The 137,420-nt window shown below is 62.5% G+C and overlaps 2 protein-coding genes across 7 annotated transcripts; one reads left to right on the top strand and one right to left on the bottom strand.

Annotated features, from left to right (window-relative positions):
- The first annotated feature begins 31,964 nt into the window (after window positions 1-31,964).
- On the top strand, window positions 31,965-46,885 carry PTP4A3 (protein tyrosine phosphatase 4A3). Of its 6 annotated transcripts, none has more exons than XM_041768864.1 (6): window positions 31,965-32,109; window positions 40,478-41,299; window positions 43,256-43,348; window positions 44,767-44,897; window positions 45,409-45,483; window positions 46,308-46,885. In XM_041768864.1, the coding sequence occupies exons 2-6, from the start codon at window positions 41,195-41,197 to the stop codon at window positions 46,423-46,425; spliced, it is 522 nt and encodes a 173-aa protein (XP_041624798.1). In that variant the 5' UTR covers window positions 31,965-32,109; window positions 40,478-41,194; the 3' UTR covers window positions 46,426-46,885. The 6 variants fall into 6 exon arrangements, with proteins under 6 accessions (XP_041624798.1, XP_041624797.1, XP_041624801.1 ...); XM_041768863.1 differs by having other exon boundaries at window positions 32,095-32,229; XM_041768867.1 differs by lacking the exon at window positions 31,965-32,109 and adding an exon at window positions 35,501-35,524.
- Window positions 46,886-47,030: 145 nt separating this feature from the next.
- Window positions 47,031-122,571, bottom strand: LOC121499000 (maestro heat-like repeat family member 5). The gene is given in 31 exon segments (XM_041769440.1): window positions 47,031-49,791; window positions 50,030-50,104; window positions 50,284-50,386; window positions 50,546-50,668; window positions 51,229-51,384; window positions 51,983-52,159; window positions 56,775-56,918; window positions 57,669-57,783; window positions 58,119-58,310; window positions 64,865-64,998; window positions 66,025-66,184; window positions 74,296-74,450; window positions 75,212-75,361; window positions 79,721-79,893; window positions 80,196-80,331; window positions 81,570-81,674; window positions 83,458-83,553; window positions 83,612-83,737; window positions 85,120-85,273; window positions 85,732-85,811; window positions 86,548-86,670; window positions 87,306-87,452; window positions 88,480-88,599; window positions 89,126-89,242; window positions 89,552-89,659; window positions 101,911-101,963; window positions 103,316-103,475; window positions 107,766-107,894; window positions 108,827-108,972; window positions 110,207-110,388; window positions 122,423-122,571. Coding segments are annotated over 31 exon segments (4,086 nt in total). The 3' UTR covers window positions 47,031-49,693.
- Between the last annotated feature and the right edge of the window lie 14,849 nt (window positions 122,572-137,420).

Below are 137,420 nucleotides of genomic sequence, written 5' to 3'. Positions count from 1 at the left end.
GGCCAGATCTGGCCTACCCGAGGGCAGCAGCTCCTCAGGGGACCCACGGGCATCCCATGGTTCACACGTGGCTCAGCCTTGACCGTGGAGCCCATGGTGTTGGCCTCGCCTCTTACAGGGGAGCAAACCAAGGCCAGGAGTGGGGCCCTGCTCTCCAGCCTCAGACGTGGCCTCCGCCCCTCGGCCTCCCCGTGTCCAGGCAGGTGCTCCCCCGGTGGCCTGGCCCCTCACCTGCCACTGGCCAGTCGGGGTGGGGGTGCATACTGGCAGCCTCCGGGCCCGCAGAGCCCATCCAGGTCCAGCTCCAGAGATGCTTGGAGGGTGGCGGGTCTCCCCCTGGGGGCAGAGAGGATGGTTTGCCTGGGGACCACCTGGGTGCCCCGCCACAGCCTGTGCCTGGACGGCTCATTTCATCCGCCCCATCCCTGCAGGGTGGGGAGGCCGGGCCCTCACCTCCCCTGGGCTCCACGGCGCTCCGAGGACTCAGGATGGGGACCTTCCGGGCCTGGGGCTGAGGAGAGAGCAGAACCAACCCCTGGGCCTGTCCAGTGCAGGAGCTGCTGGGGTGACGCTGGGACAGGTGTGGGGAAGCCCTTCTGGGGCCTGAGCCCTGGCACCTCCCCACAGCCTCCTGTGGCCTGGGGACATATGGGGGTCTCTGCTTACCCCTACTGAGTCCCGGGTGCTGCCAGGTGGCTCAGTGCCACTTGGGGCCCTGCTCAGTTGACCCACGGCTGGGGCATGACCTGCGGTTTGGAGAGAGTGGCCCAGGGGTCGGTGGCTCAGCAGGCAGTGGTGGCCGAGGCTGCCGTGTATGGAGGAGCAGTTGCCGTGTGCCAGGCTCGTGCGATCCGAAGCACTTCGGGGGTCCACCAACAGCCCCCGGGGGGGCGCCCTTGTTGCCATCCCTGTTGGACAGAGAGGACCGGTGAGGTCACCTGCCCCAGGTCACAAGCTCGGTGGGGGGCATGGTGGGGCTGGGCCAGGCCCTTAGAGCCTGAGCCCCGAGGCTTCAGGAACCCACCCTGGGCATAGGGGAGAAGGCGCCCCCCCCCCCTCAGACGTGCTGTCCCCAAACCCTGGACGCCCAGGTTCTGGAGGCACGGGGCTGGGGCGTGGGGGGTGGGGGGGTGGGGGGACGTGGCTCCCCGGGCAGAGCCAGACGGACCCACCAAGCCAGAAGCCGGCCGCGTCCCCCGCGGGGCCTCGGGACCTGCTTTCTATTTCAGCCTTCCTGGCCTCTGGACGGCCCCGTGGGACCGGAACTGCCCTGTCTGTCTGCGTCTGTTCAGCAGGCCTCGGTGGGGCGGCCGGGACGCCCAGGCTTACTGACCTCGGGCCAGCGAGGGGGCTGTGTCCCCCGGGGACGCTGCGGCGGCAGCCGGGGCTCTAGGACGAGCCTGTCCCCCTTCCTCGCCCGAGGTGGTGAGCTCCCCGTCACTGTCCGTGCTCCGAGCAGAGCCCAGATGGCCCGGCCCAGAGCCGCTGCGTGGGCGCTGGCGCTGGGTGGGCAAGAGGACTCGTGGCCTCCAAGGTGTGGGACACAGAGACCCCAGGCTCTAAATGTCACTGGTTCTAAGATTCCACGATTCCACATGATTCCAAGATGTTGTCCCTTCTAAGAGCCCAGGGCCGCCGGCTCCGCTCGCATCCGCAGATGGAGAATCAGACCCAGTGGCATTTCCTCTTCCTCACGCCCGCGGAGGCCGAGTCCCTTCCCCCCAACGTTCTCCGCCCTGAACGTCCTCCCACGTCTTTCTAGACCCAAGTCCACCCTCGCTTCAGGGCGGCCTCTTCCCCGAAGCCCACCTGCCTTCCCTCAGCCAGCCCCCTTCCGGGGGCAGCGTGGACCCGCATCACCCGCAGGCCTGTTTCAAGCCAGACGTTCAGTTAATTCCTCCCAGGTAGGGCCAGAAGTTTACTCGTTTCTCCCTGTCGGACACTCAGCACTTGTGCGGGTATACAGTAGGAGCTCAATAAATGCTCACTCATTTAAAAGCGGGGCAGGCAGGGCAAGGCTTCCGGCTACCAGGGCCCCATCACGGGCGCTTGGGCCTCTCGCCGTCACGGGGTTCCCCAGAGAGCTTCCTGGGTGCTGTACGCCTGTCCTGTATGCGGCGTAGAGTCTCGCCCTCGCTACCCCTTCTTCCTAGTGTCTAACCACACTCTCTCCTGCTGCAGCTTGGTCTCGTCTTGCTGGGTGTTGGGGCTGCTCACCCCGCCCTCCCCTCCGAAGGGCCAGGCCGCCTCCTCTTGGTTGGTGAAGGGCACAGGGTGGGGTGCGACGCCCTTCTCATCATCGGAGGAGCCAAGGCTCAGCGAGGGCAGGAGCCGAGGCCACCCGGCTACCAGGAGGTGCAGCCAGGATGTGAACCAGGCCCCGCGGGGTGGGGGCCCCATTTCTCTGCACAGAGCACCCCCCCGGCGCTGACAGGCACGGGGTGTGGATGGCAGGAGCCTGGGTGGACCCTGAGGGGCAGGCAGCTGGTGGGAATGGGCAGGGATGCTGTTTCGGTTGGCCAGGACGGTGGCTTTCTGGAAAGCCGGTGCCAGTTCTCCGGGCTGGCGGGCACCGAGGGTCAGGGGGCAGGCCAGACCCCACTGCCGCCTCGGCCACCCACCCGCCCCGGGATCCCGGAATCCCAACGGCTCTGAGATGGGAAAGCGTGAAGGTCCCATGTCCGCGGACCGGAGCTGGCCCGAGGGTGTTTGGAAGCCGGGGACACCCACTTGTGTGATCCCGGGACCGCTCACGGTGGAGCGACGGGTGTGTTGGGTGGAGGGGGCCGCCCCGGCCCCACGGGGTGTCGGGCAGATGTACAGCGTATACGTCTATTGTCTTTGAAAAATCTGCCCCGGGGATGCGGGAGCCCCGGCAGGTTCACAGAAGCAGCTGTGGATCCGGTTGTGTCCCGCATCTTAGGGGAAGTGAGCTGCGGTTGGTGGGGCCCGTCCTGGGGGCTGGATGTCTGGTCCCCACCAGACCAGGATCCGCAGTCTTGGTGACAGGGTGCGGGTGGGGTCATTCGCCGCCAAGGAAGAAGCTGCTCCCCCCATCACTCTGTTCTGTTGAGCTGTTTGCCCAGAGGCCTCCCGGGGAGGTAAGCCGCCTCACCCCTGCCGGGCGCAGCCCTCTGTCGGGGATGGGGATGGGGACGGGCCCTCCCTGCCCCGGCCCCCCCGCACTTGCCCAGGAGACGCTGCCTTCTCTCGTGTGGCCCCTCCAGGGCCCTGGTCAGGTCCTCAGAAGCCTCGGTGACTCAGGTCCCAGTTTGGGAACTGACCAGCTGTGGGAGCCTGGGCGGGGGCCTCATGGCCTGGGCTCAGCCTGCTCACCTAGTGCAGGAGACAAGATCCCTCAGCCCTGCCAAGCTCACGGGGCCGTGGAGGGGGGTCAGGGCTCAGAGTGGGACCTGGATCAAGGCTAGGTGGTGACCAGAGTCAGAGCTTGGTGTGACAAGGATAAGATTCCGTCTGTGAAGAGGATCAAGGTTCAGCATGTGGCCAGGATCGAGGCTCAGCGTGTGACCAGGATCAAGGCTCAGTGTGTGACCAGGATCAAGGCTCAGTGTGTGACCAGGATCCAGGCTCAGTGTGTGACTGGGGCTCATTCTCTGGTGGGAGTCGGCAGTCAGGGTACTATCCCGCCTGGACACGTGCTGCCCTACCACCTGACTCTGGCACCTCTTAAGGAAGGATGTCACACTTCACCACTGGCTGGTGCCTCTGTGACCTACCTGGTGCCCTCTGTGCCCTGCCCGGTGCTCTCTGTGCCTTGTATAGTGTCCTCTGTGTCCTGCCCGGTGTCCTCTGTGCCCTGCCCGGCCCCTGCCCCAGGGAGGCCTTTCCTCCTGGTGGGGAACAGGGAGGTGCTGGAGGTACCCCCAAGGCCCTTCCCGAGCTGTGCTGTTTCTCCCACGAAGCTGCTGGCACCTGGGACGGGCCGTGGGGGGCCTGCGGGTGGAAGCTCTGGAAGGTGCGTGGGTGGGCTGGAGGGCTGGAGAGGGTGGAGGCCTGGGGCAGAGGGGAGACCGGGCCGGGCCAAGCCCTGTTTGCAGGCCGTGGGGATGGCTGCCCGGGTCAAGGGTGCGCGTCCACGGCCAGCAGCCTGGTTCTGCGTCCACGGGGGCGACGGGGCTGCTCAGCGGAGGGAACGGCGGTCGCGCTGCTGGGGCGACTCGGGTGCCGGCCCGTCACCGTCCACTCTAGGGAGTGAGCCGCGTGTCCTGCCCAGGGGGTGCCGATCCCCGTCCCCGCTCCAGGCTTTTCTTTTTTTTTTTTTTTAAGATTTTATTTATTTATTCATGAGAGACACACACAGAGAGAGAGAGAGAGAGGCAGAGACACAGGCAGAGGGAGAAGCAGGCTCCATGCAGGGAGCCTGATGTCGGACTCGATCCTGGGTCTCCAGGATCACACCCTGGGCTGCAGGCGGCGCCAAACCACTGCGCCACCCGGGCTGCCCGCTCCAGGCTTTTCTCTGGGGCGGGGGCACGGAGCCTTGGATCTGGCTGGGAGATGGGTCAGTGGGTGCGTGGACAGGGGTGGGTGTGGTGGTGATGGTGGCAGCAGGGATGGAGATGGGGGGCGGCTCCGGGCACAGCCTCCCCCCCGCCCCCCAAGCACCTGCAGCACCAGGGCCGCTAACACTGCGGAAAGCATGTGCTGGCAGCGGCGGCGGGGGCGGGGCGGTGGCCCGGGGGTGGCTGGATGGAACGTGGGGGAGTGAGGGTCACCCCAGGGCAGGGCTGGGACCTCACCCAAGTCCCGAGCAGCTCTTCTCAGAGCCCTGCATGGGCTCGGGAGCTGGATCTGACCCCCCAGGGGCAGGGGACCCACGGCCCCCAAAGCCCAGGCATCAGGGTGTTCGTCGGAGGAAACTGCCCCAGGGACGGACCCCACTGCACGGAACAGAAGAGGGGCGCCCTGCAGGCCCTGGGGGACGGGGTGCAGTCACTGCTGGGGACCCAGCACAGCCCTGCAGAGCCCCTCCCAGCCTCCGCACCCCCACCGGCCTCGGACCCCGGGCTGCCCCGTGGCAGGGGGCTTCCTCCAGGGCACGCAGGGGGGAGACCCCGCTGGTGAGGCGGGCGAGGGAGGAGCAGGGCTCGGCTCAGGCAGGAGTCACAGCTGGGGGCCAGCTCTGGGGGGGCCTCCTGTCGCCGAGGGGGGCGGCTCAGGTAGGTGGCAGGTGCAGAAGCAGGTGCTGCTCTGTGTTCTGCGTGTGCGTGTCCGGGACAGCGGCGGGGGGGCATGGCCTGGGGGGCAGCGAGTGTGGCTCTCAGGCCTCAGGAAGGACCCCTGGGTCCCGGCCCCTGGCCCACCTCTGCCCGCACCGGGCTCCTGGTGTGGGGGCAGGCGGCCCACCAGGGAATTCAAAATCAGTCGCCACAGGAGAAAGCTCTAGAATCTTCCATTCTTTTAGCTGGGAGGCCTGTCCAGCGTTGTCTCATTCAGGGCCTGGATCCGGGGTGCTGGGTGCTTGAAGTGGGGCTGTGGCCCCCAGAACTTGAGTGCAAGATCCTGTTTGGGTCGTGAGGGTCTCTAAGCCTGTGCAGGTTAGAGGCAGGGCACGCTCCTGCCCCCTGTCACACGTGGGGGCGGGGGCAGGGCCAGGCCAGGCTGACTGCTGCTCCAGGGGCGTCTCCGCCCCCGCACCCCCGGGCCCTCCTTCCGGGGCAATCTCTGTGTCCAGCCTGGTCTCTGGGAGGCTGGAGACACTGGGGTGGGGCTCGCATGAGGTGACGGGGACGTTTTAGGATGACAGACTGACTCCAATCCTGGCCCTGCTGCCTCCTGTCCCGTGCAAGTCACTTAGCCTCCCCGTGCCTCAGTTTCCCCGCCTCCGTATGATGAGGAGGTAAGGCTAGGCGCTGCAGCGAGGAGCGAGTGAGAAGACAGGTGCGTCTTGGGGTGCGGCTCCCGGCCGCGGGGGGCGAGGGCACAGGTGGGCAGCACCGTCACCTGGGAGCTTTGGTCAAACATGGAGCCTCCACCCGGAGAGTCGGCGGGACCTGGGAGCAGCGTCACCTGAGGCCTCCCCAGGGGTCCTGTAGCCAGTCACAGTCACTGGGTGTTCCTCGGGGCTGCCAGCACTGCCACGCTGGATGGGACACGGGTGTCAGCTGGGAGCCCGGTCCCACCTGGGCCTGCCACCTCAGTTACTGCCTCACCTTGGTCTCAGGCGGGTGTCACCCCTGTCCCTCCAGCCTCCACCCTCCACCTCCGTCCCTCTGTCCCTCCATCCCCATCCCTCTGTCCCTCCATCCTCCATCCCTCTGTCCCTCCATCCTCCATCCCTCTGTCCTCCATCCTCCATCCCTCGGTCCCTCCATCCTCCATCTCTCTGTTCCTCCATCCTCCATCCCTCGGTCCCTCCATCCTCCATCCCTCTGTCCCTCCATCCTCCATCCCTCTGTCCTCCATCCTCCATCCCTCTGTCCCTCCATCCTCCATCCCTCTGTCCTCCATCCTCCATCCCTCTGTCCCTCCATCCTCCATCTCTCTGTTCCTCCACCTCCATCCCTCTGTCCCTCCATCCTCCATCCCTCTGTCCCTCCATCCTCCATCCCTCTGTCCCTCCATCCTCCATCCCTTGGTCCCTCCACCTCCATCCCTCTGTCCCTCTATCCTCTATCCCTCGGTCCCTCCATCCTCCATCCCTCTGTCCCTCCATCCTCCATCCCTCTGTCCCTCCACCTCCATCCCTCTGTCCCTCCATCCTCCATCCCTCTGTCCCTCCATCCTCCATCCCTCTGTCCCTCCACCTCCATCCCTCGGTCCCTCCATCCTCCATCCCTCTGTCCCTCCACCTCCTTCCCTCTGTCCCTTCCATCCTCCATCCCTCTGTCCTCCATCCTCCATCCCTCTGTCCCTCCACCTCCATCCCTCTGTCCTCCTCCTCCATTCCCTCTGTCCCTCCATCCTCCATCCCTCTGTCCCTCATCCTCCATCCCTCTGTCCCTCCATCCTCCATCCCTCTGTCCCTCCATCCTCCATCCCTCTGGTCCTCCATCCTCCATCCCTCTGTCCTCCATCCTCCATCCCTCTGTCCCTCCATCCTCCATCCCTCTGTCCTCCATCCTCCATCCCTCTGTCCTCCATCCTCCATCCCTCTGTCCCTCCATCCTCCATCCCTCTGTCCCTCCACCTCCATCCCTCTGTCCCTCCACCTCCATCCCTCTGTCCCTCCATCCTCCATCCCTCTGTCCCTTCATCCTCCATCCCTTGGTCCCTCCATCCTCCATCCCTCGGTCCCTCCACCTCCATCCCTCTGTCCTCCATCCTCCATCCCTCTGTCCCTCCATCCTCCATCCCTCTGTCCCTCCATCCTCCATCCCTCGGTCCCTCCACCTCCATCCCTCTGTCCTCCATCCTCCATCCCTCTGTCCCTCCATCCTCCATCCCTCTGTCCCTCCATCCCTCTGTCCCTCCATCCTCCATCCCTTCAAAACAAATGGACTTTACTTTGTCCAAGCTCTTGTAGATAACTATTTTCCCGTCTGTAAATCAAATCCTGTTTAAACCCCGCTTCAGCCCTTCCAGCCAGAGCCCCCACGGCGCGGCCTGCACCTCGTCTCCGGCGCGCAGGTTTGTTTAAGTCCGGCTGACACTTCTCCCGCCGCCTCCGTGTGTTTACAGTGGGGCTGTCAGCGGAAACTGCAGGTGTGGGAGGAAAGCCTCCGAGCTTATTCTGTTCAGACGGGGGTGGGGGTGGGGGTGGGCGTGGGGGTGGGTGTGGGGGGCCCCGCGGGGCCATCAGGCCCTCCGCACGGGTCTCAGGCTGCACCGTCCCGGCCCCGTCACCGTCTGCATGTCACAGGGGAGTCCTCAGATTATTTCCCCTGAGGCTCAGAGGGGACCCTGCAGGCCAGAGGCAGACCTGAGACGTGGCCTCTTGCTTCCAGGTCCCCACTGCCCCCCCCCCGCCCCCAGGAGGAGCCCAGGAAGGCTTCTCGGAGGAGGTGACGAGGTGATGTCTGAATCGGGACTGTGAAGACTGAGGAGGGAACGGGCGCGTGGTGGAGGGAAGGGCGTTAGCAGCAGAAGACAGCGGCCAGTGCCGTCCGCGGAGGGGTGCGGCCAGCGTGCGGGCGGTGGGGGAGGCGCGGGGGGCCCTGGGGGCCGCCTGGTGAGGGTTCGGGCTCCACCACGTCCCGCTGCTCGGCCGCGGTGGGCACATGCCCTGTTTCCTCGCCTGCAGGGTGGGGGGAGCGGTGGTGCCGACTGCTCAGGTCTTCACCTGGGGGCGCAGGTGGGAGCTGTGGTGGGTGACTGAGCAGGGCCACAGGGCGACAGGCTCTGCATGGCCGGGTCAGGGTGGGGGTTACACGGCACCCCCGACCCATCAGAGATCCCCGCCCTCCCTCTCAGCCAGCGTGGGATCGGGCTGGGCGGGCGTGGGATGCTGATGCAGGCCGGGGACGGGCGCCGGGGCGGCCTGGGGGTCTGTGCTGCCTCCCGGCCCTCGTACCCAGGCAGCCCTTCCGCGAGCAGGAGGGAAGCCCACGGAGCACGGCGGTGGAGGATCTCAGGGAGTCCCCACGAGCCCGGATGGCCTGGTCGGCGCCTGGAGCCACCCTCCCTTTGTGCCTCTGACGAGAGGGGCAGGGGTCTCCCGCCGTGGCCTCGGGCCCACCCGCACTGGCTCCCCGACGGCCCCTGAACACACCGGGCACGCGTCCGCCCCCGGGGGTGGGACGAGGACCCGCAGCCTGGGAGGGAGGAGTTATGGTCGGTGGCCCCCGCCAGGGGCTCCCGGGCCTCGGTGCTAGGGGCAGCTCTCCCACCCCACCCGCATTGTCGCCCTGTTTTCGTTCAGGAGACACTTGGTGCCCTCACGGCGCTGGAGGCCACCACCCTCCCTAGTTACAGGACAGCCGTCACCCCTAAAGGACCCCCCCAGCCCTGCGGGTGCCTTCGCGTCCCCTTTCCTCACCGACGACCCCAGGGCGGCCCTCACTTGGGCGGGCGTGGGCAGGCCTGGCGGGCGCCCTGCCGTCGGGCTCCGGGGTGCACACCTCACCTCGGTGCCGCCCCGCATGGCTCTGTCGCCCGTGTGGGTGGTGGCCCCCAGGCGGACGGCGCTCGTCCTCGCCTCCCGTCCTCTGGTCACCTGGGCATGTCATCCTCTCACGTCCTCACGGGAACAGGGCTGGTGCAGACGACGTGCCCTGAGAGCGAGCGCGGGCCCGGGTGCGATTGCGGCGCACGTGTCACCCTCCCCTCATGGTAGTGGCCCCGCTTAATCCCCGAGCTTGGTCCTAAGTCAGACCCAGGCCCCAGGGGCGCCGGAACCTGGCACACGCCGGACCCCGCATGTCCCGTGCCCTGTGCCCTGTGCCCTGTGTACGCACGGACCTGGGAGAAGGTTTAATTCCAGGGGCTCTTGTACACTGAGGGGCTCCCTTACACTGAGGGGCTCCCGTGCACTAGGGGGGCTCCTGTACCCCGGGGGGCCCTGTACCGTTATTCTCTGCATCAGTGGATCTGTGCTTCTCCCCCCCACGGGGAAGTGGGGGTGTAATCGGGGCGTGTCTGAGGTGAGGTGTGTGACCTCCAGCTGTGCGCGCCGAGCTCCCTGGCACCTTCCTGTCCGTCTCCTCCACGGGGGCAGGGGGCGCACAGGCCTGGCACACGCAGGTGCCCCACTGACGCTCCCTGAACCGTGAACACATTCGGAGCCACAGCTTGGGCCCCCCTGGGGTGTGCCCTTTGCAAAAGGAAACCTGCTGCTGCTAAAGAACTTTAGAGCAGTGACGACTGTTCCCAACGGCCCGGGCCCAGGTGGTGTCGGCTGTCTACCCCCCGCCCCCGCCGGGTGAGGGCACCCGCCTTGGGGCCCTGGCGAGGTGGGCAGCACCTGGCCCCTCCTCTTCCCTGTAAACCTGCTCTGAAGAAAATTCTCCAAGGGCAGTTTCGAGCCTGCAGTGCCCCGGGCTCTAGGCTGGCCTCCTCTGGGGGGGGGGGTCCTCCCCGCCCTGGAGGTTGGGCTCCCTTTCCTCCAAGAGCAGGGTGCTCACCACCTCGCCAAGCGTGGGGTCCACGCACCACTCTTCTCTGAGCCCTAGGGGAATGGGGGGGGTCCCCCACCCCAGCACCCCATCCAGGACTCACTCAGATCTTCGCTACCTTGGGCCACTGCCACTCTCATGGGGCGCCCCTGGAATGTGTCCTCGCCAGCAGGTGGGGGGGCTAAGAGCAGCAGGCCGGGGGGTTCGGGTGCCCCGGCTCCTCCATTTCTCTGCTGTTCACGTCGGGCAGATTCCACCCTCCGCTGAGGCTGGGTTTGCTCCGCTGTTGAATGGGGACAAGGGGACGCGGCGGGAAGCCGGCCTGGCGCAGGGCCTGCCGCGAACTCCGTAGCTGCCCGCGGCCACCCCAGAACCACGCCTGGGGATCCGTGGCCTGAGCCCTTGGAGGACACCCCACAGCACAGAGTGCAGCCGTCGGCGTGACCCCCGAGGCCCTTTGCTGCTGGGGACAGCAAGTTGCATGTCCCGATCCTGGTGGTGCCGGGCTCCCAACGTGCTCCCCACGTGCTCCCAACGAGCCGTGCACTTGCACACCTCTACCTGTGTGAGTGCCGTCCCCCCTGTCTGGGCTGCTCTGCCCACCTTGGGGTCCTGCGGCACCCCGCAAGCCCCCACCCTAATGTGCCCCAGATCCCGAGCGTCGGCCTACCCTGGAAGGCAGGGCCCATGGCTGCAGAGCCTACAGATGGTGACCCGGGGACCCGGGCCTGCTGGGGGCGTGTGCCCGGTGGATGGTGGGCACTCTTCCGGGCCAGGGAGCTGCACCCAATGTCCACGTGGACGCCCCGGTACGTGGTGGTCAGGGTGCAGACTGGTGAACCGTGTTTGCCGTTGAATGTTTGGATGCTCCTGTGACAGGGAACTCATTACATCGTTAGGTCCTGCTTGCAGCCGCGGCAGCGTCCCGGGAATGGGGGTTCGGCCCCCCTACAGTCTCCTGCAGGGAGCGAGGGGTCAGCGGCCCAAGGCCGTGTGGGTGGTGGGTGTGATGAGCCATGGGGTGCCCACCTCTGCAGGGGGGCCGCCAGGAGCTGGCGCTTCCACAAGCCATGCTGCCCCCTGGTGGCCGAGCCCCTGGAAGTGCCGGAGCTCCCGAGGTCTCCGTCGCCCGTGGGCCCCTGTCCTGGCGTCCCTGAGGTCCTGTCGTTGGGGATACGGGGGATCCGGGCAGCGAGGGGACCATGGGCCCCATGGAGAAGACAGACAGACAGACACACACACACACACACACGTGGAGGATGGGTGTCTTCTGGCTTGGGCCGGCCGGGCAGTGGCCCCCACGGGCCCTTTCCCGTGGGTGAGGGTGGTCAGGGACCCTCAGGCCATCAGAGTTCCCTGGCCGGGACCCAGGGTTTCCAGGAAGTGTTCCCCACCGGCCCGGTCTCACACCCACGCTCTTCCCACAGACACCACGAGAGGGCGTCCGCGAGGCGTGCTGGATCCCAGAGAGGCCCACCCGCCCGGGGCCACGGGGAGGGCGCCCTTGTGGGTGGCTGGGCGTGTGGGGGGCGGGGGGGGGACTCTCCCTTGGGAACTGGAATCCGCCAGGTGCAGCAGCAGGTGCGGGCGGGCCCGGCCTGCAGGGTTGGGTGGCGGGCACACCCGGCCTCTGCACACACTGGAGCACTCCTGTCTCACTGGGCCGACATCTGCTCGGGGTGCAGCCTCCCTGAAATTCTGATGCTCCGGGACACACCCTTCCCGGTTCCCAGACCCGGTGGGCCTCCCCCGGGGGCTCCCCGCTGTCCCTGGGGAGCTGTGGGCGGGCTCCCTGGCTGCAGTGTGCAGCCCCCAGGGCAGCCTGGCACAAGGACTCACCACGTGTTGGTCAGAGCCAGGGCTTTAAGCCAGCATAGGGTGAAACAGCTGGAACTCCCCGGCTTAGCTGGGGACCGTCCCCCAAGCAGGGACTCCAGCTCACATGGCCCCCCCAGGGCTCCCACACCCCACTCCACCCTGGCACAGGGTAGCGGGGAGACCCCTTGTCTCCCCTGCAGGGACCTGAGCCCGTCCTGCCCTTGCCCCCTGGTCAGCGGCCCTGCTGCTTCCCACATGGACTCAGGGCTGGCCTGTGACCAACGGGGGACGGCTGCGTGTGACTCCCGGAGCCGCTCAACCTGGGGGAGCTGGCCACGGTGTGTGAGGGCTCCTGGCACAGCGAGGGCCCGGGGTGCACCAGCCAGCACGGTGGCCCAGCCGGGACGGGGAGCCAGCCCGGAAGCAGGTCCTCTCGTCCCCAGCTGTGACTGCTGCTCACCGAGAGCCCGAGCCGGGACCCCAGGACCGCCCGCCGCCGCTCGGGCTCCTGACCCCCCGACCCTGAGAAAGGCCAGATGATGACCGGCTGGTGTGGGCTCTGGGTCTGAGCTGACTTGTTTTGCAGCGTAGTGAACCAACATACGCAAAGAAAATTCGTCATCATTTAAGTAACGCGGTTGTGTTACTGGAAATTCGGACGGAGAGACACAGTGGCTCTCACTGCTCCCTCACACCAGCCTGTGCTTCCCCAAGTCTGGGTTCTTCTTCCCATTGTTTTTTTTTTTTTTTTAAGATTTTATTTACTTATTCATGAGAGACACAGAGAGAGGCAGAGACCCAGACAGAGGGAGCAGCAGGTTCCCTGCGGGGAGCCCGACGTGGGACTCGATCCCAGGACCCGGGGTCACGCCCTGAACCACCCAGGCATCCCTCCTCTTCCTCCTCTTCTGTCTGGAACACGGTTGCTCGTTCGCTTGCCCTGGCGGCGGAGCGTGTGGTGGGGCCCTGGGTGCCGGGTTGTACCGGGGTGACACCAGGTGAGGGAGCAGCCGGGACAGCCGACACGCACGGGTGTTACGGAAGTGCCTCAGTGCTCCCAGGGCCTCCTGGGAAGGGCCCCGATGCCCCCACGGAGGCCTGTCCTGGGGGGCTAATGGCTTTGAGGCTCAGTGCGCACTGGGGTCACGTCGGGCGCGTCAGGGTGAGGAGGGTCCGGGGGCGCTCAGACAGGCTGCTGTCGCCGTGGCTGAGCGGCAGGGGCGGGGCTGGGACACGGCCAGCAGGGCGTCAGCCCCCAAGGCTCTTCTCTGGTGTCACGGGTACACTTGCACCTGCACGGACTTGACACTAAACAACAAGCTTTCTGGGGATGACCCTCAGAGGACAGTCGCAGGGTGGCGGACTGAGCACCGTCTTACCCTCTGAGGCTGGGGCAAGCACGATGGGCCCGCTCTCTGGACAGGGAAACCGAGGCAAGGACCGGTTACAGCATACAGCCTGCTGGCGGAGGCTCAGAAGAGGAGGCCGCCACCTGCAGCCCACCTGTGGTCCCCGGGGCGGCCTCGCGGCCCCTCCTGCAGCCCTGCTGCTTCTGGGGTCTGGGGACAGCCAGGCCTAGGGCCCTGGAGGCCGCTTTCTGGAAATCCACTTAGCACTGACCTCATCTTTGTCCTGCTCCAAGCTAATCTGCTAATCCTGCCCGCCCCAGGGGCCTGTGCTGTCTGGCGGCTCCTAATCTACCCCCAGAGGGGGGCTCTTCTCACCAAGCTTGGGGGAGGCGGTGGTGGGGATGGGGTCTTTCCCATGCAGCTTTCCTCAATCCCGGGGGTCTGGGCGTCTGCAGCTCAGGCCTGGATTCGGATTCTCTCGGTCCCCTGCTCGGCCATCACCTCTTCTCCCGCATCACAATGAAGTCGGTTCTGAGCCAGCCAGTCCCACCGAGAAATCAGGATTCTTCTCACGCCCTGTCTCGCCCCTGCGTCCCACCCATCGCCGTGTGTGCGCCCTGGGCTCCCCAGACCCGGGTTAAAACCCCGACTCTGCCGTAACTGAGTTCGACGCCCTAACTGCCACACTGGGTCCTTCCTCCGAGGGGCACAGTGTGCGGCCACCCCGAGAGGCCTTGGCCGGGGTCGGCACTCAACCAGCGTCTGGGGATGGAGCTGCCCCAGCTCCTCCTCCCTGCCCGCACTGGTGCCAGGTGCCAGGAGATGACCGAGACCCCGGGCCCGGGAGCCCACGGGGGAGGCCACACCCCTGCCCCCCTGCAAAGGGGGCCTGGAGAGAGAGACCCACCGTGAGAGTTCAGGCAGGGGAGGAGGAAGAGTCTGAAACAAGTCAGGGCTGGGGGGGTACAGGTGCTGTGCTCCTGCGTCAAGCTAAACGTTAGGAGCAGATTAACCTGAGAGTCCCACAGTGACGGGGCAACGGGCTGCCTCGGTGGATGCCGAGACCCCCGGGGAGTGGGAGTCCTTTTTGCCAGGACCTCAAGCCTGGAATGTACCCCAGATGTTGCACCGAGGACAGGGAGCCCCAGCTGTGTGGTTAAAGGTGGGAGGTCTGGAAAAGGTCTAGTCCTGACCTACCGTGTGGTCTTTGGAAGTTGTTAGATCCCCCCCCCATGTCTCATCAACAAAATAGGGAGAACGACAGTTGCCACCTCATGGGGCTGTGTGGGCAGCAGAGGAGCTGGTGAGCAGAGATTAGAACTCAGGTCCTCTGGCCCCCTGCTGACTCTAGCGGAGGAACCGGGGGCCTCTGGGCACCATCGGATCACTCCCACCTATGCATGAACACATCTGTCCCAGATGCTGGTGTGAATGCTGGGAATGCTGCGGGGGACACAGGTGGGGTCCTCACCCAGACCACCATCAGCGTTGAGCCTAACTGCCTGGGGGGGAGTTTCTGGCAGAGCTAAGAGGACAGCAGAGCTGAGTGGGGGGACGGCCAGGGGAGACTGAGCTCTCAGGGGAGCCAGGCAGCTGGCAGGGACAAGGTGTGAAAGAGGCAGCTCAGGGATTGTCCAGGGCGAGTTTCCATGCAGAAGGAATAGCAGGTGCAAAGGCCCTGGGGTGGGATGGCCCCTGACTGCTGGAGGAAGAGCAGGCCCGTGTTGGAGGCCGCGGCAGGACAGCGGCAAGTGGAGGGAGCCTAGAGGAGCAAGCCCTGGCCCCATCAGATGGCCTTGGGACGGTGAAGCGCCACCACGAAGGGTTCTGCATAGAGCGGGGAGGGCTCTGACTCCTGCCTTCCAGGGTCACCCTGGCTGCCGAGGGTGGGTGGCCTGACGGGCCGTGGAGGCAGCGCCAGGGCGAGCCTCCAACTGGGAGGAGAGGCTGGGCATTTGCTGGGGGGGGGGGCAGGGGGCATCCATGGACTGGCGTGGGGGGACACTGGCGATTCCGTGCCCACCTCGCTGGTCCCCCTGTCCTGGGCCTCCTCCGCAGCCACCTGTGGCCACGAGCTTCCGGGGAAGTGCCCATCCCCAAGGGGCCCCCCACCAGCCCCCAAACCTCCCCCCAGGCTGGCTGGGGCTGCACCGGGCACCCGGCAGGCCCACGAGGCACAGAGCAACGGCGCTGGGCCTGCTTCTATGGGCACCTCTGCGCGTGCGCCCCCCCGGGGGCTCCAGGCCCACGCCCTGAGGACCCCCTCCAGGCGCCGGCTCCCGGGGCCTCGAACCCTGTGCGACCCCAACGCGGCGGGGGGTGGCGGCTCTGCAGCCGCGTCCTCCCAGCACTCGGCCTGCAGCCCCGCGGACAAGTGGGGAAGTCGAGGCACCCACAGGTTCCATAGAACTCTTGGCCCCGGGCCCCCGCTCAGCCCCGGGGCGCCCGGCCCTGCGCCCCCCGGCGGCCCCAGAGCGACCGAAGCGCGCCCCGCAGCTGGCCCGCCCGCGCGGGGGCCGAGGTCGGACCCCTGGGCCCGCCCCCGTGCCACGCCCCTTCTCTCCGGGGCGGGGCCTCCGGGGCGCGCGCGCGCGCACGCGGCCGCGGTGGGGAGCGCTCCTATTGGGCCACGCCGCCCACGTGACCCAGCAGCCCCGGCCGCGCGCCCGCAGGCTGCGCGCGCCGACCCCCGTGCACGCGCGCGCGCCGCTGCCCCCGCCCGCGGAGCCGGCGCCGGGACCGCCAGGTCAGTCTCCTCGGCGCGCGCTCGGGCTGGGGGCGCGCGGCGGGGGCGCGCGGGGCCGGGGGCGCGCAGCTCTCCGCGCGGCCGCCTCCTGCGCGGGGCGCGTCCCGGGACCCCGCGCCCGGCCTGGTCGCCGCCTTGGCTCCTGCGGGAACGGGAACGCGGGCCTGGGCGCGGCCACGTGCAGGGGCTCGGCCGGGAGGCTGGAAGGACGGAGCCCGCTCCTGAGCCTGGGGCCCGGTGACCCCGTCCCCTGCCCCTCCCCCCCAGGGCCCGGTGCCCCTGGATCTTGCGCCCCGGTCGGCGCCCCGTTCCCCATCGGCACAGTTTGGGGGGACTTGGTCTCTGCCGCTGTAACCCCACGGGCGTCCCGGTCCTGCGGGAGGACAGGGCTGACCTGAGCTCGGCTCGCACCCTTGGCAGGGCTGGAAGCCTGGCGCTGCCACCTGTCCGAGCCCCAGCCCGGCTGCGGAGCCAGGTGTCGGCGATGAACAGGTGGCTGTGCGCTCGGCCCGGCTCCGGCTCCGCTGGGCAGCTGGTGGGGAAGGGCGGCCGCTGCTGCAGGCCCCCGAGCGCGCCCCCGTGTGGGCGGGTGACCTCTCAGGCCGTGCCTGGCCACGGGGTGAGGCTGCCCACTCGTGACGGCAGCCCTGAGGGCGGCAGAGGGCGTCCAGGCCAGCAGGTCACAGCGCCCACGGGCACCCCAGCCCTGGGGTGCGGCTCTAACCGCGAGGCCTGCGCTGCACCTGGTCTCCTGGCCTCGGGCTCTGCGGCCGGCTCTGCCTGTGATAGCGGTTCCGGCATCAGTGTGGACTCAGGGGGGCGTGCACCTGGGCCGGAGCAGGTGGGGTGTGGACCAGGTGGGTCGGGGGTACCTGTGGTCCTCTAGTCCAGGGCCCCTTCAGAGCTCCCTGCAGGAGGCCATGCTTCACTGACCTCAGATCCTCCCATGAGGTGATGGGAGGGGGAACAACCCACTTCGCTGTGAGGAGGCCCAGGGAGGTGGAGTCAGGTGCACCTCACCTGCAGATCTAACCAGAGCCTCAGTTTGCCCATCTGTGGAGTGGGTGCTGTTTGCCCCCCCCAGCGCGCTGTAGTAGGGAGCAAACAGCAGAGGCACTGATCCTGGGGGGCCTAACCTGAGGCGGGTGTGGGTGTCTCTCCACCCTCATGGCCTCTGTTTAGGGGGAGAGGCTGCCCCTCAGACGTCCCTGTGAGGAGCTGGCCACCCCCAACACAGCCCATAGCGGTTGCCAAGCCCTTCTGTGTGCCAGGCCCTGTGCTGGAATCAGGGGGTGAGGTGAGGGGCAGCCTCAGGAGCCCACTGGCTGGAGGGCGGCAGGGCAGGTCATGGGCCGCCCCCCACCCGTGGGGTGGGGTCAGTGTGGTGGGAGAGGAGGCAGGTGGTGAACGGATGGGACCTCCGGGCTGTCTCCTCGCTCTTGCTCTTCTCCAGGACACCTTCCCTGGCCGCCAGGATGGGGCTGGGGGCCCCAGCTCGTCCCCTCTGTCTCCTCGGTGCCCGCTTAGGCCCTGGCCCAGGGTGGTGTGTGGCCGGGCTGGACAGGGGAATGCCGGGTGGCCAGGCTCCTTTTCTAGATGAGTCTGCGGGTTGGAAGGTGAGGGGGTCCTGGAGGTGCCAGGGTTGGGAACCCCAACAGTGCCGTCAGGGCACTGGGCAGCGGGTGCTGGGAAGTGCCCTTCAGGCGCTGGCTTGAAGCATTGGCCTGCGTGACTTCACGCCCGCGGCGTTGGGAGGAGGCGCACGCGGTCAGCGGAGCTGCTGGGAGCCCGCCCTGCTGCCCGGTGGGCTGTCCTGTGCTGGGGTCTTGGGGCTCCCACCCAGATGGGGACGCTGGCACCTCACTGGCTGGCCGGCCCAGCAAGGGGGGGCTCATGTAGAAAGGGTACGGGCATCTCCAGGCAGCATATGGCTGGGGGGGCAGAGCTGGGGGCTGCTGGGGAGCTGATACCGCCCCCCGAGACCTCGGCCTTGCCCGTTACGGGGGCTCCAGGCCTAACTGCAGGCTGTAACCAGACGGTGCGCTGCGGTTCCTCCCCGCCGGCCAGCCCTGGCCTGTGCCCTCCGAGGGGCGGGCCTCCCCACCAGCTGCCTGGCTGGCCGCCTCCTACATGAAGCCCACCTAGACCACCCCAGGGCGCTGTTTTTGAGCTGCCCCGCCTCCTCCTGCCCCCCCTTGCTGTCACTTCCTCTCTTCAGTCCCTGGCACCCCTCGTGGTCCCTGGGGGCTTTTCCCAGTGCCGCCAGGTACAACAGGTGAGGCTGAGCTAGAGTCAAGAGGGCCTGGATTTCGAGTTTCTTGCCAGCTTCCTCATGCCTCGGCCCTCAGTTTCTGCATCTGTGAGATGGGAGCAGCAGGGTGTGGGGTCAGGCGTGTGGGCGGACACCTCCCTGGCACCCTGAAGGTGTGCGGGAAACACAACGTCCCACTTTCCAACCTGGACCATGGCCACGGCGCCGAGCCTCCTTGCTGGGGGCCGGGAGGGTTCTCGCCATCTGTGCGGTGGTCCTCAGCGGGCCGGGCGCCTTTAGGGTGGCAAGGTGGCTTGGGATCTGGCTCTGAGCAGCCAGGCGGGCCTTCTGTTCTCAGTGTGCCAGCCAGCTTGAGAGCCTACTGTGTGCCGGGCCCTGACAGGCGGTGCGCAGGACTGCTCTGGAGCTGGCGGCCCGGTGCAAGGAGACGGCCCGGGAGCTCACATGCGCGCAAGTAGCAAATGTGCCAGGAAACGATGGGCTGGGGTCGGGGGCTGGCAGGTGGTGGGGAGGACGGCCTGGGGGAGGCCGTGTGGCTGAGCCCCCGCGGGCGTGTCTCTGTCTCATCAGACCCTTCTCTGGCTTGGGCCAACGATGCAGGTGGCCGAGGGGGCGGAGGGCGGGCCTGGGGTGTGTCCAGGTTCTTCTGTGCCAGCTGGGGCATGTGGCACCGAGGACGGACATCTGGACATGTGTGGCCCTGCTCTGGTGGACTCTGCCTTCGGTCGGACTCTGCCCGCCTGGTCTGGGGTCTGTCCCCGCCCGGCCTCAGCGGGCAGCCCCGGGAACAGAAAGGAGAAGCTGGGCGCGTGTCCTCAGCCAGGCAGCAGGTGGTGGGCACCTCTGGACATGAGGGCTTGGCGGGCACAGAGGTGGCTGGAGCGTCTCCCTCTCTGAGGCGACCATCTGCGGGGATGGCTGGGGTGAGGGTCTGGCCCTGGAGGGGCCCAGTGGGACCTGTCAGCCTTCAGACCTGCACCTGCCCTGCCCGTCTCCCACTGTAGGTGCCCAGGCCTCCAGCCGCTGATCCTGCTCTGTCCTGGGTCTTCCGGCCCGTGGGTACTGTGCTCCTCCTGTGTGCCCGGCCCGAGCTTGGCGGGTGCTCAGGGTGCGGGAGGGTGGAAGGTCACTGCAGGCCAGCAAGGAGGAGGGCCCTGTGTCCTGTGCTTGGGGGCTGCCTGCTGGGGGAGGCACAGGGCCAAGAAGGGGGCTTCGGGCTCCCGCTGTCCTGCTGGGTGGCCCTTGGGGTGGGCGTCGTTGCCAGAGTCTACCAGCAAATGAGGGCTGGACAGGATAGTGATCGCCAACCACGCAGTCACCCCCCCGGGCTTGGTGCTCCTCGAGGGGCTCATACGTGTCCCTCAGGAGGTTCTGATGCCTCCAGGCAGGAAGCACCGTTGCCGATACGGGCGGATGGAGGGTTGGGAGCCCGAGACTGCAGCCTGACTCAGATTCTGGGGAGCCGTGGCGTGTTCTAGAGCAGGGGTGGTGGCATGAGCAGAGCCTGGAGGGCTGACGTCCCTGAGGTATGGGCCTAGAAGTGGGAGCGTCAGGGGGACGGCTCCAGCCGTGGGGGTCTGGGGTCTCGGCTGCGTGGCTGGGGGCTGATGTGCTGGGCGGGGCTCTAAGCTGAGGACGTCAGGGTGAGCGCTGCCTCGGGCCTCCGCATCCGGGCACCGCTGCCCAGAGCACACTTAGTCCACGACGGGTCACTGGCTGCCTGGCTTCGGGCCAGTTCTCCTTTGGGGTCTCAGTTTCCCCTTCCGCAGACGGGGGGCTCTGAGCTGCCCTCTCCAGCGCCTCTGTCCCCACGGCCCCTCCTGGGAGCTGCGGAGGCCCGTTCCCACGGCCTGCCTGGCCGCAGAGACCCCAGAGCCGGGGCTGGTCCAGCCGGTGGAGGCCCTGCCCTGGCCCCTTCCCATGGGACTGGTGCTCCCAGCCACTCTGCTGACCCCGTGGCCCCTCTTGTGACTCAGGCTTCCTGGAAGCGGTGCGGGAGGGTACCGAGGATTCCCCGCCACCCCACCCAGGGTTCCCCCCTGCCGGCCCCTGACCCGCCGCCGCCCCCCGAGGCTGCACGTGGTGGGCTTTACCTCTTTCGCTTGGCCCCACCCCCGAGGGTGCTCCTTTCTGCTGGCTCCCCCACCCCCCGCCATCTGCTGGTGCCGGGACCCCGGCCCCCTCCCCACTCTCTTGCCTGGACCAGGACCTGCCAAAGCAAACATTTTCTCCGTTTTCATGTCCCTGCGGGGTCAGCTGTGGAGCTCCTCTTGGGCTACTCTCTGGCCAGCTGCCCCGTGACCCATCTGCTGGGAATTGCCATGCCTGGGGGTGCCCGGGGCTCTCCGCGGTAACCTCGCCGTCCCCTCCACGTGGTCCTAAGGAGCCCAGAGCCACGGTCCCGGCTCTGCTGGGTCTCTCTGGGTGACCCTGGGCTTGTCCCCTGTGCTTCCTGGGCCTTGGTTTTCTCTTCTGGAGAATGGGGTGCTCGGAGCATAGCATGGACCTCGCAGCAGACTGGATGGGAGGTCAGGCCGAGGGCGGTGGCCTTGGTGGCCAAGCTTCAGCCACCTGAGCCAGGCTGCTGCTTCCCTTCAGCTCCGTGTGACAGGATCACACCAGGCTCTCCGTCTACACTCACCGAGGGCCCGTGACCTCGGGAAGCGCAGCCCGTGGTGCCTTGGCTTCTCTGGGTGTCAGGTGCGCTCTCGGGCGGGGTGGGCCCGTGGGGGGTGGGCAGAGGCAACCCCACCTGCCCTGAGGCTCATGTGGTGGGGGGATATCCCAATGGAGCCCCACTCCGTCGTGGTGATGGTTTAGTCCAGATTTAGTTCCTCATAAAAATTCAAACAGCCCAGGCAATCTGTGGGCTCCGCGCTTCCGGGCACAGGCTTGATTTCACCGGAGCAGACCGTTTGCGTCTCACTTTAAACGGGCCCCTCCTGGTGGCACCCGTGAACCCAGGGGTCCGGGTCGGGATGGCCCCGTGTGTAGGAGGCCAGGAGCTCCCCCACCAGCTCCATCTTGGCCTCTGTGACCCAGCAGGGGCTGCCCAGCTGCCCAGCCCTGCACTGGCCCCCGTTGGGGGATGGGAGAAGGCAGAGGGAGGGGGTCCTGACCCTGGGAGGGACTCTTGGGTGAGCAAGACCTGCAGGACACAGCAGTCACTTTCCTAGAGTGTGGGACCCTCAGACTTTGAGGCTGTGGTGGGGCAAGAAGTCACGGTGGCCTTCTGGGAGGAGGGGGCATCTGGCCTGGGGGCGAAGGATGTGGGCATCGCAGTAGCAGTGGTGGGGGGGTGACTCCCAGGGCTCGGGGAGAGTTAACGGTGTCGCGGGGCCAGCTCTGTGGTCAGCCCCGCTCTGGGCCGGCGGTGGGATCTCGCCCAGGGCCCCCGTCCCAGCTAGCCGTTTCCCAGGTGGGGGCTGCGTGTTTGGGGTGGGGCACCCCGCTCGGGGGGGCAGGTCGGGGAGTGTGCTGGGGTGGGAGGCAGCTGTGTCCCGAGCTCCTTCAGCCGGGCTGGTGCAGTCCTTGCAGAGGGGTCTGGAGCCAGGAGCCCCCAGGTGAGGGGGGTGGGAGGGCGCGGGGGGTCCAGCCCTGCATGGCCACCAGCTCACGCTCCCCTCTCTGGCCTCGATTTTCCCATCTCTGGAGTCGGGCAGGGAGGATGGGCCCCCACCGGTGGGGTGACAGCCTGGTAAAGGGGCGTCCGGAGAGCAGAGGGGAGGTCTTGCCTCTGGCCTTTGGCTAACTTGCCCGCCTGTGCCTCAGTTTGCCCCTCTGTAGGCGGCGTGGGAAACCCTTCCGTGGGGATGTTGGGAAGCATGAGAGGGGCGCTGGGTCCCGGCAGCCGAGGCGCACCGTGGGTGCCCTGCTGCTGCTGACATAGCCCCCCCACCCGCTCTTCCGTGACCTCGGCGGCTGGGATGTTCCCACGGCCGGGCAGCCGCAGGAAGCCATCTGGAGGCCTTGTTTACCCTCCCCCAGCCTCCCTGGCAGGAAGTCACCGGAAGGGCCGTCCCGAGGGGCCCCCAGGCCTGTGAGGACAGCCAGTGGCCGGGGGTCCCCAGTGGAGCAGGGGGGCAGGGAGCACGGAGGACTGACCAGGGCGGAGCTGGGTGCTCCCGGGCCCCCTGGGGCACGCGGGCTGGAGTGCGGGCGGAGCTGTTCATCAAGTGTGTCCGTCGGTACGTCCAGCCTGCTTGCCACCCCTCCCCCGCACGGGCCTCAGACGGGGCCCAGCATGGCCATGGCCCATGACTGCTGCTCTGTGATGGTCGGGGAGGGGTAGGGCCCAGGGAGCCACAGGGGGGCCCCTAACTGGGGCCAGGGGGACCTCGGTGCCAGCTGGTCAGAAGGAGGGGGCAGGAGGCAGGGGGCAGGCGAGCGGGTGTGGGTGGAGGCTGTGGCCTCTGGGAGCGTGGCTGAAGGGAGCGGGTGCTGGGAGGTGAAGCAGAGGGGTTGCAGGGTCTGGGGGCGCGGATGGTGGTGGTAGGGCTGGTGGTGGCCCCGAGACTGTTCTCTCCATGCTCCCCTCGGCGACCCTCGGGTCGGCCTGCAGGTCTGGACATGCCTCCAGCAGGATCAGGGCCCGGCTTCCGCCCCTCGGGACGTGCCCGGCTGCCCTGGCATTTGCAGCGGCCCCGATGCCCACTGACTGGCCCAAGTGTGGCTGGCGGGGCCCGGGGACGGTTCCCACGGACGCTGCCAGCTGGGTCTGCCCAGCCCGAGGAAGGACGCTGACCCCGCGGGCCCTTGGCTGCCTCGCGCCCGACGTGCCTCCGCCCTCAGAAGGAGCCTGGGGGGCTGGGGGGCAGGCGGCCCTGCCCGGGGGCCTCGGGAGCTAAGGAGCACCCCCCCCACCGTTTCTTCCTGTCCTCACCCCTCCCCTCCCTGTCCCGCCTCCCCCACTCTGGCGGGCTCTGTCGCAGGGTCCTTATGGGCAAAGCCCTCCCTGAGAGTGTGCCGGGGTTCTGGGGGCAGGGTGAGTGTCTCCCCGACCCCTCCCGTGAGGAAGTGAGCGTGAGAACCAGGACTTGGGGCGGGATCCGGGATCCAGGAGCTCGGTGGCCGGGAGGCGTGGCCGTCAGCGGGTCTGGGGTGAGACTGGATGTTCTAGTGGCGTCTGTGGGCCTGGCCCAGGGGGTCACCAGCTGTTTCTGAGCGCCTACTGCGCGCCGGGCCCACTAGTCTGTGGCCCAGCCACCCGGCTGGCCTCCAGGTGTGGGCGCCCCGTTCGCAGAGTCCGGGCTGCTCCCGTCTGAGCAGCCCTGGCCTGGCGCCCCGCTGCGTAAGGGGGACTAGAGAGTCTGTAAAAGGTGGTGGCTCCTGCGTGCCCAGGCATGAGTGAGGCAGCGAGGTGGGGGCTGCGTCCTGGGGCTGCTGAGACCGTCTTACGATGAGAGAAGCCTGGAGGGGGCGTGGGGTGGGGGGCGCTGGGCCAGGAGTCCAGAGCCGGGGGAGGCTGGCCTGGGGATGGTGGCTGGCCTCAGCTCCCTACACTGTTTCTTCCTGGGTGCAGGGGCTGTGTCGATGGCGCAGGACAAGGCTGGGGTCCCCACTCACCTCCCTTTCCACAGGGGGGCCTGGGTGGCCGCTAGATGGAGGACAGGAGGCTCTCTGTGTGTTGGGCAGTCAGGTTGGGCAGGAGCTCTTGGAGGGCTAAGGGCCTCTCTTGCTGTATCAGGGGCTGTGAGCTGTGGGCACCTGGCCCCAGGGTCACCACCGGGTTGCTGTGGCCAACTTTGTTGTCGTGCCAGGAATTGAACTTTTGTCCCCACGCACTCCCTTGGACCTGAGCACAGCCATGGACGGCATCTAGGTGCTTGGTGTTTGTGAGCTGGTGGGCGGGCCTCCAAGGAGGGGGGAGGCATTGGACGGGCAGGTGGGGCCAGGAGGGATCCTGGGTAGGTGACAGCATAGGAAGATGTGGGGACAGAGTGCTCCTGGCATAGGGCAGGTCGCTGGGAGAGCAGGAGCACAGGTGAAGCTGGAGCAGAGCAAGGAGGGGAGTGGGGGCAGCAGCCAGTGGGTGGGGCCTGCAGGCGTGAGGAAGGGAGTGGGGGGCAGGGTGGGGCACCCAGGACCCAGGATGCCCGGGTGGGGGCTGGCTCTGGGTAGATGCTCCCCAAAGTCTCGGTGACAGCAGGTGGCCGAGGCAGTGCTGTCTCACCCATCACTGCCCCCCCCCCATGGAGGCTCTCCTGCCCCCGCTGGGGGTTCTGGGGGTTTCTGTTCCTCTCCTGGTGCTCGATTGTGTGACACACCTGGACCTGGGGTTGCAGAGACCAGCCCGCCCCCGTGGTGCCCGAGACCCGGGCCGCCCAGCGCTGCCTGCCCCGCGGGTTCCCCTGGAGGCCGGGCCACCTTTCTGCGGCAGGCCCCTTCCTGCCTCCTGTCCGCCCGGACGCCCGGCCCGCGTGCCCTTCTCGGGGGGCCCTGGGGCCTGGGGCTCTCCAGCAGGTCACACAGGGCCACCCAGCTCTCCGAGATGCCCGTCCCTGCTGCTCATGAGCCGGGGGTGGCCGGGACTCTGGCAGCCCCCCGGGCGCGTGCCGTTTGGGGCTGACGGAGACGGTGGCCCTCGCACGGGGCCCGGTGCTCCGTCGCTGCCGGCTGGGAGCCCTCCGTGCCCGATTCACCTCTGAAGCGCTTTGCCCTGCTGTCTCCCTGCCCCTTGAATAAATCTTTGACCCGTGCTCACTTCCTCGTGCGCGTGTTTGTAACCTCTAAAGATGCTCTGACAAGTCCTTCCTGACCTTGAAGATGGGCCCCGCTGCCCAGCCTGGAGCCCTCGGGGGGCCCACCTGTCCCTGCCCAGCGGCTTGGTGCACCCCTGACGGGCCCGGGAGGGGTCCGACCAGGGGCTCCCACCCTTTTCCATGCCCACGTTCCTGCCTGGACCCCCAGGCCCTGCCCCCCACCCCCCGACCCCCGGCATAGTCCCTCCCTGGGTTTCTTCTCTCACGTGGGCGCCTGAGGAGCTCCGCTGGTTCCGCTGGGTGGGGTGTAGGCCTCCTGCTGCTCCGGTCCGCGGGCGCCTCGGAAGAATGGGCGCTTGTGGGTGTTTGTTGGAACAGCCCCCGTGTGAGCCCTGCTCTCTGGTGGGCACAGTCCCTGCAGGGGACAGGTGTAAGGGGGACGGGCCTGGGAGATGAGCGGAGCGTGGTCTCCGCGTGGTGGACTGGTTCTCAGCCACGAAGAGGGTGAAGCCTGACGCAGTCACCACATGCCTGATGCTGAGCCAGGGGAGCCAGGCACCACGGCCCCGTGGGGCACGATTCCATTTCTGCGGCAGATCCGTGGAGATGGGCTCCGAAGCCGATGAGTGGCTGCGGGGGGCTGGGCAGCGGGGCAGCGGCGGGGATCGGGGCCGGGGGGCGTCGGGGCAGGACTGCAGGAGGTGAGCCGTTGCTTTTTGGGAGGCTGGAAATGTTTTGGAACGAGCTGGTGGTGACGATGACACGACACCGTGAAGATGCTAAAAGCCACCGAAGTGCATTCCTTAAAATAGTTAAAATGGCAAACGTCACGTCAAGCAAATTTTATCTCAAAAAAAAAAAAAAAAAATGTAGCCAGCTCCGTGCCCCGCAGTCTGGCCTGAGCAGTTCTCAGGTAAAGTCTGCGAAATAGGATTAGGGCGGCTCTGCCCGGGCGGCCAGCACGGGGGGGACTTGATCCGCGCTCAGCCGAGAGGGCAGACCCCGCTGGCCGCGCTTGGGCCGAGGGCGCTCGGAGGAACTGGGACGGCATCGCCGAGTCTGGTCGAGGGCGTGACGGGCGCCGGGCTCCGGGACAGGTCTGGGTTCTGGTGCGAAGTCCCCTGCCCTCCCTGCTTTGTGACCCTCCTGACCCCCGATGCGGTGCGGCCGTTGTCCTGCGGGGGGCAGGCTCCACAGGGCCGGGGGGGGGGGGGCGGCTCACGGCGCTGCCGAGGGTCAGATGACGGGAGGCGGACACGGGCCTGGTCACCTCTGCGCACGGCCCTCCCCCGTCTGTCCCTGGACGCTCTCCCGCTGACCATGCCTTGGGGGCGCCGGCCACTGGGCCCGGGCTCTTCCTTCCGACACCAGGGAGCTGCGCCCCAGGGCGTCCTGGTCCTCAAGGTGCCCACCAGCAGCCGCGCCACCTCGTCCTGGCCCGCTCCGCCGGAGGAAGCCCCTGAGCTGCGGCGTGCCCCCGGCTCCGGAGTGGCCTGCCATGGCACTGCCAACTGGGACGAGGTTCCTGGGCCCTGGGGCCTGGGCTCCCGCCACCCCCAGCCCCACCCCTGGTGCAGCCCAGGGAGAGGGGGCTGGAGCCGGCGGCGGGCTGCCAAGTGCAGGTCTGCCCCCAGCCTGGTGGCACGGCCGGGCCTCCTGCTGCCCCGGAGGGAGCCAGGCCCGCGGGCGCCTCCGTCCCTCATACGGTGCCGGGAGGTTTCTCAGAAGCCCTGGAGAAGAGGGGTCGCCCTTGGGTCTTCCGGGTGTGACGGTCCCACGCTTCCCCCTCTGGGAGCTGGGCAGGCGCTCAGGGGTCCTGACGCCGGCTCCCCAGGACGTGCAGTGCTGGGGCCTCTGCTGCCTTCTGTCTGGGGAGGCGGCCCCGACGGTGGGGGTGGGGCCGCCGAGGGGCCGGCAGGGGCGCCCGTGAGGGTGGCATGGCCGGCGCTTCGTGGGGGCCTGGGCGGGGTGCTTCCCCTCTCGTGGCGCCTCCCCACTCGTGGCTCGCACCTTCTCACTGCCCGCTCGGGCTAGGTATCCGGCCTTGCTGTCCTCACGGCTGCCGACGGCCGCGGCCAGGAGCTAATCCTGCCACCCTCGGGTCCCTGTCACCACCCATGACCGCCTTGGGGACCCCTAGGCAGGGGACTGGGGGTTGGTTGGGGGTCAGGGTGGCCTGGCCTGGGCTCTGGCTCTGTCTGCATGTGATGGTCGCTGCCCTGACAACCAGGAGATGGTCCAAGCCACATGGGTGAGCGGGAGGCAGGGAGGCCAGGCGGGGAGGCTCTCCTGCCCTCCCGGCTGGGAGGCTGGGGCCTGGGGCCGGCCCGAGCTGGTGTTCCGAGGTTCTGCGAGATGCCCACTTTGCTCGTGCCTGGTGTCAGAAACCTTCTGCAAATGGGCTGCTGGCTGCCCCCTGCCCCAGGTCACCAATCTATAGGGGACTAAAGGCTCTGGGACATTTTGCAGGAAAGAAGCCCCCTGGGTGTGCCAAGGAACCCGGGGGAGAACCACCGTCCTGCACGTGGGTCCTCCTGCAGGGCCTGCAGTCCTGTCACAGTCCCCGTGGGTGTCTGGCACAGAGGAAGCAGTCGAGGGGCTCAGGCACGGCTGCTTGGGAGGGAGGCGTCCTCCCAGACCCCAGAACAGCCGTCCGCAGCTCCGTGAAGGAGGAGCTTCCAACGAACCCATCTTACCGATGATCCAACTGAGGCCCAGAGAGCTTGAGGGATGAGCCCGACATCCCACAGCTTGTGGTTGGGGAGCCAGGATGGGAACCCGGCCAGAATCCCAAGCCGGTGACCCTCTGGGAGCAGTCACAGCCGGAACAGGAATATGGGGCAGAGCCACACCTGGGTGGGGGTGACGGAGGGAGCTGGCCTGGCTCCGCCTCCGAGTCTCATGCCCTCTCTGGGCCTCGGGCTTCCGTTGGTTGCACGGCCGATGGCACCCACGAGGTTATGACCTCTACGGGGTTAGGGCTGCACGTGGCCCCCGGGGCTGTGGGTGCTCACACTGCCCTGGGCTGTGTGTGCTCGGGGCTCGAGCTGCAAGGGTGGGGAGCGGATCCCCTGTTGCTGTTGCAGAGACGGGACAGGGTTCCTTGTGTGCCCGGGGGTGTAGCTCAGGGCCTGGCGCACTGCGATGGCCTGGGGGTGCCGGGGGGGCTGATACGGAGCCGACGTCCTAGCGGCGCTGGGTGGGCTTCTGGAGAGAGGCGGCTCGCAGAGGACAGGTGGCGGCGCTTGCCCAGCACCTGGGGGGGGGACCTGCAGGCCCCTGTGCTGTGCGTCCTGGGGCCGGTGACCTAGCCCTCTTGCACTGGTTTTTTGGGGGCGCCGGGGGGCCGTGCCTCGCTGCCAGGCCGGCCCAGAAATAGCCGTGACCTTCGCACCCAGCTTGGCAGCGCCCGGGGCCGAGAGGCGTACGTGCGCCCGGCTGAGTCCGCACAGGGCGGTGGGGCCGGTTATTTTGGACGTGGCCTCCCGAGGCCAGGTCAGAGCTCTTTCCCGTCGTTCCTGAAGGCCCCTCTGACGCGCGTCCACTAGGGCCTTGGCCCGCGGCCCTGGCTACCTCGGCCATCTCGCGCCCCCTTCCTGCCGGCCTGGCCCGCAGCGACCCTGCATGCGGGGTGGGGGCAGGGGTGGGGGCCCCGGGGCCTAGGCAGGCGCTGGGTGACGAGGCTTCCTGGAGCGCTGGCGTCTATTGGAGGGCTGGGCCTCCACTTCCCGATCAGGGGTGGTTTGAGGGAGAAGATGCGTCGGAAGCGCCCACCCTGGGCCGCCTCCGAATCCCGGCGCGGGCCCTCATGGGGCTGGGGCCTCAGGCCAGCACTGACCGCATGGCCAGGGGCTCAGTTTCCTTATCCACGAAGTGGGCTGACGGGTGCCTTCGGGACCGCGTGGAGGGACCTTACACGGAGGTGTCCTGGGCCTTCCCTGCCGGGGGGGGGCTGCCCCCTGCTTGTCCCTGGGATGTGCGAGGAGCGGTGAGCTGAGCCTGGCTGAGCGTCACTCAGGCTGCGGGTGCCCCGTGGACCCGGGCACAGCCGGCCGCAGTCCCCTCTTCTGGCCAGGCTTCTGGAGGGTGGTGAGCAGTGGCCTCCACGCCACGATGCCCCGAGGCCCAGCCACCGCGGGCCACCAGCTTCCTGGGCAGCTGCTGTGTCGTGCCGTGGATACAGTGGCTGGACGGGCGCGGGGACTGGCCACTGAGTCTACGGGCAGAGCCGCCTCCCCCGAGGATGCTGGGCTGGGCCCCGTCCTGCTCCCCGCTGGCATTGGGCTTGATGCCGCGTTCCCTTTGCCTGCTGAGGGTCCTGTGTGTGCACCTGTGGCACGGGAGGGCCTGGGGGGCCCTGGGCAGGGCGGCAAGGACTGGGGCTCCCTCTGGGCCTCCCCCATCCCTGGCAGGGGCTTGACCTGGGGGCCCGGTGGGTCCATGAAGCTCCGCGCCCTGCTGGGCCCCATGCCCGTTCTGGGCACCGGCCTGAGGGGACCTTGGAGACCGGGTGCCGTATGCCGGAAGTCAGCGCCAGCCCCATGGGGCCTGGGGGACAGCACTGGGGGCTGTGGGTGCAGGCTGGGGCAGGCTTTCCAAGCTCTTCCTCCTGGAGCCCACGAGTTCCCGACCCAACACCCTACGCTGCAGAGTAACGGGCTGCAGGCTGGAAGGTGCTGACACATAACCAGACCTCTGGTGCCGGGGCTCCCCAGGCAGGAGGCTGGGGGCAGGGGAGGCCCCAGGGGCAGGGGCCTGCAGCGGGGACTGTAGAGTGCCCGGGGTGGGGGGTCGGGGCCCTATAGGGAGCAGTGAAGCCTGGGACCCACCCATTAGCAAGGGTGCGGTTTGGGACACAAGATGAGTCCCTCCCTGTCCCCTCCCAGACAGGTGCCGGGGCAGCATGAGAGCTTTGTGGTCTGACCTCCAGGCTGGGCCGAGTCCTCCCGGGGCCCAGGGGTGGGCATGGTGGCGGCGCCTCGGGTCCCCACCGCCTTGGCACAGGCACCTGGTCTGGACATCCGCCTTGCGGCACGAGTGAGCCACCGGGCTGTGTCCCTGCTGGGTTCCCACGCAGGCCGGGTGGTGGGCGATGAACGCGGGCGGTCCTGTCTGACCTGCCGACCTGGTCGACCCGAGCTGTCCTGTCCTCTTGTCGGGCCTCGCGGTCCACTCGTGTGCGCCGACCCTCTGAACTGCACCCTTCCTTGGGGAGATCTGAAGGGGACGTGGCCCTGCCCTCTGGGGACCCAGACTTCTGGGTGGTCCCAGGAGGACGTGGCCGGGAAGTGGAGGCAGGGCTGCTGGGGCGAGGAGAGATTCGTGCCGTGGGGTCGGGAGAGGCGGGAGGGGAAGATCAGCCAGATGGAGGGCAGGTGGGGACAAGGGACAAGGGACAAGGCCAGGTGGCAGGTGTGAATCACAGCCGCTGGTGGAGGCTGCAGTAGGTGTGCTGAGGAGCCATAGGGTGGACCAGCGGGCAGCTGAGGAGGCCTCTGGGGGTCCGGCCGGGGTCCTGGGGAGGGCCTGAGCCTGGGCAGTGGGCCCGTGGGAAGGCCTCGGTCGGGGGTGGGCTGGTGGCAGCTGGCAGGCACTTGGTGGGAACCGGGGTATGTGTGTGTGTGGATGGGGGCTGCCTGGGCAGGGGGTGGCCGTGCGGGGGCAGGGGGTTGAGGCCCCTCGTACAGCCAGGGCTTGCCCCCACTGGTCACCTGAGGGGGGAAGGCACAAGCGTGGGCTTCTTGGTGGCCTCTTGGGGCCAGGCTGGCCTGGGATACCCCCACCCCCATCCATCCTGGTGGGAGGAGGGACAGTGACCCTGGCCCTCAGGGGCAGGAACAGCCCCTCCCTCTGGTGGGGTTCCCACTTCCTCAGCGCTTCTGCGGGGCCTTGGGGCCCGGGCCTGGGTGGGATGGGCTGGCGGGCGGCCGCTGGCCTCCCCGGCTTCCTTGTGGAGGAAACGACAGGACAGGAGGAGCGGAGGGCGGGCTCGCAGGGGGCTCTGGGTAAGCCTGGGCAGCTCTCTGGAGCCCTGGGGCAATCTGGGGGGCGCTGCTTCGGTTGGGGGGCAGCCCGCAGAGGGCCAGGCCGTTTCTGTACAAAGAGCACCCCCCGCAGCAGGGGACGGGGCCTTGAATCCCCCTCCCAGCCTGCAGTGGGCAGGGGGGGGCAGACAGGCCAGAGACGGGGGAGTCCCCGGGCCGTCCCCTGACCCCCTACCCCGCCGCCTGCCAGGCTGGGCCTTGGTGCCTCCGACTGTCTCCGGGCTGGCCCTGTGCCCGCCCCTCCTGCCCCCTCCCGGCCCCCTCGTCTGCCCCCCCACCTCCCGAGTCTGGCTGCCTTTGGATATGGGGCCCTGGGGACCAGCAGGCCCAGCGGGGGCGGGGGCCCTCCTGCCTGCCTGCCGCGGGGTCCAGGGCGCTCCCCTCGACCTCAGACCCCGGCCCAGCCCCACTCCCCTGCTGCCCCTGCCGCCTGGAGCCCTGGGAAGCCGAGGGAGTGTGGTGGGAGCCAAAGTCTGGGCGGGGGATCCTTCTGGGGCTGCCCCGCCCCACCTCCCTCAGCACTGAGCGGCCTTGACGCGGGAGGGAGGCGGGCCGGGCGGGGATAAAGCTGGGCGGGGGCGCTGCGCCCCGGGACTCAGACTCCCCGACAGGAAGGGAAGGCGGGTGAGTGTCCGGAGCTCCCTGTGCTCCTGTGGTCCGTGGGGGTGGGAGGTGGGAAGGTGGGGCGGCGGGAGGCCTGGCTGTGGTCCCGGGTCTGCTCACACCCCCTCAGCTGGAGCCTCAGTGGCTTCCTCTGTCAAATGGGGTGCGGGGGGGGGCGCCCCAGTGATGCAGCCTTCTCCTTCCAGAGCCCACACTGGACCGTGCCTGGCTCTTGTGTCCCCGGGGTTACGCCCCTCCCCTCTGGGCCCGGGTCCTATCATCACAACCACGTAGTTGACCACTTATCGTTAGCAGGGGGTGAAGGGAGGTGCTGTGGGTAATCACACCGTGACAGCCCGTGTGATCGGGCCGTCCCAGGTCACCTGGTCGTCAGGGGTCCTTGGAGGTGCTGTGGGGCCGGCCTGCCGGCTGGCGGGACCAGTGGTTGGCGCGGCCGCCCAGATGCTGACGGTGACCACGCCCTCTCCAGCCGGGGTGCAGACCTCGGACCTGCAGACCCACATCCTCGTGTGGCTTTTACAGCAGCTCGGAGGACCCCAGGGGTCAGTGGGCTTCAGGGAGGCAGGGACCCCCTCCAGGTCCAGCTAAGGAACGAGGAGGAGCATAGGGCCGGCGTGACCCTAAGGGCCTTCAGGCTCTGTCAGGAAGCGGGTGCTGGGCAGGTGCTAACTGCCACCCATATCCTTAATCGGTAGCGGAGGGCGGCTTGGAGGGTCGCTGGCTGTAAGGCTGGGTGTCGGTGACCCCCTGAGGGGTCTGCGGGTGTAAGCAGGAGCGGCTGGGCTCTAAGCTGGGGACCTGGGGGCTCTCCTGTCTCCTGGGGGCACAGTGGTGATATTCGGGGCTGGGCCTCCTGGCCCCTACTTCGGCTGCCCTGCAGCTCTTGTGTTTATTATAATCGCCCTGGGCTGCGCGTCTGCACGGGTGAGGCCGGCGGGATTCGTGGTGGGGAAGGGCAGCGGGGACCCCGGGCCTAGGAGCGGAGCACCGGGTTCCAGGCCGCTCTGCTCCGCCGCGTCTGGCCCCCGTGTGCAGTGGGGCCCTGGCCTCGGGCCTCAGGTGGGGGCGAGCGTGGGTGTAGGGGTGGGGGTGAGGGGGACGCAGGGCCCCAGATGCTTCCCCGGGTGGCAGCAGGAGCAGAGGCTGGCGAGGATCGATCCCGCTGGGCTGGCATTGGGGGTGGGGGCCAGGCCACGTTCCTGGGGTGCATCCTGCATGTCCGCCCGACGGCCCCCTTCCCGGAGGGCCACCCCCTGTCTTGTTTCTGTCTGATGCAGTCGGTTGCCTGGCTCTTGTGTGTCCCCCCGCCGACCCCCATCCCACACGGTGGGCCCCCTGAAGGTTCACTCACCCCTGGCCTCTCCTCCCCCCTGCCCCTCCCCTACCCTGTGCTCTCTGCAGGGGCCCCGGAGCAGAGAGGGTGCTGGGTGGGTACACATAGGAATGAAAACTCAGTGGGGGGAAACCCCAGCAGTGAGGGCACCCAGGGCTTCCTGGAGGAGGAGGGGCCCCCACCTGGCCTCGAGGGTGTGCAGTGTCTGGGGGCATCCTGCACAGGGGGGAGGGGTGACCGCCACCATGCATCCTGCAGGCCCGTCTCTGCCTCCTCCTACCCCTGAGCTGAGGCGGGGAGGGACGGGGCCAGTGGGCCAGGCGGGAAAGCCGGAACTCGGCTTGGGGCCATAGGGAGCCACAGGCGGTGTGCGAGCAGCAGCCGCAGCAGAGGCCATCCTGCCACGTCCAGGTCTCACTGTCGGGACCTGGGGCGTCTCTTGATGCTCACCCTGGGGCGGGGGGTGGGCCGGCTGGTGGGAGGGAAGGGGGCGGGGTGGGGAGAGCCCCGCGTTGGGGAGCGGGGTGTGCGGGTGTCTTTCCAGGGCCACCCTGTGTCCCCCAGTGTGTGTCTCAGGTGGGGTCCTGGGCAGTCTAGGCTGGGGTAGATGGGGGTCGTGGCCTGGCGGCCCCACAGGGCCCGAGGCTGGGGAGGGCAGGGTGCTCCGGGGCGAGGGGTCCTGGTCTGCGCGCTTCTTGGGACCGAGTTTGTGGTTCCTGGCGGCGTCCCCGTAAGGCAGGCTGCTGCCCTCCCTCCCGCAGAAGCAGGCACAGCCGGTAAGGGCCCGTGGTCACCCCGTCAGGGACGACCTCGTGAAGAGCCCGTGTCGGAACCGAGCCTGAGGAGATGGGCTGCCGTGGGGGCCGGGGACCGTGGAGGGAGCCGGCGTGTGGGGGTCGGGCTGGAGCTCCAAGGGGCTGGTGCTCCCCAGGTCAGGGGTGCTGGCAGGGTGAAACCGGGACCCCCGTTTGCCAGCCTTGGGGTGGGGGGCAGGTGTGACCCAGCAGCCCAGGGACATCTGAACCCTGTATGTGACAGCTTGGGAAACTGAGGCACAGGAAGGCCTGAGGTCTCTTCCAGGGCTGGGGGCGGGGGACCCGGGGTCCGGAGTGCTGCCTGCGTGGGGGGCACCCTTGGGGGGCAGTCTGGGGGTGACCTCTCCGGGCAGGGGGATGGGGGGTGGTGGCAGCACCGTCTTGGGGGCGGGAGGGCTGGAGCCTGTGCCCCTCTGCTGACGGCTTTCCCTGCATCTCTGAGCTTAGCCCTGGGCCTGGCGCTGGGGGTGCTCAGCAAACGCTCGGTGGGAGTCCTGCGGTCTGGAGGGGGAGCAGGGCCGGCTGCAGGGCACACAAGGCACAGCAGTGCTCAGGGCCGGTGCTGGGGCTGGGGTGGGGGCGCCCCGGTCGGCGCCGGGTGGGTGGCGGGGCTCCAAACAGGGGTGGGCAGTCCTGGGCATGCCATCCCCTCACCTGGATACGCTGTGGCCAGCGTGTCACCGTGTGATGCCACGGGCATCCGGCAGCAGGAGCCACGACCTCCCGCCCCATCCTTGGCCCCAGCTGTGGACTCCCAGAAGGAAGGGCCTGGGGGACTTGGGGGGCCTGGGGGGGCGTGGGGGTGCCCCAGCTCTCGGCCACCAGGTGAGTCTGTGGAGAGGCAGTGGGGGGCCACCATTTTCTGGCTATCATCGCCTCCCCCTGTCTGTCCCCTTGACACCCCAGCAAGGCTAGTCATATCTTTACAGGTCAGGGGCCGGGACCCCGAGGGGAGGGGGTCACAGGACGTGTCGGGTGAGCCATGGCCCCTGAGCCCGAGGCCGGCCCTGACCGTCACGGCTGGCGCTGTCCCGGGAGCAGCTCTGGCACCGCTCCCCGCCACTAGTGACAGCTGGGGTGGAGCCCCACAGCCTCACCTGTGCTCTCGGGGGGCCGCCTGCCTGCCCAGCGGTGCCGGGGCGGGTGGCACGCGAGGGTGGCCGTGGGGGTGCGCCACTTGCTTTGGCGAGCCTGCACCACGCCCCCCGACACCAGGTCGTCATTATAGCCACGGGGGGCGGTGGGCACGGCCGGTGCGAGGCCCGGGGGGGTCGCGGCTGAGCTCCGGGGAGCCTGCTTGTGGCGCTGCCCACCTCGAGATCCCGGCGGGAGAACAGGTGCTGCCCCAGTGGAGACCGAAGCCCGCTGTCATCAGCTCCGCTTCCAGGTCCTGGCCCGGGTGCCCCGTGGCCGGCTCGGAGCTGGCACCAGCTCGGAAGGTGGCTTTCCTCCCGGGCAGTGTCTCCATGTGCAGAGGAGGCCGCGCGCCCCGGAGAGGGCAGGCCCGGGCCCCGGGCGGCACGGGGCGTCAGGGCAGCCGGTCCGGCCCCGACGAGGTTCCGGGCAGCAGCAGCGAGCTGGGCTCCCCGCTGGCCAGCTGCTCCAGGAAAGCCGCCCGGTCACCTGACCCTCGGCGCTGCCCTCGGCCATGCCCGCCCCGCCGGCCTAATCGGCTCGGCAGCTTTCCTCCCGCTGGTCCCCAGCCCAGCAGCGGGCGCTCGGCAGGCACTGGGGGGCCGAACCGATTACTCAGGGAGCGTCTGAGGCAGAGAGGTGCTGCCAAGGAGTAGGAAGCTCCTGTCACTGGAGGTGTGCGGGAGCTGGGGGCCTGGGTGGCGTAGGTGACCTTTGAGTTTCCTCTGGACCTCAGGGGCTGAGATCCCGTGATGGGTTCTGGACATTTCCCAGATCTGGACCTCTGCCCAGAACGTTCGGTCACTTGTTCCTTCCATAAACAAGTGGGGAGCCCTCCTGGTGCCAGGCCCTGTGCGGGAGGCAGGGTGGGATTGACGGGCTCCGGGTCCCTCCTTTGGGACATGCCTTCCCCGGGGCTGGGACACTCTGCCGCTGAAGGGATTGGGGGCAGGACAGGGATGGAGGGGGTGGCAGTGCGTGGTCGGCGAGTGGGGGGCGGACCCTCAGTCCTGCCTGCTGGGTGCAGGGGTGGGTGGGGGCTCCAGGAAGGTTTCCTGGGGGGCCGGGGTGGGCTTGGCCGGCTGACGACTGCCCCCCGGGCTCCCCTAGCCGCGTGTGGACTTGGGCTCGCTCTGGGAGGATTCCAGGAACGGCTCCTGCTCTGATAAAAATAGACTTCTCCGAAGGGCTTGGGGTTGTGCCAGCTGCAGCAGGTGCCCCCCAGGCCTGGCCGGAGCGGGTGCCCCAGGCGGGGGCGGCGGGGGCAGTGTTGCTGGGGCCCAGGTTTGCAGCCTGAGCAGCGCCGTGCGCCCTGTGTCTCGGGCACAGTATCAAAGAGCTCGGTGAGAAACTTTTACCTTGTAGGGGTGAGGAGGATGCAGACGGGGGGGCGGGGGTGGAAGCAGTTGCCCAGAGGTCCTTTCCTCCAGAGGGCCAGAGTCGCCAAGGGCAAGGGCTTCTGCGGCTCAGCAAAACTCAGCCCCGAGCGTGGTTCTGCTTCCTGGCTGTGTGGCTTGGGCGGGTCACGCAACCTCTCTGACCCGCTGTGTTTCATCAGTACAGTGTGGCCAGTGTGTCTCGTTCATGGGAGGCAGTGTCTGGCACGGCATCGGAGGGGACAGACCCTCAGAAAGTGGTCAAGGTGGGAGACGAGACTGGTGGTGGCGGGGTCACCGAGTGCCTGGAGATGGCCTTCGGGAAGGTGCTGCTGGAAGTGGGGAGCACTGCAGTGGGAGTCCTGGCCCGAAGCCCACATTGGTGCCTAAGGGAGGCACGGGGGTAGGGGCTGTGGCCTGGGGTCCTTGCACTGCTGGGCAGGCCACCTGGCTTGGTGAGGGTGCACCTGTGGGTGGGGCTCCTGCGAGGCCTCCTTCCTGTCTGCTCACCCAGCTCGCTGGGGGGGCCCGGGTCATGGGCACGGGTGATGCTCTCTGGGTGTACGTGTGGGGAGAGCCTGGGAGGGGGCCGTGTTCCGGCTGGGCCCCTGCCAGCACCCCTCGGCCCCCACACCCCTCCCCGGCCCTGCCGCTCTGACTGCTGATTGCAGGGGCCAGGCTGGCTGGCTGGGAGCCGGGCTCAGAGCCGGGTTCCCAGCAAGGCGAGGCCTCCTGGGACCCTGCGCGCTGGGGGCTCTGTCCACCCTGCTCCACCTCTCTTCTGAGGGCCTCGGGCTGGCCGGGGCAGGTGCGGCGTTGACCGTGATGCCAGGCTCTGCTCCTGAGGCACATGGTCTGGGGAGCACTGGTGTTCCTTACCTGGTGCTCCCAGGTGGCAAGGCCAGGACCCTGCTGGAGGACTTAGGCCCAGACCCTGGGCACGGTTCCACCTGGGAGCCTCCCAGAGGGCCTGTCGGTGAGGGTGAGTGGGATGTGGAGACGGCTCCCTGGGTGCCCTGCGCGGGCTCCTAGCCCCAGTGCCTCGGTGTCCCCATCGGCACACAGCAAGGGGTGGGCAGGATGATGGCCCCCTCAGCCGTGGGGAGGAGCCAGTGAGGGCCAGCGGTGTCCAGCACAGGGTGAGGTGCTCAGGACGTGGGGGAGTCCTGGGGCGTGAGGCCCGAGAGCTGGGCAGGGGTCCACCAGGCCCCCGGGGGTCCGCCTCCCCAACCCACCTGCGCAGGGGCCCCTCTTCTCATTGGCCGCGTGGACAGCTCTTCCTGCAGGACTTTGGCCTGGGGAGTCCCCTCTGCTGTGGGACGCCCTCCTGCCAGAGGGGCCGGGGAGCCCGGGAGCGTGCGGGGAGGGCGCCCAGGCTGCTGGGCTCCTGCTGCGAGGCCCCAGGACAGGAGGCCGGTGCCTGGGCCGCAGGGCCCCGCCTCGCAGGGCCTGCGCCCTCCCCTCTGCCCTTGCATTTCCCCTTCCTCCTGCGCTTCCTCTCCCCTGCGCGGCCCCGCAGCCCCTTTGTTTGCCTGGGCAGGCCGGCCGCCCGCGGTTATATTTAGGCGGCAGGTGTGGGAGCCCAGAGCCGGGTGGCCCGCGGGCACCGGCCATCCCGCCCACGTGATGCCCCCGCGCTATAAATAGCTCCTGGACGCGGGGCCGCCGAGCATCCCTGGGAGGCCGTGCGCCCCACGCTCTGGGTCCCTCCCGGTCCCTCCCGGTGCCTGGTCCGGCCCCGCGTGGATGGAGTCGGCGGCAGGCTGTGCGCGCGCGTGAGCCCGGGTGAGCTGGGGCGGGCGGGGGTGCCGGGGGACCTCGGCCTCGGCCGGGGGAGGGGCTGCACCCCTGGGACCAGATCCAGGGGCCAGGGGCTCCTGCAGCGCGGGGCGTGGTGGCCCCTGCCCAAGACCCCGCAGGCGCTTCGGGTCCCAGCCCTGCCCACGGGGCTCCCGGTGCTCCCCCGCCCTGCCTGGCCTCTCCTGGGACCCCACGCTGTGATCTGTAATCCCGGCATCTCCCTGGGTCGGGAGGGGCTGCTCGGCTCTGAAGCCCAGGCGGGGAGCAGGGGAGCAGGGGGGCAGGGGGCAGGGGGCGGGCTGTAGCCTCCCTGAGTCTGGACTCGCCCTCCTGTGAACTGGGCTTCAGGGTTGCTGTCGCCGCCTCAATTTGAGATTGAGGAAACCCACGGTCTGTCTGGTCGGGGCCCAGAGGTGCTGCTGCCTTTCCCTGGCCTGTCGCCTCACCTGCGGACCCGGATGACCCGGGTCTCCTAACGGGTCCCCACACGATGGCTGCTCTGGACACAGCAGAGGGTTCGGTGCCTGCAGGTGGAGGAGGCTGCTGGGGGCCAGGAGCCGGGATGCGGGCCACAGGCAGGAGGGCCCGAGGGGACCCATCGGCTGCCTCATGGTGTTGGGCATGGGGGTGGCCGCCGGCGAACTTGGGTCGCCCCTGCCTAGGGGCCCCGGGGCTCACTGGGGGGTGTCGTTGGGAGGAAGGGCCCCCTGGGTCAGCAGGGGTGAGGCATCCCTGCCTGCTCCCACCTCGACTCCACACAGACAAGCGAGGTGTGGGGCCAGACCCCAGTCCAGCCTGGGCCAGACCCCTGACCCCCGTCTAGCCTGGATCCTGCTCCCACCCCCAGCCAGTCTAATGCCTCACTCCTGCCCGTGGGGGGCAACTTCAGCCCCAAGGACCTGTTCAGGGAGCCTGGGGTCTCCCCAGGTGGACGTGGGGTGGCAGGGCAGCCCCTCGGGGAGAGGCTGGTAGTCCCGTGGCTTCCTTGGGCCTTTTTTCTTCTTACTTTCTGGTAAACACACACACATGCACACACTCGGGATCATCGTGCCGTCCCAGGAGGGACAGGTGTTTGTGTCGTGTTCAGGGCGCCTGTGGCTGTGTCTTCCCTCACCTGTGCTCCGAGCTGAAGCTTGCTCTGGGCCCGCTTGGCTTGGGGCCGGCTGAACCGGGACGGGCTTCCTTCTCTCTGCCTGTTTGCCCCTCCGGGGGCCGTGGGTGAGGTGTGGCACCTGCCCTGAGCCTGGGAACACCGGGTCAGCTGGTCCCTTCATGCCCAGGGTCCCAGGCCTTGGGCCCTTCCTGCTCCTAAGCTGAGATCCCACGGGCTCCGCCTGCCTGGGGGACAGCTGGAGAAGGGGTGCTGGGGCGGGGGCAAAGGTAAGAGATGGTGGGTTGGGGGATGGAGGGCCTGGCCGGGTGAGCAGGTGAGTGCCGCTGGTGGGGCTGGGACCACCTTCAGTGGCTGGAGGGGTCACGGCCAGAGGGACCATGGGGGCATCTCTATAACTGCTCATTGTGCAAGTGGGGAAACTGAGGCCATCGATGTGCCCAAGGCCCCCCAGCCAGTCTGTGGGGTGAAGGTGGGGCTGGGTGCTCCTGCTGGGGTTCCTGGGCCAGGAACTTGGGGCCAGAGAGGGAGAGACAGTGTGGAGGTGCCTGATGGCTGTCTCTGCAGCCCGGCCGTGACCCTCCCTGGGCCCACCGTGGGGTGACCCACCCCTGGCCACCTGCACCGTCACCCTTGGCGTGTGCCTGGTGGCCGCTGGCCCTCTGGCCGTGGCGGTCGGCCTCTGCTTCTCCCCGAGGGAGAGCCCTGCTTGTTTACTCCCGTGCCTGGCCAGCCCTGTGGGTGAGTGGTGGAGAAGCAAGGGGTGGAGGCTGGCAGGAGCCGGAGGTTCCCACGGGGCACCCGAGAGACGTGTTTACGGTGGTTTGCCGCCGTGAGCGGGGCTGGAACCCCGTGTCTCCCTGTGTCCCGGCACTTTGGCATCCGGGCCTGAGCCCCCTCCCTGAGGACGGGCCGCCCCGGAACGATCTGGGCTCAGAAATTCCACAGAGGCCCGGAATTCCGCAGGGCAGTGTGACTGTCCCTGGGCCGGGGTGGGTGTCTGCCGGTCACAGGCTGCAGGGGTGGCCGGGCCCTGGGGGCGGGGGCGGACTAGGCTAGGGCGGGCCTCTTGCTAGGGACTGCCTTGAAATCTGCTCACTGGGGTGCAGCACGCTGCTGGGGTGCGTGTCCCCGGCATCCCTCCCTCTGTCCTTTTTCAGGCCACCCTGGTGTGGCCGCCAGGGCTGTGAGTCCGCCCCGCGGGAGCTGTCCCTCCTTGTGCTCCCAGGTGGGGAAGCTGAGCCCTGACGAGGGTCCCGCACTCCCCCGGCACCCCTCCCCGGCCACAGCGGCTCCCCGGGACCCCGCCGTCTGTTCATTTTCTCTCCTGTCCTCCTGCAGACGGTGCCTGCTGCTGACCAGCCGGGGATTTATGGAGAGGGCCTCGGGGGGCAGCTCCGGATACTGCCGGGCCCAACATCACTGCCACGCCAGCTGCTGAGGAGGCCCCGGCGCCTCTGGGCCTCACCATCGCCCCCGCCCGCCCATGGCCCCCGCTGGCCCGCCCCGGGCCGGCCCTGCCGCCTGAGCCCCCGGGCCCCCCGCCGGACTCGCAGTTCCCCGATGGGGTAACGTGACGGAGGCCCCGCGTGTCTGTGCCCCCGCCCGCCGCCCCCGCCCCCAGGCTGCCCCGTGGCTGCAGCCGCGCTCGGGCTTCTCCGGCCCCGGGGGCTCGGGGCGCCCCGTCCAGCGCAGGGGGCCGCTCGCCCTCCACGGGTGCCGCGCGGAGCCCCGGCGGCAGACTCACGCTGGGCTTCGCGAAGGGTCCCCGGCGGGGCTTCGGTGGTCCCCTTGGCCTTCCGCGGACCTGCTCCCAGAGGCGGGGGCCCGGCCGGCGCTCCGTGGGGGCTGCGCGTTTCCTTCTCCGTAGAGAGCCGGACTCCTCGCCGCCCGGCTCCTCCGCCTCCCAGCTATCTGCACCGTATCTGTGCGGCTGGGGCGGCTTGACGAGGCCTGTTCTGGGGTCTCGGTCTCCTCCGGGCGTGGGGGGCCCTCCCTGCTGCGGTCCCACAGCCCCGTGCAGCCCTCCTCCTGGGGCCCCGCCGTGTCCGGGGGAGCATGGCTCGGATGAACCGGCCCGCCCCCGTGGAGGTGAGCTACAAGAGCATGCGCTTCCTCATCACGCACAACCCCACCAATGCCACCCTCAGCACCTTCATCGAGGTGAGTGGGCCCCGGGGGTGTCCGATGTGCCTCCCCAGAGTCGGTGGGGCCGGGGTTTGGAGTTGCAAACCCTTCGGGGCAGAACTGTCACTCTGGTTGTAGGACCCCAAGGCGGGGGGCGCGGGGTGTCCTGGGGAGCTCCGTGTGAGGGTCAGCAGTGCCCTGGGGGCCTGCAGGGTGGATGGCTAGGGTGGGGGGCTCCACGCTAAGCAGAGAAGTGGGTGTCACCTCCTCCGGCATCACCCATGGCTCGAGCAGTCCCCAGCCTCTGTGTGGAGGCTGAGCAAGAGGGAGGAGGAAGGAGGAAGGAGGGAGGAGGGAGGAAGGAGGAGGGAGGAAGGAGGAGGGAGGGTCCCACCCTGAGAAGTGGCCGCTGACACGGCTGGGACAGGCACACAGGCTGGCAGGGCATGGAGTGGCCCCATGGCCAGCCCAGGCTGCAGGAAGCCTGCTGGCTCTTGGGGAGGCCTTGGGTTAGAACACGCTGGGCTGGAGGCCTTGGGGCGAAGATGTCTGGGAGGAGGGGCTGGGCAACAGTCCGAGCTGGCCACGGGGAGGAGTGGCCACTGTTGGGGTGAACCGACGTGTTTGCAGAGCCTGCAACTCTCCACATGCTCTCCTGTAGAAGCCTGGACTCTGTAGAACTCCTTGCTGTTTGCAGAGTCTGCACAGGACTGTTTGCAGAGCCTGTGATGGTGCATGAGTGCATTTGTGGTCTCAGACTGTCAGCCCTTCCCTCTGCGACATGAGAGCAGCCCCCAAGGGGGCTTGTCGTAATTAATCGGGAACCTGGGCCTATATAGAGGGAGATGGGGGCACCCTGCCATCAGGGACCTGGGGCCTGGACACTGTACCAAGAGCCCTGCATGGAGGGCTGCCCCTTTTCACAACTGAGACCCTTGAGGTAATAGGACATGGGGAAAGACTCAGTCCAGCAGTCAGCCTGTGACCAGGCTCAGGGTCTCTGTCTGACCAGGGTCAGGGGCCAGGGCCCAGGGTGTAACCAGGGTCAGGGCTCAGGCCTCAGTGTGTGACCAGGGTCAGGGCTCACAGTGTGACCGGGGTCAGAGGTCAGGATATGACCAGGGTCAGGGCTCAGAGTGTGACCAGGGTCAGGGCTCAGGGTGTGACCAGGTCAAGGTCAGTCTGTGTTGAGGGTCAGGGCTCAACCCTGGGCTGGGTGGCTCCAGACTTTGCTGCAGGCACAGAGGGATTTCGAGGTGCCCCTGTGGCCTCAGAGCCCTGTCCGCTTCCGTCTGTCCTGCATTCTCAGAATGGCTGTGTCCTGCTGTCATTGTGCCCAGTGTCCTGCATGATAAGCAGGGTCCGGCAGATGACTGCTCAGTGCTCCCAGAATAGCTGTTGGAGCAGGTGGGGTGGGAGTGGCCCCTGCATGTGGCTCCCATGGAGTGGTCCCCGCACTTACAGGATAAATATAAACAGCCTGGCTGTCAACTACCTTGACCTTTTCTCTGGTAGCCTGGGGCTTCCCTGCTGGTGTGCATGGCCTGGCTCCCTCCTGGCCACCATCTGAACAGGTGCCTGCCTGCGCGCCCGAGGTCGCCCTGCCTGCTGAGGCCTGTCCCTAGAGGTTCTGAAGGCCCTCGTGTGGGGCCCATGAGACCCTGGCTACGAGGGCAGCTCTGAGTGGGGACCTTGTAGGGCCACGTGAAGGCCGCGTTGTCCTGCCCCTGACTTGTCTGGAAAATGCTGGTACCATGGGGGCTCCTGAGCGCCCGAGGTGAGGGTGGGAATGTTCTGGAAGCCAGGCTCAGGGCTGGCCAGACACACTGCAGTTCAGCAGGTGGGGAACGCCCTGCCCGAGAAGCGTTGACTCGTTGGGTGGTTACGCTTGGCATCAGCCCTTCTGCTTTGTTGAGGGGGCCGCGGACAGGGGGTGCGCACCCCGGCGCCCTCGGCGCCAGCCCAGCCTGCCTTCGCCCTCCCCCCTGCCAGGACCTGAAGAAGTATGGGGCCACCACCGTGGTGCGAGTGTGCGAAGTGACCTACGACAAGGCTCCTCTGGAGAAGGACGGCATCACCGTTGTGGTGAGGGCCCCTGGCTCCGGGAGCACGGGTGTGGGGGGGCTGCGGGGCGGGGGCGGCCGGGTCTGTGAATTTGGAGCCCCGTGCCGGGAGGCAGGCCTTGCTGCGCGCCCCCTGCCGCCCCCGGCATGTCGGGGCCCTGCCGCAGGACGTATTGGCACATGTCTGGGTGGCCCAGCCTGTCCCTGGCCTTGGGGCCTGGGAGCGGGAGCGCCTGGAGCGTGCACGGAGCCGGGTCCTCCCCGGGGCCTGGCGGCACCATCGCTGCTCGAGGCGCACCTGCCCCACGGGGGCTCTGCCGTGGGAGCCTGAGGCTCGGCTGCGGGAGGTGCCGGAGCTGGACCCCCTGGGGAGGGGACCTCGTAGCAGCACCCCGCCCCCCCAGGCGGCGCGCCCTGGCTTCCACGGCCCCGCGGGACGGGCGTCCTGAGCAGCAGGAGGACGGGCCGCCGTGGCCCCTGGCCGGCTCGCCGAGCCAGGCGGTCTGGGGGCTCCCGTGCGTCTTGCTGCCTGCTGTGTGGGGTGTGTGGGTGGGCAGGGGTGGGAGGGGAGGGCAGGTGCACCTGTGCTGCCCATCCCCGGAGGCTCTCTGCGGAGGCTGTGGGGAGGGAGCCTTGGAGCTGTTTCCTTGGTCCCCTGCCCTGGGGACCGAGTCCAGGCAGAGGATGGGGTGGCTGTGCCGCCTCACGCCCGCAGGGTTGTGGCACCTCCCCTAGTGCAGGGCTCCCTGGGCATGGAGTGGGGGACCAGTGGGGCCCCCCACCCCCAGCTCTGCGGGGCTGTGCCTGCTGGTGTCGGGGAGGATTAGTTGGTAGCTTTGGCTCAGGGCCTCGCCTCCCCGTCAGCCTCCGTGGGCCCCTTGGCCTCACCCTTGGCGCCCACTGGCTCTGGCTCTGGAGCGGCCCCGCTGCCCCCCCGAGCGTCGGTCCTCGCAGGGGCCTGGCTACGCTGACCCCGCGGCTCGCCTCGCCGCCCCCTGCACAGCGCCTGGGCCGCTGAGTTTTCAAAACCGAATGAATCCCCGAACGTCTGGAGAGGCCCCCCCCGTAGCTGAACCGGGTGTCAGCCCACCGCCCTTTCTTGGCCCCTTCCTGGTCGGTAACCGGCCGGGCCGCGTGGTGCGGCAGACGCCCGCGCCAGCCGGGTGTGTGGCCCAGACCCCTTGGGGCTGCTGAGCCAGAGACCCTCAGGCTGGTCGGGGGCACGGTGGGCGGGCACGGAGGGGCGGGCTCAGGCGCTCGGGAAAGAAGAGGGCGCGGTGTTCTGGGAGGGCTTCCTGGAGAAGGGGCGGCCGGAGGGAGCAGGAGAGGATGAGGAGCTCTCTGCCCCCAGGGGCCTGCCCTCCCGCACCCTCGAGGGGTCCCTTGCTCCTCGTCAGGGCAGCCCGGCCCCCCAGCCTCACGGCCTTCTGGCCTCCGCAGGACTGGCCGTTTGACGACGGGGCACCCCCCCCTGGTAAGGTGGTGGAGGACTGGCTGAGCCTGCTGAAGGCCAAGTTCTGTGACGACCCGGGCAGCTGCGTGGCCGTGCACTGCGTGGCCGGCCTGGGACGGTGAGCTGGGCGGGCGGGGCCGGCTTCCCGGGGTCCCGCGGTCTGGCGCGCCCTCGGCCGTGACCGCAGGGAGGAAGTCCTTCCCCAAGTCTGACCCCACGGCCTGCGGCTGGAGCCGGATGCGGCTGCCAGTGGTCCCCCACAGACACAAAGAGCCCCTCCAGCCAGGTGTGACCGAAGTGACCCGGGCGGTGCACCCCTGTTTCCAGGGCAAGGCTTGCTGGCCGGCATCGGGCCCTCCTCTCGGGCCGGACGCACGCCCAGGGTTGCTCTCCCTCTGACTGTCCTGCACGGTTACACCCGGGGAGCCTGAGGCCCAGAGAGGGTGCCTGGCCCGCCTGGGGCCACACAGCACATGGTGGGGCTGGGCTGCCGCCTGTGCCGTCCTCGGGGGAGCCTGGGGGGGCGGTGAGGGTGAAGGCCTGGGCCTGGGCCTGAGCGGCGGCCCGGCAGGGGAAGGGGCGGGGGAGCCGACCGAGGCTTGGTGACCCAGCCCTGCGTCTGCCCCCAGGGCTCCGGTCCTCGTGGCTCTGGCTCTCATCGAGAGCGGGATGAAGTATGAAGATGCCATCCAGTTCATCCGACAGTGAGTGGCCGGCACGGGTGGGCACGGAGGGATCTGGGTGGAGGGGCCGTGGTCCTGCACGCCCCGTCTGGTCAGTGGGTGCTCCTGACCCCCGGCCACAGGGTGACCTCACAGATGTCCCAGGTCCCACGTGGCCAGGCCGCCTGCCCGGGTGAGGATAGGTCCTTGTGAGGCTCCCAGTGCCGGGAGGGGCAGGTGAGGAGAGGCTCCCGGCTCCGTGGCCTGCGGCTGCGCGGACAGCGACAGGGGACGGGCTGCAGCACCGGGCAGGTCCAGACCCCAGCACCGAGCACAGCTCAGACCTGACCCCATGACCTTTAGAGGCGGTGAAGTGGGGGCTCTGCTCGGGGGCCCTGGGGCCTCTCCAGGGGGACTAGTGTCGAGGCCGAGAGGCTCGGGAAGCTGTGCTGGGCACACACGTGTCTCTTCCACTCGTGCTCCATTGGCCAGAGCAAGGGCCATGCCTGAGGCCCTGGGGGTGGGACGGATGGACGGATGACCTCCTGCAGCCTAAGGTGTCCCCTGCACCCTCACCTGTCACCTGAGGTCCCCCCCTTCCATCCCTCCCTCCCGGGCTGCAGAGATGCCCAGGCTCCACCCCATGGCCAGGGGCTAGGGCGGTGCCCGGGTGAGCGAGGGGCCTCGGGAGGGTGGGTGCTGCGGGGCTGCCTGGAGGAGGTGACAGCCAGGGCAGCCGAGGGCCAGCAGCAGCGACGGCAGGTGGGGAAGGGGGACGCCGGGAGGGGCCGGCCCGCAGGGGTAGTGGTACAGCCTGCGAGCTGTGCCCGCCCCCACCTGCCCGCCCCCCTGTCCCGTCTCCCCAGGAAGCGGCGCGGAGCCATCAACAGCAAGCAGCTCACCTACCTGGAAAAATACCGGCCCAAGCAGAGACTGCGCTTCAAGGAGCCGCACGCGCACAAGACCAAGTGTTGCGTCATGTAGCCGGGGGCTCCGAGCAGGCACCCCGCGCCCCGCACCCCCTGCCGCGGCTCACCTTCTGTCCCGGCGCCTCGGCACCCCACGCCCGCCGGGCCCGCTCGCCCTGCGTGCCCCGGGCCGGCCCCGTCCTCCGTTTCCCCGCGTGTCCCTGCGCCGCGTCCGCCCCTCTGGACACGCGCCTCCCCTGCCTCCCGCCCCCGCGGCCCTGTCCCCCTCCGCGCGTCTCCCTGAGGCTCAGTGGGGCGCCCCTGGCCCTCGCCCTCCTGCCCTGCCCTCCCCCCCGGTCCCGCGGGCAGCTTTCCTCTCAGGCTCCTTTGTCAGGGGGCAGGTGGACTTTTTAGCCACTGGGCCTGACCCCTCCTCCACGGCCTCGCGCCCTGACCTGTCCTTGGCACTTTCAGTGATTGGGTCTGGAGACCGTCAGATGTCCTGGACACTCGAAGGCAATAAACAGGACCCTGTGGCTGTGTGTGTGCGTGGAGAGCGGGTGCGGGCCAGGAGGGGTGGACGGTGCCCCCCCCAGACTGGGTGGACCCCCGGGAGGTCCTCCTGCACCGGGGCTCCCCCTGGCGTCCATGCCCTGTCCCTGTGCGCCCGGGTTAGGGCCAGGGGCGTCCCTGATGTGCTGGAGGGAGCGCCACCCCATGTGGGCCCACCCAGTTTTCTTGCCATTTTGGGGGGCCCTGGGGCATTAGAAGGTGAGGCTGGGTCACCAGTGTCTCCCCTCTGCGGGGTAGGCGGGGGTTCACTTGGTTTCTCAGGGCCCCCATCCAGTGGGGGCACCGTCCATCCTACCCCCAGTGGGTGTCCTTGTTTCAGCCTTAGAGGAGCAGAGAAGGGTACGGGCAGTGGTGGCCGACTCGGCTCCAGGCCAAGGGGTGCACCATCCCATCAGCCCAGGGGACGGAGGGGGGCCAGAGGGGCAGAGGGTGACCCTGGGCACAGGGGTGAGTGAGTCTGAGGGTGCAGGACGGGGCGGCCAGGGCCTGCCTGGGCGCATGGAGGGCCGTGCTCCGGTGCCCCTGTGGACGGGCCTCCCAGAGCTGGGGCCGGCCCTTCCCTGGCCTAGGAAACGGGGGCACAGGTGGGAGGAGGGGCCTGGCTGTGTGGGGAGAGGCTGGGGGAATGGGGTGTGACCCACCTGCGGACACCCACCCCCCCGGAGGCCGCACTGATGACATTTCCCCCAGGCACTGGGCCCAGCGCCTGTCTCAGGAGTCACCCTGGCCCGAGCCTCCCTCCATCCACCCTGCACCCTACACACTGAGAGGTCTGCGGGGAAGGGCTCACCAGCTTACCCGGGTTGTCACCCCTACTCTGCTTCCCAGGGGAGGGGCCCCAGGGCCCAGGAAGGGCAACGGCTGGGCCTCGGCACAGATGGGTGTGCTTGGATGCAGGTGCCCCTCCCTGGGCCCATTCCACTGGTACCTGAACGGAGGGCCCTGGGGTGGCCGTGTGGGCCGCCCCTTCCTCGGGGCCCCGGGGCTTGGCCAGTGGAGACCCAGGCCCGCTCCCCGTGTCCCGGCCTGCGGCAGCTGGCCTGGCAGTGACTGTCACCGCGGACACCACTAATGGGGCGCCTTCCTTGTGCCCGGCTCCATAGAGCCCAGCGGCCTGCTAGGTCGGAGCTGGGCCCCTCCCCGCCTCCAGACTCGAGGCTTGTCTGTCACACCACTGTGGGCTCCAGGAACCCATGGGGTGCAGGCCCACTCGGCCCTCGGCTTTCCCTGAGCCGGGCTTCCTGGAGGAGAGTGTAGAGGAGGCCTCCTTGCCCACGGCCCAGCTGGGGCCGGAGGGAGCAGCTGCTGGGAGAACCCAGGGAAGCCTCCCCTTTTAGGGGCGATGGTAGCCCTGCCCAGGGGCCACAGCCACCAGGCTGGCCCCAGGGGACCCCGTGAACCCGGAGCACAGCCCCCCTGTCCCGGCCGGGGGGTGGAGCACCCACGGAGGTCAGTGCACAGGATGGGAGTGGGGAAAAGGCAGACGCCCTCCCCTCCCCTCCCCAAGTCACTCCTCTGTGGCCCTGTTCAGAGATGGACGGACGGATAAGACATAGGGAGGGGGAGATCCCAGCCCTCTCTGCACCCCAGGGTGGGGGGGGGCCCAGCTCCACCAAAGGAAGCACCTCCGAGAAGGCTAGTAAATCCGTGCTCTGTGAAGCTCGCTGTATTTTTTCAACCCAGGGTCCAAGCTGCGGGGCCTCCCCCTGTGCCTGCCCTGGAGGCCGCATCCCTGCCCCGAGGGGCTCACAGTCTCTGGGGGGTGGGGTCTGGTGCGAGGGAGGGGAGGCCCAGGCTCCGCGGCTGAGGAGGGGCTGGCCGGGGGCTCCCTGTGGTGGGGACATGCAGGCAGGCCCCTGGGGCACGGCGCAGCGTGGTGGGCCCCCCGGGGGGGAGGGTGGGAAGGTGCTCCAGGTGGAAGGAGGGGTCAGTGTGGGCACCCGGCACACAAGTGGGGAGCCGGCTGGCCTGGGGTGAGGCTCTGAGGAACTGCAGCGGGCAGGGGAGAGGCCCATCTGCCCATTTCACATGTGGGCAAACCAAGGCTGAGAAGGGAGGACCTGACTGATGGCCAGGCAGGCCTCTGGGTGGCCCCCTGGGAGGCGGGGGTGCCTGCGAGGTCAGGACCTCCTGTGGACTCAGCCCCGTGAGGGGTGTGGGAGGCAGGTCTTAGTACCCATTTTACAGATGGAATAGCTGAGGCTCGGGAAGCAGAGAGCTTGCCTCAGGCCACACGGCTCATCCCGGCCCCACTGGGAAGGTCTGGCTCTGGTCCTGACCGTCCCCACGAGGATGGGGTCAGGGTGGACGGAGACCTGGAGTCCCGTGGCCTGAAGGAGGCCAGCCAACGGCCGTTCCCCCCGCCCCCCAGCTGGGCAGGGACTGTAGGGGTGAGGACTCGGGGGTCGGGAGGCCCCGGTGAACGGCTCCATCCGCTGGCTTGGGCTCCAGTCAGGTGGGGTCAGGGGGGCGTCCACCTGACCCCCGCAGGGGCACGCGGGCAGGGAGGGGCGGTCACTGGGGGGCCCTGCACACACGTCACGGTTTGTCTCCGGGAGACCTGGCCTGTCGGCCAGTGTCGCCTGGGCTGGCCTCCGTCCTCTGGGGCCAGGTGGCGGGCAGGGAGCCGACAGGTGCGACGCTCTTTGTTGAATCTAGATCTTTCTTTCAAGTGGAAAAATGTTATGCAACCGAGCTCTGTGTGGACGGGGCAGGGCTGACCAGTGCGGCGGGCACGGGGGAGGGGGCGGGGGCGGGGGAGGCGGAGGAGGTCACTGCGGTCTGGCCGCCACCTTCTGGAGGAAGCAGAGCTGCCTGGTGGCGAATACTCGGATGCTGGGCTCCGGGTCTTTTTTGAGATCTTCAAAAGCTTGAGGGGGAGGAGAGACAAGCCTGGGGTGACTGGGGTCCTGTCTGCCCACTGGGGTCCCCGGGGGGCAGCAGGGGTGGGGGCGGCGGCAGGACATCACCCGGGTCCCCCCTCCCGCCTCCCAGGCCGGGGTGCTGGCCCTACTTTAGGGAAGGCACCGGCCCGCCCTGCTTTATCATCAGAGCCCTGGGTGGGGGGGGTGGGGGGGCGGGACGGGGGGGGGCCGTGGGGCACTTACTGGAGAACAGCAGGTTTGTGTCGACGCTGCTCGCCATCTGGGACACGGCCTGGGGGTGGTAGCAGATGGTGTAACCTGCGCGGCAGACGGGGGAGCTGGCGGGTGGAAGGGGCTGCGGGGGGCGGCTCAGCCCCTGCCCTGCCCGGCCCGGGCCCCTCGCCCGCCGCCCCCCGCTCCTCCCTTGCAGGTGCCAGCGGGCGGCCCGGGGCAGGCGAGGGCCGGGGCGCTGGGGCAGGGCCGGGCGCCCCGCTCACCTATGAAGAGCGCTGCCCAGGTCTTGATGTGGCGGTGGCGGCTGTGCAGGTAGCTGAGGGCCTGCGCCAGGTGGATGCCGAACTCCTCCTGGCTGTGGGTCATCTGGCCGGGGGACAGCATGGTCCAGTGCTTGCTGGACGGTGGCCCCGGCCCGTCCCCTGCCAGCCCCGGGGGGGTGCGTGCGGGGTGGGGGCACACGGGAGCGCCCGGCCCTGCCCCCCAGCCCCCGGCGGCGGGTCCCTCGTGCCCCAGGCCCCTCACCAGGCAGGTCCAGAGGAAGTGGCGGGCACTGAGGCCCCTCTCCCACGCCAGCGTGCAGAAGAGCGTGTGCCGGAGCCGCCAGCGGAGCAGCACCGCGCAGCGGTACAGGGTGAACTTGGCCTGCTGCGGGGACAGCGCGGGAGGGGTCACCCGCCGCCCCGGCTCTCTGGGCCGGACGCCTGTCCCCTCCCCAGACCACGAGCTTCGAGTGGGCTCTGAGGCCCGACGCCGGGCTCCCCAGCTGTACCCTCAGCCCACAGTCGGCCTGGGAAGCCCCAGCCTGGCCCCAAGGGAATCCTCCCGTCCCTTTTGGAACCAGCCACTTGTTGCCTGTCCTCCCGGCGGCCAGGCTCCTGCGGGCCTCAGCGCGGGCACGGCGGGTGCCCAGGAAAGCCTGATCCTTTCACCAAGTTTGGCAAAGGACCCGAAGCCCTGCCACATGTCACACGCTGGGGACGCAGCCGCGAGCGGAGCAGGCCAGGTCCTGCCCACATGGACGGCACAGCCGCAGGTGTGCACACACGTGTGCCTGCGTGTGTGCGTGTGCCCAGGGTGGACCTCGGCCAGGGAGGCAGCTGTGCTCTCGGGGGGCCCTACTGCCACCTGCGGAGCCTCGGCCCCCACCCCGGCTACCCGTCGGTCCCCAGCCCCACCGAGGGGAGAGCCCGTCAGCAGGCACTGACCGTGACGACACCCGGACAGTGGTCTTTCAGGTGCAGGAGGAGGGGCACCATGCTCTGGTGGACCTGGGTCCGCAGGCTGCTTAGCTCCTTGCCCGCCATCGCGGCCACCAGGTCCCCGAACAATGCTATGGCCGCCGCCCGGATGCCGTCCCGCTCCTGCAAGTGGGGGCTCGGACTCACAGCTGGACCTGCCTGGGGCCCCCATCTCCACCCAACTTGGGCCCCCCACCCACCTGTGGAGGGGAGGGTCTCCGTGCCCACAGCAGAACCCCTTGACCAGGCTCTGGCACCGCCACCCCCCCCGGCAGGGCCGTGCCTCCCCCTCCAGGGTCCCAGGCCTCCGCAAGGACCTGAGCTCATCTTTGCTCCCTCACAATCTCATCCTGACCACCCATGAATGTGGCTGGAGGGCGGGGGGCCAATCCCTCTAGGTCCCCAGGGAAGGGAAACAGTTGCTGTGAGCTCTGAGCTCGGGAAAAGTGGGGAAGGTGAGGACAGCGGGGCTGCAGGGGTGAAGGATGCTGTGGTCCAGCCCCGTGGAGAAGGGGCGGAGTGCCACCTGGCGGCCACTCGGCCCGGCTCGGCCCAGGAGCGCCCTGTGCACACCCAGGTGTCCCCCCCCCCCGCCCACCCCGGGGGCCTCGTCTCCCCAGCCCAGGTGGAGGGCAGCCGGGTCCCCCTGCCTCTGAGGACCAGGGGTCAGCACAGGAGGGGCACAAGTAGGGAGACCCCGCCTCTGCCCAGGTGCACTCACGTCGTCGAAAAAGGAGCGGGCGTTGATGGCGACCCCCAGGCTTTGGGCGGCGGCGCTGTGTGCGCCCAGGCGGTGCAGCACGTCCGACACGGTGCCCATGAGCTGCACGACCACCTGCTCGTTGTTCTGGAAGAAGCCGTTGAGGAAGGGCGGCAGCTGTCTGCGGAGCAGGCTTTCCTGGGGGCGGCGGAGGGGACGGGGCGGGGGGGGGGCTGAGGCCGCGGGGACTGGCTGCGCCCACGTCCTGCCCCAGCCCTGCCCCCGGACCTAGCTGCACCTAGCATGAGCGCAGACCCTCCCTCCGCGGCCCCTCCCAGCTCCCCTCTGGCCCCGGGCACCCGCACCGACCCCCGCATGCCCGCCCGGCCCTGTCCGCTCAGCCTCGCGGGGATCCCACCCTGGCCCTGCACACGCAGCCGCCGTGCTCCTCCCTGGTCTGCGCACTGCGAGCTGTGTGGTCGCGGACACGGCTTCCCGTCCTGGTTTCAGGGGTGTTACCCCCATGCTAGGCGGCCCCCACCTTCTCCCGTCCCCGTGCTGGCCGGAGGGCCCCTCGCCCAGTCCTGAAGACCACCCTCCCTTCCTCCGCCGCGCCCTGCCTGCGCCCCCGTTCCCGGGGAGGGGGCCTCCCGGTGGGTCAGCCGGGGCCTGGGGCGGGACGAGATGAGGTCAGCCAGGTGTGCACACCTGGGGTCACGGGCTCCGCCCACTGTGGGGTCGGTGGGTGCACTAGAGGCGGCTCAGCACCTCCTGCACCACAGTGACCACTTCCCACTTTTGCACGACTGTCAAGACGACTGAGTCCATTTTCGGCCAATGCCGTCGCCCCTGCCGTTCGCCCGGTGCTCCCGGAGCGTCCGGATGAATGGACACAACACGGTGGCCAATGGACGTTTCCCGCCATCGGGCCCCTTGTCAGTGATGGTGGAAGGCCAGGGCGATTTTTACAACGTTAAGACAAGTTTTAGGCCACCTTGGTGGCTTCCTGAGCTCTGTCTGGTTTTACGGTATTAAATTTTCAGCCAATGAGTCGTTTGACAGCAAGGCTTTCTGAGCACCTACTGGGCGCAGCACGGGGGCTGGGATGGAATGAGCAGAATGGGGTTCTCGTGGCGGGGGGACCAGAAAACAAAGCACATGCCACCCAATGTGTGCCAGAGGTGGGGGGGGCAAGCCGTGGGAGAGAAGATGGAGCAGGGCGGGGCGTGGGGCAGGCTTACTTTAAGTAAGTAGGGTCAGAAAAGGTGTCACCAAGAAGGTGACAATGGAGGAAATGCTTACGGCGGTGCTGGAAAAGCATTCCAGCAGAGGGAGCAGCATGTGCAAAGGTCCTGCGGCAGGAGCGTGCCTGCCCGGTTGGTGCGAGGAGGACAGATGGATTCAGATCGTCACAGGAGCCTGCTGGCTGCTGGGGGAGCCTCCGGGGCAGGAGAAGGGACGGCCGTTGGGACCAGGCAGGGGGTGCAGTGTCTGGGGGTGGTGCTGGTGGCTTCAGGGAGGGCAGCAGGGCAGTGGCAGAACAGGTGGATTCTGGGTTTGCTTGGGGCTTTTTCCCACTGCCTGGATGGCCCCTAGGTCTGGGGTCCCCATCAGCGGAGATGAGGGTCACAGGAGGCACCCGTCTGGGGGTGGGGGGAGTTGTGTGTTGTGCACACGCCGCGTTCGAGATGCGGGCGAGGGTCCAAGCAGAGTCACTGGCGGGGGGTGGGATTTGGATCTGGGGACAATTGGCCAGGAGGCGTACGGGAAGACTGCAGAAGGGCAGCGGGGGCAAGGCGAGGAGGGGGTGGGGGCAGGACCCAGGGCCACGCCAGGGACGGGAGGCTGAGGGGATGTGGGGGCAGCGTGGGGGGGAACCAAACGAGCCAGGCGTCCCGGGCCCAGGGGATGGAGGTCGCGCAGCCCCGCGTGTGGACGGGCCGGCTGAGGGGCCCCGCGGTGACCTCACGGGGTGGGGGTGGGGGCTGCTGCCTGCCGGGCCGCCCGCCTCCACGGCCACACCTGTGCTGCTTTCAGGGGCGGGTGACCTGCGGCGTGATGGCGATGGCGTCTTCACGTGGTGTCCGTCGGGCACCAAAGGCGTCTCGCCAGGAGGGTGCCTGCTGTGGGGGCCGCACAGGTGCCCCGACGGGGATCCCCCACCTCGCCTCCCCACGCGGGCCGTCGGCCCAGAGCAGAAGTGAGCGAAGCCCTTGTAGGTGGTGCCCCCAGGGGTAGGGTGTGCCTGCTGGCTGGAGTGGCCTCATGGTGGTGAGGGCAGCCCCCGGGCGCAGGGGCGCAGCGGGGCGGGGCCGCGGGTCCATCGGGAGGAGCCTGTGTCCCCGAGACCGCAGACCAGGACGGCCGCAGGGCTGGGGGCTAGAGTCCCAGTCAGCTCGGCTCTTCTGCGTGGGCTTCACGTCGGGCCTCCTCGCACGCGGGCCACTACGCAGCTGGTGGGCTCTGTTTGACGGCAGAGGGGTGGCCGAGAAGGCGCGCACCGGCGGGCGGGAACAGGCCCTGGCGTGGGGGCCCTGACCGCTGACCCTCCCTCAGCCCTGGGCCTGCCCCATCCCTGCCCAGGTCGGCTGGTCCTGGCCCCACCCCAGCAGGCCTCCTTGGCATCCAGCAGTGCTCTGGATCCGCACGTCCCCCAGCCCCGCTGTGGCCACCGGCCCACCCCCCACTGGGGAGCCATGCCCCTTCCCTGGCCCTGGCCGTCCGGGTGGCGGCCCTCCTGTCTGCCTTCTCCATTCCCCACAGGGCCCCAGCCAGTGCGGCGCAAAGAGGCACATGGAAGGTTCCTACTGATTGCCTGCAGGAACAGCTGGAGGAAGGTGTACGGATGATTCACCGACTGACCGACTAGTCCACTGACCGACTGAGTGAACGTCGGAGCGAATGTGAATAACTGAGTGAGTGTATAATATATAAAGAATGAGCAGAAAATAATGAAAGAATAAATCATAAATGAAGGGCCCAAGGAACAAATGAGTGGGTGGATGGGTGGGTGGATGGACAGATGGATGGGCAGATAGGTGGATAGATGGATGGATGGGTGGGTATACAGCTGGATGGACGAGTGGAAGGGTGGGTAGGTAGATGAGATGGACAAACGGATGGGTGGATGGGTGGGTGGGTGGGTGGATGGGTAGGTAGGTGGACAGACAGATGGACGAATGGAGGGATGGGATGGGTGGGTAGGTGGATGGGTGGGTGGGTGAATGGGATAGGTAGATGGATGGATGCAGGGTGGTTGGGTGGATGGATGAGTGGGGAGGTGGATGGGTGGGTGGATGGGTGGATGGATGGATAGAGTGGGGAGGTGGATGGGTGGGTGGATGGGTGGATAGGTAGACGGACACACAGATGGACAAATGGATGGGTGAGTGGGTGGCTGTCTGGCGGGGTGGCCGGCTGGCATGGGTAGATGGGTGGGCAGATGGGTGGGTGGACGAGTGGATGGACAGACCAGTGAAGAAGTGCTGTTGGCCCTCACCCAGTACCTACAACATGTCATGTGCAGGGCGCAGGGCTGTGCCAGCAGTGACCCTGAGGGACATCTCCTCCTAACCACGTGGGGACGTGCGCGGTGAGCAGAAGGGGACCCAGGTGGACTGACAGGCGAGGCCGCAGAATGTCTTCAGAACCTGGCCCTCCTGTGGCCCCCCTGTGGCCCCCCTGCCGTCAGACGCTTCCTCCCACAAGCCCTGAGAATCCTTATGTTCAGGAGTGGAGGTGGGGTCGGGGCCTCTTGTCTTCTTGGGTGTTCAAGCAGCCTCTGGGACAGATGGAGGAGGCGGGGGGCCGAGGGCTCCCAATGGGGGGGGCCCGCGGGATCCCGATGGAGGAGGCAGGGTGGGGGGGTGAGGAACTCCCAATGGAGGAAGGGGGGTGGGGGGTCGACGGCTCCCGATGGAGGAGGGTGGGGGCCGAGGGCTCCCGATGTGGGGGGGGGTCGCCAAGGACTCCCGGTGCAGGGGGTGAGGGCCGCGCGCTCCGGATCAGGTGAGAAAGCATCTTTCTCTAACCTGGCGTTTCTATCGCACGGTGGACGGCAGCCACTGGCCCGGCCGGTCCACGAGCCACGGAGGAAAGGCCGCAGCCCGCGACAGCAGACGGCTGGAGGTGCCCCCTGTGCCGCACTCGCGTGGTCTCCGCCCCGCACGCGTGACCCCTCCCACGGTACAGAGACGGGCACCGAGTCAGGCCCAAGGCTGAAGAAACTTGCTAGTGCGGGGTGAGGCCGGGAGGGACCCGGGTGCTCCACCACTGGGGGTGCCCTCGGATCCCACAGTGGGGCGACGGCCGGCATGCCAGGGCTGAGCTGGGGGCCCCAGTGGGGTGGCCAGGTGCCCAGGGCAGTGTCGCGGGCCTTCGCTCCCGCCTGTTTGCTGATGCCCCCGGCTGTTCACCATGGGAGGGGGCTGCTACAGTGAGGCGGGGCGGGAAGGGGATGGGAGGACCCTCCCCCGAGATTCTCAGGGCAAGTTCCCCTCTGGCAGCTGTGGGTGCCGCCTGGTGGCCCCCCAGGCCGCTGGAGGCCGGCAATAGCGCTCAGTGTCTCCTGGGTGCGGAGGAGACGATGTCGGGGGGGATAGACACTCAGCCCCTCCCATGACCCTGCCGAGGGGCCATCACCAAGCCCATCTACCGATGAGGACACTGAGGCCCAGGGAGGGGGTCATGTGTCCCCAGCTATGCTGCCGGAAGGGGCGGAGCCAGGGCTCCAACCAGGAGGCCCCTCTGGACCCCCCCGCACCCAGCCGCTCTGGAGGGCGTGTGCCAGTGGTGACGTCCGTCGGGCCCTTACCTTCTCTGGGTGGAAGAGGATGTTTCCCAGGCCCTGCAGGCTCAACACGCGGACCTCGGGGCTGGGGTCCCTGAGGCTTCGGGCCAGTACAATCAGGGCAGCCTGCCTGGGGAGCACCTCCAGCAGGGTGGGGCTGTAGAGGAACTGGGGCAGCCCCCGAGGGCAGGCGGGTCAGGCCTGGCACCTTCCTGTAGGGGCCTCCATGTGCGTCTGGGAGCAGGGCTCCAGGGCCAGGTCTGGCAGGGGCTTGGGGGGGGGCGGGCAGGTGATCAGCACCCTCTGGGTGTCTAGGTTAGTGAGTATTTGAAACCCTCTCCAAGCTGGGTCAACTCTTCCATGTATAGCTGGGGAAACCGAGGCCAGAGGGGGAAAGGGCCTGGCCTGATGTCACACAGCGAGGCTGGGGTCAGGGGACAGCACTAGCCTGGCTCAGGGGGCACCTGGGGACAGAGCCCCGTGGACAGTGGCTCAGATGTTCCTGCTGCTGGGGGGTGGGGAGTGGCACGGGGCTCGATGTCTGTCATGGAGACGCCACACAGCCCCCACGCCTCGCCCCGAGCCCCGCCATGGCCCCGCACCTCTCTGGGTCTAACCGGTGCCCCCTTGGCCTCCCGGTCCCAGGGCAGACCTGAGCCCAGTTCTGCCGACCGACCAGCCCTGTAGGGGTCGGGCTGGGGAGGGTGAGGGGAGAGACAGGTTCACCCCGGCCACAGGCCGACGGGGGCCTGAGAAGTGGGGAGCCCCAGGAGCCCCAGACCGTGCACCGCCCTGGAGCCAGATGCGGGAAGGAGGGGGTGTGAGGTGGGCCTCGGTCCAGGCAAGGTCCTGGTGGGGGCACTGAGGCAGCTGGAGGAGGCGGCGGCTGTGTCGCAGGGCCCCCGCCCGGGCCCCTACCTCAGTGAGGATGAGGATGGCCACCTTCCGCTCCCGCGCCTCCTTGCTCTGCAGATTGGGCAGCAGCTGGCTGGTCACGGCCTTGATCTGCTTGCAGTGGTTCTGCACCATGGCCCTGGGGCGCGGGGGAGGCCCAGCGGGGGCTGAGGGGCCAGAGGTGGGTGGGCACCCCTTCTTTGTCCCTCTGCCTCCCTGGCCGCCCTCGGGGCCCGGACCTGGGCTGGTGCATGGGAAGCAGAGCAGCAGGCCCCTGGGCGGCCCGGGCCGGGTGGACCCTGCAGGCTCCCGGTGGGCGAGCGCATGACGGGCACAGGGGGCACCGCCCTCCATACCTCACATGTGGAGGTCCCTGGGCTGTGCACCCAGGCGGGCCCTGGGGGGCACCGGGGTCGGTACGTCCAGCTTCCTGGACAGGTGGTGGCCTGGGTCAGGCCCCGGCCCCATGCCTACCTGGCGAGGAGACTCACGCCCTGTGGGTAGGCGTCGATGGTGGAGAAGAGCTTCCAGGCGCCCTGCAGCTCCAGGTGAGCGAAGTCCTGCCAGTGGCCCGTGGTGGACAGCAGGCTTTTCAGTGCTTCCAGGGACGTGCTGCAGTGGGACGGGGGGGGTCACTGGCCAGCCCTGCCCCGGGGAGGGTGCCTGCTGCCCTGGAATCGGGGGGTCACTGGCCAGCCCTGCCCCAGGTAGGGTGCCCACTGCCCTGGAATCGGGGGGTCACTGGCCAGCCCTGCCCCGGGGAGGGTGCCCCCTGCCCTGGAATCAGGGGGGTCACTGGCCAGCCCTGCCCCGGGGAGGGTGCCCCCTGCCCTGGAATCAGGGGGGTCACTGGCCAGCCCTGCCCCGGGGAGGGTGCCCACTGCCCCGGGTGGAAGGGTACATTCTGGCTCTAGCCTTGGCCCAGGGCCCCCGCAGCACTGAGGCCTCCCTGGGGGTGAGGCCTGGCATGGGTGGGAGCTGTGCTGGGTGAGGGGACAGAGTCCATTCAGACCCCAGGCCTAGGCTCTAGGGTCCGTTGCTGGGGCAGGAGCCCGGGGGGCTGCCCCTTTAGGAGTGGGGGGCAGCTGTGGCAGCTGTGTGCATGGGAGTGTGAGGAGGGCTTGGAGCCCCTCAGGGGACACCCAGACGCGTCCGTGGCTGGTTTTCCAAGGCTGCAGCTCCGGGGCCGGGGCCAGAGGGAGCTTCAGAGGTCAGTGGGCGCCCACGGCACGGGGTACGGAGGGTCCAGGCTGAGCCCTGGGGGTGGTGCCGTTAGACGTGGGGAGCGAGGAGGAGAGCTGGGGAGCACGGCGCCAGGATGCCCAGAGGAGTGTCCAGTTGCCCCTCCGGACACTCCTCTGCCTTCAGGGGGCACAGGTTCCACAGGGCACATGCGCACGAGCAAGAAAGGACGCCAGACATGGAGCCCGGCGCTATCACGTTTGGCAGCTGCCAGGTGGGGCACAGGCCCAGTCCCCGTCCCAGCCTGGCTTCCAGCCTGCCCCCAGGGCTGCCCCCCACACTGCAGGCCGGCCTCGGGGAGTGGGTCCGGGAAGAGCAGGGCGGCCCCGCGCGGTGGCCTGTGTCCCCACCCCAGCCACCCTGTGCCCCGTCCCTTGAGGTCCGGCCCTGCGTCACCTGTCGAATCGCCCTGGGTGTGTGAGCAAAGCCCCCAGCGTGAGGCGTCAGCTTGGACCAAGCACGGTTCTGAGCCAAACGCAGTGTCAAGGGACAGAGTCCCACTCGGCCGGAGGCCCCGGTGGCATCAGCGCAAATGCCAGCTGGCTTGTCGTGTCACCCCCAGATGTGCCACTGAAGAGCAGCGATCTCGGCCAGAGTGACGACAGCTTCAGGAGAAGGGGACCTCAAGGCAGAGTAGCGCTTCGTCCCTTCTGGGGCGACTCTGGGAAGGGGGTCCCCGGGGCACCTAGGGTGTCAGCGTGCCTGGGATCGGGGCTCCGGGGAGACGGTGTTCGGCCGACGTGGGCGTTCCCGGGGGGATAAGCGGCCCCTGCAGGGCCCTGAAATCTGGAACCACCCGCAGCCTGGGACGCCCGGCTGTGTGTGGCCTGACACCACGCAGCCCCAGACCCCCCGGACGCGGAGGCCCTCGAGTGTGAGCCCGGCCATGCAGGTTCCGAGGCCGTGACCCCTCAGCCTCACCTCAGCACCGCCCGTCTCCCCCTGCACATCCCTCTGCTGCCTTTTTTTATTTTTTTAAAGATTTTGCTCACTTATTCACGGGAGACAGAGACACAGGCAGAGAGAGAAGCCGCTTCCTCGATCCCAGGACCCCGGGGTCACGCCCCGAGCCCAAGGCAGACGCTCAGCCGCTGAGCCCCCGCGGGCCCCTGCCAACGGACTGTGGCAGCACGCACGCGGCGTCACGTTCCCCGTCCTACCCATTCCCGCGTGCACAGTTCGGCAGAACCAAGTGCATCTCACGTCCGGCCCTGGAAGACTGTCCCCGGTCAACACCACGCCCCTCCCCTGGCCCCTGGTGCCACCATCGGGCTCCGTCCGCGTGCGCGTGGCAGCCCAGGGTCCTCCGAGGAGCGGAGCCTCGTGCCGCGTGGGCTTCCGGGTCGGGCCGTTCTCACGGGGTGTGTGCACGTGAGGACACGGCTCAGCCCTGTCGTGCCAGGGTCAGGAGGGCCTCTCGAGTCGCAGCATCGTGTGGGTGGCCCACGTTTTCCTGATCCCCACATCCGTGGACAGACACCGGGGTGGCTTCCGCGTCCTGGCTCCCGGGAAGGAGGCTGCTGTGCGCACGGCGTGCACACCTGCCCCGAGGCTCCTGCCCGGAGGGGGCTGCTGCGTCCCACGGTGACCCTGTGTTTGACATGTTGAGGAGCTGTCGCTGCACCGTCCTTCACCCCCGCAGCGGGGGCTGTGTTGGGAGGTGGCCGTCCTCCCGCATGCGAGGGTCTCTCGTGTCGCCAGTGTCCGCCCCCTCGGCTGCAGGTGTGGGTGAGTGCCTGGAGCCCGCCGTGGGCTCCGAGCTGGGCGTCCTGGGCAGCATTCGTCTGACCCTCCGATGCCTCGGCCGCCGTCCACTGCCGTCCCCAGTAACACCAGGAGGAAACGAGCCTCCGGCTTCTCTTTTCGGCTAAGAGTCCAGATGCCCTTTCGGGAGTCTCCGGGTCACATGGGAGCCGCAGGAGGGCCGCCCTGAGTCTCCCCCACTGGGACACTGTCCACTCTGGCCACCCATCCCCAGTGCCCATCAGACCCTGCCACTCGCTCTGCACAGAGCCCTCCGTGGCTCCCCAGTGTCCCGGTGTGCAGCTGACTTCGAGGCCTCCTTCCTCTCCCCTCCGTCCTGTCCCCTCCGCCAGGCAGGGAGCTCAGCCATCACTCAGGTCTCGGCTCGGAACTGGGTCCTCGGGGACCGCATGACAGGTGGCACGCTCTGGGTCATCCTCTGTGGAGGCGGTGACTCTCCTCCCTTGGGGCCTTCTCCGCGGTGTCACCTGTCCATCTGTCCATCTGTCACTGGGCTGTCATTGACCCCATCTGCCTTTCTCCGGGGCTCTGTGCTCCCAGGCAGAGGGACCCATCTCTGGTGACCAGTGTGGTCTGGGACCTGGTGAGCGCCTGTGGAAGTGAAAGTGCCAACGGTGGAGCACACGGTGGCCCCTAGCAAATGCTGACGAAGATGACCGTCCGCCAGTCCTCCTCCTTCTCTTCCTCCACGAGCTGGAGGGAACACGGAGCGGGGCCAGGTGAGCCAGGAGAAGACGCTAGGTCAGGGCGGGGCTGCGGGGGTCCCCAGGGTGGTAAGAGCGGACGGGCTGGGATAGTGCCACGTGGGCCCCTCCCTGCGGGTCCCGGGGCCCCTGAGACCACGACGTACCGACGGGGCAGATGGACAACTGGGGCTGGGGTCGTGCAATCGAACCTTTCACCTTAACCGAGGCCCAGAGGAGCGTCGGCCCCTTGTCCAGGACAGAGGCTGCCCAGCCCACTGCCCCTCCCAGCCGTGTGGGCAGGGACCAGCCCATCACACGGAGAGCTCGTGGGGGAGGCTAGGACGAGGGCTTAGATCGCACACCCAGGCCCGGACAGCATAGCATTACTGATGGCTTCTTAGTTCCTCCTCAACTGCCAAAATCCAGGACTGTGAACCATGTTTTAAATTTAAATTTAAAAAAATTAATTTAATAAATTTAAAAGATTAAAAATTTTAATTTAATTTGATAAATTTAAATTTTAAAAAAAACTTTAAACTTAAAGCTTTACGTTAATTTTCATTTATTTATTTTTAAAGCTTTCAGTTTAAAAGACAAGTAATGTCTCCTTCTTTATTCAGAAGGAGATGAGAAGCAAAAGGGAAGCACCAGGCTCTGCTGGAAACTGACGTTCGAGGTGAGCTTCCCGGCAGCCAGGGCCAAAAGGACGACGTGTTGGTCGTACTTGTAAGTGGTCCAAGAGAATGTCTTTGAAATAAGGAGCAATCAGATGCCCCGTGAGAATGGGAGAGAGTCAACGCACGATGGAGACACGAAAGGAGCAGCCCCCGTGTGGGGCAGGGTGGACGTTGGCTGGGGGAGGACCCAGCTGAGAACTGACCGAAGCAGTTACAGTGTCTAAAGAAAGGGGCTTTGGTCGTCAGAGATGTGAAGGAAATGAAGGGTTGGCAGTGCTTTTGCAGCCCCGCCAGGGGGAGGCCGCCGTGCCCACACCCCCACTTGCTGGTCCCACCCAGCTCCGCAGGGTGCCAGGGACCTCAGCGCCCTAGGAGTAGCCTGAGCCTACCCCGAGGCCCACTGGGCTGCCACCCGGCGCTCTGCACCACCCCACGCGGCGGGGCACCTGCAAGCCAGGCGGCCTCTCTGCAGTGGGCGCCCAGATCCGCTCCTTGGCCGTGTCTCCCTCGATGGTATCCCAGCTGCCCGGCATCAGAGCCTGGATGGCAGCGACCCACCTGGGTGACAAGGCCCTCTGAGGCCCTGGGAGCGGCTGCCCACCCCCCGCCACCCCCGGCTGTCTGCGGGCATCGCTGCTGGTCGGCCTGTCCTTCCTGTGGGCCCCTTTGGGTTCCTCTCCGGGCAAGGTGGGGGCCAGGAGCTCCACGCGCCCCTGTGGTCCAGGCGATCGGCTCAGGGGTGAGCATGTGATCTGAGACAGGCCAGTCAGAGCCAGTGGACTACCCCTGGGGCCACCCTGTCCTCCCTGGAGGGGACTCACGGGAGAGAGGCCAGGCAGCCGAGCTGGGGGCAGGAGGGGCGGCTGCTGCTTGAGCGGCCCCAGCCAGCCTGCCTGAGGGGGCTGCCCAGGAGCCCCGGGGGGCCGGTGGACAGCCTCGCTTCTGGGGGAGCCCCAGGGGGCCGGGGGTCACCCCCGCTCTCTGGGGGAGCCCCAGGGGGAGGGGAGGACACCCCAGCTCTCTGGGGGAGCCCTTTCTGCAGGGTGCTGATAACAGTTGCTAGGTGGTGCTGGCCTTGGAGGGGAACAGCAGAATGGGAGCAGGACCCCTATGTTAGAGAAGGTGTTTGGAGAGACTCGCAGTAGGTGAGGAAACCGGGGAAGAGCAATCCAGGAAGAGGGAGCAGGAAGTACAAAGGCCCTGAGGCAGGAGCAGACAGTGTGGGTGAGGGGTGTGTGGCAGGAAATGAGGTCCTGGGGGCAATGGGAAGCCAGAGGGAGAGGGGTCTCTGGGCGGCCACTGAAAGGATCCGGCTTTTTCTGAATTAAGTGGGGAGGGGCAGGGGGGCTTGAGGCTGTGGACACGTTTTGAAGAGGGGAGCTGGGCTGCAGGGGGAGGGTGGGTGAGCAGGGTGGGGTGAGGGGGGCAGGGCAGGAGAGCAGGGGCTGGCCGGGCCGGTGGAGCCGCCTCCCAGCTCCCTCCTCGCCGTCGCGGTCCCACGTACGTTCTGGGAGGAGAACGTTTTATTAGCTTATTAGGGAAGATTCATGCATTTTGCATGGTTGATCTGAATTAAAAAGGAACTGTAGCGCACATTCGGATTCAGAGGCAATAGGAGAAGAGGTGACATTTTTCCAGGGACGTGCTCGGGGAGAGCTGTTCAAAGTGACAAACTGCGCGAGGCACATCATGATACAAACAAGTGAACAGTCGCCCCGCGGCTTTCAAAGAGCAGCTTGTTGGCTTTCCCAGGACGTGCCCGGCGAGGGAGGGCCAGGCAGGCCGCCTCGGGGCCGGGGGCAGGGGCGGCGCGTGGACGCTCCTCCGCGGTCCCGGCCGTGCTGTGCAGGGGCACGGGGTGCGAGCGTACCGGGTCGGGGCAGTGGCCAGGGGCCCGGGGGCCTCCGCGGGGCCGTTCCCGGCTCGAGCCCAGCCGCGGGCATGCTGCGTGTCCCGGGGAACCCTCTGACCCTGAGCCTCGGTGTCCTTAGGCGTACGGTGGGCAAGACAACGTCCCTCTCACAGAATTCCTGCAAGGACCACAGTCGGGAGGACGCGGTGCTGGTGTGGGCGGGTGGCAGTGCTGTCCTGTGAGGTCCCCACATGCCAGCAGGCTCTGGGTATCTGTGCTGCCAAGTGGCTGGGGTAGCCCAGAAACGGCCCTGTGCCTGCCCTGTCCCCTCCGTGCTGCCGGCTGCACTGGCCACGGTGGTGTTTGGGGCTGAACCACGTCCCCCGAAAGCTATACCCGAGTCCTAACGCCCGACGTGTGGACGTGACCTTATTTGGAAACGTCTTTGCGGCTGGACTGGAGTTAGGATGAGGCCAGTAGGGGGGCCCTAGTCCAGCACGACCCGAGTCCTTGGAGGAAAGGGAAACCGGGACAGAGACACGCAGGGGAGCTCACCAGGGGAGGAGGGGGGTGAGGGGGGGGGAGCTCGTCTGCAGGCCAGGGAGCACGGAGACCAGGGTGTGCCAGGAGGGGAGGAGGCAGGGGTCCTCCCGCGTAGGCTCCAGAGGGAGCGTGGCCCGCCTCCCTGAGCCACCTGCCCCTGCCGCAGAGCACCCCTGGCCTTACCTGTGCGGGCTGGGCATGGCCTCTGGGGCCTCAGGGCCAGGCTCCGGGGGTGGGTGCGGCTCCCGGGGCAGGTGTGGCTCCTGGGGTGGGTGCGGCTCCTGGGGCAGGTGTGGCTCCTGGGGCAGGTGCAATTCCTGGGGCAGGTGCGGCTCCCCAGGCAGGTGTGGCTCCTGGAGCAGGTGTGGTTCCCGGGGCAGGTGGGGCTCCTGGGGCAGGTGCACCTCCTGGGGCAGGTGCGTTTCCTGGGGCAGGTGCGGCTCCCGGGTCAGGTGCGGCTCCCGGGTCAGGTGCAGCTCCAGGGTGTAGTGCAGCTGGGCGAGCAGGGCCAGGAGGAGCTGCGGGAAGGCCTCCTGCACGGCCTTCTTGAACTCCCGCGCAAACTGCAGCTCATGCAGCATGTTCATGGCCTGTGGGGGGCAGGGGCACGGCTGACCTGTCTGTCCCTCCCGCCCCAGCCTCCAGGACCGTGGCCCTATCTCTGGGTGTCCCTCCGGCCCCCTCCCTGTGCCTTCCGACCCGGCATGTCCTGGACACCTCCCCCGCGGCCCCCTCCCAGGCTGCCACCCCTGCGTCCCGCCCCTGCTCTGCGGCCCTGGAGGATTGGCCGGGTGGGCCTCTACCCCTGTTGGCCCCGGAAGGCAGAGCTACCGGACAGCGGCCCCGAGGCGCCCTGTGCCCCTCGGAGCATTCGGTGCAGAACGTTCTTGGGGTGTGGCGGCACACAGTGGAGGCCCCCTGCTGACCCCATGCTGCTGTATGGTTTCTGAGAGGAAGGGCCCGCATCAGCCCGGGGCTGGGGGTGTCCGGGAGGAGCAGGGGCTGGACACACAGAGGGCACTTGGCCTCTGCATCCACATTCCGCCATCACACACCGTGCTCAGGCCGCAGGTGTCTGGGGGGCCCCGGATGGAGAGGGGCCGTGGGGAGCTCTGGGCTGCTGCGTGGGGGGTGGCTTTTGGGGTGGGGGGTGTCTCAGCCTGGAAAAACACGGGGTTGGGCCACTTGCAGCTGCCTCGTCACAGTCCACCAAGGGCAGGTGTGGCCGGCTCAGGAATGAGCCCCCTGTTCCCGTGGCCCCATGAGGAGGGAAGCTGGCTTGGGGGGCTCCTCTGGGAGCGCGGGGGCTGCAGGAGGCAGCGTCTCAGATGCCTCCCAGATCTACAACCCCAGACCCCAAATGTGGACAGAGGGCCCCACCGTTGTCCCCACAGCCGTCCTCTGCCTGAACCTGCCTCCCGAAGGCCCTGTGCTCCGAGGCCACCCATGGGGAGTCCTGCCTCCCGGGTGCGCACAGGACAGGGTGGCTTCCATGGCCCGGGCCCGGGGCCGCCCCTCCCTGGGGACAGCAGTGGCCAGAAGGGCCGTGCACACGTGAAGCCAGCCCCCACTCCGTGGCAGCGGGGGCGGTGTCGGGGGTCGTGGCAGAGACTCACAGCGAGCGAGCGCGGGCAGGGCTTGTCCTTGGGCTGGGGGCCGCCGTCTCGGGGCCCGGGGGGCAGGGGCCGCTCCTGCAGCCAGGCCAGCAGCACGGCCAGTACCTGGCGGCTCACGGGCTGCTCGGCCCCCAGGGCCCTCCACAAGCGGAAGGCGTGGCTGTGGGCAAAGAGGAGTCGTGAGGGGGCCGCAGGGGCCGGGGGAGGGGGATGGGTCCTGCGTGGGACCCTGGCCGCGGGGGGCCTGTGGGTGAGGGTGGGCGGCGGGGACCCGGGGGACACCAGTAGACGGCGGGCCAGCCGCCCTGCTCCGTGCTCCGGAGGCCCCTGCTTCCAGGGTCCGTCCTACAGGCTCCCTGCACCCCAGTGACAGACCCTGACTCCATCACCCAGTGGCTCCAAGGTCCTTACAGGACAAGTCCAGCTGAGCCCTGCCCTCTGCCCTCTGCCCTCCCGTCCTGCCTCGGGCCTCCATGGGGCCGTTGCCCCTGTGCCGGTCCCAGCGAACTCCCTCCACACCTGGCCTGTGCCCGCTCCGCACACCTGCCCGGAGGCCCACCCTGGCCGCCTCCTCCTAGCCTGGGTTTGCTGGGGTCCAGCTCCCTGGTCCACCCGGGTTGGGGGGGGGGTGGCGTCCACCTGTATGCGCAGAGCTTCACAGTCTCCTCATGCTCCTTTTGCAGGTGGGGAAACTGAGGAATGATCGGGCCCTCCACTGACTGGTGAGCTGGGGCTGGAGGCCAGGTGTGGTCTGGGTGTGTTCTGGGGCCTTCCCACCTGGTCCACGGGCATGGGCCTGGGGGTCTTGGGGGCTCCCGAGGTGTCAGTGACCCTGACGGCCCTGTTTCCTGTGCTAGGTGGTTGTCGGGCCCCAGTGCTGGGTGCAAGGGGCTGGAGGGGCAGGGGTGCCCCTGGAGGTGGGGGGGGGTCACAGTGGGGACCTGGGTAAGCCCCCACCCCCGCTCCAGCAAGGACCCTGGGCCGGGTGGGCATGACAGCTCCGAGGACTCTGACATCGTTGTCACAAGGACCCAGGCACCAGTCCCTGCTCTGCGGGACCCTGGGGGCGTCTCTGGGGTGGGGCCTGCCTCAGGAGGCTTAGGTGACCTGCTAATGCAGGAGCACGGGCGCCCAGCGTGCACTGTCACATGCGGGCAGTGAGCTTGGGGACAGAGCAGTGACAGGACCGGTAAAGTCCTTGCCTGCGTGGGAGTGACCCCTACGGCCCCACAGCCAGCAAACAGGGTGCGTCAGACTAAGTGCATCGGGTGGAGGAGGGGTGTGGGGGGGGAGGGGGACAGCAGGAGGGCGCATCTGGCTGTGGTCAGGTTTTCGGGGACGGCTGGGAGGCCTGCACCCGGAAGGGATGGCAGCCAAGACCCAAGGGCGTGAGGGGGAGCCATGCTTCTCTGGGGCTGGGGGGAACCTTCTGGCCCCAGCACAGAGCTGATTTGGGTGTGCCCGGGCCCGGCAGGGTGGCAGCCTGCTCCGGGTGGAGAGACAGGGTCTGGGAGAGGAGGACCATGAGATGGCGGGGCCAGGTGCTGACCTTGACACCACTGGGAAGGTGTCGCCTGGACTTTGAATGGGGGGCCTCCGAGGGTCGGCAGCAGAGGAGGGATGTGGTCCGACTGATTTCTAAAGCCTCCACGCCGCCGCTGGGAGGGATGGGGGTGCCGGGAAACAGCCAGGGACTCCACGTGCACTGGCCATGTCCCGACTTGGGGGGGTGCAGGGCTGGAGGGGATGGGGCGGGGGTGGCCAGCTGAGGTGTAGGGTTCCTGGAGGAGGGGCCTGGGTGTGGACAGGGGAGTCAAGGTGGCCCCTAGGGCTTTGGCTTGAGAAGCTGGGCTGATGGCATCACTGCGGGGAAGCCCACAAAGAGGACAGTTTCAGGGGAAGGTCAGCGGGGATGGGGTGTCCAGGGGGGTCCAGTGTGGGATGCTTCCCGGACATCCAGGTGCGGCCGTCGGGCAGGGCTGAGCACTCAGGAGGCGTCTGCTTGGGGACACTTAAAGCCATGGGAATGGAAGTGGCCATCAGGGGGGTGGGTGTAGCTGAAGGGAGCTCTGGGGACCAAGCCCGGTGGCCCTGTGCTGAGAGATGCGGAGACAGGAGGGACCAGCAAAGAGGCCGAGCTGGACCGGCCAGGTGGTGGGAGGGGAGCCGGGCGGGTGTGGGCTTCTGGGAGCCAAGTCAAGAAGGTGTTCCCGGGGGAGACAGTGGTTGCCACGAAAAGACAGAGGAACCCGAAACGCATATCGCCGAGGACTAGAAGCCAGCCCGAAAGCCTACATGCTGCACGGCTCCAAGTCCATGACCTTCTGGAAACGGCAAAACCATGGAAACGGTAAAAGGCGGGTGGCTGCCAGGGGTCGGGGGGACGGAAGGTTTTTCCGGCAGCGATGCTACCCTGCAGGACACGTGACGGTGGCCCCACATCACTGCACATTGTCCAGGCCCACGGGACGAACAGCGCCAGGAGTGAGCCCTGCTGGGTGTGGGGCCTCAGTTAACGACGATGCACCAGTATGGGCCCACGCAGGGTGTGAGCAGAGGAGGAAAGTGGCCGGGACGGGGCATGCTCTGCCTAAGTCCTCTACAAGTATCAAACTGCTCCAAAAGCAAAAACTTATTAAACATCAACAACAATGAAAAAGGGCTGGGAAGAGCCACGTGACGCAGTCCCGAGGAAGTGAAGCTGGTGCTGCTGGATTTGTACTACGACAGACGACCTGCATCTAAAAATTTGTGTTAACAACAGGAAGTCAGGAAACAAGTCTCCAAAGACTACAGGCACCACCACCACGCTCTTCAGTGAAATTGCAAAAACTACAAGAACATGTTTTTAGGAATACGTTTAGCCACAATGAAGTGAAAAAGAAGGGAAAGGGATGACGAGCGTTGGGTGGGTGGGTGGGGGTGGGCTGGGGGCCGGGGACTGGTGGTCCTCCCCGCTGTCCCTGTCCTTCGCTGGAGGTCATGACCCGGATCCCAGCCTTCGTGCAGGTGGCGGCCTCGCCGGCGTGCATTCGATCACTGGAATGAATGAGCACCGTAAGAGCCAAACTAAGGCAGGCCACGCATGCAGTGATGATGGACAGCTTGACACGCCAAGGCTCATGCCCACGCCGCTGGCGTGCAGCTGAGTCGTCGTCAAAAGGTAAAAGAGAAACACGGGAAAAAAGAAAGAAAACTTGGCAAGCCGAGCATAAGGTCACGTAGGAATGTGAAATGCCACACTCGGAGGGCAGCCGAGGCAGCGTCGGGGAAGGAGGAGCGGGAAAGCCCTTCTCTATCTGGTGCAGAGAAGCTGCAGGATGTCACAGGAATTGGGACCTTGAGTGTGAGCACGGGGATGGGCCAGCGACAGACCACGGCCTGCAGGTGCTCGGCTGGGAGGGAGGGAGCATCCGGGCTGCAGGCCTGTCACTGAGCGATGCTGGCGGTTCCACAGAACTGCAGCCCGACCTCATGTCCGCAGCCACCTCCCTTATGGGTCGGCTGGAGACCTGCGTTTGAAAGGCAATCACCAGAACTTTTTTCGTGTAAGATCGTGGATGCGAGTGATTGAACCTGAAACTCCTTTTTATCAAAAAGCACATCCGGGGAGCGAAAAGACAAGCTGCAGAGTGCGAGGAGATGCTTTTAACACAATCGACAGAGGCCTTGAATCCAGATCACATAAAGGATTCCCGGGAATTGATAAGAAAAAGAGGGGACAACCCAATAGGAAAATGGGTCGGATGCTCCAACAGATCCCCAAAGGAGATACTCAGATGGCCAAAAAAAAAAAAAAAAAAAAAAAGCAGATGAAAAGATGTTCAGGGATCCCTGGGTGGCGCAGCGGTTTAGCGCCTGTCTTCGGCCGAGGGCGCGGTCCTGGAGACCTGGGATCGAATCCCACATCGGGCTCCCGGTGCATGGAGCCTGCTTCTCCCTCTGCCTGTGTCTCTGCCTCTCTCTCTCTCTGTGTGTGACTATCATAAATAAATAAAAAATAAAAAAAAATAAAAAAAAATAAACTATTCACAAATAGTGGATATCAATTAAAAAAAAAAAAGATGTTCAGCTTCATTATTTAATTAGGAACGTGCAGATGAATGTCACTGTGCGATTCATACCACCAGGTTGCTAACGTTTTGATGAGTTGCTAGGAAGTTGGGGCTAAGGGTGGATGAAGATGTGAAGCAACAAGAACGTCCCCCCCAAAATCCCTGGCAGAGTGTGAGGTGGCAGGAACATTCTGGAAAACGATTTGATGCGCCTGTTGAAGTTGGGTACATGCAGGGCTTTGTGGTGCAGACGTTTGCGTCCTAGACACACATACACACGCGCGGGCACACGCGTGCTGGAGACGGAGTGCTGATGTGCATCGGGATGCCCAGGAGCAAGTGGGTGCGGTCCTTAGCCACATCCCCAAGCAGGGGACAACCCAAGTGTCCGTCTGCGGCAGAAAGGGTAATGGGCATTCACGAGATACCAAACAGCAACAAAAGCAAATGAACTCCGACTCTGTGTAACATCGGAATGAATCGTAAACGTGTTGTCGAGGGGAAAAGGCACATACCGAAATTACAGTGGAAGGCTACGTAGCTACACAATTCTGTTCACAGTGTCAGGACACGCCACATTGTTTCCGGTGCTTCTAAAAAAGAAAAATTCTTCCAGGTGGGGATCTACGTCCATCACAGAGGTGGGCCCCCAAGGGCTGCATGTCCAGCGTCAGGATGATGGAAACCAACCCAACTGTCCGCAGAAGGAAACAGCCAGGAAGCCCGCCGGCCTCACTGGGAGAATCGGAATCACAAAACCTGTTCCAGGGTCTGCGTTCACACCAGCAGTGAGGCTCAAAGAAAGCCTCAGGCATAGACTTTTAAATCTGAAGTGGTTCCAGGCTGACAGCGTCCCCGGGTAACTGTGAGTCCAGGTGTCGGGCACACTCGACGACGATGTAAGATGCATTTCCATCTCATCGATGCTCAAACGTGAAAAATGTGCTTCTTAGAAGGGAGGAAATAGGGTATAAATTGCAACGTGGACCGAGGTGAACCACAGCCTCCTGGGCAGCTGGAGACAACTGTGGCCTCCAGGGTCCCCACCCCTGAAAGACAACGTGGAGCAAGAGGGAGGAGAAGTAAAACTGCATGGAAACTGTGAGGATGCCCAAACTCAACACTACTGAGAGCAAACAAGATAAAAGTCCCAGAGTCGAGCCCACTCACCGCCAGGACGGTGAAATCCATCCCCAGCCTGAAAAGAGAGAAGAGCATGACCACGGGGAAAGGGACTGGGCAGCCTCCAAGGTACACAGCTCTGGGGAGAGAAATAGGGGAAAAAGAACCAGGTGCCTTTGGAGATTGGGTGGTGAAAGGGACCATGCAAGAGAAGGAAAATGTAAAACTCTATGGGAGAAAAGAGAACAACAACAACAAAAAAAACCAAAAAAAAAGAAAAAAAGAAAAAAAACCAAAACAACCCCCGAACAGGAGGACGTATGACCCTTTCACTTGCTGCCTAGACAAAGAATCAACTGAATTCTCTGGACTCTGCTCTCCTAACAGAAGAGGGTGCCATTGAACGTGAAATCCTATAAAACACTCCAACAGCGTTTTATAGGAATAGGAACAAAATGAACAGATCCACCGAGTTATTGCAAAACAACAACAACCCAGAAAAAAAAATATAATCAGTGTACGACAAAAGAGGAACAGCTCCCGTCCAAAGCAGCCATGGTGCAGACAATGCCGTGAGGCTAATACCCCGGATGGTGCTCCTCCTGCTACAGCAGCACAAGAAACAGGCAGACCCACCTTGAATTATAACTTCCAAAAAAAAAAAAAAAAGGAAAAAAAAACCTCAACAAACCTCAGCAAAGAAAGGAAAAGAGGGTTTGAGTGAGTTCAGGAAAGAGGCAGAAGAAAGGACAAAATTATCTCAGAAGTGGAAAAAAATGCAAGATGCCCAAGAGGGACAGGACGTTCGCTAAGGGGCATTGGGGCAAAAGCAGAAACACGACCGTGAAAACTGCAAAAAGGACCAGAGGGAAAGTGTTGGAGGTTGGGGACGGGTGGGAACAGGGTGGCAGGGCCAGTGCCGTGGGGGGAACAGACGTGCTGTTTAAAACTATCACCTAGAGAACTTTCCAGAAGCAACAAGAACACGGGCCCTAAATCTACATATTCTAAGGACCTGCCGGGTCCCTGGGAGGATGAACACAGAATGATCAACTCTGACACATTTCTTAATAAAACTGTTCCATTTCCAAGGTAAGCAAACACCCTCCAAGGTGTCCAGGTGGAAAGACTCTTACAAAGGCAACCATCTAGACAGAGGCAAAAAAACCCCAAACAAACAAAAATCATCATCTGTAGACTTTTCAATACAAAGCAAGGTGACAATTGAGCAGCAATTGAAAAATACTCCATAAAAGAAAGTGCGAACCAAGGATTTTATGTCCAGCCAGGCTGTCCTTCAGGCACAGGATTGCTGCTCCGGAGCAGCGTCTGTCGGAGGCAGGTCTGAGTCCAGGGGCGAGAGGACCAGAGCTTTCAGTGGAGGATGGAGGGTGCTTGTGGGGACCCAGGAGCGACAATGTGGGGCCCTGAGCAGGTGATCGGAGGGCAGACTTCCACCTCGTGAATATGCGCAGCTGAAAATGCAGGAGGAGCAGGGGGCAGGTGGTGATGTGCAGGTGCAGGCCGGTAGGGGTGCCCGAAAAGACCCGATGGATCTGGGATGCCCGGGTGGCTCAGCGGTTGAGCATCTGCCTTCGGCTCAGGTTGTGATCCCAGGGTCCTGGGATCGAATCCCGCATCGGGCTCCCTGCATGGAGCCTGCTTCTCCCTCTGCCTCTCTGTGTCTCATGAATAAATAAATAAAATCTTAAAAAAAAAAAAAAAAAGCAATGGACCAGACAGTGAAAGCTCAAACAAGAACACAAGGGTTGAGGGCATCAAGGTGGATCGGGACACCTACTGCAAAAATACACCTCTTCTTTAATTAAAAAAAAAAAAAAGGATCAAAGAACACACAACCTGTAGAAAAGGAAAATAAGGTAACAGACAAAGCCAGGTGCACACGGCTACGGGACATGATGCCAGAGTGGAGAGTCCACAAACCAGTCGTGTCCACGAACGTGAAAGGAAGGATTTCACTCGCTTATTGAGAGAAACAGACTTGCGGTTTGGATCACAGATCAGAGCCAGGCTCTACGCCGCGTGTAAGACGGGGAGCACGTACCGGGCACGACGGGAGAAGGCGGACGCAAGGCGCTCCTGTCATCCTGAGAACAAAGTGGAACCCAAGCCCCTGCAGCATTAAATGTGACCGGGCCGGGCACCGCTTCACGCTGAAGTCGAGCTTGCTAAGGGAGGTACATGTATGCAGACCCCCGTGCAGCGTAAAAACCACAGGACACGGGAGGGGCCGTGGGGAGAAACGCGCTGGTAACTGATGTGTTCTAGGATGACACAGATCGGGGTGGACGGTCGTCCGGGGAATCTGTGATCTACACCAGACTCCCCACCTGATGCAGAGAGAACTACGCCCTCTTCCTGATGGTGAGGGACGCTGAGAAGGTGGGTGGTGGACTGGAGGCCGTGCAGGGCAGAGGAGATCCAGGCATGGAGAAGTCGGGGTGAGGGAAACCCCAAGATCCAGACGGGGGGTGGTGGGGAGTGAGACGGTGTCTGACCGGGAGGGACACCTTCAAGGACCCAGGGATGATGCAATGCAGGTGCCTGATGGATGCGTAGCTGGGGGGCTAGACTGAGCACCTACCTGGGCTTTGGAGCTGGGATTTTGGGGAGGAAGAGGACCCTGGCCCACCTCCAGACTTGGGGGTCTGAGGAATTCACGAGAAAGCCAGCTCCACCCCCGCCCCCTGCGCCATGAGAGTTACAGGGTGGCCACGGGGGTGGGGGCGGGGCGGGGAGGAAGGGGAGGTCCTTGGAGGATCAGGAAGGATGGCGAGACTTTGGTGTTGGCTGGGGTCTTGCTTGGCGCACACCTTGGGGCCTGGCACCCTCCCCCTGAGGCTACAGGTGAGTGATTGAGGTTGTGGCGGCGGCGGGGGGTTCTGTGGGTGACACCTGTAGGATGGGTGACACCTGCAGGATGGACGGTGAGCGGTGCCTCCCCGGAGCCTGCCTCGGGAGCTGGGCGGTAAATGAATGGGTACGTGGGCTCCCTCCCTGCCCCCAGAGCCCTGGGGGTCCCTGTGAGGGGGCAGGCAGGAGGGCAGAGCTGAGGGCGGAGGGGGGCTGGCACCTGTCCAGGGGTATGGAGAAGTCCAGGAAGGTGGCCACCAGCTCGGGGGTGTGGGTCCGGGCCAGCAGGGTGATGGCGTGCAGAGCCTTTTCCTTGGCTTGGGGGATGCGGACAGAGCAGAGCTGCAAGTGGATGGCCCGGCCCAGGTTGGCAACCTTGCGGGGAGGCGGGGTAGAGGGGAGAGGGCTGGTCTGAGGGGGAGGCCAGGCGCCGCAGGGACGTCTGAGGATGGCACTTCCCTGCCCCACTGCCTGGCCAGGAGGGGGGTCCCAGGCCGAGGGGAGCGAGGCCCCACCCCCGAGGCACCGCGTTCGAGGCGCTCCCACTCTGTCCCAACACAGCCCAGTCCCTGGAAGGCACAGACGCACCAGTTGCACATCTTCCGAGCACAGTGCGAGCTGGCCTGGCCCCCGGGACCACCTCTGGTCCCTCTTGCTCACCCACCCGGGTCCAGTGTTGCCTACCAGGGGGGCTTCCTCATCTGCAGGACTTGGCATGGGTCATCCTGTTTCTGGGGAGGGGCCCGCACCCCACTGGGGGCACATCGTTGCCTTTGCATTACCTACGCTGTCCAGTCCTTATCTGTGTCTATTCCCTCCGTGAGACCGAGAACTTCCAGAAGGGTCTGTGCCTTCTCCTCCCCCATGTCCCACACCAGAGCCTGGAACGGCTGTTCCATCCGTGCACGCGTGCCCCATGGCCCTGCAAACACCACTCGGGGTCCCACCTGCTGGGGCCATTCCTTCCTTCCTTCAGTGGAACCTGTCAGCCCGGGGGGCGGGGGTGTGTGCTGTGTCTCCTGCCTCAGGGGCAAGCTGAGGCCCCCAGAGGCCCGAGCCCCAGGGTGCTGACTGCCGGGCATCCCTCTGCCCCCGCCCGCCCCGGCCCACCCTGAGTGGGCGCCCCAGCCGCTCACGGTCTCCAGCTTGGCCCCGTGCTCCCTGATGGTGGTGAGCAGCATGTCGGCGGCTGCCTGAACGCGGAAGGGGCTGGCGGAGCCCAGGCCTTCGATGGCTGTCCAGATGAGGTCGGTCAGCTCTGCCTTCGTGAGATGCTTCATGACCTCCTGTAGCAGCAGGAGAGGAGGCAGCTGTCACCCGGGCTGAGTCACCTGTGCCCAGGTGTCTGCCTCCTGCCGTCTCATTTCCCTGTCTCCTTGGCTTCAGGCTGCCCGGATCGCTGAGCACCTCCAGACTTCTGAGCCCTGCTCCTCTAGACCCCCACACGTGTACCCCACTTGGCAGGCTGCTTGCCTGCACATGTTTCTGAGCCAACCGGGTTCAGGAAGGGAGAGCGTGATGCCCATCGTAGGGCAGACGCACGGCTCCCTTCCTCACTCAGACCCCGGAGCTTGTCTCCTTTCCACCCCTCCTCACCTCATGGACCTCCTCGTCAGCTAGCCTCTACCCACCTGGGTGCTCCCTGTGCCAGGCTCCTGTCCTCCTCACAGCATTTTAATCAAGAAGAACTGAACTTCAGAGCTGTGAAGGGTCTTCAAGTTCACCGGGACCAACTCTCAGGCCTCAGAGAGGTGCCTGGGCACCCTCACCCCGGCACAGGCTGGGTCCAGAGCCCAGGGCTCCTGTCCCACAGTAGGGCCTCCCCAAGAGCCCGACTGCTCTCTGCCCGTGTTTTCCCAGGAGCAGCTCTAAGTCTAGACCGTGAACTACTCGGGGTAATGAAGAGGGGTTTGGGGAGATGCAATGTGGTGGGTAGGACCCCTGCTCCATGGCTTGGACCACAGTCCCTGAGAGGGAGGGCTGGGCCAGCCTGGGGCTACCCAGGTGGAACCTTCCAGAAAGACTTAGAGCATTGTTGCCCAGCGTGGTAGCCACCAGCCATGTGTAGCTGTTTAAACTTAAGTAAAATTTAAAAACTCCGTTCCTGTTAGCACTAGCCACATTACAAGTGTTCAGTAGCCACAGGTCGCCGGTGGCTACCTTGAATAGTGCAGATAGAAGCACTTTCTCCTCCCAGAAAGTTCTATTGGAAGGCTCTGACGTGGAGCACTTGATAATCAGAGGAAGACAGAAGACTGGTAATGGGGGGCTTGGTAGAAAAGTATAAGGTCTGCAAGCATGTTAAGGATAGTAACATGCTTCTTTGCATGTTAGGATGTTTGTTAAAACGTTTCAAAGTCTGTTAGGATGTTTCTGTTTATATTAGATAAAAAAAATAAGTATTAAATAACATGTTAGAATAGTTATTAGAATAATTACTCTAAAATTTTGTTAAAATGTGAGAACGTTAGGATTATTTGTTGGTTAGAATGTTCAAAGTGATTTTAATGGCATATTTGTAGTTTATAACAACTTTAAAAAATAACCTTAAGCCATTATAAATCTGGTTAGAACATTTGTTACAAGATTACATTTAAAATTGTTTTCTGAAATGTTAAATTTTGGTTAAAGTTCTAGCATTGAGCATATTTGTGAAGAAATGCAACTTGGATTGTTGGTTAGATTCTTAGAACCCAGCAATACTGCAATCTCAGGATTGGTAAATACCCATGAGATGCCTTACTTCAACCCAGGGCATGAATGAATGTGAAATGACATGGTGGTGATGATGGTGGTGATGGTGGTGATGGGGATGATGGGGGTGGTGATGGGGGTGATGGTGGTGATGGTGGTGGTGATGATGATGATGATGGTGGTGGTGATGATGGTGATGATGGTGGTGATGGGGGTGATGGGTGTGGTGATGGGGGTGATGGTGGTGATGGGGTGGTAATGGGGGTGGTGGTGGTGGTGATGGTGGTGATGGTGGTGATGGGGGTGATGGTGGTGGTGATGGGGATGATGGGGGTGGTGATGGGGGTGATGGGGGTGATGGTGGTGGTGATGGTGGTGGTGATGATGGTGGTGATGGGGGTGATGGAGGTGGTGATGGGGGTGATGGTGGTGGTGATGATGGTGGTGATGATGGTGGTGATGGTGGTGATGGTGGTGATGGGAGTGATGGTGGTGGTGATGGGGGTGATGGTGGTGATGGGGGTGATGGTGGTGGTGATGGTGGTGGTGATGATGGTGGTGATGATGGTGGTGATGGTGGTGATGGTGGTGGTGATGGGGGTGGTGATGGGGGTGATGGTGGTGATGGGGGTGATGGTGGTGATGATGGTGGTGATGGGGGTGATGGGGGTGGTGATGGGGTGATGGTGGTGGTGATGGGGTGATGGTGGTGGTGATGGGGTGATGGTGGTGGTGATGGGGGTGATGGGGGTGGTGATGGGGGTGATGGGGTGGTGATGGGGGTGATGGTGGTGATGATGGTGGTGATGGGGGTGATGGTGGTGGTGATGGGGTGATGGGGGTGGTGATGGGGTGATGGTGGTGATGGGGGTGATGGTGGTGATGATGGTGGTGATGGGGGTGATGGTGGTGGTGATGGGGTGATGGGGGTGGTGATGGGGTGATGGTGGTGGTGATGGGGGTGATGGGGGTGGTGATGGGGGTGATGGGGTGGTGATGGGGGTGATGGTGGTGATGATGGTGGTGATGGGGGTGATGGGAGTAATGGTGGTGGTGATGGTGGTGATGGGAGTAATGGTGGTGGTGATGGGGGTGATGGTGGTGGTGATGGTGGTGATGGGAGTGGTGGTGGTAGTGATGGGGGTGATGGGGGTGATGGGGGTGATGGTGGTGATGGTTATGGTGGTAATGATGGTGGTGATGGGGATAATGGTGGTGATGGTTGTGGTAATGCTGGTGGTGATGGGGGTGATGGAGGTGATGGTTATGTGGTGATGGTGGTGATGGTAGAGATATGGTGGTGGCAGTGGTGGTGGTGATGGTGATGAAGACGTAGTGTATCCAAGATCCCAGAGGCAATCAAGGACATACTTAGGGACAGAATCCAGGTCGGGTCTCCGTTCCATACCTTCCACATCCACCATCCCTTGCTCAGCACACCTTCCTGTCCTCTCCTCTCCGTGCCCCTGCCGCCCACGGTGTCTTGTCCGAGGAGAGAGAGCCAGGGCTTAACACCCACTCCCTGTCCTGGGACAGGGCAGGATACAAGAGGCCGACTCAGCCTATCTGAGAGCCTGAGTGTTTAGTGTGGAAAATCTAAAGCCCTGGGGCCCCTTCAGCACGGGCTCCCTCTGAGCTGGTAGCCAGGGAACCCTCCTGCCCAGCCCCACCTCTGCCCCCAGCCCAGGTTCTTTGACATAAACTGAGGCCAAACCAGGCTTACCCATTCTGGGACTGGAAAATTGATATTGGCCTCAGGGCTTTAGATTTTCCATATTAAACTTCTAATCGGCTGTGGCACTGAAAGCTCACTGCAGTTGCAGGGAATGCAGGTGCTGGGTTCAGCCAGGACGGGATCCAGAACTGGCTGGGGCACGTGTAGCGGGCACTTAATGGGTGTTTATCAAATTCTGGCTCTACCACCACGGCCTGCACTGGGCGCTGGCAGGACCCTGCTTCTGGCCCGGAGCGCTCCAGGTCTAACAGGGGGAGACTGACAAGCACCTCGAGGACGCGGGTCCTCCTGGCCACGGGCTCAACACCAGGGCTGGGCCAGCAGAGTCACCGGAGAAATCGTCAACTGACCACCCAGAACAGGAGGCTCCGGGGAACTTGGCTCGTCCCCTCGACACCAGCATCCAGCCCACACTCCGCGCCCTAGCCGCGCTCGTGTTCAGGAGAGAACACACGTCCGATCAGGCACAGAACGTCATAAAGTTATGGGACCTCCCTAGGGTGATGAGGGGGACACTGGGGAATGCTGGGCTCCCCCAGGCTGCCGACCAAGAAGGATCTGGCTGAGGTAGACCAGATGGCAGTGCAAGAGAAGCCGCACGTGCTCTGCCTTCACAGGAGGAGGGCCTGGCTTTCAGAGGATTCACAGAGGCCCCCGGCAAAATGAAAATGAGGACTGTGGGGATATTTCCGCGGAGTGCTGCTCATCCTGCACAAACTCAGACTCAAAGGGAAGGACAGTGTATGGTGCCTCAGAACACCTGCCATGGGAGCCATCCTAAAGCACCATTTACCGGGTCTCCATGGTGGCCAGGACTTCGTGGCACCATTCTACCCATTTTACAGAGGAAGACAGAGGGTCAGAGAGGAGAAGGGGCTTGTAGAGGTCACACAGGTATGAGGGACAGAGCGGGGACTCAAGCCTGGGTTGCTGACCTTAGGGTCTATCCCTGGTTCCTCCCTCCAATTTTCTCTCCCCCAACTCCCCCAACTCCCCAGTCCTAGGCCAAGGGCCAGGGACCTCTCCAAACACTCCCAGTTGATCACCAAAGATACAGGGGAGATCCCAGCCTTGGTTTTAACACTCACACCTGACCCAGGCTCTGACCCCTTGGGTCCAGCTGGAAGCCCTGTCAGAGGGGGTGGCAGTGGGGGTCAGAGCAGAGCGTGGCCACGCCTACCCACCCGAACCTGCCCGCCACCCTAAGGGCTTTGACCTTGATGACTTGGGAGCTGTCAAGCTGGAAGATGCGATCCTTTGGGAATGTCATCTCGGGAGGGGTGGGGGGAGCTGTCTTCTGGTCTCCGCTGTTCCAGACGGGAGCCCCATCCACGGTGGCCAGGGAAAGCTGCTTGGGGGCTTGCGCGTTCACCATCAGAGCTGCCCTGGCTGGCCGGGGGTGGGAGTGGGCAAGGGTGAGCATAGGGCAAAGGTGGACCTGGGGTCTAGGATGGGACAGGCAGGAGTTAGGGTCAGGGTCATTTGGTGTCAGGGTCAGGTTTGTGCCGGTCTGGGGATGGGAGTCCAAGTGGGCCAGGGGTGGGGGACATTTTATAGGGCTGTGGTTGGGGCTAGAGGTAGGTTTGGGAGTGGATCTGGGGTGGGGTGTGTTGGGGGGTGTGGACATGGTCTCAGCTGTGGCTGTGGCTGGGGTGGCAGTGGGCCCACTGGGGCGGCCCTCGGGGGCTCACCTGTCTGGCTTATTAGGAGCTGATACAGGTGGCCCAGCCCTTCCTTGCTGGAGTCCTGGATGGCCCTGTCCGGGTCCTGGCACAAAATCCCCAGCATGCCCACCAGCTGCCCAATCCGCCTGAAGTCCTCTTTTGGCTGTGGTGAGAGACCCGACTCTGAGTCTCCCCCCTGCTGAGCACTCACCCCAGCAAGGCCAGCATCAGGAATCATCCCCTCCAACAGTAGTGGCAGGGCTGGGACTCAGCAATCAGGACCCCAGGCCCAGGCTCTGCACACCCAGCTGGGCGACTACAGTTATCAGCCCAGGGCACACTGGCCAAAGCTTGCCCAAAGAGGTTGCCCCCAAACTTGCAATATTTTGATGCAATATTTAGAAAAATCAAAATGAAGGTAACAGTTCCCGAGGAGCACAGTTTCAAAACTGTAAATACAGATGGTCCGTCCCTGCGCTTCCATGACCTTGCCTCATCTTGCCTCATTCCCCTGGCCCTAACCCCAGTCCTGGTTTCAATAAAATTTTATTTACAACAACAGGCAGCCGGGCTGGTGGCCATTTGCTGAGCGGATTGTTTTAAAACATCACATTAAAGTGTTTATCTTGATTGTGGAGAGCCCTGGCGCCTGGTAGATTTTGTGCCCCAGGTGAGTGACTCCCTGCGGACGGCAGGCCCCATTCTGGTCCCGGCAATTGATTATGAGTAAACTGCAGGCCCTTTTAGGCCCTCTAGAGGGGTCCTCCTCACCCCGGGAATGCCAGAGGAGTGCGTGCAGGGCGCTCTCCCCTGGCAGGGCAACCCCTGCTGCCCGTGCCCGCCGGGCATCAAGCAGAGGAGCTAATTTTCTCACCACCCCACGAGTCTCCCTGAGGAGTGAGCGCTGCTTTGGGCTGAGAAATGCAGAAGTGCTCACTCCCCGAAGGCGCCCACATTCGCTGAAGCCAAGGGTTATAGTGGCAGGTGGCAGTTAGGCTGTGAAGCAGGACAGGCCGAGGGTCACGACGGGTGGAGGGTCGTGGTGGACCGAGGCCGTGCCCGCGGTCACTGCTGCCCCCGGACTGGGGCGGGGCTGCACCTCATCTGATCCCCAGTGTACCCCTCTGAGGACTCACATCCTCCCGTTTCAGGGGCGGGAAGCAGGCTCAGGGGGTGCAAGAACCTGCCCAAGACTTCGGGGAGCGGGGGCAGGAGCCCAGCGTCCTGGGTCAGGGGTCCGGGTTCTGGGCCCAGAGCCCAGCTGGCAGGACTTGAGCAGAGGGCCCCCCTGTCCAGGGTCCCTGAACCCCACGAGCCTGCCAGGCTCCGGGAGGAGGGCGGCCCGGCTGGGGCAGCGGAGGGCGCTGGGGCTGCGTGGGGCCGCGTGGGGCCGGTACTCACGTCCAGGGAGTGGCTGTGGCTCAGGAATCTGAGGAGGGCGGTGCTGTGGTCCACAGCCCGCTGCCGCTCCTGAGCCTTCTCCGACCCCAGCCAGGGGTACAGGTGCTGCGGGGAGGGGCAGGTGAGGGAGGGGGTGCTGCGGCCTGCAGCCCTGCCCGGGCCCCTGCCCCGCCCAGGCCTCGGCTCAGGCCCCGCCCACCAATCTCGGCCCCGCCCACCACACCAGGCCTCGGCTCAGGCCCCGCCCACCGATCCCGGCCCCGCCCACCGCCCCCAGGCCTCGGCTCAGGCCCCGCCCACCCTCGGATAACCCCGCCCCCGTCCGCCACGCTCAATGCCCCGCCCACAGGCCCCGGCCCCGCCCACCACCCCCAGGCCTCGGCTCAGGCCCCGCCCACCCTCGGATAATCCCCGTCCCCGTTCGCCACGCTCCATGCCCCGCCCAGGCCTCGGCTCAGGCCCCGCCCACCGTCCCCAGGCCTCGGCTCAGGCCCCGCCCACCCTCGGATAATCCCCGCCCCCACCCGCCACGCTCCATGCCCCGCCCACCGGGCCCGGCCCCGCCCACCACCCCCAGGCCTCGGCTCAGGCCCCGCCCACCGACCCCGCCCCGCCCACCGCCCCCAGGCCTCGGCTCAGGCCCCGCCCACCCTCGGATAATCCCCGCCCCCACCCGCCACGCCCCCTGCCCTGCCCTCTGGTCCCTCTGCTCCGCCTCCGGGGTCCTGTGCTTCCCATCCCCCCTGCCCCTGGCGCCAGAGGACGACTCACTCCCTGCCCAAAGCCCTTGGAGGCTCCTGGCTTTTAACCCGCTTTGCGACACGCACCCCGTTTCCAAACAATGGTTTTCTGTGCACCCCGTGAATGCACAGAATTACAGGGCAATGCCAGCAGGTATATGGAGCAGTTTCAAGCCCGATGTGAGCCTCCTTGTACAAGCGACAGATGATTCCAGTTAGTGATCCTCAAGTCGGATGTGCTGTGCCCCAGCAGTGTCCTGTGACCCCCCTGCCACTCCCGGCACTGGCACTGCCCTGGTTTGTGGCCAACATTTCCAGGGGAGGGACACTGTCGCAGTGGGCGGTGAGCGAAAATGCAGGTATTTACCCCCAGCCCGGCTCTGTGCACCTGCTTGAGCAGAGCCACCGACTCCCCTTACTGCCCCAGGCCCCCAGGCTGGGTGGCGTCTGGCCCTGCTGACTTAACCGAACCCGCACCCACCTGGCCCCCACCTGAGCACCCTCCTCATGCTCCAGCCGTGCAGAGTTCTCCCCATTCTGTGCTGTGCTCACACGTGTCTCACCGTTGGCCCCGCCACGCCCTCTGCCTGCTGGGTCCTTCCCTTCCCTTCCCTTCCCTTCCCTTCCCTTCCCTTCCCTTCCCTTCCCTTCCCTTCCCTTCCCTTCCCTTCCCTTCCCTTCCCGTGACCTCCTCGGTCCAGTGTCCCCTCTCTGATTCCTCCCTTCCCCCTGGACTGTCCCTGCCTGTTGACTGATCTCCCTCCTCTCAAGGTGAGCACCCTGTAGGGCAGTGAGAGAGTGGGGGTGTCGCTTGTGAGCCCCCTCCTCACAGCTGGAGACATGGCTGCAGAACAAGTTCTCTGGGAGGGAGGGCAGGTCCCAGCCAGGGGCAGGGCCTGTTTCCTCATCAGCTCCCTGTATGTGCAGCACTCGAGGCCCACCTAGCGCCCAGTGCACCTGCTGTACCGCCCTCAGTCCTCCAAGCCACTGCGATCCCTGAAGGTGGACAGCCCTCGAGCCTCCGCGTTCCTGGACTCCCCTAACCCACCCCAAGTTGAGGCCCTACCTCCTCTGGGACATCTTCCTTTGTCCATCCTCTGCCCTGCCTGGGCCGCCCCACCCCCTGCCCGGTGCCAGCTGGTCCTCACCGACAGCAGTAAGTGCAGCTCGTCGGTCGTGGGGCTCTGCATGATGAAGCTCTGCAGCAACTGGTCCAGGGCGCTTGAGGTCTTGTTGTAGAGGGTCTGTGTGGGGACGTGGGGCAGGTCAGGTGGCCGCCAAGCCCCAGCTGCGATGGAGCACCAAGGCCTGCGGCGCTCGCTTCTCAGTGAGAGTGGTTCCCATTCCTGCACACTCCGAGGCGGGCTGCACCCCCTGGGCGTTCACACCATGTCCAGGCAGGCCCCGGTCACACTCCCCGCTCGGAAGCTGGGGAGATCGGGTGGGGGGCATTCTGGGTCAGACCTGCCCGAGGTCTGGTTCCTCAGGGGCCCAGGTCAGTTCATTCCCAGCAGGGCTGGCTCCTCGGGCAGGCCACCTGCAGAAGGCCTGCGCCCGGATGGATCTACTTGGTTTAGTGCTCTGTGGTCCCATCTTGAAATCCTTCATAAGCTTTAAGCAAGGGCCCACATTTTCATTTTGCATGAGTTGTGGCAAATTCTGCAGCGGGTCCTGACTCTTGGGTCTCATGGGAGACCTCCAATCTTTGCTGCTTGGCTCACCAGGCACGCTCGGGGAGGGAGAGGGACACAGAAAGCACCCGGTCCACCTCCCTGTCAGAGTGCATTGGAGCAGAGCCCTGGGCGCTGGCCATCGACTCCCTGGATGCCCTGGGGAACTCGCTTCAGCTCTCTGGGCCTCCCTTGGTGACCCAAGAACTGGGTGTACAGCCAGCTCCACCTGCCAGGGTGGGGGTACACCCTGAGTGGGGATGAGCAGGAGCCCCAGCCTGGTGCTTGGCACTAAGCTAAGCTCCCTTGGTGGGCCAGCCATGATGTCCTCTGGTGACGGGGGTGCTCTGGACTCCTGTGGGTTGGGCTGGGGGAGCTGCTGTGGTCTTGCTCTGGACCCAGGGGACCCTTTGTACTCTCACTGCTACCCCCCCACCAAAGTGCTTATCTGTCCCATTCCAGGCTGGACCCAGCCTAGGGGTGTGGCGTGAAGATCAGGGCCCAGGGGCCCGGGTGGAGTTCGACCCTGATTCTCCCACCAGACACCTCCATTTCTCTGAGCTGGTTTCCTCGCCCTCTGGACGAGTGGGGGTGAGGGGAGCTAACGTGCACACAGGACCGGGCACATAGCTGCTCAGCTAGCACTAGCTCCCTGCCCTTTACAGTAAACACTTGGGGATCCATTGGTGGTGGTGCCTTGGGGAGACAGTTACATGCCCCCTGCAGTGGAGGCTTTTATTAACAGATCCCAGGAGGGGGTGGGCATCTGGCCCAGCGAAGGGTGGGTCGGCTGGGGCCTGGGTGTGGTGTGACCAGCTTAAGGAGCTTCATAGGTGAGACTGAGCCCAGGGCTGCTTTCAGGGCTGGCAGGGACCGAGGCCGCGTGTACTCCTATTCAGAGTGCTCTCTGCACCAGGATGCCAGCGTCCCTTCCAGCCCGAGCATCACGCACCATCAGCTCCACAATTATCACCCCCATGTCATAGGTGGGCAAAGAGGAGGCTCAGAGCAGTTAAGAAACATGCCCAGGATCTCCCAGCCCTGTCTATAGGGGGCCAAAGGTCCCGCCTGTGTAGCCCACACCCCCTCACAAGCCATGAGCAGCAGGCAGAGCCGGGGCTCCTCTCATGGAAGGGGTACCATGTGCCCGCTTTGCACCTGTATGTTGGGCGGCTCTAGAAAGAGACAGGTGTGTTTCTCCAGGACGTCTAGCAGTGGCAGGGCCAACACGCTGTGGAGGCAGGTGGACAGCAGCTGTGACTTCTTCTCCAAGTCCAGGGGCGGCCTCAGCTTACTGTTTGGAGGTAGAGGGCTGTGAGGGAGGGCGGTGGGGGCTGGTGACTGCAACAGGGCCGCCTTTTGGAATAGAGTCAGGGAGCCCCTTGCAGCAGCCCCTTGCACAGTCTGCTCTTGGCCAGAGAGCGTACACTTGACTTGTAGAGTGTACACTTCTGCCTCCCTGGCCTGCAGGGCCTCCTGGGCAGGTGAATTCCAACAAGGGTTTGTAAGGGACTGGCGTGGCCTGGTTGGGAGCAGATGCTTGACAAGCCCTGTACCCCAGGCTCCCCCTTAACTGGACAGATCGGTCTCACCCAGGCCTGGTTCTCAACCTACCGGGAACGTTGGTGGCTCTGTTTTGGCACATGATGCCAGACTTTCATTCTTTGAGTTAATAACTGTAGCTACTGTTTGCTGCGGGCCTGTTACAGGCCTGCCCTGGAGTCTGGCCCTGTGTGGGGCTGGGGAGCCTACCAGAGGTTGGAGATGATGTGAATGGTCTGCTGGCGGGTTGGCGTGCACAGCGTGTCCCGGGGTTCCTTCTCCATCAAAACCTGCAGGTCCCCAGGTGAACCTGAGTCATTCAGGCCTGGGCCTATCCCACTTCTGACACCCAGGCTCACCCCATCCTGAGGACCTCGGTGCCTGGTGCTCCCGGGACCCACAGGACTATGCTCCAGCTTCTCACCCACCCGTGGGTGCCTCTGTCACCTGGCTCCACTCAGAGAACTAGATCACAGCCTTTTGCATGCACAGGTCATGTCTGGGTCCTGGCTACCCACGTACAGGCTGCATGACCTTGAGCAAGTCTCCAAGCTGCTCCAAGCTTTGTTTATTCACACATATCATGACGTTGTTGCACGTGTTATGTGGGAGGCAAGGTGTGCCGAGCACAGTGTCGGAGTCACAGCAGGAGCTCAGTAAATTGTTATCTTATTGTTATGGCTCTGATTGTCCCTCACTTGCATGCTTCCTCCACTACCCTGGGGTTCTCTGAGCCCCAGATCTCTATGAGCGGAGGTGAGAGCGAGGGCGGTATTAGCAGAATGGATGGTGTTGGCTTTCTGGGCTCAGCTGCATCAACTGTGAGGTGGACATACCTGGGCAGCTCAGGGTCACCGAAGAACCAAGAGAAGAGGGGGGCACACGTGTGCTCTCAGCTGCAGGAGCCTATGAGGGGCTCAGATGCACCCCAGAAATCCAGCTTCCCCACCCCTTTACAACTCCTGCCCCTTGTGGATGCCGCTGGTCCCAAGAGGCCCCTTCCTCTGCCCCGGGACCTTGACTCACCATCAGACAATCGAGGAGCTCAGACACCTGGGAGAACTCATAGCTGTGGGCCCCCTCGTTACGGCTGATGGCCCCCACCAGCATGAGGACGGCGCTGAGGAAGCTGTGTTTCAGGGTCTCGTCCTGGCATGGGGTCAGGCCGTGGGGGGGTGCAGGGGGCACAGGAGGGGCAGGAGGGAGAGCCACAGTCACCCTGGCTGCAGGGCACTGCTGGGGGGGTACAGCAGAGACCTCTAGCTGGGGCCACTTAAGGGGGGCTTTGGCCGGGGAGCCTGTGGGGTTTTGTTTAAGAATGTGACTATGTTGACCACGTTCCAACATCAGGACGGCCCGATGTCTGGCCTCCCTGGACATGTGGCCCCCCCAGAGCCCAGAGATCCGGGGTAGGCAGCGACCTCACAGGCCTGGCTGGGCCTCCTAGCCCTTGGGGTGGACGCCCCAGGTGCAGAGTGTAGAGTAAGGGGAAGGTCGTCCTGGGGTTGGGGGGGTACTTAGCCAGCCTTCCAATGCCACCTGGTGAACACCAGGGAGATTGAGGGGCTGGGGTCCTCATGGAAGCCCTGGTGGCTGTGGGAGGGGTGATGAGGTGAGTAGGTGGGGCAATGAGGAGGCCTGGCTCTTCCTGAGTCCAAGGTGGGGTAGAAGAGGGGAGGAGGGCTCCGAGGCCCTGGAAGGTTCTAGAATTCTCTGACTCAGGTTGTGGTGGGGTTGGGGCTGGGACGAGGCTGTGCTAGAGAGGGGGCCCCCGGGAGCCGTACCCAGGAGCTGTAGTGGAAATAGAAGACCATCCGCGACAGGATGTTGTCCACCCACGGGAGGATGTGCGCCTTGGCCCTGACCGCCATCTGACCGTAGGACAGGAGGATGGTACTGCTGGCCCACTTCCACTGGAGGTCCTCTGGGTTCTGACCACAGCGGGGGCAGAGACGGAGTGTCAGGGCCCTCCTGACCCCTCCCCGGGGGAGCGGCGACAGGAAGTACTCTGGGCCCTAGCACATGACCGCAGCCACGCTGTCCTGAGTGCTGGCGAGACTCAGTTTACCTCATTAGGAAAACAGGGAAGATGAAATTGTCTCTGGAGGGTTGGAATGGGCCTGGGGGGGTTGCCCACGGTGTGTGTAGGTGCTTGGCTCTGCCACAAGGGGCCAGAGTCCTAGCCCCTCACCCTCCCTGCCCTTCGGAAGCCCCTTCCCCTGGAGCCTGGGACCAGTTACCCCCTCATTCCTCCCCCCCAACCCGGGGCTGCTGGGGACCATGCCTCAACCTAGAGACGTGGGATCCGAGGGACCCCCAGAGAGCAGGGGCCATCCGAGACACCCCTCAGATGTCACCCAAGGGCCACACAGCTCTGCTGCCCACCAGTGGCCAGGCCCCCTCTGAGTTGAGCTGTGGGTCCTTGTCCCTGCTCTGCCCCCCGCCGGCTGTGGGACCCCGAGGAGGTGGCCGGCCCTTGCTGGGCTGTGTGTTGCTAACTGACTTCCCCATTTGTTCTGGATGAGGCCCCTCATGCACTGTCTCTGCCTGGAGGCGGCATCCGGGGAGCGGTGAGGGCAGGGCCCAGGGCATGCCGCCCACCACGGGGGCACGGGCCCTGCTCTCTCGTGTCAGGCAGGGCACGTGGTCAAACACCACTCATAAACACAGCAGCCCCCGCAGCACCGTGAGAGCTGTCCCTGGAGCACCTGCTGTGTGCAAGGCACCTCGAGCCGTGCCTCATTTCCATCCCAACAGCTGGTGGTGGTGAATGGAATGGCCATTCAAGAGGAGAAACTGAGGCAAGAGGGCACAGGCAGGGAGAGGCCAGGATGCTTGGTGCAAAGCCTACGCCCCGAAGGATCCCAGGAGACCCTGCTGGAGGCCCAGACCTTCATGGGGGGGGGGTCCTGATGTCCTAGCCCCTTGCTGAGGCCCCCAACAACCCAGAGCCAGAACCTTCAGGCAGAAGCTGTGGAGGCTCCATTTAATGGGTGTGCTGCGGCCAAACTGCTCCAGGACAGCCCAGACGTGGTCCAGGTGGCGGGCTGCGGCCAGCCCTATGGTGAGTGAGATACCCTACAGGCACAGGGGAGCAAGGTCACCGATGTGGGTCACAGGACCAGGCCCGGACTCTCCCCCGGGGGTGTGGAACTTGAGGACCAGAAATGGAGGGGACTTGTCCAAGGTCACAGGGCATCTGTCGCCCATCCCCGTGCTCTTTAGGACATGCAACTCTGAGGCCGACCCTGTGGGGGCATCACTTATGGGGGCCCGTGGGTGGTGTGGGAGCAGCAGGGAGGGTGACTCCCTAGAGGCCTGTTACCTCCCTCTGCCCCCACTAGCTCTGAGCAGACCTGGGCCAGAGGAAGGAACAAAGGTCCAGAAAATAGACGTGTGACAAAAGAGAGGACACAAGCTGTGATGGGCTCAGGGTGTGACCAGGGTCAGGGCTCAGGGTGTGACCAGAGTCAGGGGTCAGGGTGTGACCAGGGTCAGGGCTCAGAGTGTGACCAGGGTCAGGGCTCAGGGTGTGACCAGGGTCAGGGCTCAGGCTGAAGTCAGGGGAGGCAGCTCTGGGATGGGCTGGGGGCTGAGTCCTCACCTCCCTCTGCTTGGGCCACTGATGGGACGTGTCCAGGAGGGTTCTCAGGTGTGTCCTGACGGTGGTGCTGTTGTCCTCAGCTTGAAGGATCAGCCCATAGTAGATGAACAGAAAAGCCTGGGGGAGGTTCAGCTTCTTGTCCTGGGCCGGAGCCACTTCTGTCCACCCCAGTGGCCCGCCACCTCCCCTGACCAGGCTCCCGCAGCCACCCTCATGCCCTGAGACCATCAAGCCCCTGCTGGTGGTGGAGTTTCAAGGGTGCAGCTACAAGTCCTGCGGCTCAGGCTCCTGGCCCTCTGCTTTTCTGGGGTCCCAGTGTCTTTCTAGGGCCCTAGGCCCTGCTTTAGGTGTGCATCCCAGGGACAGAGGCCCTGGGCCTGTGTCGTGGGCACAGGGGGTGCTGGTGGGGGACACGGTGTGGCCCACCTTCTCGGGGGGCTGCTCCTGATGTGTCCGGTCAGGCTTGGTGAGTGCCGACAGCAGCTCCTTGGACCACACGTCTGTGTTCAGGAACTGGACTGACTTGACGGCCAACTGTGAGCAGAGGGGGGTGGGCAGGGCTGGAGCTGGAGCCTCGGCCGGTCCCACCCACCCCGGCCGCTCGAGCTCTGACTCCATCGTGGTCCTGCCTTCCTCCCTCTGAGTCTCCAGGGCCAGCCCTCCCATTTGTCTCCAGGAGCGGGGACTCATTCCTGGAGATTCCCCTCCGTGGAGGTGTTCAAGGAGAGGCTGGAAGCCAGGAGCCTGCCCTTTACACAGCGGTCGCCGCGGTGAGTGTGGTCACCACCTGTCCCCGCACGAGGTCATGACAGTATCATTGACCACATTCCCCACACTGCGCTTTCCATCCCTGTGACGTCCTTAGTTCATTCCTGGAGACCTGCGCCTCTTCGTCCCCTTCCCCTGTTCCGTCCATCCTCCCACCGCCTCCCGGCTGACAGCCACCAGGTTTCTGGTGCTTCTCTGTATTTAGGAATTTAGGAATCTGGTTCTTTCTTTCTTTCTTTCTTTCTTTCTTTCTTTCTTTCTTTCCTTCTTCTTCTTCTTCTTTCTTTCTTCTTCTTATTTGTTTTGCTTCTTTAATTCCACATATGAGTGGAATGAGTGGGAATCACATGGTGTTTGTCTTTCTCTGTCTGACTCCATTCACTCAGCCTTATACCCTCTAGCTCCACCCATGCGGTCACCGGCGGCAAGATCGCACGCGTAATATTCCACTGCGTATACACACCACCTCTTTACCCATCCGTCTGTGGAGGGACACTTGGGCCGCTTCCATATCTTGCTATTGCAGCTAATGCTGCGGTGAACATAGAGGTGTGTCTATCTTTTCAAATTTGTGGTTTTGTTTTCTTTGGATAAATGCCCAGTAGTAGGCTACCCGGACTGTAGGGTAATTCTATTTTTATTTTTTTGAGGACCGCCCGTACCGGTCTCCAGAGTGGCTGCAGCAGTTTGCGCTCCCACCACCGGCGCGCGAGGGCTCCTTTTCTCCGCCTGCTCGCCAACACTCGTTCCTTCTGTGTTTGGTTCTAGTCATTCTGACAAGTGCGAGGTGCCATCTCATTGTGGTTCCGACTGGTATTTCCCCGATGCCGAGCGATGCCGAGCATCTTTTCATGGGTCTGTTGGCCATCCGCGCGTCTGGGTTTTGACTATTTCTATCGAGGGGTGCTGGCCGCACAGTGAAAGGCGTAGATCGATGCACTGCGACAAACGTACAGACCCACACAACTCGCGGCCCGCCGAGAACTAGCGCTTACTCCACCTCCCCAGAAAGCTCTTGCACGTGCCTTCCCGGTCAAGCTCCATCACTACAGAACCTTGACTTATATCACCATGGACTAGTTTTGGCTTTCCTGGAACTTCATATACTCGGAATCCTGCACGGACACGTCTGTGTGTCTGGTATTCTCAGCCCTGGTCTGTGGTGCCTTCATCCTGTGACTTCTATTCCCCTTCTCCTCCGTGGTTTCTTCCATTTGCTCGTCATCCTCCAGCTTCTTCAGATGGAGGCTTACGGACGGACTTCGGGTCTTTGGTGGGGGCGCTGCTCTGTCTGGGTGGGCTGTCTCCAGCTTGAGGCTGGTGGGGGTAGGGTGTTTCTCCCCTGCAGACTCTGACCTCGGCCCTCTGCACTGAGCTCCGGTCTAATACCAGTCGGAAGGCCGGCGCCCCACGTGCAGTTCCCTTTTGCTTGAAAGCCCAGTCCCCACACCTGAGTTTTGTGGTCTGCTGGTCCAGTCTTCTCTCCAGCCCCCGCTTCCAGGCCAGGAATGGCTGGTGGTCCCGGTCACTGCTGCCGGGTGAAGCTGCCCGTGTGTGTGCATCTTGCTTTGAAGACAAAGGCTGCTGCTAACGGGGCTCTCGGAAGCCCAACGAGCCACAAGAATTGGTGGGCATAGTCGAACACGTAAAAACTATTAGAGCAAGGGACGCCCGGGTGGCTCAGCGGGTGAAACTTTGACTCAGGGTGTGATCCCCAGGGTCCTGGGATCGAGTTCCGCATCAGGCTCCCCGCAGGGAGCCTGCTTCTCCCTCTGCCTGTGTCTCTGCCTCTCTCTCTCTGTGTCTCTCAGGAATAAATAAATACAATCTTTAAAAAAAAATAGCAACTGTTAGAGTGTTTGCCACCTAACTCAGAAACCCTGTGTTGGGGTCAGTTGGTCATAGAATGGGTTAGATTGACACCAGGTCACCTGCTGACCTCAAGAAAATTTCCATACAGTGAGGTGCGCTGGAAAACAGGCACATCCCCGACCCAGCAGCACATCCCTCTTAGCTATTATTTTGGCTCTGAGGAACCCCAAAGGCTTAGCTAAAAAAGAAAAGGCAAATGAACAAAAAGAATGAGACCCTTAAGCCCCAGGGCGCCAAGGGCCCTGCTTTCTGACATACCTGCTTGTTTCCTGTCTCGGAACTGTGGTCCTGGAGCTGTAAAAATCTGCGAAAATGGCAAAATCTTACTAAAAACAGCCTAACTTCGCACAAGGCCATTACGGGAAAGATTCCAATTAGACAGGATCGTTTATTTCCGAAGGGGAACTGGAGAGCAAGGCTTCCCAGGCTAAACGAACGGAACAGGAGACCGAGTTTAATTGCGATGCAGAAGCTTCCAAAAGGCTTCACCGTCCCAGAAAGGCTGCAGCTGAGATTCGTTGCAGGAAGGTCATGAACAGCGAGAGACACAAGAGGGGCCTAGAAGAAGACCGTGGGGCTGACGGGACCCCTCTGCTCGCTCCTTCCTCCTTGACCTGCGTCCCCATGCTTTCCCGACTCTGCAGAGACTATGACACAGGTCCCTTTATTTTTTTAAAAGATTTTATTTATTTATTCATGAGAGAGACAGACAAAGACAGAGAGAGAGAAAGAGAGAGAGAGAGAGAGAGGCAGAGACACAGGCAGAGGGAGAAGCAGGCTCCATGCAGGGAGCCCGATGTGGGACTCGATCCGGGAACCCTGGGGTCATGCCCTGGGCTGAAGGCAGGCTAAACTGCTGAGCCACCCAGGGGTCCCCGACACAGTCCTGTTGGGCTGGCGAGACTGGGGACCTCAAAACGGCCGACCCCAGGCCAGCAACCTCCCAATAAGGTGCTTGCCGCCCTACCCTAACTTGGCACACAAAGACCTGTAACCCTTGCCCTAATCGGAATGCCGCCCTGCCCCCATCTTCCCGCCAAAAACTCTTTATAGACCCCCCTGCGGTTTGCCTGGGCGCGACTTCCCCAGCCGGCAACTTCCCGGCTCTCCTCTCCCCTGCGGGCCGCGGAACCTCACCCGAGAGCGCGTCCCAATAAAAGCCTGTTTCCACCAACTTTCGTCTGGCCTCTCTATTCCATTTCACTACCGATCGAATTAAACCCGACAGTTCCCTTTAAAAATGAAACCAACTAGAGGCTCAGTCGTCTTCCTCAGCGTCTTTTACTCCTTGGTCAAAGGCCAAACTAAGGACAATCGTCAAAGAATTTCCTAAGCCCAAGGAGGGTCCCCGAAAGTTTCCTGAAGAATTTCCCGTCCTTACCAGGGGCCGTGACCCCAGGATGCCAGGTCTGGGTCAGCCGTGCACCTGCTGGTGGGGCCCTGGGGAGCCCAAAAGTGGATACAGAGGCAGGATGGGGTCACCTGAGGGCGCTCTTCCAGGTGCCCAACATTCACCAGGGTCCCCTGAGGGACCGCAGAGAGCGGTGACCTTTCACAAGCCATTCCTAGAGCTCCCCCGGCTCCTGGGAGGTTGGTCTGTTACTCGAATGTGCCAACGACGGACGCATCAGGGGCAGACTTTACAGCCCGTCTGGAAGGCCCGTCCTCCGGCGTTCCGGGTTCCAGACAGTAACCCGGGGCACCCGACGTGTTCCAGCTGCCCTACTTGTACACGGATCATCTCCTGGCATTAGTGGATTGATAGAAAGGCAGAAAACAGGATGGGAGGCCAGGGTCTGACTTGAACTCAGGACCACAGCTGCGCACTCTGGAAGGACGTTGGAGCAAGGCCACTAACGGGACAAAGTCCGCCCACCTGTTGGCCTGATGGCCGCGGTGTCAAGGTCAGGGACCCGGAGCAGCACCTGGGCCTTCCAGACCTGGCATCTCCACAGTAATTGGCCGGACAGTGGCTGTCCCCCCAGGCCCCACGGGGACTCGCCCGCACCACCTCGAGCATCCCCAGGGCCGCCCCCAAGCCGGGGCCCCACATGGACCTCCCAGGCCTGCGGGGGCTCCCGGGGCTCTCTGATCTCAGCCACTCCCTTAAACAGTCACGAGGGACTCAAATTAAATTGGTGGGCAGCCTCGCCACGTCCTGATCGACCCCAGAGCTCCTGGGACGCGCTCTCCCCGGACAGCACATCCCCGGAGCCAGGAGGGTTTCCGTAGGGAGGGCATCTGGCCGAGTGCAGAGGGAGCCCCTGTCTCAGCCGGGGGCCCCTTCCCTGGAACACGGTCTTTTCCTGTTGGCGGTACAGCCTCTGCCAACCTGTTCGGTGGGGACCTCCTTTCTGAATTCAAAGGGCTAATAGGTTTTGCCTCCAGTGGAGACCTCGCCTTAGAATTTCCTGACGGACGGGGACCTTTTATGTTCTTTACAATCTGTCCTTGACATAGAAGAGGAGGTATTTCAACACAAGTCCCTTAATTTAATTGAGGTTCCCGTGGGCCACTTCTAATGCCGACTCTGGGACAATAGAAGTCAAGAGCCTATAAAGATCCACACGGACACGACTACACTTCTTCCCAAATTGCCTCAATACTCACGGAAGCCCGAGTTCAAACGAGGCCTCATGCCAACAGGAGAAAGACCTGACGGCCCAGGGGCTGATCGCTTCTGTACCAGCCCTGCACAGGCCATCTTGCCCGTCCAGGACCCTCGTGGACAGGAGGGCGATAGGTCCAGGCTGACAGCCACCAAGACAGCTGTTCTACGTTTCCCAGTTGTTCCCAAATGCGGACTCCCTTCTGTCCCAAGTTCCACCAGACTCATGGGGGTTCACTATTCACAATGGTGGGCACTGGGGCACCCGGGGGTGGGGGCTCCGTCGGTTGAGCGTCCAACTCTTGATTTCAGCTCAGGTCATGATCTCCGGGTCATGAGATGGAGCCCCACGTGGGGCTCCATGCTGGGTGTGGAGTCTCCTTGGGGTTCTCTCCCTCTGCTCTTCCCCCCGGCCAAAAAAAAAAAATTTGGACTTTGTTCAGTCTTTCTCAACACCCCTGGACCCCAACAGCCAATATCTGTTTGCATTGACTTGGAAAAATTGACAATAATCCTGGACAGGCCTCCCTGATGCCCCCTTCTTATCTGTCCCGAGTGCCCCAGGAGTGAGGTGTCCCTACTTCCCCAGGAAATCGGGGCTCTATGGTACAGGGACAACCTCCTGCTGCGCTCAGCTCCTGGCAAGATGTCCATGGAGGAGTCCAAGTATTTGCTGCCATGCTCAGCCGCAAAGGGACATCGAGGCTCTAAAGGGAAATTGCAATTATCTCGAGGCACCGCTCGTCACCTAGGTCATAATCCACGCCCTGGAGGACTCCAGCTCTCCCCAGGAAGGGTTAAGCTAATCAGAGAACGTCCTACGCCCACGACTGAGCAGCAGTTTCCCATACTTCGTACTTCGAGGCTGGCTCCTTGCGGAACATGGGCTCCTCATTTTTCTCCGTTGGCTTCTCCGCGCTACGAACTTATTAAAATTCCAGTCTCTTGAACGCACTCGTCGGGGGAGGTAAACAACTCATCGGGGGAGGTAAACACGAGCAGCCTTCATAGGACTAAAATGGGCCCTGCAGGGACCGGCCACCTCAGGCCCACGTAATCATTCCACCCTTTTCCCTCATTTGTGCAGGAGACAGACAACCCCAGGATGCTCGTGCGTGCACGGTGGGAAATAGTGGCCTACTGCGTGTTCCCGTGCCCGGTCCACCCCGCGGCCCAAAGGCCCCCGCTGGGGCTGCCAAGCTAGTAGAAGCCCTGGCAGCTGCAACCCTAGGAAATGAGGCTTATTTGCCAACTGCACATGCCGTCCCGAGTTTCGTGACTCCGAACTGACTCACTGTTTCTCTGCGGCAGACTCACCTCCTATGAGATCCTTCTGCTTCCTCCACCCAATCGACATCAGACACACTCCTGCAGTGTCATCCCTGCCCATGTCATGTCCCCTCTGCCTGGAGAGGGGCCCACGATGACGAGGTCATCACATGTTGTGTGATGCTGTGTCCTGGTACGAGACGTCCCCGTGACTAATCCTGATCTAACTATGTGATGGGTCCTCTTGGGCGAGCGGGAAAGGACACTTCCGAGCTGCTTATGCTGCTCGGGGGTGGGGGGCCTGGTGCACACTGAATCCATCCCCCAAGCAGGGCTCCAGGCCCTCGTCAGAGCGTTCAGTGACCAGACGACAAATGTAATTTACTCTCAGCAGCTTTGCCTGCAGGGTTGTCCATGATGGGGGATGTTCTGGAGACAAAGGGGTTTCCTTACGTCCTCTGAGACCCCCATCAAAATGGACCCCAAGTAAACGAGCTTCCTGCTGTTGTTCCCCTTCTTTCTGGAATCAGCAGCATCACTACTCACGTGACACGGACTGAGCCTGAGCCTGGGAGGCACCCGGCTGCCCTCGTGGAAAGGCGGCAGCTACACCATCTGCAAAGGCTGTGGCGCAAGGACATGACGTCCATTCTGCTTTGGCAAAAAATGACCCCTTGCTGCCAGATCTTTGCCACCCCGACGCATGGCAGCCGTCTGCTCCTGAACCCAAGACACCACAGCGGGCCAGCGACGGTTTGCAAATTCCGTGGATGGTCGAGGTCTTGGGAAACGGCCACTTGGTTCTTCCTGGCTCCCTGGCAAACCTCATTTTGGGGGTTTTTAGATTCCCTCATCTACCGTGGTGCATTTTAAGTGACTCAAATTATGAATACGCATCGGTGGGGGATCTTGTACAGAATTGCAAAAACCTTCTACTGTCAGTGTCTGGCCTGTCGAGCCCAAATCCCAGGGAGACTAATCTTGTTCCCAGAGGCCTCCAATGCCTCGCTCCAGATGCTTTGAGCACCTGGACTTGGTCCACCAGCCCTTGGCAGGGGTTATCGACACATCCTTGCTCCTGGATGCTCTTGTCCGGACGCGCTGGAGCCTTCCCCTGCTGCGAGGCCCAGGCCCTCACGGTGACCAACAAACTGCTGGAAAATGTGTTTCCCCCTTGGGGTGTAGCTCCCGCCGTCTCCAGTGATGCAGGCACCCACTTCACGGGGACACCCTGCGAACCTTGATGACCACCCCGCCAGCTTCTTGGCATTACCCTGCTTGTAATAATCATAGCAACAATCCAACAACCCTGCTGTGCCCTGTTCTCTCTGAGGCTTTAAATGTGTATTCCCAGGGGAGCCTGGGTGGCTCAGGGCGTGAACTCAGGGTCCTGGGGTCAAGTCCCTGCATCGGGCTCCCTGCTCATCGGGGAGCCTGCTTCTCTCTCTGCCTCTGCTGCTCCCCTTGCTTGTGCTTTCTCTCTCTCTCTCTCTCTCTCTGTCAGATAAATAAATAAAATCTTAAAAATAAAGTGTATGTTTCCAGCCACTGCTCACCAAGCCAATGACCTCCCCAAGACTGGAACTCCAGAGAAGAAATGAAGACAGACAGTGACCAGCTTGAACACTGAGCCTCAAGTCCTGGCCTGTGACTATCACAGAGATTTAGCAAACACACCAGGCCTGTGGATGTCACACAGGATGGACAGAAGCAGCGGAACCTCACAGCCGGGGTGGGGGTGGCAGGAATGCCTTGGCTTCGGACCATGCCTCTCGTCAAGCTGCCAGGCTGACCAAGAGGCCGCTGCTACAACAGAGGCAAGAGGCCCCAAACGCAGTCACCAAACCGCGGCTCAGCACCTCACCTGGCTGCACTTTCCACCTCTCCCGGGCCTGTGACCTGGGGCCAGTCAGGGATCACCCGGTCAGCAGGGGTGAGGTAGATGCCCGGTAGATCCCTGCCGGACCCCTGCTCTTTCCTGGTCTTCATCTCTTCTGCCTATAAAATCTCCTGGGTGAGAGCCCTTTGCAGCTCCCTTCTCTCTGCCAGATGGGATGGTGCCTGATTCATGAATTGTTGAATAAAGCCAGTTTCATCTTTACATTTAGTCACATTTTTTTTAACAATGGTAAATCTTGGGGCGCCCGCGTGGCTCAGTGGTTGAGCATCTGCCTTCTGCTCAGGGTGTGACCGACCCCGGGGTCCTGGGATCGAGTCCCGCATTGGGCTCCCTGCAGGGAGCCTGCTTCCTCCCCCCTCTGCCTCTCAGCGTGTCTTTCATGAATAGGTAAATAAAATCTTAAAGAAAAAAAAAAAAGCAACAGTAAATCTTGAAGTCAGTTGTTGTTATTGCAATGTTTTTCTTTCAAGATTTTTTTGGCCATTCTAGAGCCTTTGAAATTTCCATGTCAAATTTTAATGTTTATTTTTTTTTATTTTTTTTTATTTTTTTAAATTTTTATTTATTTATGATAGTCACAGAGAGAGAGAGAGAGAGAGAGAGAGAGAGGCAGAGACACAGGCAGAGGGAGAAGCAGGCTCCATGCACCGGAAGCCCGACGTGGGATTCGATCCCGGATCTCCAGGATCGCGCCCTGGGCCAAAGGCAGGCGCCAAACCGCTGCGCCACCCAGGGATCCCAAATTTTAATGTTTATTTAAAATTTTAATGTTATCAAAATATAAAGTTTTGTAGTTGGTTAAGTATTACACTGAATTTATAAATCGGTTTTGGGGAGAATTGACATCTTACCGTTGTTGAATCTTCTTATCTATGAACATCGTATGTCTCATACGATGAGCCCCTTGGCATGTAATTAAGCCCCTTAATTGTTCCTTAATTGTTCTCTATGATGTTTTGTGAGTATCTTGCACATATTTTGTTACATGTGTCTTTGAGTCTTTTACGTTTTTAAAATCACTATTTTATTTTTAAGAATTTTAAAAAGATTTTATTTATTTATTTATTCATGAGAGACAGAGAGAGGGAGAGACACAGACAGAGGGAGAAGCAGGCTCCCTGCGGGAGCCTGATGTGGGACTTGATCCCAGGACCCCGGGGTCATGCCCTGAGCCAAAGGCAGATGCTCAACCACTGAGCCACCCAGGTGCTCCTGTCACTTTTTTTTTTTTTAACTTTATCTTCTAATTGTTTGTTGCTAGTTTATAGACATTCAGTAGACTTCTATTTATTGATCTTGTATTTCAAAATCTTGCTAATTTCTACTAGTCATGGACTGTTTTTAAAGCATCTGTAAGATTTTCTGCATATGCAATCACATTGTCTGCAGGGAAAGATAGTTTTACTTTTTCCACTGCAACCCGTAGGTCTTTCCCATCTTTTCTGATCTTCTCAGGCTGGTTAGAAACATCTGGGAAATTGGACCAGGAGTGCAGGGAGTGGACTGTTTGCCCTCTTTCTGACTCCAGGGGGGAGGGCTCAGTTGGTCATCTACAGGGTGTAGGTTCTCCATGGGTGTCAGTTTCCACATTCTCCTTTGTTCAGGGCCATTATCATCATGATATTGTGATTAATCATGGGAGAGATATATTTGCTCTTCATTCCATTTCCAGCGGAGCCCCTACACCCTTACGGGTTTCCTAAGTGATAAGAATGATAAAGGTGTCTTTTTCCTTTCATTCAAGCCTCTTGCAACCACACCTGAGTTCATGCTAATGTGGGGACTTTGGAAGCCCGGAGGTAACCACAAGACGGGGCTGGTGGTCAGGAGTGCCAACCATGAGGAGGAAACCCCCCCACCTCCAGGGAGGACAGAGGAGCTGCATGGTGACTTCATTACCACTGGCCAACAATTTCATTTTTGCTATTGATGCCTGGTAGTGAAGACTCCATACACATGCAACGGGACCGGGGTCCAGGAGCTTCCTTCCAGGTTGGTGCTGGTGTGGGGAGAGTGACACGTCCAGAGAGCACACGGAAGCTCTGCTCCCCTTCTCCACATCGTGCCCTGTGCACCTCTTCCATCTGGCTGCTCCTGCATTGGATCCTCTTACAATAAACCAGTGATCCAGTGAGTGAAATGCTTCTCTGAGTTCTGTGAGCCTCTCTAGCAAATGAATCGAACCCATGGCAGGGGACACAGGACCCTCTGGTCTGTAGCTGGTTGGTCAAAAGCATAGGCGGGAGGTGGACTTGCAGTTGGCATCTGAAGGGGGGGCATCTAGTGGGACAGAGCCCTCAACCTTTGGGGTCTCATGCCGCCTCCAGGTTATGTCAGAGTTGAATTGACACCTGGTCAGTGTCCACTGAGAACTGGAGAATCGCTTGGTGGCCTTGGAAAACACGCATGGAATCAGAAGCCTTTTGTCAAATGCTTTCCTTCATTGAGACGACCATAATTTCCAGACTTTGTTCTGTTAATGTATTGAATCGCACTTACTGCTTTTCACATGTTAAACTGACCTCGTGTCCCTGGGGTAAACCCCCTTCCTTATGGGGTGTTGTCTGTGTTGCTGGATTCATTTTGCAGATATTTTATTAAGGAATTGACTTCATCTTCACAAAGGCTGTTGGTGTATAGTTTTCCTGTAACGTCTTTGTCTGGGTTGTGCTGGCCTCACGAACTGATTTGGGATGTGTTCCTTCTCCTATTTTTGTATTTTTGAATTTGTAGAGAATTGATGGTGTTTATTCCTTAACTATGTGATGGAATTGACCCGTGAAGTATCTGGGTCTGGAGTTTGCTTTGTGAGAAGGTTTATAATTATGATTCCAATTTCTCTGATACAAGACTACTCAGATTTTCTGTTTCTTCTTGTGTTAGTTTGATAGTTTGTATTTTTCAAGGACTTTGTCTATTCAGTATAAATTGCTTAGTTTATTGGAATCCCATGTTATTGCTGTCCCATGTCTAATGGATGTGCAGCGATAATCCTGCTATTCTGAGAACGGGATCTTGTGTTTTTAATTTCTTTGATCAAGCTGTCAAAGAGCTTATCATTTTATCAACCTTTTTAAATACCTTATTGTTGGGTTTATTGTTTGTTGCTTTAAAAAATTTCTCTGATTTGTACTCTCGATTTTCTCATTTCCTCCCTTCTTACTTTGGGTTTAATTTCCACCTTTGGGAGAGCTTTTTAGATAATAGATTTATACCCTTTTTTCTCATATTGGCATTAAAACATAAATTTTCTCCTGAGGTTGCTTTATGTTGAAACTCACAACTTCTCATATGCTGTGTTTTCCTAAGTGTTCAGTTCAAAGTATTTTCTACTTTCTCTTGTGACTTCTTTGACCCACACATAATTTAAAGGTGTATTGTCTAATTTCCAAATATTTGGATATTTTTTCCAGTTACATTTTTGCTATTGATCTCTGATTTACATTCTGGTCAGAGAATGTACTCTGTTTGATTTCAGACTTTTTAAACGTATTGAAATTTGATATAGTGCCCAGCAAACGACCTCTCTCCGTAAATGTTCTATTTACATTTGAAAGAAATGTCAATTAGATCAATTTTGTTAATTATGTTGTTCAAGACTTCTTTATCTTTAGTGATTTTCTGTCTTATTTTTTCTATCAATTACCCGTATTTCTGCCACCCTGGTATCATTTCTACCAGATGCCACTTGTTACAGCTGTTCTGGGGTTACTGTTGTTAGTAACTGAAAGTATTAACTAGCATTTAACAAGGGCTTCCCGTGTATTGGGAGCAGCGAGAAGCACTTTGCGTGGGCTGCATCCTGTAGTCCTCACAACAAACATTGGAACCAGGTATTTTATATCCCTACTGGACCGATGAAACTAAGGAACAGAGAGGCAAAGCAGGCCACCCACGTCACACAGCTGTGCTTGGTTGAATCTGGACTCGAACCCAGGTACGTCAGGGGGCCCATGTCCGTTCCCCCAGCACAGGAGCCCCTCACGCGGGCGTGTGGTCAGAGGGCGCCTGCAGGACACCATGCCTCGGCTGTGGCGGCTCCGTCCACTCTGGCCTGCTTCCTCCCACCCGGGTCTCAGGGTTTCTGTGTGCTCTTTGGGCCCGAGACTGTGTGTCCAGCACCCGGGATGGGGAGGAAGGGCCTTGTCTGGCTGGACACCTGCTCTGGGCCAGGCATCCAGAGACCAAGGTTCAACACCCAGCTCCTCCATGGGTCACTTCCCCTCCAGGCCTGTTTGATCATCCGTGACAGTGAAGCGTCTCCCTCTTTCCCCTCCCCACCCCTCCTCCCAGGGCCGGCAGGTGTCCTGCTCCCCTGTTGCCACCATCGTCCCCACAGGAGGCCCCAGTGGCTGGGCTCCTCCCTACCTGGGCCAGCTGCTCTTCCCAGCATGCCTTCTCTCCCTCATTGAAGATGGCCTCTGCGGGACAGAAGGGCATCACTGGAGGTCAAGTCTGATGTCTGCACCGGGGCTGGAGCTCTGGCTCCTTGTCCCCCAGCCCTTAGGGACTGGACTGAGTCAGGGTGGCACCGTCCTGCCTCTGCTTGTCCTGGCTTTGTGGAGGGGGGTGGGCTGAGCTTGGGTTCGAGGTCTGGATGGGGTTGTGGCCCTGCCACCCTTGCTGTGTGACCTCAGGCAGGACATGCTGCCTTTCGGGGCCTCAGCTCACTGATGGTGAATGGAGGGGTCGTCCCTCTGGGTCTCGCCATTGGGAATGTGCTAGAATGTGCTAGAATCCTCTGGAGGGTGGAGAAATAAGGCCTGGAGAGTGGTGTGCTGTGAGAATAGAAAGCTTTTATGGGACGTTGGAAACTCAAGCTCAGAGGGCAGCTGCTTTGGGGATGGCCCTGGGAGTCTCAGAGCTCATCCGGGCACAGAGGGACCTCCACCCAGCTTGCCAGGCCTGGGAAGGGTATACGAAGTCTAGTTAAGCCCGGGCCTGCCTCCTCCCGGCCTCGGAGCCAAACTCCCAGGCTCAGCCTTTGAGGCTCCCCCCGCTGGGCCGGGCCCCCCTCTAGATGGGCGAGCCCCCTACATCCATTTCCTTCCACTACCCCCAACCCCTTGCTGAGGTCCTGTGGGGGATCCACACCATTCCCTCCTCAAAATCCTACATGTTCCTCGAGGCGTGGCTCCCACGTGGCTGCCTCCTCCTTCAGGAGGCCCTCCCTGAGGTCACCAGAGTGGCCCAGTGCCTTCTGGGGACAGCAGTGTGCTTGGCTCACGCTTAGGAGCGGACAGTGAATGAAAGCTGGTTCCTGCCTCCCTCTGGAGGCCGTGAGCTCCTGAGGCCCGGAGCCCGGAGCCTGGCACAGGGCAGGTGCTCAGTCAGAGCTGCTTGTTTTGCCTTCGCTAAACACTCTTCCTGGCAAGGCCCCTCCCTATAGGTCCTCCCTCAGGGTCCTCAGCCACCCCCTGGGTGTCCAGGGCGGCCCTTCCCCTGACTCAGTGGCAGTGGCTGCTCTAGAGGCACTGGAAGCTGGACACCCCAGGCCTGTGACACACGGCTGGGTGGCTGGCTGTCTCCTTTCATGGGGGTCCCGACGTGGCCCAGGCTGGCCGTGGGGTGGGAGCCGTGCGGGTGCTCTGGCATGGACAGGCCCGCCTGTCGTGTGGCTGGAGTCTGGCCCCGCGTGTGTCCCGCCAAGCCCCCTTCTGCATCTTTCCCTGTGATGTCCCCCTCCCCAAACCCCGCTGCCCCTGGGACCCCGGGGATAGAAGCCAGCCCAGGCCAGGCTGGGGGTGCCTCAGGCCCCTCGGGCAGGACATACCATTCGAGGTCAGGACGCCCATCACATAGAGGAGGCTGCGGTGAGGGAAGACGCCCGTCAGGACCTCGGTCTCCAGGTGCTGGGCCACCACGCGCCATGAGTGCCTACAGATGGCCAGCAGCACGTCGCTGGCTGCGTCCTGGTACACCTCCTCCAGCTCCTGGAGGCGGGAGGCGAAAAGGAGGAGTGGGCACTTGGAGCAAGCTCTGGCATCTCCACGCGGGGTGGGTTTGGTAGACGGGGCGGCTACTGTCCACCCAGGGTGGGCTGGGAAGCCGCGGCCAAGCTAGCCCGGCGCACAGGCCCCAGCTGAGCGCAGGCTCCCCCGGGGCTCAGGGCTTCCCGTGACTCTCAGCACCCCTGCTGCACCCCTGCTCCTCCTACGCTTCCTGCTGCTGAGCCTGGAGTGCTGCTCCCGCCCGCCTGTCTCCCCAGATCTAGTCCAGGTTTAAAGGCTGCCCGGAGGCCCCCGCTCCGGAGATGCGCCCTGAAGGCTCCCGTCAACACCACTTCTTTTCCTGAGCTCCTGGCAGCTCGGGCAACGTCATAGCCTTTGATTCTTTATCACCAGGGATCCAGAGCCACAGCCGATGCTCCTGCGTGGACTTCTGTGTCCCGAGGAGCCAGGGTGTCAGGTGCCGGGGGCCACAGGCCCGCCATGGTCTGGCGAAGTTTGGCTTCCTCTTTTCTCTGATTCTTAGTAAGAACCATCAGGTGATTCGTGGCTGCGGGTGTGAGGGGGGTGCCACACGGTCGTCGCCGGGCTGAGGCCAGGGGTCCGCTCTGTGTTTGGTGGCATCTGAAAGTGAGAGGCCTATGGTCCCTGGAGGCCCTGTGACGCTGTGGGACTCCTCCTATGAAATCACTCTGTCGTTGGTAATTCACTGCAAGTTTCCACACGAGGGCTTCGCATTCGGATGGTGCATTGAAGTCGATTTTGCTCTTCTCTGTTTAAAGATTTTCTTTATTTATTTGAGGAGGAGGGAGAGAGAGTGCACACAGTCCAGTGAGCGAGAGCACAAGAGTAGGGGAGGAGAAAGCAGACTCTGCGCTGAACAGGGAGCCCCACATGGGACTCGATCCCACGACCCTGGGATATGACCCCCGCTGAAGGCAGACGCTTCACCGACTGAGACCCCCAGGCGCCAGATTTTGCTCTTTCAAACACCTCAAAACAAACAAACAAACAAACAAACCACCACAACAAAACGACATTTAGGAGATGATTTAAAAAGGACGACAGCAGCCACGGCCTGGGAGCTGGAGAGCCGGGGAGTGACAGGTGGCGGGGCTGAGCATGGGCCCAGGCGCTGGCCCTGTCACCGCCGGCAGGACTCCCGGGGGGCGCGTCTCCCACCCCTCTGCACCTGGGTGGCCTGGGGGAGGGTTCGGAGGTTTAGGAAGGAGCCAGGTGCCCGGATGCCGTGCCCACTCCGTGCACCTGGAGGGTCCAGCGAAGTCTGGAGGTTCGGTCCCCCGAGGGGGCAGCTACGGGCCTGTGGCGGGAGGCCAGGCGTCCACGGTGCTGCCCCGGGGCCTCCGCCTCGGGCTGGCGCTGTGGCAGGGTCTTCCCTGGGAACTCTGGGCGGCCCGGGACGGGAGACACGGGGGTGAGCACGGGTGGCGGGCGGCAGCGGCCCCCGGCCCCCCCACCCCGCCCGGGTGCTCCGAGCTCCCCGTCGGTGCGAACCCCGGGCAGACAGCCACGCTGCAGAAGCCTCGGGTGTGGGAGACGAAAACCGGCACCACACACCCGACAAAACCAGAAAACAGCTCGTCGGAGGAAACGCAGGCCAAACAGAGATGAAAACTTCGAGCGAAGCTGTGTGTTGAACATCCCGAGAGATAAGAGGAGGTATTGCAGCCACGAATGCTATAAACAGCTTAATGCGAAAAGGAACATTCTGGAGGCGAAAACCAAGATCACGAGAGAGTCGGAGGCACCAGGGGCCCGAGCTGGAAATGCCACGGGAGGTCCGCGAGACTATGAGTCTTCAGAGAGCAGAACAGAGGACAGGGAGCTGGTCGGGGGGAGACGAGGGGAGAGTACGGGGCCCGCCGAGCACCCCACACCCCATGCCTGTGTGTTAGGTGTCTCTGAAGCCTCGGGGGGACGAGGGCAGAGAAACCCAGGGGGCCAGACCATCAGTGAAGTATGAGAGGAATGTTCCAGAAGCAAGGGGCCCAAGCAGCCAGACTGCAGGAGGCAAGGCCGGAAGGCATAGTGGCTAGGGACAGACGCGGAGTGAGGCGCCCTTGGGAGCTGCAGACACAGGAAGGTGCTGCAGGCCGGCCCGCGGGAGGGACAAAAGTCTAACATCCAGGATGGCTCTGGAGTCTCTGGCCGCACCTGGGGCAGTGGGACATTATTGCCAACGTGACAATGATCTTGTCAAACAGGAAAGAACTGACCTGCAAAGCCAACGAAAAGTGTATTTGGGGCCTTTGGGGAATTCCGATCTGGGAGACACAGATCCAGCAGGCGACGGGAATGTTTTGGGAGAGGGGAGGAGAGAGAGATTCTCTTCATTTTCCAAAGATTTTATTTATTTAGAGAGAGTGCGCACAAGCAGGAGGAGCCGCAGGCAGAGGGAGGGGGGGAGGCAGGCTCAGCAGGGAGCCCGAGTGGGGCTCGATCCCAGGACCCCGGGGTCATGACCTGAGCCGACGGAGCTGCCCAGGGGCCCGGAGAAAGAGTTTATAAAGGCAGAAACCACGGGCTTTTTATGGAAGCCGTTTGAAAGGACTACGATTGGCGGAGGCAAAACTGATTCACGTTGGTCCCCACAGGATAGGTCCCTCTGCTGGTCGCCAGGGCGGCGCTCAGCGAAACAAGCCTCACTCTGGGAAACGCAACACGACGTGGCCGTGTGTGGTCGGCACGGCCTCAAGTTCACCCTCATCCAGGGGTGGGCGTGCAGGAGACCAACGTCCCTGGTGGCCTCTGCTGCCACCCCGACAGTCCTGACTTCCTTTCAGATGTTTCTGTCCACAATCTCCAACACAGAGTCCGGGGTGAAACAACAGAGAGATTTCCAGAAATGCCTGGTCGCCACCTGTACTTCCCAAACACCCTTTTTCAGGAAGCTGCTCTGCGTGTGTGTGTGTGTGTGTGTGTGTGTGTGTGTGTGTGTGTGTGAGTCCTCAAAGCGAGAGAGCAGGCCAGGAAAGAGGAAGGCTTGGGGTATCCGGGACGCCGTCCTTGGCCGCCAAGGGCTACGGGGCCCCAGACTGGGCTTTGGACACCAAGACGCCGGCAGACAGGCTGGGCTGGCTGGGACCTGGGCGATGAGGTGCCTGCTGTCTCCTGTGAGCCCTGGGCCAGCTCGCGGTGCCTGCTGAAGCGCCCGACCCACGCTGGAGAGCTGGCGGCGGGCGGCGGCGTGCGCAGAAGTGGGCCCAGCCTTGGAGAGGCTCTTGTCCACCCTCAGGGAGGCTGAGCCAGGCTGGCGCCGGACGCTGGTGGGCTCCGCTAGCCCTGCAGCCATGGACAGCCTGCGTGCCCCGTGCCCCGTGCCCCGGTATTACCACTGCTCTGTCACCACACATAGGTGCCTTACATTTTAAAAATATGCCTGACATGCTTCACAAAATGACTTAAATTAAAAAAAAAAAAAGGACAGAATTTTAGAACACACTTACACGGGCTATGGACTTTGTTCTTTGTTTTTCCCTGACTCCCACACTGGGAAGGGTCCACAGGCTTCTCTGCAGGGAGCCTGGAGGCTGGTCACGCCGGCCATTTACCGGCCAGGTAACTGCTGCAGGCAAGTCTCCTAGACCGCCGAGCCTCCATCTGTAAACAAGGGTCATAAAGACCTGCTCCCGCTTTGTGGGGTGCCAAGGCTCGGGCCTGTGGTGGTGGGCCTCAGTGACGAGTCACGTCCACTTTGGGGCAGTCCTGGGCTGGTCTAAGGAAGAGCCACCAGCCCCCAAGTCCCTGGAGCTGAAGTCAGCCGAGGCCATGGCCAGGCCTGGGGCAGGTAGGGCTGGTGCGATTCGGGACCAAACCGAAGTCTCCAGCAGGCGAGACCAGGAGGTGGCAGTGGAAGTTGAGTTAAGCCTGAAGAATGGGTGGGACTTGCAGGAGGGCTTCCAGAGCCTGAGTGTGGGAAGCATCCACGGTAGGACAGGTGGTGGTGGGGGCACCCAGGGCCCATCTCAGGGCTGGGACCTCTGGGAGACGGCTTTATGCTCCAGCTGACATTTGGCTCTTCTACTTTCGGGGCCAGTAGACCCAGACAAGCCATGAGCTTTCCGAATCTCACCTTTCTCAACTGTAAAATGGGTGCATGAGGTTGTCCCTCTGAAAGGGCTGGTGGTAAGAAAATGAAACGGACAGAAATCACTTGGTCAACCACAGGGCTGACCACCCCCAGCATTATCTGGATGCTGGGGGCAGCAGCCTGTATTCCCAGAAGTGGCCTATTTTCTGGGATGGGAGGCATACCGTGGACTTGGTCATGTTCTCCAGGGCCAGCTGCATGAATGATTTCTCCCAGGCCTCCTCCAGGGAGTTGCTGGCTTCAATGACTGCCTCCAGGACGTGGAACAGCCGGAACTTGTGCCGGGAGGAGATCTGTGGGTGGCAAAGTGGGCAGAGGCTCAGGGACAGACTGGGTCTGGTCACACGGGGAGTTGGCTGCCAGTGTGGGGAGGCTGAGGAGGCCAAGGAGGCCAGAGGGGGAGGGCCCCAGTGGATGCACTTGGCCATTTGTCCTATTTTTTTTATTATTTATTTATGATAGTCATACAGAGAGAGAGAGAGAGAGAGAGGCAGAGACATAGGCAGAGGGAGAAGCAGGCTCCATGCACCGGGAGCCCGACGTGGGATTTGATCCCGGGTCTCCAGGATTGCGCCCTGGGCCAAAGGCAGGTGCCAAACCGCTGCGCCACCCAGGGATCCCCTGTTATGGGATTTTAAAAACATTTTGCCTCTATAGTCAGTTCATTCATTTATTCACCCATTCATTAAAACTTAATCATATCTTCCCCCTAATTATCCATCCATCTACCAACCTATCCATCTATCCACCCATCCACCCATCCACCCACCCACCCATCCACCATCCAACCATCTATCCATCTATTCAACCATCCACCCCCATCCATCCATCCATCCATCCATCCACCCATCCCCATCCATCCATCCATCCATCCATCCACCCATCCCCATCCATCCATCCATCCATCCACCCATCCACCTATCCATCTAACCATCCATCCATCCATCCCTCTCTGCCACTTAATCACTCTGTGACTTTAGGCAGATCACTTTCTTTTTCTAAGTCTGTTTTCTTATCTATGGGGATCATAACATCTATATCATGAGACTATTCTGAGGATGGCCCACCTTCCTTCCTCCCCATTTAGCTCATTGGACATATGAGGAGATAGACTTGCCTCAAATCATTTAGCAGCACCAAAGAGCCAAGATTTGAACCAGCCTTGAGGCCTGGCCCTCCCCACTACTCCCCATGTAGACCCTCCAATGGCCCAAGCAGCTCCCACCTCTGGATTGTCTACCAAGTAGTCATGGATGGTTTCCAGCACCAGGTTGGGGGCTCTGTAAGCCATGCCTTTGATCTTCTTGATGATGTACTTCAGATGGAGGGGATCTGACTCATTCAGGTCACGGAGCATCTTGAAGCAAATGGCTAAAGGAGATGGAAAAAGGTGTGGGGTGGAAGTGCTGTGGGAAGGTTATATTGTGCCAGCAGGGACAGGTGAGCAGGGAGGGGGTAGGGCCAAGGAATGGGAAATAGTGATCTGAAAATGAGGACTAGAGAACCATACACAGTGGGAATTCCTGGGCCACCTAACTATCCAAACAGTCCTCCTGGAGTTCGAGATAGGGTAGGAAGCAGGAATGCATGCAGGTTTCACACCCTTATATACCCATGTATATTTCTATCCATTTGTTGATTTTACCACTTTTTCATGCCTCCATTTATCCAATCTACCTATCCATTGATCCATTTGTCCATCCACCCACACATTCATCCATATGTCTGCTTGTACATCATTTCATCTATTCATTCCCTTCTCTGTCCATCCTTACACTCACGCACCAATCCATGCAGTAATAAATGCATCTAGCTGTCCATCATCTGCTCATAAATTTATCTACCCACCTGTCCATCCACCCACCCATTCATAAATTTATCCATCTATCCATCCATCCATCACTTATCCACTCAAATTATCCATCCATCCCTCTGTCCCTCCATCTATCCATTCCTTCACCTATTCACCCTCCATTTAGTCATTCAACATTCAATTATGTTCCTTCTCTGTGGTCATAGCACTGTGAATGAGGCCTCAAAGAGGAGTCAGGACCCAGCTCAGTTCTGAGGGAGCCTTCAGCCATGGGAGCCCTACCCAATATCAGTGGATTTGGTTCTGTAGTTGTATAGAAGGCCCTGGGCACACAGAGAGGGGAAGGGCAATACATCCCAACAAAGATGGCCATTCAGGACTGGCTACTCAGAGGAGGTGGCAATTTAACTTTGCCTAGAAGGATGAAGGCAAGTCATCCTTTGAATGAGGGGAACAGCATTCCTATGAGAGGGTCAGGCCTAGGCTGAGGTCCTCAGGTGTGAAGAGGTGTGGTAAGAAAGTGAAAGATGAGGTGTGAGGAAGGGAATTTTTGGGATTTGGATGGTGCCTCAGGAGGCATGAAGAGGCCAAAGAGGTTGTATAGTGCTTATTGCTGAAAGCCTCATTATGTCCACAAGGTCCTCGACATCTATAAGGTCTCGGGGTGGGTGTGTGTGTGGTGGATTCCCTCTGGCCCTCATCCCCAGGACTTTTTTGAGTGGAGGGACCTGATGGAGTCTGTTGTTGACCACCCCATCTCTACCTTGACAGAGTCCCAGGGCTGGTGATCACCTGCATTGTAGGCTTCCTCCATGAACATCTTGTGCTCCTTGGGCATCAGAGCAGCCTGGCTGCTCCGTGACTTGCAGAGAAGAATGGTGGTGGGGTGTGCCTGTCTGTCCCTGTGAGCAGGGTCCTGAGGTACCTTCATACAAGACAGGTCCTTCATGGATCTGGAGATAGGGGAGGAGATTCTGAAATGGAAAAGAAGTCCAGGGTGTACATATCTGGGCAGCTTTGTGTGCATTCATGAATGCAAGTCCAGTAGACACTGAGTGCCATGTTGGTCAGGATCAGGCTTGGTAACATGCTTCTGTGTGTCTGTCCTTCTATTTAATAGTCTGCCTGAATTCCAAGGGGGGAGAGTAAAGAAGGAGTCTGGAGGGGATGCCATTAAGCAGGCAGCATTGCTGCGGGCCTGGAGAGGCCTGGCTTCCCAGCAAGGGCTGGTGGCATAGATGTGGCCGGCAGGACCAGGAGGGCTCCAGGTATGGCATCCCCAGCTCTAGCTCTTGCACTGACCTGGAGGAGCCTGTCTTTTCAGGGCCACACATGAGACTGCCCTGGCTACTCAGATGTCACTGAGGAGCCTTTGAGGGAGATCCAAGAATTGTGGGAGCAGGAGCCATGAAAATGGATCCACTGGACCACAACTCCATCTGTGCCCCACGGTCCACCAGCCTGGTCCTTGAGAACAATTACATGTGTGTGATGGAGACACTGAGAAGAACCATGTGGCAGGGACAAGGAAGGACATCTGCTCCTTGAAGCTGGTTCCTTCCTACTTCTGCTTCCCCTCTTCTTCTTCTGCAAATATGGGGATAGGAATCCCTCAGACTGTGCCCATTGCCAAAGTGGTCCAAAAAAGAGGCATTCTTCATTTAGGGAGTGGTGACAACTTCTTGGATCTTCCTGGCAGGATTGGGTTCTACTCTACACTCTGGGACCTCATTTCTTGTTCACTCTCAGTTCCTGGTTCCCAAGTACTGACCACAGTCATGGTGTGTCCTTTCTAGCTGCTAAGGATATAACTAAGGGATATAACTAAGGACATAAGGATGTCTAATGTTTGATATTAGTGGGTTTGTATATTTTTTCTCAATTTTTGAGTCATTTAAGGCAGGAGGGGGAATCTAGTCCTTGTTGTTCCATCTTGGAGGGAAGCCCTGGTGTTGTTTTCATCATCTTCAGGACTTTGGGTTTTTCCTGGGTGCAGTGAGGAACCATAGAGGGTTCTGAGTGACATGATCTGACATACATTTCTTACGTGGTAGAATAAATTAATGGATAAATGTTAAGAGATGAACCACCTTCTGATATACCACATAATGTACCTATTGAATTTGTTCATGGTTTGTTGTCTTGCTCACATCAAATGAAAAATTACCAGGCACACATGGCAGCAAGAAAATATGACCCCTAAGTAGGAGAAAAAAAAGTAATTGATCAAAAGCGACACAGAAATGACACAAATGATAGAATTAGTAGACAAGGACATTAAATGTTATTGTAACAATATTCAACATGTTCAGCATGATGGATTAAAACATAAGCTTGGTAAGGAGAGACATGGAAAAAAAACAAGATGAAGAATACAACGTTTGAGATTAATACACTGGATGAGTTTAAGGGCAGATTAGACACAGTAGAAGCAAAGATCAGTGAACTTGAAGACACTACAGCAGGAACTATCGAAAAATGGAACACAAATAGAAAAAAAGGCTGGAAAAATGGAACAGAGCAGCAGTGAATTGTAGAACAATCTCAAAGGGCATAGTGTGTGTGTGTAATGTGAATCCTCATGGGGGGAGAAAGGGAGACAGAATATAATATTTGAAGAAATAATATCTGAGGTTTCTAAATTAATAAAAACTAAAAATCCCACAAATCCAAGAAACTCAATGAACCTCAAGTGAAAGAAACGTAAAGAAAACTACACAAAATGATCTTGAAATAAAATTGCCTAAAGCCAATGCTTAGAGAAAATCTTAAGAAAGAAAGCCAGAGGAAAAAGGTGCATTATAGACAAAAGTTTAAGACAAGAACAAGAGTATAGTTCTAGTCAGAAATAATGCAAGCCAGGAGAAATGGAGCAACATTTTAAAGCACTAAGAGGAAAAAAAAATACCTGGCAAGCTAGAATTCTACACACAGAGAAAAAAATGTAAAAGATTGACAGTAAAACCAAGCCTTTATCATATGCACTAAACCTGAAAGAATTTATAATCAGCAGATCTGCACCATAAGAAATGTTTGTGGAAGTCTGTCAGAGAAGGAAAATAATACCAGATGGAAATATGGAAATTCTTTTCTTACACAAAAGAATAAAGAACAGTGGAAATGGTAAATATGTAGGCGAATGTAAAATATTTCTCCTGATTGTTCAAGTTTAAAGTAAAAATAACAATGCTTTGTAGGGCCTAAACAAATGTAGAAGTAAAATATATGTCAACAGTACCATAAAGGCCAGCAGAGGGAAATGGAAATAAGATGTTGTAAGATTCTTACACTGTAAGTAAAATAGCATAACATCATTTGAACATAGACTGAGATATGGTAAACTTGTAAACTATAAGTCCTAAAACAATCACTAAAAAATCAAACAAAGAGTAAACTAAAATATATATAGCTAATAGGCCAACAAAAGATATAGAGGAAAAGAGAAGCAAACAGAAGAAGAAACAAAGTGAAAATAAATTGCAAGGTGGTAGATTAAAACCAAATTATATCAATAGTCACATTAAATGTAAATGATTTAAATATCTCAATCAAATAGCAGAGAGTGTCAAATCGAATAAAAAATCAAGACCCGAGTATAACCTACCTATAAGGTATATGCTGGAAATGTAAGAGACACAAATAAATGAAAAATAAAGGATGAAAATGATATACCATGCTAACAATAATCTGAAGAGAATTAGAGTGGCTATATTAATATCAGATAAAGTATAATTGAGTGTTAATAATATAACCAGGGATAAAGAGAATGAATTCATAATGATAAAGGCATCATTTTACCAAGATGACTTACAATTCTAAATGTTCATGTACCTAAAAACAGAGCTTCAAAATATACAAAACAAAAAAAGATAGAACTCAAAGGAGAGATAATTGAAGAATAGTTGAATCATAGTTGAAGATTTCAGCATCCCTCTGTCAGTAATTGATAGAGCAAGAAGATAGATAATCGTTAAGGATATAAAAGATTTGAACAGTACCCTTAGCAAATGGAATCTAATTGGCATTTACAAAACTCCCCATTTAACAACAGAAGAACACACATTCTTTTCAAGAGGATGTGGAACATCTACCAAGATAGATCATGTTCTTGGGCCATAAAATAGTCTCAGTAAGTTTAAAAGGATTCAGATAAAACAAAGCATACACTTTGACCACAATATAATTAAAGTAGAAATGAATCACAGATAGATAGATGGGAAATCCCAAGTATTTTGAAACTAAATAACAATTTTAAATAATGCATGAGTCAAGAAGAAATGGAAAGTTAAAAAGTATTTTGAACTGAATGAAAATGGAAACACAATATATAAAAATACATGAGATGCAGCTAAAGCAGTGCTTTGAGGGAAATTTATAGCATGAAAACCTATAGCGTTAGAAAAGAATACAGGTCTGAAAAACTTAAAAACTAGGGTGAAAGGGGCGTATGAAGCCCAAAGAAAGAAAATGATAAAAAGAGAGCAGAAATCAATGAATAGAAAACATCAGTAAAACCAAAGGCTGACTCTTTGAAGAGATGACTGCATTTGACAAACCTCTATCACGCTTTATTAGGCCAAAAAGGAAGAAGACACAAATTATTAATATCAAGAGTGAGGATGGGTACATCATTAAAGATCCAGCTTACAGACATTAAAAGGATAATGAGAGCATATTATGAACGACTCTATACCAATAAATCTGACAACCCAGATAAAATGGATGAGTTCCTTAATCATAAAATCCAAAGCTTAAAATCAAGAAGTACTAAAAAACCAGAGTAGCCCTTTGTCTACGATTAACATTGGATTTGTAGTTGAAGGCCTTCCCTCAAAGAAAACTTTAGGCCTTGGTGGCTTTACTCTTAAACTCTACCAAGCATTTAAGGAAGAAATGGTATCAATGCTATAAAACTCGTGTAGAAAATTAAAGAGGAGGGAACGCCTCCTAGCTCATTCAGTGAGGTGAGCCTTAGTACTTGATACCAAGACCGAAGAAATTCTTAACCTAAGAATCCCAAATATATAGACATGCACATCTACCATGACTAGGTGGGCCTTATCCTGGGCATGCAAGGCTGGTCAACTTTTGAACATCAGTGTAACTCCCCATATTGGAAGATGAAAGAAGAAAATCATATAATCACCTCAGTAGATGCAGAGAAAGCATAGGCAAGGAAAGCAAAATTCAACATCTATTCACGATAGAGACAAGAACGAAAAGAACTTGCTTAACTTGATAAGAAGCATCCACAAAAATCCTACAGCTAATGTCATACTTAGTGGTGAAGACATCCATGTTTTTCCCCACGTCATTGGGAATGAAGGAAGGATGGATGTCTGTTCTCACCACTTCTATTCAACCTGGTACTGAGGGCTCAGTCAATTCAAACAGGTAAGAAAAGAAATTAGAAGTGTGTAGACTGGGGCAGCCTGGGTGGCTCAGCGGTTTAGCGCTGCCTTCAGCCCAGGGCCTGATCCTGGAGACCCGGGATCGAGTCCCGCATCGGGCTCCCTGCATGGAGCCTGCTTCTCCCTCTGCCTGTGTCTCTACCCCCCGATCTCTCTCTGTGTCTCTCATGAATAAATAAATAAAAAATCTTAAAAAAAAAGTGTGCAGACTGGAAAGGAAGAAATAAGCTATCTTAACTTAGAGAGGATGTTATCACCTAGTTAAAAAATTCCAAAGAACCTACAAATAAGCTACTAGAACTGAACAGTGAGTCCAGCAAATTTGCGAAAATAAAGTCAGGATACGATAATCAGTCATGTTTCTCTGTACTAGCCCTGAGCAACTGGGAATCGAAATTAAAATGGTGCCATATACAGTAGCATTAAAGATCACGAGATATTTAGGTACACATCTAGCAAATAATTGCAAGGTCTGTGAACTGTAAAATATAAAATTAGCAATGAAAGTAATCAAGAAGGCTCTCTTCCTCTTCGGAGGCGGAGAGCCCGTTTGCGCAAACGTCCAATAAACCCTCTTGCTAATTGCATCTGCCTGTCTGGGGTCTGAGTCTCTGGGGCGTCCACCGGGACACGTTGGCACCCGTGAGCCAGGGTCCAACATTTGGGGGCTCGTCCGGGATCCGAGACACCCCAGGCTCAATCCTAAGACCGGTAGGAGGTGAAGGCCCCGGTCTCTCAGCCAGGACCCCATGGGCACCCTGATCAGCTCCTGCAGACTCTCCTCACCACGGAGGAGAGATAGCGCGTCTACAGAAAAACGTCCCCGGGGCGGATGGGAGGCCGACCCAGCTGCCTAATGAAATTGAGGACGTTTTCCCCTTGGTTCGCCCGACCTGGGACTACGACACTGCTGCTGGTAGGGAGCGGCTCCGTCTCTATCGCCAGGTACTCCTAGCGGGTCTCAGAGGGGCAGGGCTACGCCCCACCAATTTGGCAAAGGACAGGCTAAAGGCGCTCCAGATTATCCAGCGCCAGATCTGGAAACCCCTTGCGGGGCTGTCTACCGCCCCGGAGACACAACCTGTTCCAGATCGGTGACTCCGTCTATGTCAGGAGACATCAGTCCAGGACGCTTGAGCCCCGCTGGAAGGGCCCATACACTGTACTACTGACCACCCCAACCGCCTTAAAGGTAGACGGCATTGCTGCTTGGGTCCACGCCTCACACGTCAAGCGCGCCCCATCAACGAGCACCGCTGACGCCAGCCAGGACGGACCGGGCGAGCCACTCCAATGGAAGCTCCACTGCACCCAAAACCCGCTCAAGATAAGACTTTCAAAAAATTGTTCAATGACAGTTGTTATATTCCTACCTCTCCTAGCGCTCTTTACCTCCGCCAAAGGTGACCCTCATGCCCTCAAAAGGTTAACCTGGCAGGTACTAACGTCTGGGGGTGACGAGGTCTGGTCTATAACTAAGACCGCCCCTGTGGGAACCTGGTGGCCTAACCTATATCCTGACCTATGCAAGCTAACCATAGGGGCCCCTAGGCCATGGGACCTAGAGGGATACTTCGACACCTCTAGAGCCCCTAACCGAGAAAGCCCTCCAGGGCGACTGGGATTAGACCCATGGGGAGGATGTGGCTCGCCTGACAGAAGGGCCATGCTCAGCACTCTTCCCTTTTATGTCTGTCCCGGGTACCACAGAGATCGCAGGCTAAATCCCACCTGTGGAGGAGGGGAATACTTCTATTGTAAAAATTGGGGGTGCGAGACTAGGGAGACACAGGATGAGGCCCTCCTCCTCCTGGGATTACATCACTGTCAAGGCTAACTATACTCACCCGGGGTTACCAGGAACTCTGCAATACTACCGCCCCGATTTTAGGGACTGACTCTTACCTGGAGCCCCAGCCGGGAACTTGGTGGGCATGCAACAAAGGCCTCACCCCCTGTGTGTCAGCTAAGGTTCTAAATAGCTCAAACGACTTCTGTGTCATGGTGCAGATCATACCCAGGGTGTTCTATCACCCTGCTGAAACTCTAGAAAATCAGTATAATGAACATCCCACCCGTTTTTGGCGCGAACCTGTCTCCCTAACCCTAGCCGTTATGTTGGGACTAGGGGTCGCTACTGGGGTGGGTACTGGCGCAGCTGCTCTGATCCAGGGCTCACGATGTTATTTTGGAACTCCAGGCAGCTGTAGATGAGGATCTACGGGCACTAGAGCAGTCCGTTTCTAAGTTAGAACAGTCCCTCACCTCACTTTCAGAAGTAGGACTTCAAAACAGGAGAGGCTTGGATTTACTACTCCTGAAAGAGGGAGGCCTGTGTGCGGCCCTGGGAGAGGAATGCTGCTTCTATGCAGGCCATTCTGGAGTCATCAGAGACTCCATGGCCAAACTCAGGGATAGGCTAAATAAAAGACAAAGGGACCGGGAGGCCCAGCAGGGCTGGTTTGAAAGCTGGTTTAACCAGTCTCCCTGGATGACCACCCTAATCTCTACCATTATGGGCCCTCTAGTTATCCTGCTCCTGCTGCTAACTTTCGGCCCCTGCATCCTCAACCGGCCGCTCCGGTTCATCCGAGAAAGATTGTTTATTACCCAAGCTCTGGTATTAACTCAGCAATGTCGGGCCCTCCAAACTGAAGAAATAAATGTTCCCTAAGATTTTAAGGTTAAAATCAGCCCAAACAAGAGGAGGGAATGAAGAAACCTCCCCCCTTGTAAGTAGGGCCAGCCCTAATCCAGAGGTAGCCCATCCAGGCGTCTTCCTGAAATTTTAGCAACTAAAAGCATTCTGTTTACAATAAGAAAACCATTTCCCCCCACACCCTGATTGGAATGTCCCTGAATAGGTTCATGTTGACCCTCTGTGAAATCAATAACCTGAATGCTATGCAACTCCCGAGGTTCTTTTGTCTTTAAGCGGTTTTTTTTTTTCCTTTTGCCTTTAAAAGATACCTGTAATTGCTAATCGGGGCTCTCTTCCTCTTCGGAGGCGGAGAGCCCGTTTGCGCAAACGTCCAATAAACCCTCTTGCTAATTGCAAAAAAAAAAAAAAAAAAAGAAAGTAATCAAGAAGACTTCAACAAGTGGAAAGATATATCATGTTCAACAATATTGTTATGATGTCAGTTTTGTCAAAATTTATCTAAATATTCAATGCAAAAAGACTCACATGTACAAGACCAGCTGATTTTTTTTTAAAGTCAGAGCTCTATTAATTTAATTTAATTTAATTTTTAAAAGTAGTCTCCACATCCAATGTGGGACTTGAACTCACAACCCTGAGATCGAGAGTCACATGTTCTATGGACTGAGCCAGCCAGGGGCCCCAAGGCCAACTGGGTTTTGATAAAAGTGCAAAAGTGATGATTCAACTAAGAAAATGTATTCGACAAATGGTGTGCAATAATTGGAGGTACACATGCAAAAATGCTCAATTTATCCTTCACACTCTATACAAAAATTAACTCAAGATGGATCACAGACCTAAAAGTAAAACCTAGAGTTCTAAATTTCTAGAAGGAAATGCAGGAGAAAATCTTTGTGATCTTGGGTTAGATAAAGATTTCTTAGATGTGACACGAAAAAACATAATCCATAGGAAAAAAACGTTAAATTGGATCTCATCAAAATTAAGAACTCCTGCTTCTTTTTGAAAAAAAATTTTAATTTAGATTCATTTTGCCAACATAAAGTATAACACCCAGTGCTCATCTCATCGCAGAGGCATGCGCACTCCTTAATGCCCGTCACCTGGTTACCCCATCCCCCCACCCAAGAATTTCTGCTTCTTGAAAGATGTCTAGAAAAAAAAATGAAACGATAAACTGTGGACTTGGAGGAAATACTTGCAAGTCCCATATCCCATGTAGATCTGTATCCGGGATGTATAAAGAACTCACGAAACCAAACAAAAACTCAAACACAAGCACAAACAATCTAACGAAATACAAAAGATTTGAGCAGACGTTCCACCCAAGGAGATAATCTGATGGCAAATAAGCACCTAACCAGCGCTCCCTGTCATTGCTCATGAGGGAGACAAGTCAAAACCAAAGTGGGATAAGACCACACATCTCCTAGGATGGCTAAAAATGAAGAAAAACCTGGAAATACTACGCGCGGGTGGGTAATCGGGCCTCTCGCAGGGCTGGTGAGGATGTGGGAAGTGGTGCGGCACTTTCTCGGGAGGTCACACATACGCTCACGACCCCACGCTGCCGCTCCACTCCTCGATGTGCGCTCAGGCGACCTAACAACCCACGTTCACACAAAATCTGTACGCGAGCGTTTGTGAACGGCTCTGTGCGTGGGACAGCCCCACGCACGTGTCCTCTGGCACCTGCGTCAACTGTGTATTATACCCACGGAAGTACTGACCCGACCAGCAACGAAAAAAAGAAATGAATCGCTGAGAAACAGGACGGCGGCGATGGTCCGGAAATGCATCACGCGCCACGTGAGCGAAACCAGGCCCTGAAAGCCCCTCGCCGTGTCGCCCCATCTTTCTGACTCTCTCTGAAGAAGGTCACATGCGACAGGAAACCGGTGAGCGGTTCCCTTCCTGGGGACAGGGAGCTGGTGGGGAGGGCTGGCTGCAAGGGGCAAGGGGGACCCCGGGGAGCTAGACCTGTTTCAGATCTTTGCGTGTGGTGGCAGGTTCACGGCTGTGTGACGTTGTCCAGGCTCTGCACGGCCGTCCACTACGCACGTGACTCTTACTGCGCGTAAATTATACCGTCACGGAGAAGAAAGCAGCATCTCTAGGAACAGGGGTGATTTCACCCCCTCTCTGGCCTCACTTCCTCCTGCCTTCTCTTGCTGACGCCATCCCGGCCCCCGTGAGCTCCTGCTGCCCCCCACCTCCAACCACCAGGCGCGTTTCTGCCTCAGGACCTTTGTGCTGGCGGGCCCTTGAGTCTGGGCGACGTCCTTCCTCCAGATAGCTCCTTGGCTCAGTTTCTCACCTCCTTCCAGTCTTGGCTCCTTATTACCTCCTAGACGAACTTATTAAGATTGCAGCCTGCCCCTCGCCCTGCCTCTCCACCCCCTGCCCCTCTCCGTTTTTCCCACATCACTCTTAACCTTGTAACATTTTACAACTTACTTTATTGCATCTACTGCTGATTGGCTGTCTGCCCCCCTGGGAGGTAGCCCCCCGGGCGGGGTCTCTAGGTCTTGTCTCGGGCCTACGACGGAGCCTGGCACACCCAGCAGGCGCTCAGCAAACATTTGTGGGATGATTGGTAGAGGGATGTATCAAAGCAACAGTCCGCCCATCCCGATCCCTGTGGCAGCCGCCAGCTCTCCCCCCGCAGCCCCCTCGCCAGGCTGCAGCTGCCCAGGCCCGTCCCCCTTGACTGGTCGGCCTTTGCCCTGAGGGCCCGCGCCCAGAGCACGGGTCCTTTCTCTTCCTCTCGCCCTGTCCCTTCAGGGCAGTGCACAGACGCCCACCCTTCAGCCTCCTGGACTTGGCAGGAGTGCCCGGGGCTGGGGGTGCCTCCCCTGGACTCCCTGGCTGAGTGGCTCCCCTGCACCCTGGTGTCACTGCTGACCCACCCTCTGGACCTTTTCCTCCCCACGTGTCCCTGGGGATGTGCCGTCTGTCGCTGGGTCCCCAACACATCCCGGGGCAGCTGTCAGCGAGGGTCTGCAGAAGGAACGCGTGCGCGGGCGAGTCTGAGGCACGGAGTGGGGGGGCCTTCCTCAGGCAGTGAGACCCTCCTCCTCCCGTCCTCCCGTCCTCCCGTCCTCCTGAGCTGTTGCTGGCAGTCCTGCTTCCTCCAGCTCCCTTCCCAGATGGCGTTCACACTCACTCCATCCCATAGCCATGCCCAAGCCGAGGACCCTCCCCGCCATCTGCCTCTGTGGGAGCCCGTGACCGGGTGGCCAAGCAGGGGACCCTCCCGGGGTTGCCAGGGATGTCGCATTTCCCCACTTGGCCAGCCCGGCCTCAGCAGGCCCGCAGGGTCCAGGGCACGTTGGGATGATGGGGATGACGGCGTTTATAGGGTGTCGGGGCAGAGACGGGCTGGGCCTTGGCCGGGGGTGGCTGCGGAGCCCTTCCTGCCGTCATCCCCTCGGTGAGCACTTATTAAATGCTTCTGTGTGCCAGGCACTGCTCCGGGCCCTGGGGGCCGTCTGAACCAAACACACAGAACACCCTTCCTCGTCGTGCTCGCGTTCTAGGCGGAGGCGATGGGCAGACCCTGTGAGATGGAGAAGCTGAGCAGGGACAGGGTTTGCACAAGCTGTGGGGCCGTGCTAGACGAGCCTGGGCGGGGAGCCCCAGCCAGTGGGGTGCCCGGTGTGGGGGCGCTGGGTGGGAGGAGGATGAGCGCTGTGTGGACGGAGGCCTTCAGGGAGGGGGGCCCTCGCCCCGGCTGCATAGAGCGTCCTGCCGGAGAGCGATGGGCGCCCCTCTCGTCCCCTCACCTCCCACCCTCTGGCCCCACCTCATCTCACTCCATGAGGTCCTCGCACACTCGCACACCCACCCCACGCGGTGCGGAGACCCAGACAGGCCCAGTGACCCGTCCCAGGACACACGGCCTCTGCGGGATGGTGGCCGGCGGGGCTCAGGGCACACTTGAACCTTCCTACTGCCTCGCACAAACCAGCCACTTCCCTGCCGCTCCCAGGAAGCGCGGCCTTTCCGACGGAGGCTGGCTGCTGCCACGGGTTGGGGCCCGGCTCCCCTCCGCACGCAGGGGGGACCTCGGGCTGCTCAGTGTCACCCGCAAGCACTTGGCCCCGTATCCTGCCCTAAAATGGCATCCTAGCCCTGTGACGACCAAAACTGAATATATTTTTAAATACAGAAAAACGACAGAAGCATAGTCAGGCAAACAGCTGCAGAGGGGAGCGTTTTCTCGCCTTAGAAGTGATGATCCAAGATGTGGCAAAGGAGGAGACGGGCCTGACAACACACACATGGAGGCAACTGCGCGCAGATCAAAATAACCGAGTTCAAAGCAGGTACGAAGCTGCTCCTTCTGGAACAGCCCGCCACGATGGGCGCCCCTCATGGGAATCCTGCTCCGGAACCCGCCGGGGATAGTCGGGAGAGCCGGGCCCGCCCCGGGGCCCACGGAGGGCGCCCTGGGTGGGGGCTCTGAGCTGGCAGGGGAAGGCGCCCGCCGGCCTCTGACCTGCCCCCCGACCGGCCTCCCCGGGGCCCAGGCAGGTGGAGCTGCCCGACGGCCCAGGGGCACCTTCCTCAGGATGCGCCCGTCTTTGCACTATTGTCCGTTCCACAGAGGAGGCTGAGGCTCAGGGAAGCAGGGGGACCGTGTCAGCCCAGCTGTCCCCGACCCCTCCTTCACGCCTGCAGTGTGGACAGGGCCAGTGACACGCGGCCACCCCCCGCCCCCCGCTGTCCGCACCAGCATCGGTATTGAATGCAACGCCGTCCCTCCCAGCCTCCTCTCCACCAAGCGAAGGGCTGCCACGTGGGGCTCAACCCCAGGGACTCCTCCTTCCTCGGCTCAGGGCCTGGGCTCAGCCCCCAGATGCGCCCCGGGGGTGCCCCTCGCTGCCCTGCAGGGAGGTGCTCTCCTGAAAGACGGGGAAGCCAGGGTACCTGTGGGAAGCAGGGCATGGGGCGTCCCCTTCTGGGTTCCCACGTGTCCCAGCCTGGCGCTGGGCTGCCCTGGGGTTCTGGGACATGGCTGATGACGTCCTATCAGCCGTGGTGTCGCTCTGCGACTTTTCCGAATGCTGCCCGTCCATGTTGGGGTGCCTTTGGAGAACCCACAGGCCCCAGGCGCGAGCTCTGTCCTGGGTGGGGCAGCCCTATCTCCGGGTGTCCCCCTCCCCCACCCTGGCCAGCCTTGACCTCACCCCTGAGGTCACAATGGTCCCAGTGCCCGTGGGCTTCCCAGGGCCGGTGCTGTGGACCTGGGCCCTGTTCTGGGCACAGTCCCCGCGTGTATCTGCGTTCCGCATGTGACCTCGGGCTCGGCCCCTCTGTCTCTGGCTTCCGAGGGACCCTGAGACCCCCAGGCCCAGCTGCCCCAAGCCTGGATTCCTGACCTAAGAAACTGTGAGGTAGTAAATGTGTGTGGTTTGAAGCCACTGGGTCTCAGGGTCATTTGTTACCCAGCAACGGATAACCAGCCCATGTCTGTTCCAGGAAGAGTGGGAATTAGGTTATGGCCTCCCATCACCCGGCGCCACAGTCCAGCTGCAAGGCCGCGGGGAGAGCGGGGTCCCAGCACGGCCCCTTGTCACCATACTCGGCTGCTGGAGGCCCTACGGGTGGGGCTCCCCTTGGAGCGAGGGACTCCTGGGGCCCTGACCAGCCACCTCCAGCCCCAGGCGTGGCTCCCCCTGTCCAGCCGGCCCCTGGGCTCAAGCCCCTGCGGCCACACGGTGCATGCAGCCCTGCACCCCGGAAACAGCCATGTGCCTGCGACCAGGGCCCTGCTGGGGGAGGCCTCATAGACGACAGACAGCCCCTGCTCACCCCTGAGGCCGTGGGCATCCCCCGGGGTTCAGACTCCAGCTCTGGGACTAACTTGTCTGAAGCTGTGAGCTCTGCCCAAACCGGGCTGACCGTGCCCCCCTCCCCCCAGGGGCTTTGTGTTTTCTGTGAGACGTGCTCGGTGCACAACAGAGCCCGGATTCCCCCCAAGGCCCAGAGCTGAAGCTCTGAAATGGGAAGGGTCTTGCTGGAAACCCCGAGCCTCACTGCCTCCCTCCCAGTGCCCCGAAGGGCGGACAACTAGGCCCATGCGCTCGTTTGTGAGGGCAGGTGCCTGGAAAGCCGGACCCTGCAAAGCTGCCGGGCAGGTGTTTGGGGGGGGGCGGGTGCCCCTTCTCTGAGACTCGTCCTCTGATGCCTCTGGAGTGTGCCTGGGGCACCTGGTGGCCTTGGCCAGGGGTGTGCTGCAGCTGCCCCCTCAAAGGCTCTCATGTCTCTTCCCAAATTTCCAGGAATCCTGAGAGCTGGTTGTTAAGCACAGCCACAGAAGCTCACCACCAAACGCGGTGTATGACAAACAGGTGACACATACCCCGAACTCATCACTTCCGGATCATTCGACTAGATTTCACTGTGCCCTAGGGGTTATTGGCAGCCAGGGATCTGTCTGCGGGGAGCCATCCTGCACCTCTGTGGCACTCTGCACTGCAGGGACGCCCGTGGCAGGAGATCAGCCCCAGCGGGGGGACCCCACGGCCACCCATGAGGCACAAGCGGGGCCCCCCTTTCTCTTCGGAGAGCTCCCGTGTAGATGTTTGCCAGGCTGGCTGCGCAGCATGGGCCAACCCGTGTCTCCCCCGCTTGGGAATTTGCAACTGGGGCCAAGAGTAGACCTTGGGGTTGGGAGGGGGGCCCCAAGGGCTGCCCATCCCCCTTTAGGGGTCCAGGTAGGGGGGAGGCGACAGAGGAGGGGACAAGCCTGGGGCCCTGCAGATTCTGGCCCCTTTGGGCCTTTGGGGGTTCCGGCCACGCCCTGGGCTAATCCACTTTTCTGCAGCCTCCTCTCTGAGGGAGAACCTTCCGGCAAGCCCTGGCCAGGTACGATGAAGGAGCCACTTCCGAGGGGGCGCACTCCAGTCCCTGCAGGTTCAGGCCAGACTAGATGCCCGGGAATTTGATCTTCACACCGGGGCGGTGGGAATGGATGGGCCTCCCTGTGGACCCTCCTCTGCTCCGGGGGACGCGGGGAGGTCACGGGTTGTGACCTGGGAGCTGACATCTGTCCCTCTCCCCACCGCTCACCACCAACATGGCCAGCTGTCAGGGTCGAACTGCTGCCCGCTGGGTCATGCCTGGTGCCCCTGCTGAGGCCCAGGGCATCCTTGCACCGGGGGCACTGCCTCTGCGGGATGCGGGCTCCCCGCCTGGGAGCACTCGCCACCCCGGACGGGGCTGGAGCCCAGAGAGGGGAGGCGGGCGGGAGGTCACACAGGGTCGGGGTGCCCCGTGGACCCTCTCGCCACTCCTAGGGGGCAGGCGGGGCTGGCAGGGAGGTGCCCGCCTGTCCCTCCCCATGTGGCCGGCAGATGGCGCTGCGGGCCCAGGCAGGCCTCCGGCCACTGCATCCCTGCAGCCCTCCCCACCCGGCAGCCCTCCCTGCCCAGAAGGCGTTTGGGGAGGGGGCCCTGGGCAACCCGGGGCTGCTGACCCCACTGCCCACGGGGAGGCGGGTGCTGTGGGCCAGCGCCAGCTCCCTCCCCGCTCGGTGCCTCTGAGCGGGGTCCCTCCAGCTCCACCCCTGCTGGGGACCACGCCAGGGGATGCTGCTACTGCCCCAGAGAGGGGGGGGGCCCACCTGCCACCAGGCCCCCCTCTACCCGCACCCGTCCTGCTCCGGGCTGTAGCCAGGTCAGCCCCTGGGGCCTTGAGCGGTGCCTTCCCCTGGAATGCCCTTGACAAAGACTCTCTGCTTGGTCAAGCTCCGGAACCTTCTCCTGGGCCCAGCAGTGCCCTCTTATGACGTCCAGTTTTAGCAAGAAGCCTCCCCCTCCGAAGGACCCCCCACCTCGGATCAGTGTCCTCATCCCCCCACCACGCTGGACCTCAGAGCGACCCCAGAGCCCTGGTCCCTGCACCTGTTGTGATAGCTCCCCCTCCAATAAATCCCTCTCACCCTCTTCAACAAGTGTCCTCCTATTGTTCTAACACCCAGTCCCTCCCCACCACACCCCTGCTTTCATAAGGAAACTCTTTGCACTCCCCTATTTGCCCTCAGAGCCCCCCACCACGGGTCACCTCCCCCATGAGGCCGCCCCTGCTTTCCCTGGGCTCCCATAGCATTTATTCATATTTATTCAGCGTGAACTCTCCCAGTACAGGCTCCTGCTGGGCCCCCAGGGAGGAGGGAGGAGGGAGGAGGGAGGCGGGGTAGTGACAGCAGGTGAGCCCACCCAGCCTCACTCTGCTCCGTCCACGCACGCACTCGTCTGCCCCGGGCTTCAGCACCTGTCACTGCTCCGGGCGGCCTTTGCTGACGGCCCTGGCCAGCCTCGTGCGCCTGCCCCGGCCCCCCAGTCCTGGGGGGTCCCCTCTAGTCCCCGTGCTCCAAGAAGGTGGACACCGGAGTCCTCCCTGCTGCGCCCCAGCACCCAGTAGGCCCCCATGACGAGCTCGCCGGGCGAGAGTAGCAGGTGCGCTCCCTTGTGGAGGCCGCCCCGGTGGGGGGGGGGTGGGGAGGGGGTGGGGGCGCTCCTTGTGTCTGGCCCCGGGGTCCCCGCAGGTGCGCGGCCCAGGACACGCTGTGCTTTCCAGGGTCCACACCGCTTTCTAGATCCCTCTCCGAATCTGTCACAGAAGAAAGCGGAGAAAGGTTTTCTCCTCCACTTTCTGGAAATGAGGTTTTAAAAATAACTCAGAGGCGGTGGCAGCGCCAGGAGGGGATTATCTGGGGGTTCGGGCTGCGCGGGGCCTCTGCTCCTCGGGTCTCCCCCCGCCTCTCCCTGCGCGGGCTCTCTCCACCAGGACACCCTGGGCGGCCTCTCAAGGAGGCAGGCACCTCCCTCCCTAGAGACGGGGAGTCACGGAGGGAAGACGCCGCCGTGGGAGCGCCGCTGAGAGGGGAGGAGGCCTGGGAGGAGATGGTGGCCGAAGGAACGCCTGGGCCTGGGCCGTGACTCCGAGCTGGAGAAGGGGCCTGGCCCCCGTGGTCTCCCCAGGTCCTTGCTGCCCTCCCTTCTCTGGTGAGCTCACCACTCACCGGCCACATGGGCTCCTGGGCGACTTCGTGCTCCTCAAGCCCCGTGTCTTTCCTGCCACAGGGCCTTTGCATATGCAAAGGGTTTCTCAGACCCTCTTTCTCCCCGCTTCACACGACATACTGTCCTTCCTTAACCTCAGCTTCGATGTTATTTCTCCTGCGAAGCTGTCTCGGGTCACAGACTAGGACATGGGGTGTCCCCACGGCCCCTTCCCAGCTCCCTGACAGCTTCCCTCTCCAGCCTTTACCATGATTGATAGTTGTTTTATTTACTGACTTGTCTTTCATGCCTCCGTGAAGGTAGGGACCGGGGAGCGGGTGACACGGTTTCCGCACCCGCATCACCTGGGCGCTTACTGTTGCTGTTTCAGGGCCGGCCTGTCGTCTTTGAGGGGGCTCCAGGCCACGGGCTGACGATGCCCCCAGGGATCAGGGAGGTGGGGTCTGGAGGTGCGGTCGAGCCTGCCCCCCCCGCCTCCTCCCACCCCCACAGCGTGCCCTGGGACTGCTCCTCAGGTGACCTCTTGTCCTCACACCATCTGCCCTCGGGTGCGGTGGGAGGCTGCATCCCCCCGGGGACGCCGACGTTCAAATCCCCGGAATCGGTGATTGTTATTGTGCGTGGCAAAGCAGGACTTTGTGGCTGTGATGAAGTCAGACGGCCTCAGATGGGGAGATTATCCCAGATTTTCTGGGGGGCCCCTCAAGGCAATCACACGAATCCTGGGGGGGGGCAGGAGGAGGTCTGATACCTGGAAAGGAGGCCATGCGACCGCACAGGCAGGCAGTGGGGCGTCGCGGCCACACACGGGGAGGCCAGCAGCCCCCCGCCCCCTGGAAGCTGGGAGACACAAAGCACAGATTCTCCCCTGGAGCCTTCGCGGGGAGCGTGGCCTGCGGACACCTGGGTTCCAACCCCCGGCGACACCGTCGGTGGTGATTGGTCACGGTCGCCCTAGCGAACGAACGCAGGGCGCCAAGACACCCGGGGTCTGTGTGCGTGGTGGGGGCAAGCTGGACGCCGTCCTGCAGGTGCTGGCACCCGCCCGCTCAGGTGTGGGTGCCCCTCCCAGCCTCCCCGGCAGCCAGGGGCACCTGGGGACCTGGAGCGACAGCATCCACGTGCGCTTCCCTCTCGTGCTCTTGCAAGGACTGCCTGTCGCCCGTCTGCCCGGCTGGGATGCCCTGCGGCTTGATACCGGACCTGGGGGCACCACCCGGGTGGGGGGCGCAGCTGGGGGGAGCCCCGACCCCAGGGAGGGGCCCCGTGGAGCAGAGCTGCCCCGGCCACTGCCGCAGACGCTGCAGGAGGGACGAGGCTCCCTGGACCGGGGGCTTTGTTCCCGCGGCACCCTGGTCGATCCGGCTCGGCTGAGCGGCCGCGACATGGTCCTGCCCCCGGAGGCGCCCAGGCACGGTGTGCAGAACACGGATGTCAGTGGCGGTATCATGTGGTCCTGCACTGACCCTGTGCTGTGGACGCCTGAGCCGCCACCCAGCGCTGCCACCCCCCCGACTGAGTGGCTGGAGCGTGGGATGATGGAGAACACGCCCCTCACGTGACTTACCGGCACCCCCGTGCCCGTGGGCCTCCGGCTGGCGGTGCCCCTGGCCCATGAGTGCGTGGGGGCCGGCGCTCAGCCTCCATATGGGGCCTGGCCTGGCCGGGGGCTCAGGAGGTGGGTTGGGCCAAAGGAGGGTGCTGTGCCTCGCGCGGGGGCCGACGGGGCTGGGGTGCTGCTTCTTGGGACCCCACCATGGCCCTCAGGGCCGGGGCCTCAGGAGTGCTCTGCGGGGCCCGTGCTCACGGTGGGGGAGGGCGCCCAGGGTGGAACTGGGGAATCCGGGGGACCCTGTGCCCCTGTCGCTGTGTGCGAGCGTCAATGCACCAGCAAGAGCTCGCAGAGCAGAGCTGGGGAGGGTCCGGCCTTGGTCCCCCCGGCTCAGAGACTGGAGCTTCCCCCTCCCGAGGTCCGGCCGGCGGGGACGGGGGCACTTCTTTGTGTCCGGGGTGCATTTCCACTCCTGTCACATTGTGTCATCCTTCAGCACACTAATGTTTTAAACAAAGATTTTATTTGTGTCTTTACTGGGGGAGCGCACGTGTGCAAGCGGCGGGGAGAGGGCGGAGGGAGGGAGACTCCCAAGCAGACTCCCTGCTGAGCGAGGGGCCTGAACCAGGGTGCGGGGCTCTACCCCACGAGCCTGAGATCACGGCCTGGGCCAAAATCAGGAGTCGGATGCTTAGCCCACGGAGCTCCCCAGGGGCCCCGGGTACCCTGATTCTTCCACGGGAGCCAGGTAGGTGTTTCAGCTGTTTTGTAGATGGGGAAACTGAGGCCCAGCGAGGTGACGTGGTTTGCACGGCCTGCGATGAGCGTGTCCAGCGTCCTCTCCCGAGCCCCATCCCGGCTCTGCCCCCTCCTCAGCTGCTGTTCTGAGGGCGATGGGAACCCCTGAAGGGCAGCTCACGGGGGGACAGGGGCTCAGCCCTCCCACTGGGACCGACCGCGCCAGAGCTCCGGCCCGACGGGGTGTCAGGCCCGCTGGGGAGATGATGGAGCAGCCGCTTATCCTCACCATGGCAACCGCGGCCTCCCCGGCCTCCTACTCGGGCACCTTCCTAGGCCTGAGGGTGGCACCTGACCCCAGGTGTCTAACCAGCCAAGGCATAGCCCCCGGTGACTTCTAGTGGGAGGGCCGGCTGGGCCTCTGAGGTGTACGGGGCAGGCAGAGAGGGCTTCCTGGAGGAGGCAGCGTAAGCCAGGGCCTGAACCCTGGGTGTGAGTCTGCACCATAGAGGAGGTGTGGAGATGCACACAGAAGACCCCTCCTCCTTCCCCTCCTCCTTCCCCTCCTCCTTCTCCCCTTCCTCCTCCTCCCCCTCCTCCTCCTCCCCCGGGTGCTGGGCTCTGCAGCCCTTGGTGGGCTCGGGTAATACGCAGCCCTTGGTGGGCTCGGGTAATACGCAGCCCCCACCCCTGTCCCGCTCCGTGGTGTGGGCCGGAGCTTATTTCTTGCTCAGGAACCAGTCTGAGGCTGGAGGCTGGGGCCTCCGGTCTTCCCCGAGCGTGGCCGGTGGAGCCCCGTGCAGGCCGAAGTGCTGAGGACCCCCATAGCGGTCAGCACCCACCAGCACCTGTCACGGGCTCACGTCCCCACTCCCCCGGCGATGTTGGGTCCCCTTCGAGGGACCCAGAGCCCAGCCGGTCCCTTGAGGCCAGGGGCCTGGTTTGACTACTGGAGTCGCTGAAGACGGGGCTGCAGATCCACCACCCCCTCCGACCCTGGGAGTACTCGCGGGGTGCCTGCGGGATGTCTCCCTGTGAGCACGGAGGATGGGGACCGGGGGGAAGAAGAGGCGTGGGGGCCCTTGAACCTAGGTGGGGGCTGGTGCGGAGGGGCCCAGAGGTGTCTGGGTGCCAGGGTGGGGTCGAATGGCTCCTGAGCAGGGCAGGTGAGCTGCAGGGGCGTGGGGGGACGGGGGCCTCCCCCTCCGGGGCCCAGCTTACTTCCAGGTGGGGTCCCTTTAAATGCAAGGTTCTCTCCCCCCACAGAAGCCCCCCCCCACCCCGTCTGTCTCCTGGGCAGCCAGGTAAACAAGCCCCATCTGCAGGTGGCTGACATGGCTTCCCCTCTCTCGGGGGACCCCAGCCCCGTAGGTCTGCCCCCTGCTCCTGTAGCCCCTCCAGGTGAGTCCCGCGGTGGAGGCAGGGATGGGGGAGAAGGAGGTGTCCTTGCCTCTGGGGCTGCCGTCCTGCCCCCTCTTCCTGGGAGGGGGGAGCTTTGCCAAGGTCGCACCGCAGGGGGCTGCGGGGGGGCACTGACCTCACCCCCCAACATTCCCTTCTTCCCTCTCCCCTCTCGGCCCACTGTCCTGCGGCCCTCCCAGGGATCCTGCAGCCCCTGGGTCCCTGAGCCACTCGGGTTCTCCTCACCCCTCAGGCCCCTTCCAGAACATTCTCTGGCCCCCCTTCCCCACTGCCTCCTAAAACCCCAGTGCTGGGTCCCTGGTCCTCAGACGTACACATGAATCACCCCTCCTGGACAGGGGCAGTCATTCACCCCCTTGAATTTGGGACCCTGGCCCTGACCCTCTCCATCCCTGTGGTCGTGGCCGACGTGGCTTCTTCCTTCACCCTGGCCCCTCGGTTCCCCAGACTCCCCTGCAGCATCCTGTCCCCCTGCCCCCATCCCCCACCTTCGCCCCAGCAGTGCCCTTGGCCTCGTCAGCGCCCTGACTGCAGCCTGGCCCTGACCCATCCTCGGGAGTCGGGAGTCTCGCCCGAGCTCAGGCCCTCAGAGCAGGACTCCTGGGGCGAACCGCAGCCCAGCGTTTCCAGCACGTTCTGTGTCCTCCCTCCCTCCCTCCCTCCCTCCCTCTCCGCTCACCCAGCCCTGCCACGATCATCACACCCGCACACACACCCTCCTTCCCTGGGCCCTCTGTGTTTTATTGTCCCAGCCTGGCAACCCCCCAGCTGCCCGCCCACGCCCCGCCTGCACCCATGCAGCTGAGCGAGCTGGGGGTAAACTCAACCGCTAATGCTCTTTAAATTCCTGACTGTGAGCCCGAGGGCCTGTCTTCGCCCGCTCCCACCGCATCGCTCCCTCTGTCCTGTCTCTCTGGCTCCGAGCCCCCCCACCTTCCCCACTCAGCTGCTGGCCTTGCTCCCTCTTTCAAGAAACTAAAGCCATCGGAAGAGGAGTCCCGGGGCCCCAGCCCCCAGGCACCTGCCCACCTGCACCTGTGCCCACGGCTCTGTCCACCCAATCCCGGCTCTCAGCAGGCCCGGGAGAGGGGGAGGCGCTCCTGCCTGCTCAGGCCACCCCCACCCTCCCTCTCCACTAGCCTGACATCTTCTCTCCTCGCTAGATCTTTCCAGCGACATAAAAGCATGCGGTTGTACCCGGTCTCTTGACCCCTCTTCCCTCTCAGCTACCGTCCTGTTTCTCTGCTCCCCATTATAGCAGACTCCTCACAAAGGTTAGGTACACTCGCGGCTTCCCAGGCCCCCTCCCACCCGCTCAAGAGCCGCCCTCCCTTCCGGGCACTTCACTAAAGCGGCTCTGCTCAAGGTCACCGGTGACCTCCATGGAGGAGAGCGGGGGTCAGCTCTGAGGCCTCGCCTGTTGGGACTCGTCAGCGTCTGGGCCCAGGAGCGCCCCTCCTCCTCGCCTGTGCTCCTGGTCTTCCTCTCCCGTCACTGCCTCCTCCTCCTCCCCCTCTCCCTGGCCTGCTCAGAGAGGGGGGCCCCAGGCCCTTCCCTTTCCATGCCCCGGCCCCGCTGCCTCATTCGGCTCCATCTCCCCGGGTCTCACTCCAGCCGGGAGCCCCTGCCCCAAGTCCAGACCCCAGGCCCACTGTCCTCCACATCTTCCACCGGCCCCTCACCTGCATCGCTGCCCTGCCTGCCCCCTGGGCCCCTTGCTGCCGCCCTTACCTCCTCACCTGCCTGCATGGCAACAGCCAGGCTCACCTGGCCACATGCAAGTCAGAAGGCGACACTCCCCTCACGGGTGCCAGGGTCCTCCCCTCTCCTCCCCTGGGGGCTGCCTCCAGACCTCCTCTCTTCTCTGCAGCTTTCTCTCATCCCCAGCTCACAGCAACACCACGCAGCCTGCCCTACCTGCTGGCACTGAACCCCAGCCGCACCCCAGGAGGCCTGCAGGGCAGCGGGCTGCGGGATGGACAGGGACCCTTCAGCCCCGTGATGGGAGCGCCCTGCCTGGGCCTCCTTGGAGCTGTCCCGCAGTGCTGAGCACAACGGTCTCTGAACTGGCCCCTCTGGCCTTGTCCACAGCCCCCTCAGAGCCAGATCCCCCCCATCCCCACCCATGCCACCACCTGGGGACTGGTGGCTCGGGCACATCCATGGGACCGAGCTGGGAAATCACCCTCCGGTGACAAAGTAGATTTGCCTGTGCCATCTCGTCTGTGAGGGTGCAGAACAGGCTGGATTGTTCCCGACTCTTAGAGGGGGACACTGAACGCACCGGAGGGTTGATGTGCTCCCAGGGGAGGGTGTCCAACAGACACAGAACCAATTCACCCTCTGTCCCCTGGGGCTGCTCCTGCCCCCGGGCCCCAGGGTCGCTGTGCCAGGCTGGGACACGGCTGTCACCTCTGCCTGCAAGGCCTGGTATTGGGCCCCTCTGTCTCCTCCTGGCTAAGTGCTTCTCCGTGCAGTGTCCTCACCTCATCCTCACGGGCCCTGATCCCACCTGCAGGCTGGGCTCCCGCGGTCCCCCGTCTGCACAGCCCAGCATCAACTTTCCACCCAGAGTGACCACATCACCCTCCCCGGCCGCTGCTGTGAGCTGGGCCCGGCGTCAGAGCCTGTGCAGGAGGCCCTGCCAAGCTCCCCGGGCTCCTCTGTCCCAGTCTTCCCGGGAGCAGTGCCGAGGGGCCCACCCTTCGGCGCCCTCTGCCCTCCTCGTTTTCGGGCCCTGGGCCCTCGGGGGTTGGCCTCGCGGCTCCCCTGTCAGCCCCGGGGGGACAGGGGGCACCGCGGCCTTGCAGGGCGCGCCCTAGGGCCGCCTCTGGGCCAGCCGCACTGCCCTCTGTCGCCCCGGGGCCGCGGCCCCCCAGGTCCCGCCGCGCCCCCGGAGCCCCCGTTCCCGGACATCTACGGCGGGGATGCGCAGCTCTGGGCGGCCCACTTCCGCGGCATCGGGCGCGCCTACCGCGCGCTGGGCAAGGAGGATGACTTCGCCATCCGCGTGCTCACCGAGGACTTCACGCTGCCCTTCCCGTTCGCCTGGCCGCCGGGGCCCGACCCGGCCCGCGGGCCGCTCTTCTACGACCCGCACGACCGCGCGGGCTTCGACTTCCTGCTGCGCGGCCCTGGCGCGCCGCCCCCCGCGCTGCTGCGGCCCCTGCACGCCACGGCCCAGGCCGCGCTGCGCAAGCGGCGCCTGGAGCGCCTGGCCCTGAGCTACGCCAGCGCGGGTGCGCCCTGGCCCGGCCTGCTGCTGCTGGCCCCTGCGCCCGGCCCCGCCGCCTTCCCGGGGCCCGAGGCCGCCCCCGCCGGGGCCCCCGGGCTGGGCTAGCCGCAACGGCGCCGCCAATAAAGCATTGCTCTGCTCCGCTCATCCAGGCTCTTCGCTGGGCATCCCCGGGCAGGCGGGATGGGGAGGCTGAGCCCGGGGCGCGACCCGGTTGCCGGTGCCGCCCGGGAGCCACCCGGGGCTCCAGGGCACAGTGAGTGAAGGAGTGAGGTGCGCATGGCCCCCGGCGCAGGCTGTCCGAGGGATGGGACCCGGGATGGGGGATTGTGGCCAGGTGGCCACCCGCAGGGCCTGCATTCTGGACCCCAGAGCTGGGGGTGGTTGCCCATCCCACAGATCAGGACACTGAGGCCCTGAAGGAGCATGGGGATCGGGTTCCCTGCACACCTGACCTCCAGTTCAGTGGTTTCTCCTTCCTCCAAGATGAGGGTTCTGGGGGGATGGGGTGCCTCCTCCTATGCCCCCCAAAGCCTCCGGTGAGCCCAGAACAACCACCAGCGAGCCAGCCTCCATCCTGGGTGCGCCTCCCGCTGTGGGGCGGCTCCAGCAGCACAGAGCCTCCGCACGCATGGCCCTGGCAGGTTCCTCGGCCGACCCGGGGGCCAGAGGCTTAGGTGTCCTCCTGGGGGGTGGGGTGGGGGGTGGATTCCAGGTGTGCCGGGAGGCGGGCGCCCTGGGAGGGTGCGTTCTCACTCCGGTGCAGACAGAATCCGGGTTCTTTTTTTCCTTTCTTCTGATCTGGGAGTTATTTATAGCTTCCCAGTCGTGGGCAGAAATGGTGTTTCCAGAGCCTTGCTTGGTTTGCTTGGAGAACCAGTGACAGGAAGGGCTCACCTCTGGAAGAGAAGGAGGTGCCTGGGCTCTGGAAGAGGGGTCCCCAGCTTTCCCTCCACCCCTCCAGGCTCCTTCCACCTGTCGACTTTGTCTTTTCCATTTTATTGGGATGCACAACAGTTCCTTTGTAATATCTGTGCGTCTGGCTCCCCGTGGGGCGACAGCAGTAATGACACCAGGTGCTGTGCCTCCTATGTTGTGTATTAATTGTTCAGGTCCACCCAGGAGCAGTCCCTAAACATGGATCCGAATGCAGTTTATTTGAGAGTTGACACTCAAGTGGGCGAGCGAGGAAGTGACAGAGGCGGGAAGGAAGGCCTTGGCCGGTGCGAAGCCCAGAGAATTAACCCTCTGGACACCGGGGGGTCCCCGTGGGGGCCCTGGGAGACGGCGCTGGGTGCTGACGCATGCCCTACCCCAGGGGCAAGGCAGACCGGGGTCTATCACCACCCCCGGGGCGGCTCCTCTGACGGCTCCACCGGCCCTGTGGGGACAGAGCTCGTGTGTCTCCCAAAACAGCAGAAACGGAGTCGCCGTTGAAAGATTCCTGAAACAAGCTGGCAGAGGAATTTTATGGCCACAGGGAGTAATGACAAAAATTCAGGATTTCTGTTTAGTATTTTTAAGTAGATTTTTTTTTCTAGAAATGTATTTTTTTTTTAAATCTAGTTGATGAAAGTATATTACTCGGGAACAGATTGGAAATAAAAGCGCTGGTCCTTTGCCACCACTCGTTCGAGAGGCATTGACCGAGGGCACAAAGATCCCAGACGAGTTACCTGATGAAGACACTCACATGATTAGAAAGAAAAAAAAAAAAGTAAAAGGCGGCAATAAGTGCTAGGAAGAAAATGAGAAGGGGGGGACCGTATTTCACACAGGGTGGTCAGGAAGGGAGCTGCAGGGGGTACGCAGAGCCCCCCTCTTCACGGGGGCGCAGGCTTCTCGGTTCCAGGGCCCTTGCACAACCACAGCCTCATGTCATCCTCATGGCACCTCCGTGGAGATGGCAGACAGACGAGGACATGGAGGCCTCGGGAGGGCACAGGGCTTGCCCAGGGGCACGAGGCTGTGTGTTTTTTTTTTTTTTAAAGATTTATCATTTAGACTGGCATTCAAGCTTGCCTTTTTTTTAAAAATTTTTATTTATTTATGATAGTCACAGAGAGAGAGAGAGAGAGAGAGTCCTCTCTAGAGAGAGGCAGAGACACAGGCGGAGGGAGAAGCAGGCTCCATGCACCGGGAGCCTGATGTGGGATTCGATCCCGGGTCTCCAGGATCGTGCCCTGGGCCAAAGGCAGGTGCCAAACCGCTGCGCCACCCAGGGATCCCGAGGCTGTGTGTTATTAGAACTTGGTTAAAACCACGACCTGCCCTAAAGGGCTTAAACTATAAAAGGTTTAAAAATGGTTTATAAAACTGGAAGATTCAGAAATAAACTGAGCTTCAGGTAAGGTTCGATCCAGGACTCAAGCCTTGCTTCGGGCAGTAGCACACGTTGGCTGGCTTGGGCCTGTGTTGCCTGAACGCCCCCCCGCCCCCGGTTCCCTTGACTGGGTTGTAAGGACCAGGCCTGGAGCACCATGCGAGCCTCGGTGGGGAGGAGGGAGGAGTGACGGGGGACGGCCTCCGTGTCCATCCCAGCCGAGAGGCGTGGGCATTTGGCCCCAGGGCTGACGACATCTTCCAAATCGCACGTTTTCTCTTCCAGTCAGATATGCTGGTCCCACGGAGGAGCGTGGTCAGAAAACGAACGTCTGCCCTTCGGTGTAGAGCAGGGTTGGAAACCTGAGTAGTGTTCTGAGCACGGGGGGCCGGGTGCTGGGTCCAGTGCTGGGGCCGAGCGTTCAGGCGGGGGAGGCGCGGGGTTGGGAGGGTGTCAGGGCAGCGCCCTGCCCGTCGCCCCTTAGATGAGCACGTGGGCAGTCGCTGCTTGTCCCGCAGGGAGAGCCCGGGGCCCTCGCTTGGCCACTGGGATGCTCAGAGCTCATCTGTGGGTCAGGTCGCCCTGGGGCAAAGCCCGGTGGGGAGAGGACAGCTGCCTCCACCGTGACCATCATGTGTCCCCTTGTCTTCGCTCCAGCGGCCGCCCCTCCTCTGTCCGGGGCCCTGCTGCCTGCTGTGCCTCCCGCAGAGCCTGGCACCCACCTTCCCTCCGCTGACCTTGCTCGCTGGCCTCGCTCGCTTGCTCAGGTCCGGGCGGGGGAGCCCACGGCCTCGTGGGTAGTCCCCAGCCCGGGGGTCAGGGCTGTGACCTGTCAGGGCGCAGTGGGGAAGCCCGTGTTGGCAGTGGTGGGTGCTCACCTGGTATTTTCTGAATTTGTGACAAAGGCCCGGGGATGCAACCGGGGTCCCCCCTCCGTTCTGGGTGCAGGTGGGCCCTGGGGGAGGGGCAGGGCCCTGGGGTGTCGGTTCAGAGCCCCCATGCTGGGTCCCCTACCTCGCCGTCGCCACGGGCCTTCCCAGGGAGACGGGGGCGTCACGCCCTTCCAAGTCCTGTTGGATTCCTGGGCTGCTGAGAACAGGGGTCGGGGCACCCTCCCCCCCGCCCCCCGCCTTTGCTCCATTTTCCTCTGGAACAGACTCTGAGGAGCAGCGAGGATGTTTAATTAATTGCAATTACAATCTTCAAAGGAAGCCGAGAGTTGAAAGTTGTTCCTAATTACTGTGTTATGATGTCGGCCGGCTCCCCAAATTGATTGTGTTAGAATTTCCGATGGAGGATTAATTGAGTTGCCGTGAGGACCCACTCGAGTCCCTCCCCCTTCAGATAACGCCCTGCGCTGGCCTGGAATGACAATGAAGGCCCGGCCACTGGGGGCTGCAGGCGGGCGTCTGGATGGAGGGCTCAATGCCCAGGTCGGGACCGGGGGCGTCGGCGTGGGCGGCCAGATGGGCTCCGGGAGGGGTTGCCCACACTGCGCACCGAGAGCGTCCTGTTCCCACCTTCTGGAACAACTCAGGGCGATGGGTGGGGTCGGGTGACTAGGGTCGGCCAATGGGTCCTGGGCGCCATGTGTCTGTCACTTCTGGGCCAGCGTGAGTCCCTCTGCC

Source organism: Vulpes lagopus, chromosome 9, assembly GCF_018345385.1.
Source record: "Vulpes lagopus strain Blue_001 chromosome 9, ASM1834538v1, whole genome shotgun sequence".
Lineage (NCBI taxonomy): Eukaryota > Metazoa > Chordata > Mammalia > Carnivora > Canidae > Vulpes > Vulpes lagopus.
Note: the sequence above shows the minus strand (reverse complement) of the source record. Positions and strands in the feature narration are given on the sequence as shown.

What these genes read in the sequence shown, in the direction of transcription:
- PTP4A3 (XM_041768864.1), top strand. Translation starts at nt 41,195, where the DNA reads ATGGCTCGGATGAACCGGCCCGCCCCCGTGGAGGTGAGCTACAAGAGC. An exon ending in AGGACGGCATCACCGTTGTG is followed by an intron (nt 43,349 to 44,766) that starts GTGAGGGCCCCT and finishes TGGCCTCCGCAG; the next exon opens with GACTGGCCGTTTGACGACGG. An exon ending in GCCATCCAGTTCATCCGACA is followed by an intron (nt 45,484 to 46,307) that starts GTGAGTGGCCGG and finishes CCGTCTCCCCAG; the next exon opens with GAAGCGGCGCGGAGCCATCA.